Source organism: Heterodontus francisci, chromosome 42, assembly GCF_036365525.1.
Source record: "Heterodontus francisci isolate sHetFra1 chromosome 42, sHetFra1.hap1, whole genome shotgun sequence".
NCBI classification, from domain to species: domain Eukaryota; kingdom Metazoa; phylum Chordata; class Chondrichthyes; order Heterodontiformes; family Heterodontidae; genus Heterodontus; species Heterodontus francisci.
The window spans coordinates 19405864-19550042 of record NC_090412.1 but is presented as its reverse complement, the minus strand read 5'-3'; the positions used below and the strand labels follow the sequence as shown (position 1 = coordinate 19550042).

The 144179-nt window shown below is 43.1% G+C and overlaps 3 protein-coding genes across 4 annotated transcripts in view; all 3 read right to left on the bottom strand.

The window, feature by feature from the left end:
* The window catches only part of rbp3 (retinol binding protein 3), an 11748-nt gene extending 2791 nt beyond the window's left edge, over positions 1 to 8957 (bottom strand). Inside the window, exons 1-2 of the mRNA XM_068020337.1 lie at positions 5958 to 8957; positions 5637 to 5827 (exon numbers count right to left, since the gene is read on the bottom strand). Coding sequence (XP_067876438.1) covers positions 5637 to 5827; positions 5958 to 8957 — 3191 coding nt within the window. The remainder of the gene's footprint in view (positions 1 to 5636; positions 5828 to 5957) is intronic.
* Positions 8958 to 23045: 14088 nt separating this feature from the next.
* LOC137355343 (bone morphogenetic protein 10-like) lies at positions 23046 to 25458 on the bottom strand. The gene is made up of 2 exons (XM_068020336.1): positions 24917 to 25458; positions 23046 to 24406 (listed from the first exon to the last, which is right to left on the bottom strand). Exons 1-2 carry the CDS (start codon positions 25257 to 25259, stop codon positions 23457 to 23459), a joined length of 1293 nt encoding a protein of 430 aa, XP_067876437.1. The 5' UTR covers positions 25260 to 25458; the 3' UTR covers positions 23046 to 23456.
* A 33126-nt stretch (positions 25459 to 58584) lies between these two features.
* LOC137355342 (growth/differentiation factor 10-like) lies at positions 58585 to 131483 on the bottom strand. Of its 2 annotated transcripts, none has more exons than XM_068020334.1 (3): positions 131446 to 131483; positions 63528 to 64423; positions 58585 to 59911 (listed from the first exon to the last, which is right to left on the bottom strand). In XM_068020334.1, exons 1-3 carry the CDS (start codon positions 131471 to 131473, stop codon positions 59720 to 59722), a joined length of 1116 nt encoding a protein of 371 aa, XP_067876435.1. In that variant the 5' UTR covers positions 131474 to 131483; the 3' UTR covers positions 58585 to 59719. The 2 variants fall into 2 exon arrangements, with proteins under 2 accessions (XP_067876435.1, XP_067876436.1); XM_068020335.1 differs by lacking the exon at positions 131446 to 131483 and adding an exon at positions 66186 to 66462.
* Between the last annotated feature and the right edge of the window lie 12696 nt (positions 131484 to 144179).

Below are 144179 nucleotides of genomic sequence, written 5' to 3'. Positions count from 1 at the left end.
GTTGCTCACAAAAATCTAGCAATCTCTGGCATGAATTTCCATTTTCCTCAACAGCAGTCTAAATATGGCACCTAGTCAAAGGGATCTCCAGGGGACCAGCAACAGTGATATCAGCAAGCAGGGTAACCAGCCAATAATATATTGAGGTATTCTCACAAACAGCAAACAAGGAAGTTAAAAGCACTGAATCCCTTCACTTATAATTTAAGTATTCAGATAGCAAAATATGTAATCATGATTGGATTAAGATAGAAAATAAATATCATAAAGAAACTTTAATTTTTTTAAAAATATGTGGAATGTTTTAATAAATGGAGAAATTATTCCCCAGGTATAAAATTAGCTTTTCAGGGCCATTGAGGGTGTTTAGCAGTAATTATGAATTTAGAATGCCATTAGAAACCCACTTAAACCTCAATCAACATTGTGTAACTTTTTAAAGGGTTTTTATAGTGAGATTAACAGTGTAAAAGTGGAAGTTTTCACCAATTCTCCTGTTGCTTTGGAATCGCACTTTGGGGGTCCTCAACAACGCACCTTCTGGAGGAGCATAGAATCACTTACAGTAACTTCTGGATTTCCACATTATTCTGTGATTGTGTGGCCTGCTGAACTTGCTGTCTGTTTCAGTCAAGTAACGATGGCGAGCACTTACAGTTTTGCTGTCATTACTACTGCAAAATTAGGGTCAATATATCAGTTGTTGTATTTTTATCATCCTTTGTTTCTTGTTAACTATTGAAAGCTGAATGTCAGAGCATCTTGAAAATCTCCCTGTAATTTAGTACCCCTGATATCTGTTAGTGTTAGTCATTATTAATGTTTCCCTTTTGATGAAAGGAAGCTACATATGTCATTATGAATGGTGCATTTGCCTGCATGCACAACTAACTGTAGCATCAAAACACATAATTTGTCAGCAGTGCCAGGAAGTGAAATTTTAAAAATTTATGTTACATAATGAATCATCAAAGTATATTACTGTGGCTTACATCTGTACACTATTTAAGTATGAGCTAGACCCATGGCAATTGTGGACAGCACCCACATCTACAGCTGCTCTCCATTTATTTCCTAGGGAAGAAAAGATGAATTACAGTGCATTTCTGCACTGGAGGTCACTGAAGATCCTATGGGCAAATATTCTGGAAGTACTGTACCATGTTACGATCAGGTGAGATGGGGGCCTAGGGGTTCCCTCTCAGCCTTTGCCTGGTTTAACTGTAACAGAGTTTAATTTTTAAAACACCGTGTTTTAGCTCCCCCTAGGTGAATCCTTGTTCACAGCCTTCCAATTGCAAGGCAAACAAATCAAATCAGACAGGTTTTCTTAGATTTAAACATGAAAGGTGGAGGTTTATTAATCTTAAACTCTAATCTGGTTAATGACTACAAATACGCGATGCGACCACGCTAGCATGCATACGCAATAAACACACACAGATAGAGACAAAAAAAGTAGAAAGAGTAAAGGGGAAAAGTTTGAGGCAATATCTGGTAGTTATTTACGGTCCTTTGAGTTCAATGTGGAGTGTTTGGCTGCTGGTAAGTCTTGCGGTTCGTTGGGGCCCAGTACACGCTTTAACTTCTTTCAATGTCGGAGTCTTTTCTCTCTTGAGGCTTAAGCGGCTTCAGTGGGTCTGGAGGCTTGTGAGAATGTGAAAGAGAGCCAGCCAGGAGACAGGCTTTCTTGTTCCAGGTTCAATTACAATCTGCAGTCTGAACCAAAACTGTCCTGTGTCTAGTTGAAAAAGCCTGGACCAGCCGGTTAGTCAGGTGACCAGCTGGCTTAACCACCCCTGCATTTGTGAATTCCAAAGCTCTCAGTGTGTGGGTGGGGGGGGGGGGGGGGGGGGGGGGGTTGCAGGTGTAGTGCTATCTCCCACCCCGACAAAATGTGGATCACCATTGCCCAGCCCAATCTCTGTTAATTGAATCAGTGAGCAATTGTTTTGTCTCTGAAGCACTTTCTTTTAGTATGCAAATGCGCTCCAGCCAAGTGTCTGGCGATCTCTTGTAAAACGAGTCATTTCTTCACTTCAGCAACAGTTTAAAATTAATATACAACTCAACAGTTCTGATGAAGGGTCACTGACCTGAAACATTAACTCTGTTTCTCTCTCCACAGATGCTGCCAGACCTGCTGAGTATTTCCAGCATTTCTTGTTTTTATTTCAGATTTCCAGCATCTGCAGTATTTTGCTTTTACTTTAGTTTAAAATTAATGTTCACATGACAAAATTAGTATGCCTCATTCTTGACAGGTGGGGGTCTTCATGACACCTCCACACCCAGTGGAATGAAATATGATTTTATTTTTAAAAGAGCATTTCATTAAAAGGGACTGAAGAGAAGCCAAGTACAGGGAAACACATATGCATCTCTCTCATTCATTCAGAAATCCTAATAGTTGTTGCAGCCTGTCTTTTCTTGGTAGCAGTGCTGCTTTAAACTGCCCTTTTTGGCATCCCAATAAACAAGTGGTTTTTGGGGAAGTTTTTCAGTTTGCACATTTCCATGACTGCCTAGGGTGTCTTTGTTCTTGTTGAAGATTTTCAGGGGGAGGGTCAGATTTAATTAGCCCTAGGTTGGAGTTCTGCTCAGGAGTGGTGGCAGTGGGCTGTTCCACTCTGAACTCTTTCAGTACTTTGATGAGTCATGCAAGGGCTTTTCACCTTAGGGGATGGCTGGTTCCCTTTATTCCTGACTATGGGAGGGAATTCTTTGCTAATCTTCCCTTTGTCCTCTGGGACACTCCTGACTGCAAGAATTTGCCCAGATTCTACTGCTGTCCCCTGTGGCACTTTGACTAGGTGAGGCATCACCCTGATGGATTCTCTGGCCTCTTTGTCTCTGCAGGTTGCTGCAAATGCTGATGGCCACTCTGGTGGGGTCCTTCTAGTGTCTACATTTACATAGGAGGATGTGGGGTCTAACTTTTCAAATATCTCGGGGTTGGCTGACCGGACAGCAGGGGTTTCCATTTGGGATTCTTCCCGGACTTCCTTTAACCTACCCTCTTGGTCCCTTTTTCCCCTTTCTTTTCTAACCTTTTGCCAGTCTTGTGCCTGCCAGTCCTCTTTTGTTCTCGGCAGGGATCCCTTACAGTTCACTAGCCCTTCAAACACCGATACAGGACTTAGGGGTGCAGATTTCACTGTAGGTTGGGGTTTCCCCTCAACCTGGCACATGTGGCAACTCCTGCAGTACTCCACCACATCTTTGTTGAGTTTTGGCCAGTCAAACTGCTGTCTTATGCAAGCTTTTGTTTTTCGTATACCGACATCTACAGCCATTGTAATCTCAATGGCCATTCTTAATATTTCTCTCCAGTAACTCTCCAGTTAGTGGCACCACTAACTGATGAACCACTGTCCACTCCTTGCTCTCAGGTCTGTGAGGAGATCTCCATTTCCTCATCAGTATCTCATTCTTTAAATAGTAGCAATCAGGGACTCCCTCTGCTTCGCCTTCAGACTGGGCAGCCTGTGCTAACTCTCTCAATACTGGGTCAGCTCGCTGAGCCTCAGCTAGGGAAGATCCATTTAACTTATTTCCTGGGTCTTCTAACTTTCCAAAGAAAGTATCAAATAGACAGACCTCATGGTCATCTGCAGTGTCAATTCAATCTCCTCTGGGGGAGCTGGTTTGATCATGGCCTGATTCACTATACATTCAGGGAAACTGCAGGTGTCTGTCTCCTGCCACTGCTGTTTCTCTGACCTCCTGCAGTCTCTCTTTCTCTACTGCGGAAGCTACCACCTTCGTCTCTGCCAGATCATTACCTAGGAGCAGGTCAACCCCATCCACAGGCAAACTAGGGACAATCCCTATGGTCGCCAGTCCCGAAACTAGGTCGCACTCCAAGGTGCACCTGGTGTAAAGGTACAGGCGTACACTGCCCTCCAATACCATTCACCACCATTCTGGTGTTTAACTGCACTCTCTGGGGAAAGGTCTGGCCTTTTCCCAGTAGAAGGGATCTAGAGGCCCCTGTGTCCCTGAGAATTCTATGGGCTTGCTTGCCCCATTCAAGGGGTATGGGGTTATTCTCCCTTCAGACACAAAATCCTGATAACCTTCAGGAATCCTGTTAGATTTTCCTACACGTGCAGTCGTATGCTTCCTGGGTCTCACTCTTACTGCAGTTAAAGCCACAGCTTGTTCTGCTGTGCTTTCCATCAGGGTTCCTTCTCTGTCACTGAGCGGGTGTGCCCTGATTAACCCTACAGGTTTTCCTTTTAGTTTCCAGCAGTCAGTTCTTAAATGCCCTGCTTTATTACAATGGAAGCACACAGGTCTCTGGGTCTCACTCCTACCTACAGCACCTTCCTTTGTGGCTGGAGAAGGGCCCCCTGTGTCTCCTGCTTTTCTTTCCCTCCCATGACTTCTTGGGCTTCTATCAACTTCCCACCCTTTGTCCTTTTCGGATTCGTGGGAGCGATTAGGAAAGGTTATCCCCTGGGAAACCAACTTATAAATGAGAGCAAACTCATCAGCCAACACTGCGGCTTGCCGGGCTCTATGAACCTTCTGTTCCTCTAACATGTGTCTTTATGGTGAGTGGGAGAGAGTTTTTAAATTCCTCGAGCAAAAGTACTTCTCTGAGATTTTCATAGCTAAGCTGTACTTTAAGAACCCTCAGCCACTGGTCAAAAGCCAGCTGTTTATTTCTCTCAAACTCCAGGTAAGTTTGATCAACTTGCTTCTTGAGGGCTCTAAACCTTTGACAATCGGCTTCTGGTACTAACTCATATGCCCCGAGGATAGCATTTTTGTCAGTTCATAATTTGATGAACTCTCATCTGGCAACAGGGAATAAACCTCATGGGCTTTTCCAGTTAGCTTGCTTTGCAGCAGGAGAGTCCAAACCTCAGCTGGCCACTTTAACTGCCTTGCCAGTTTCACAAAAGACACAAAAAATTCTTCTACATCTCCCTCATTGAATTTTGGGATCAGTTGGGAAAGTTTTAACAATTCTGTACCGAGCTCTGAATTACACTCCTCCATATTAGCTATGCTTTCACTTGGGTTACTTGGTCACCCCCTAGTTAATTCACATCGCCTCAGCTTTCTCTCTTTGTATTCTTTCTGGAAGGTTCTTTCTCTTTCTCTCTCATCCTTCTCTTTTCTTTCTCCTGTCTTGCTTTCTCTCTCTCCTCTCTCTGTTTCTTCAAGTTCCTTCTGGAAGGCTCTTTTTTTCTTTCTCTCCTGTCTCTCTTTCTCTTTCTCTGTCTCTCTCTTTCTCTTTCCCTGTCTTCTAATTCAAATTTCCTCTGTTCCAATTGTAGCTTTGCTAGCAATACTCAGTCGGGATCTACTTCTAACTCTTTCTGCTTCTTCAGATTCAAGGGAAAAATGGTTGGCCACTAGTCTTAGGAGTTCAGACTTCCTAGCCTTGCCACGTACAGTGATCCCACACTGCTCAGCCATTTTCCTCAACTCCTCCTCCCAAGTTACTTCACCCTGGCTTGGGGAGCTACTAACTTCAGTTGCAGACATGTTAATATTCTAGCACACACAACCACAAGAAAACCTGTATTGAAATCTTTTCTCTATCTGTTTGGGATCAATTTGACTTCCCGCTTCCAATTTCCTCATTTGTCTGTGGGTCAAAACATTACAGCATATGTTACCTCAGGTCCACAATAAGCGCAGTGGTGTTTGCAATTTTATTCCAGACATGTTGCACCATTAGTTCTGAGACTTGGGTAATGAGTTCAATGTCGCCAAACATGTCGAATCGGAGGTAGCCAACAGTATTCTCAAACACCTTTGTTTGGAAAGAAAATTTGATTAGGTCCTCAAACATCTCAGGGGCTGGAATCTAGGAAAAGGACATATAAATAAGACTTCAATTAATATACACAAATACTGAGTACATTGTTTAATTTTCTTAAGTTGAGGCAAATTTTATTTCAGATTAGAATATTTCTGAAGGTAGGAGTTAAACCTACCGGCATTGGGACTACACCAGGAATATGGTCCTTTGAGTTTTCAGGGATATGCACTACCTTGAGATGTTTATTGCCTGACAGTTTCTGAAGGTCCTCTGATAATCTCTGAGCCAGCTCAACCTCAGAATTAATGATGTTGTACTTCCCCTTATTGACTAGTTCAGCAATCTGCCCAGCTACCCCTGCACCGGTTTCAGCAAAGGCATAGTTATCAGCGACCAGCTTTCCGGCCGTTCGGACAATCCATGGAATTTTGGCTCGAAGCTTGATGATGCTAAGTGCAACATCCATGGCTTCGTTGGCTTGGATTGCAACATCCGGCTCAGCTCCAGAAACGCTCCATACCTTTCCACTGACGGCACTCAGGACAACCTGATTTGGAATAGATACATAGAGATTGCTATTTGCTATCCTGTATGTGCCTACAGACAAGGCACCTCCAATAGTTGGCTCCCCTATGACTGTTGCCCTATTCAAGTCTTTCATTGCTCTTGTGAATGCCTCTGCCGCAGAACCTGTAATATGACTGGTTAAGATGTAGATATCCTTATGAGAGGCATATCTTTGGCCCAGTACCTTGGGCATTGTCCATATTTCGGTACTAGACAGGGTAGAGCGGTCAAACACTGTGTAAAGATGACGGACAGGTTCTGGGCCAAAGAAGTAAGAGCATAAAATTGGAATGGCAGTTGAATACCCGCCAATGTTGTGTCTCATGTCAATAATCAGAGTGTCTGTATTGACCAGTTTGTTCCACACTTGCTCTAGCAATTGTGGGCCAATAACCTTGATGATTTCTGCATCGGCCATCATATCAAATCGTAGGTACCCTACATTGTTTGGTAGCACTTCAACTTTGAAAAGTGCATGGATGATGTAGCTGAGCTCTTCAGGTGAAGGTATTTTGTCAGCGTGGTCTTCCAGGACTTCAGGTTCGGTATCGCTGTAGAAAACATGAAGCCGGTGATCACCGGAAATCTCCTTCAGGTCAGAGGTCAGCTGAGAAGCCAATGACTCATAATCCACAACGGAACGATACAAACCTTCCAAGCACTTTGAATTGAGCACCGAGCTGACCTTGGCAGCCACCTCTGGGATGGCATAGTGGACATTTAGGAGATTTCCAGTGTCTTCCACCAACTGAAACACTTCAGCATGGAACAATATAATATCCTTTGTCTTATCCAGTGCCTCCTCAGCTAATACTATTGCATCAGGTACCACACCGCCACCTAACCAATACTCTCCATTATTATCTAAGAAATTTATGAATGGGATAGTGATAACCAAATTGGTATTTTCGATTTGAAATGATCTGGAATGAAACAGGGTGCCAGATGTGATCTCCCCAATCACTGTGGCCCGGCTCAATGACTGCATTAGGTATGCAAATTCTTCAGCAGCGGTGGCAGTATGATGACTGGTGAGTACATAGATGCCCTTTTTTGACCCATAAGTGTTTCCTTCCAAATTCGGAAGGGTGGAGAATTCTTTACTGGTGTTGGTCAGCCTATTATAGACAGTGAAAAACAGAATGGGTGGTGTTTGATCTTGGAAATGTGACAGCAGCAGAGGCACTGCAGCCGAAGTACCACCCATGTTAAACCTAAGATCTATTATTACATTGTCAGTGTCCTCAATTGGTTCCCACACTTTTGTAGTTAGGTTTGGGGTTAATTTTATCAGCACAGAATCGTCTGGAAACTCATCGAATCGGAAGTATCCTATATTGCCCGGCAAAATCTCCACTTGAAACATGGCGTCTACCAGATGTTGGAAGGAAGTGGCATCATTTGGTACATCCACTGACGGGCTTTGCTCTATGGTGACTGGGGGTTCTGACCTTACTCTAATCATTAGTCGTGGATCTTCACAGATGGCCTGCAGCTCATAGTTAAGCTTTGCTGCCAGGTCTTGCTCTGAAATCACAGTTGAATAGGCAGCTTTAGAAACCTGGTGGGCCAGGGCAGGTACGTGATCCACAAAGGAGTAACTGGTGTCCAACAGCTCAATAACCCTCTGGATTACATTGGGCACCGCCTTCCTAACAGCCAGAATAGATGTTGCTTTCTCAAGTGCCCTGTCTGCTTTCACCAGCACCATTGGAAAAACGCCATTTACTTCCCAACTTTGCCCAGTGATGGGACTGATGGATCTTGACAGGGGAACTGTGATGAAGAAATCGGATGACCCAATGCGGAACTTCTGGATGTTCAATGTCCCACCCGCTGTTCTCTCGCCCACCAAAAGTCCCCGGTCCAAGTGCTTCAGAATGTACGCCACATCTTCAGCCACTCCCTGGGTGTTCTGGCTGATCAACACCAATAGATCTTTATCCTTGCCATACCTTTCCCCCAAAAGACTGGGCAGTGTCCATATCTCCTTGGTGGAATTGGACGGACGGTCGTAAATGGAGTCGATGTGAATCTTAATGTTGGGGTCGCAGAAGTAGGAGATGACAAAAGGGATCCCAGACACTTTCCCACTGTCACTGTATCGCAGATCCAGAATCAGAGCATCTGTGCTGACTATGTATTTCCAAACCTTGTCTATCAGAGTTGGGCCAACCACTTTGACGATGTCGTCTGCAATGATGTGGTCAATTCTTAAGTATCCCACGTTATTTTCTAAAATTTCGAATTTGATTGAGTGCTGGATCAGGTCCACAAGCATCTCGGGGCTTGGGGGAGGGAGAGCTACCGGCTCAGAGGAGGAGGTTCCGGGTTCATATGAGACCAGCAGCCGAGGGTCGTTCAGAGCACCCTGCACTCCTGCGGTCAACACTCCGGCCAAAGTTTGGGGGTCGGTCACGTGCAGTATCTCCTCGCTCTGATTGGCTTGCCTGATGGCTTCTTTCATCCCGACCAAGTTTTCTGGGAAGCAGTAGTTGTCCAGCAAAACTTCGGCCATGTCCAACATTAGTGTTAACTGGAACAGCTCAGCAGTGGGCGCATAGCTGAACAGTACAACTGTCAGCCATAAGCAGGCACTTCCAGCCATGCTTCTTAACGAGGTGTTTTCCCCAGCAAAAAAAAACTATAAAGGTCCTAGTATATCAGCAATAGGGACTCGAAGCAACACTCTTCACCTCTCGTTATGAAATGAAGGCAGACTGACTGTCACCCAGTCTTAAATCCCGAGACACCGGATGAGGCAGATTACAGCCATTCACTGTCGTTAAACGTTTAATCTCATTAGGATGGAGCTCCTCAGCATGACACAGTGAACCATTGTCTATAAAAAAAAACTGTACAAAAATTAAGCGTCGCAAACAGGATTGCTAATATAGAACTCCAGTTAGGAAAGCCAAATCAATACCGGAGCAGAAAAAGTCCCGTCTGAACCTTGCAGAATTTGTGTTCTGGTTATCGATGCGTATTGAGCAACTTATAAATTAAAGTTTATTCATTTGAGACGTTCTTCAAAGTATATCAGTGCAAACTCAGTGTGCTAATTAGGGATCAATAAATAGCTCACCAACGACCTTGCGATTCTGTTATTAATTCTATTTGTCCCACTAAATTGCATTGTATAATGGGCAGTCTACTCAGCAGTCACTTTGCGGCCTTTTCCAGTCGCTGTGCTTTTTAAAAGCGAGGAATAAAAGGGGCCCCAAGTTTCCCCACTGCATTACGTAAACTAAATCTGTTGTGACTTTAATCCCTGCACAATATGTGATTAAACGTTTTAACACCGCCTCACAACATATGGCCGTGTCTTACCATCGGACTCAACCAATTGGAAATGTTTGTTGGTGACTGGGACCGAGCTTATCGCTTTAGCAGTTCGGGTCAGTGCAATAGCAACGAAAAATGCAATGGAGACGTGGGTGCTTCATCGAATATTTTGATATGGGAGCCAATCTTTAGAGGGACACAGATCTGTTACTCAGCCACGTGGGTTACACTCTCACTAGCTTTTAGAAAAATGCAACGCTTTTTGTTGAAAATTCATGTCAAATTTTTAAAACGATTGCGTCACTTAAAAATGTATTTTTTTATATTTATGGGCCAAATCAACATTAACAATATTTATCAGTTTAAAGGGCAAATCCACACTGCTGAACGCTGTTAACGCTGAATGAAATATCGGCAGAGAGAATCGAATGGAAATGAATGCAGTTCATTTCCTTTGTCAAGATCTTTGGAAGTTTTTTAATGAGCGACGCTTGATTGCGCTGATATATCACAAGGCGCTTTCTGTTTAGACAGTATTCCGAGGATATCTTCAAAAGGCTACACTTTCTACTTCCACCATATTGTACTACGGTGGGTTTCAACACGTTTTGAGTTGTTAAAAAAAATACTCACAAAGCATCATTGCATTTTGTGAACTCTTAGAAAATATTACCCAATGCAGAGGAGGAAACATCCCAATTCAATCGAGAGCAACATTTCACTCATGTAGTAAAGTGTTTAACTGTGGGTTTGGTCTGATGTTCATTCATGATATAGATTTTTTCCTGTCATTTTTAAAGGAGGGCGTCAATTAATCGCTGCCGACTGAAAGTTATCGGTGGCGTCCGTTGACTGAAGATCTAATTTGCAAACCATGGCTACTTTCTAATCCTTTGAATTGGAGGAAACGGCAGGAGAACTGAAGGTCAACCGGCTTCAAGCCAGTTAATTACTGCCAGTGGCATTTAATCTAATTTCAGGTCATATACCTTACAACATAGAATATTAAAGGCCGGTTTTAGGAAGATTCCTTAAAAGTTATTGCTTCTCTGAAACTTTGCACATTCAATTTGACAGTAAGGCAATATAGCAGCCTTGAATAAAAATGCAGTTAGTGGCATGACATTGTAGAAGCTTTCAAACTAGTGTTCATCTCTTCCAAACATTACACATTTTCATACTTCTTCAGTAAAAACATAATTTCAACCTCATACATGTCGTAAACACTGTTTAATGAAAACGTCATTTGCAGTTAATAAAAACATTAATGTATCAATTTATTACCTTGGCAATGGCTCATTTTGAAAGAGCCACGATTATCTCTTAAAAGTGGAATAGCAACCCACAGGATCATTTTCCTAAGTTTTTAATATTTCCTTAAACACAGATGTCTAATTATACTGAAATCTATGTCATGAGATGTGTATTTGGGTTTATCATCGACCTTGTTCACAATAATAATATACTGCTGGTATATAAGTATGTTTTATTTAAAATGTGATTATACAAAGCATAATGAGGAACATTTCTACCTGTCTCATTCCCACATCTCCCAGTTCACCACAGGATGGCGCTAGTGCCGCTCTATTTGCAGTTTTCCGAATTTGGTCCTGGGGATCCATTTGTCTATTCAAGAGCATCAGAAATAAGGGGTTTTCTTTGGAAATGTTCATTTACTGTAGTCTGTAATGTACCATAGAATCCTAACATTGTAATCACTATTGAAAAATGTAAATATTGTCACAATTGTACATGCAAGTGCATGTAATGTGGCAAACCTCTAATTTAGCCATTTTATTTTAAATTCACAAATTTCAAGATGAAACAGTTAAAGCCATCACTTTTGCACACTGCATACTGAAACATATTTAAAAATGTAATTACATTTGTAATTCGCGCGTAACCTCACTTGATATTTTCCTTCTCTGCTGTTTTATTTAACTAATTTTATCTGGAGTAGGGTTGGTCTCAGTTTCCCTTTCTTGAACTCTAAGAGAAAATAACGGGTAATTAACGTCACATTCCCCCACGCACAACACAGCCTCACTAATTTTGATTAAAACACACTGTGACGTCCGGTAATGCAGATAAAAGGTGAACAAAAACCAACAACTCTTGTGCATTTCTGGCACAGAAATTATCTGAGAGCAGATATAATTTAGTATTTGTAATTGCAGTTCGAAAGTATTAAAACCAATCTCCTAACTGGTCTTTAAAACGTGCCTAAAATCTAGATCCATATTTATTTAGTATTTATGTTAACGATTTTTTATTGAGTATATATGTTATTTAGTGTTGGAGTTTATTACAATGGGGAAAGTGTTAATTGTTATGTAAACAAGTTATGTAAGTGCTTCAGCTCGCTCCAACAGTGCACATTCCCTCCATTGTATTTCTTTACTTTCACTCAACATGCAAGTCATGTTGCTAACCTTGCTTAGACCATACTTGGAGCATTGTGCCTAATTCTGGTCTCTATAAAAAAAAAATGTAGAGACACTGGAGAACGCGCTACAAACGATTAACAAGGAAGATATCAGACTGAAGGATTAGAACTATCGGGATGTACAGGCTGAGGTTGTTTTCTCACGGAAAGAGGCTGAGAGGTGACCTGAGGGAAATGTGAAGGAATGCAATAGGGCAGAGTAGATGTTTCCACTGGTAGGTGCGTCTAAAACTAGGGGCCATTGATATAAGATAGTCACTAATAAATCCAATAAGGAATTCAGGAAAGACTTACTTATTCGGAAACTGGGTAGAATGTGGAACTCGCTACCACATGGAGTGGGTTGAGGCGATGCATTTAAGCAGAACTTAGCTAAATGCATGGGGAGGGGGAGAGGGAGGGGGATGGGGGATAGAAGGCGATGTCGATGGGGTTTGATGAAGTCAGGTGGGAGGAGGCTCCTGTTGAACATAAACACCAGCTTAGAACGGGTGGGTCAAATGGCCTGTTTCTGTCCTGTGAATAGTATGTAATTCTTTGTAAATGTTGCAGTTTCTCCAGAACAGCAGCAGGTTTGGGCCAATGTGGGTTTCCTGCAGTTGTCTTGCAGGGAGTCCACACTGCACATTGCTGCCAGGCGGAATGTCCTCTAGGGGGTGCTCCGAGAACATTGTACGTGTCATGGTGCAAAGAGCAAGCCGCCCTGTTCCAAGGCCTCACACGATGGGACATTTTAAGTGCCCTTCGCGCAATCTTTACACATAATTGAACTGGGAACGGAAGTCTTAAAGTAACTGCATCATTCAGCAGCATAGGGCCTCCCAGTGTTTTACATTTTTTATCTTTTTTTTCAAAGTTATGCAAACTCTCATATTTATAAACCAACAATATGCACCCGAAATTAGTATAAAGAGTATTTTTTGAATAAACAAAAATGGTTGGCAAAGTGGAGGCTTGTTTTCTAACACATTGTATAATGCAATCATTAGGAATCCTTGAAGATGGTTAATTGCGATTGCAATGCTTCGAATACACATTAACCATCGATCTAGGAATGCGAAATAAGGGGTTGGATCTATCGCTGGGCTGCTAACCATCTTTCCTCTTACATTTCACGCTGCAGCCAATTTTGACCCAATTTCAAGGTGAGTTTTATGTCCGGGTTAATGTTCGTTGAGCAGTTATAGTGAGCAATGCTATACCACTATTATCAGCATGATCGGGCGCTTGTAATTCCCCACAGCAGGAGCACCTGATTTCGACAGTGTCACTGCTCTCTGCTAACACTGAAAACACAAAGGGAATCCAGTGGCACACCTGGGTAAGTCTAATTTTAAATGTTAAAGTTTTTTAAAAAAGTTTTCATTGCACCGATTGCCGTTTCCATTGCAGCCAGGTGATGTCAGTTGGAGATAATCTCAAATTCCCCAAGCCATGTAGTTTGGCTGTCGTTTTTGAATTAATTTTCGGGAAATACAATGCGGGTATTTTATTGCCCATCACAGTTACCTTTCAGAAGGTGGCGGTGAGCCTTCTTTTTGAACCACTTCAGTCTATATGGTGCAGATGCACCCACCGTGCTTCTGGGTTGGGAGTCCCAGGATTTTGACTCAGCAACCATGAAGGAACAACGATGCCTGTCTGAGCGAGGATGGTGTGTGTCTTGGCGAGAAACTTGGAGGTGCAGCTGTTTTCACGCACCTACTGCCCCTCGTCCTTCTAGGTGCTGGTGTCTGGGAGGTGCTGCTGAATAAGACTTGGTGAGTTGCTGCAGTGCATCATGTGGCTAGTACACACTGCAGTCCTGGAAGGCACATGTTTCTGCATGTGCATGGGCTGCCAGTCATGCAGACTGCTTTGCCATGCAAGGTGTCACACTTGTTAAGTGTTGTTGAGCCTATACCCAACCAAGCAAGGGAGATTTATTCCATCATACAATCAGTCATGGAAATCTGTAACTCTATCCCCTAAAAAGCTGTTGTGGCTAGGCCAATTGAAAATTTCAAACGGTTGATAGATGTTTGGTAGACAATTAAGGGATATGGAACCAAGGCAGGTAGAGGAGTTCTGAAACAGATCAGCCATGATCTACTTGAATGGCAGAACAGGTTCGATGGGCTGAATGGTCTGCTCCTGTTCATATGCTCCTCTCACACTACTGACTTGTGTCTTATAGTTCCCCGATGACAGATTTTTTACAAGCAGTAGACCACTCCATAATGGTACATTTGGATTAAAAGTAAGTAATCTGCTGAGGTGCATCTTATTATCAGATTGTTTTATATAGTTTCTCATAAGGAAGGAGCCAAGAGCAGGTAATTTGACTTGGTAAAGGGCTGTTCTGTTCTCCTAGTAAGGTTTATCTCTTTAAAGGGCTCCAATGAACCAAACTAAACTAATAAAAAAGAATGATCAGCAAATTGTGAATGAGTGCATGAAAAGTGGCAGAATTCAGCTTGAGGGATGAGTGACACACCCACGCTGACTGACAATGGGAGTAGGAAAAAATAAAAGAAAAACTTCGGAAAAGAAAGCCAAGTTTGGTCAAAGTTTGCTGAGATTGGAAATGAGCCAGTATCCATATAGGAATATGGATTAGTGAATATTTCCACACAATTACAGTCAAATGTACTGATACACAATTTGCATCCAATGGAACCAGTTCAGTGTCCTCATTCATTTCGTAAACTATTCAATTCTTTATAATTGTCATTAAAAGTACAGTGTTTCCCCGCAGAAGGTGCATCTACCTGTCCATGTGAATCTCATCAATGTGACCAGGTATCAGGTAAAGTACATCATACCCACATACATTTTGTAGATATAAAGTGTGGCCAAGCTCCATAGTTAAGCATGCTTTCTATGATGAAATGTTACTTTTGTACCTTATGTTAAATATACTGTAAATATAAGTGTAATCACAATTCAAAATGTACAAGGCAGTAACACTGTGAGGATGTTACAACATAATTATGGGTAGGAAATAATGTAATCTTTCATCTTTCACTACCAAAATAGAAGTGTCTGAGGGCCATGACACAAACTTGATTATCAACAAAGAAAGTTCTTGAATCTAGGTTAGCAACAATTTATCGACGTCAATTTGACTTCATTGATGTGTATTCCATAGCAACACAATGCTTGAATTTTTTGGATACAATACTTCCATTCATTCTTAAATTCTGGAGGTTCTACCTTTGTTCTGTTTAGTGAACTTGTATATCTGTACTGGACATTTTAAAAAGTTGTGATAATTAATTTACTTATTTGTCTGCAGTGAAGATAATAAAAATGGCATAAGAGTTAAATGAGAGGAAATTAATCGTATCTGCAAGGAGTCAATAGGTCCAACAGCAGTGAATGTAGCAGAAATCTTAATGAGATGCTGCATAGTTGCGTAAGCTGTGATCAAAGAGTTAGGATAGAAACTAAATACAGGATGTGATCTACATCCTTCTGTGAGAAATTTACAACTGTTTGACTCTTTGGTCCACTGGTTGAGCAGGAAAAGACTCCAGCGTATTTAACAAACTGCTAAATATGGTATCAGGTACAGGTTTGATACCCAATGCAGGTGTTGATTGATACCGGGGGGAATTAAAACACAGACACTAGAGTAAATGGAATGAAAAGGCAATGACAGCATGTAAAGCGGATACTCTGTAACATGACACAGGAGCAGACAAAGGAGCAGGTGGGGCTCAATGTAGTCCTGGACTGAACATTGCAGATTATAAATAGAGCGTGGTGCTTCTCAAATAAAGAACAAAGGTTCACAAGAAAAAAATTGTGAATTCAAAACTCAGCACGATATGGAGAATTAAAACCAAAATGAGAATACTGTAAGTTTGAAAATAATAGAGAAAATTCTGGAAATATACAGCAAGTCATTCAACATCAGAAAGGGAAATTTACGTAACATTTCATCAGAATTACCAAGGGTCTCCTATTGCTCTTTAGGAATGTTTCCTTATTTAGAAATGATCACAGTGTATGATACATGGTAATTGTAGTGTCTTCTGCTTTTAGAAATTGTAGCATTAGGATGTGTTCACACAATAACTGCAGCTTTCCACCAATGCTGCAGTCACAGTGTAACTCCACCAGAATCCAGAGCGAAGTAGAGGGACAATCCTTCGAGGATTAAGTTTCTTTCACCCCACTTCCTTTCAGTGTCAGCTTGGGTCTTGAAATTCAAATTGCACTGCACAAATTTTAGCATTTGTGTGAAACTGAAACCACTACACACTGACACAAAACTCATTGTGTGAAAACATTGTTTATTTCTTGCACTACTCCTCATTGTCTACCTCATCCCCTGCTGCCGTTTAGATCCTTCCTCCTCTGGAGGCACAATGAAATGGCTACTTGGTTTGGCAAAGTTGTGCAGCATACAGCACACCACCACAGTCTTTGAGACGCTATCCAGATTATACCGCAGAGCATCCCAGACCAATTCAATAGTGTGTTGTATAATGACTCTAGTGGTCGTTCTTGTTATGGCAGTTCTCTTCGTATCCTGGGAAAGCACATGGATGTAACCGTGCAATGACCTTGAGCTCCTAGAATCCAATTAAACACTTGGCTTTCTAGTTGAAAGAGTGCTGGCACAGCATTACAATAGTGACTATACTTCAAAAAAAACTTCATTGGCTGTAAAACACTTTTGAGACATCCAGTGGTCCTGCAAAGCGCTATATAAATGCAAGTCTTTCTTTCTACACTGCCTTAAAATAAAGGTGTCATGGTAGCTACTGGGAAAGTGAACATGTATTTGCATTGTGCAGTGCTGCCGGTCACAACTTACCTTAACATTGAGTGAGTGGAATCCATACCTGTTAATGTACATGATGGGATTGATGACTGGAGCATATGTGAATGCAATCTATGACTCCTTGTAGTTTGGGGAATCCTTCCAGTCAGTAAAATTGCAGAGCCCTGTCCTGCCAGGAATGGCCAGTCTATGGGCAATATGATAGACTGGCTTGCTGAAGGAAACAGTGCAGCTGTGGCTTGCTTAATACATTTGTGCACAGCTGATTGATACCTCCGAGATAGCGCGGAATGACCCTGTAACATAGAAGTTTGGGTGGTGGTGAACTTCGCAGGTTCTGGCAGTGCATTATCTATGGTGAATGCTGTAAGTGAGGTTGCAGCATGTGGCATAACTCATTGATGGCTTCCTTATGAAGCACAGCCTGCACCAACACTGTTCATGAGTCAGTTTGAAGTAGGAACAACTTGTAGTGGGGTTCTAGTGGATGGGTTCTTAAGAGCTCCCATGGCTTTGTTCTTTTATCTACAATAAGCACAATACAGGGTTTATTGTCAATAAAATACTCATTCTGCGTCCTTGGGAATGGGGGAGGGGGAAAATGGAAGTGCCACAGCAGGGGAAAAAGGTAGATGGTAAATTGTTAACAGTGAGAAAGAAACTAAAGAATACAGTTCAGATAAAAGAATTTTATAGGACTTTTATACAGTGACTCAATAAATTTGCTTCTGTCTTTAATGTAGTGCCCAGCAACACTAGATATGATGGTAATGCAAAGAAGTTGAACAGACATATGAGGTCACCGCATCATTAAAACCTCACTGAAATACATCCTCTCATATTTGGGCAGGTGCTATCAATGTCCAGCGGAAGTGATACTAGAAAATTGGACTGACATAAAAATTTGCAGAGATACAGCATAACAAGTTCCCAATCCACCTTCCATCCCTGCCAACCAAAACCTTGCCCAAAGACCAAGCAGTATTCGGAAGGAATTCTAGCCTCCTCTGTCTTAGGTGGGAAAAGCTGCAAAGAGGCAACCAAAAATCATGCATATGTGCAATGCTGCAGAAATGAATGTAATCCTTTGCACTTATTATTTTGGTTCCTGTGCAGAAGTCTAGGCTCACAGCATATTGGAATAGGAGGCACTTCAATGCTGCCCCATTGTTTCAGTCATTGGAGTGGGAGTCCTAATTGCATTTCTTATTATTCTATTGCTGAAATGGATTTAGTGTTTTCAGAAGACTTTTCTGGTGCCCTTTAATTTCTTGTATTTTTTCTATTTTTCAGGATTTATTTTTGAAATTTCTAGGATTTTTTTAATTGCTGTATTTCTGGGGACTGGCTATTTTTAATTTCCCATGTAACACAGTAAATTTAGGTGAAATATACAGATTTCATGTATGCAAAAACATTTCTCTCTCTCTCTTACACTCTTGATCCATACATTGTTCCAGGAAATTAAGAAGCAATTCTAGAAAGTCAAAATTAAACAACATAAAAAGAACCTGAAGCTAATTATATAAATGTTGTTTATTTATTCTTGTGCTGTTGTGCCTCTAATAAATCTAGTTTTTATGGTCATTGGATGTCAGACACTCACAAATATCCATAGACATCTTTACGGATCTCCAAAGGAAACTACTAAGAAATTCATGTAAGTAGGTTTTTTGGCAAGATACAGTGTGTACATGCTGTGGGGATGCATCCCCTTACCTAAGCTGTGAGAACATGGGAAAAAGTCAGCAAGGACCAGGTCTTTGGGATTTCCAACTGTATGTAGCAATACTCTTGGGGTTTAACCAATTAATGCCACTCAGCTAATCAGCACAAAGCATTGGTAAATTTTGCACTGGTTGGCATCCTAGAATCACCATATCAGTTGCATCATTGGTGTGCAGTGTTATTTTGGAGTTGAGTGGGAACAATCTACCCTCCAGGTCCCAGTAATGATCCCGTATGGCTAATTGATCATCAATAACCCATGGCGGCCTGCTTAGCTCATGTAACAAGTCACCAATTCTGTGAAGTTGGATTTACATCATCTGAATCTACCATCACCAGGCATGCTGTTGACTCAATCCCAAAGAGACAAGTGGTAGTCATTACACTGTCAAATGTACTCATGAACATAGGAGGCCAGAGTTGATAAGATGACAGAGAGGGGCCATAAAAAAAAAATTAAAGGACCACCCTGCTTCATTCAATGGGTTGCACCCGACAATACACACTATTTTAAAACAATTGATTTTGTTGCTGCAGATCCAGGGCTTGCCAGCTGTGCTGCATTGCAACAAGTGATGCACCAATATCCCTCGCTGCACCCAAGGTGGGAAATCCAGCATAGTGGGAAGACCACCCAGCCCTCTGAGGAAAAGAAGTAAATGAATTTGACCCTAGAAGGTCTTCTAGGGTCATCACTCAGGGTCAGGTGGATGTGAACCTTGCTCCCACAACTGATCTGTTGGGGATCCCCCTGGACTGAAAAATCTAGTACACCCTCTCATGGATATTCACATGTTTAGAGTACATTAACTGTTAACATAATTGCATCTCAATATTGTGTTTTGCAATTGACTGAAAATTAGCCTGTACAACTAATATTCAGCTGATAAAATTTGAGTCTATCTAAAATTTTCCCCATTTTCCAAATGAATGTTAGGGAAAAAGAAGCTTAAGAAATAAGTTAAATGTTTTAAACATCGTTTTTTAAGGAACTGAATTAAGCATCAACAACCAGCAAAACTTACTAATCAAAATAATAAACAAACCAATGGGAATTCTCCAAATAAAAACAAGAAATGCTGGAACCACTCAGCAGGTCTGGCAGCATCTGTGGAAAGAGAAGCAGAGTTAACGTTTCAGGTCAGTGACCCTTCTTCGGAACTGACAAATATTAAAAATGTCACAGGTTATAAGCAAGTGAGGTGGGGGTGGGGCAAGAGATAACAAAGGAGAAGGTGTAGATTGGACAAGGCCACATGGCTGACCTTGAATTCTCCAAATATGTTTTGAAAATCCTTTTAACCATCATCTTGGCTCTTCATTAAGTTGAGTACTTGCTACTGTAAATGAGGTTGGTAACATAACAGCAACTTGGGTTAGAAAGATTCAAGAAAGTGATAAAACATACCTATACAACAGCGGTTTTGTGTTTGAGATGGCTGTGGCAATGTTTTCTGTCAGATGCCTGTGTCTATGTGAGAAACCTCAGGCTGGGGATCATGAAGCCTTTATTCGTAGCTCAAGTGACTCACCAAATTGCCCAAAACACATGGGATTTTTACAAAAGTGATTCACAACAAGATTGATCATTCATAGGATATGCCAGGACTTGCTGTTTGTAAGCCCAATCTGTTCTGCACTTACCCATTGATTGAAAATTAGTACAGAAAGTAGCCCCAGCAAAGCTATGAGCAAGATATTTATGGTAATTTGCATTTATAAAAAAAATCAAGATACAATATGAATCCTAAGTTTACTGAAATAATTTTTAAAAACAAAAGTTGTGTATACTAGCTAACCTAGCATGCCTATTGTTGGGAAATACAGAAGGAAGCAAGCACCAATTCTAATTGGTAATCGCCAATGATTCGAAAATGATTGGGACAGAAATGACTTTGAGCAGGTCTTGTAGTTCATAATGCAATCTAAATAGTTATGCTAGCAGTGTTTATTTTTTATTTGCACTCAGAATTCAAAACAATGGAGTGAATTTTGGAACAGCTGCACCATTACTCAAGTTTAGAAGGATGTTCTGAATAAAAGTCTTGATTTAAACATTAAATAAAATAGAAGCTTTTCGTATCACTAACTTGTGTTGTAGCAATGTTCCGTAAGGTACAGTAGCAAAGTGGTTATGTGACTGGACGCGTAGCCCAAAGGACTGGACTAATGATCTTGAGTATATGATTTCAAATCCCACCATGGCAGATGGGGAATTTAAATTCAATGAAATAAATAAAACCTGTACTAAAATGCTAGCGTCAGTAATGGTGACCATGAAACTACTGGATTGTCAGGAAATATCTAAATGGTTCACTAATGTCCTTGAGGGAAGGAAATCTGCTTTCCTTAACTGACCCAGGGTATATGTGCCTCCACATCCACAGCAAGGTTCTGGACTCTTAACTGCCAGCTGAAATGGCCTAGCAAGCCAAACAGTTGCCACCACCATCTTCTCAAGGGCAATTAATGCTGGGTTTGCCAGTGACACCAATCCCTTTCACTGTACCGCTTTCAGACCATCCTTGACATATAAAAGTAAAGAAGAGATGCAAAAGAGTTTTAAAAAATTGCATATTTGTTGGAATTCGCTACAAAAATTGCAATTCTATTGAAATGGATGACATGGGTATAAACCAATTTGAACCCCATAATACATAGGGATTTATTTATGTAACTGTTCTATCTATTTAGCTACAGTGGGTAAGGAACAAACTGTCAAGTTATTTTCCAGCAATCAATCAAAAAATACTTTACTGTTGCTGGGCAGGGGTAGGGCTGTGGGTAGGGCTGTGGGGAGGGGGTGGGGGGGGAGGTGTAGGGAGGGTGGCGGTGGAGGGATGTCTTACAACACTGTCTGCCGCAAGCAAGCTTTTACTGTGATTAATATCAGGGTACATGTGTTCTAAATATTCCATACTACAGTACTGAAGCTACCTTTAACATTACAATATTAACTAGGTAAGCAAGAAACTGAATCAAGCCTAGAAATTGACAAAAACATCGACAATTTGTATCACTATTCAAAGACTCAGTCGTAGCACTGACCCCCATGAATCAGAAGATTGTGGGTTCAAGCCCCACTCCAGAGACTTAAGCACACAGTCCAGACTGACACGTAGATGCAACACCTCGGGGGTGCTGCACTGTCGGAGGTGCCATCTTTCTGATGAAATGTTAAACCAAGGCCCTGTCTGTCCTTTCAGGTGGATATAAAAGGTCCCAAGCCACTATGTGAAGAAGGCTTCAAAAAGAGCCAGTTTGAGTTCTATCCAGTGTCCTGGCCAGTATGTATCGCTCATCCAACATAGCTAAACCAGATGATCTACTCATAATCTCATTGCTGTTGTGGGATCTTCCTGTGCGCAATATGGCTGCTACATTTCCTTACATTTCAAAAAGTACTTCATTGGATGTAAAGCGTCTGTGGACAGTATCTCAATGTAAGGGCACAATCTTCATAGATGCTGGAAAACAGCAAGATCACGTGTAACATTCTGGATAAACCCCTACTGGCTCTCCCCCCCCCCCATATGATTGTTCACATTGCTCACAAATAAAGTGCAGGGCGCACTCTGAAGCGTGCTTCCATTTGATGCGCAGGTTAACAGCACATTGGCGGATCCTCAAGTTAAATTAATTTAAGTCCAGTCAAGCAGGTACTCATTTGATATTTTAGTTGTGCACGCGGGTCTTTAAAGAACTCATTTGCAGGTTAAAACATAGTTTGTCAAATGTTAAAATCGGTGACTATTATGGAACTCTGAACCCTGGTAAATAAATGCCTTTGGAAGTATATTTTTCCCTATTCGATGTGTTTATTCCGTATTTTGTGTCGATATGTCTAGGTTTGCTACAGGATTAAAATCATGTAGGTCATAGCACAGGGCTGATTATTTGCACCAGAAACTTGATTGTAATTAAAGTTTATATTGGGCACATTGTTCCTAATTCATTTGGCAATATTTATCCACGCTTTTCGATATTACTGTCTATAATAGGAATTAATTATTGAACAACTTGCCACAGTGCTGTCTACATCCCAATCAATCGATTCCACTTGTGAGAAGAATTAGAAATATCCTTTACACGCAGTTATAAATAGTTTTCCCGCCTAATTCTAATACATTTGCAAACTTTTGCAACACGAGATGGTGCTAATAAACTCAGGCGGGGTAAAGATCCCAGAAACAAGCCGCCCTTGCCCAAGATTTCGTTGTCCTGTTGTGTTCTGACCTCTTGACTTTTTGCTAATAGCGAGCATGTACTGGAAAAAAGCAGTTTATCTATCTGGTTTTTTGATAAAGTATTTATTCGCTTGCAGGAAGTGACTGTACAGGCATGTGTTATCTGTTAAGCATACGACACAGCAGAGTGGGGGGGGGGGGGGAATGAGAGTGGTATGTTGTAGGATAAGACTTGCGCTTAGGATTGCGACCTTTTGTCACTCAGCACGTTCTCAGGGATATCAGAGATTCACAGATGAATATAAATAAACCAATCCCTTTCGCTGTACCGCTTTCAGACCATCCTTGACATAGAGATGAGGGGGGGCATCGAAATGCAATACTTAACATTTTATTGTTCGACTGTGAAGTTAAAACAGACCCAAAGTGAGCTCAGGAGCAAATGCGCATTCGACACAGCACAATAAACCTTCCCGCGCAGTACTCTATAGCTTGTATGTATTTACAGTGAAACCTTCTCCATGAGATCTTCTACCCTTAGCCAGCGTAAGGTTGAACGATTTATATTGGTCAGCTGTACATATGTTGTCATTAAATAAACAAATATATAAATTTGCATCCCAAATGTACAGATTTACAAGTGTGCGAGACAGAGTCGGCTGCACGGGTTGCAGCGGCCACTTCCCCCTATCTGCAGCCACACTCGGCTACTACCATACCCTCGTACTTGTACTTGTACGTGATGACCCCGGCATCGTCCTTGTACAGCACGGAGATGGGATCGAGCTTGGTCGGCACGCAACACGCCTTGGAGGCTTTCTTGGGGTTGGAGCGGTTCACCAGTGTCTGGATAATGGCGTGTTTGGTGGGGGTGACATGGTCAGTCAGGGGGAAATAGCACACCCCCTTGCACTCGTACGCCTCGTAACTCTTGGGGGCGATTATCCAGGAATTCCAGCCGATCTCGGCGAAGTCCACGTGGAGAGGGGACCGCTTGCAGTAATTGCCTTTGGCGTTTCTGCGCGTTCTGGATGAGGAGTCATAGGAGAGCATGGTCTGCGCTCTGATCAGCTCCTCAGCGTGCCCAGGAGAGGAGGACCTCTCCGCCAGCTCCTCCAGCACCATCTCCTGCTCATGCACCATCATCTCCTTCATCTCATCCCCGGATTCCCTCTTGCCATGACCCCGGTCATCCGAGAACACTACCAGCAAGGGCACGTTTTTGTTTTCCGAGCCCGGCTCCAGCTCCAGATCCAGCAGCTCGGGCGCGCCTTCCTCGGCGTTCTGGATGTGAATTTCCAGCCGATGAGTGGCGCGGCCGGATTTGAACCAACGCTTGATGGCATCGGTCACATCAAAGGCTTCCCAGCCGCTGTCCTTGCCATTGATCTGTTTGGAGACGAGCAGTGACAGCTCGGCTTGGGTGGACCCCTCTTGCAAGCTCCTGTCTGCCTCCTCCATATCGTAAACCGTGACAATCCTGTTCACACCTTCATACATTCTCCTGTCTCTCGCAACGAAGGTGTACAGTCTCAACTCAGCCATGGTGATCTCTTCGTGACGAGGGATGGAGATGTTAAAGACCAGGGTGTGCCTCCTCACTTCGTTTTCGCCCACTGGGAAAATGGATGTGGTATCTAGGAAAATAGCAACTGTTTCAAAAAAAGAAGTGGAGTATCCAAGACTTAAAACTACACCCCCGATCTAAAAGTTACATCGAAACCCTCAAAATCATCAGAGCGTTATATAAACCGCATATCCAATCTTATACTTTTACTATTTCACGTCTATAAATTCATAGATTGAGATATATACTGATAAATAATGCAGTTGGCTTCGCCAAAGCTCTTGTATTTGAGTAAGAGCTGTCAAAAATAGGTCATTGGTCGAAGCCAATGGCATCATCAAAAATTCTACACATTAGTTTACTTCAAATAGTTTCATACTTGGTGGCATCTTTACATCAGTGCTTAGCCGAATAAATATTTCGCGTTTGCTGCAGTTATAATTGTGAAGCAGTTGTCTGCACATCTCAGTACTAATATCCATTAAAGCGGATTATTACAGGCCGGGAGTATTGTTACACTTCTTTAGTCTCTCGGTACAAGATTCGCAGATGCTTCTCTAGACTTGGGATATGTATTTACCTTCGCTTCTAAAGCTTCTTACGATGTTTGAAGACGGCATGGATGACCTGTCGGTGGCAAACTTGTTGTACAGGTCGATCATGAACTGCGGCGGCTCCACTTTGGCTGCATCTTGCAAAGGGATATCTGACAAGTTTAAGCTCCGCAAGAACTCGTCCTTCATGCTTTCCAAAAACGCGTTGAAGTCGAACCCAGCGTCTTCATCTGGGACCTCTTCATTGTCGTCATTTTGGACTCCCTCTTCATCCGTTGACTGGCCCCAACCGTTAAGCGGTTTGCACGTTGCAACTTGCAACAGGAAACTTAGAGAAGACACCACTGCGAACCAGGTAGCACAGAGCATTGCGTCTGGTTCTGGGATTCTAGGCAGACTCTTGCAATATATTAATTGTATTGGCGCAGTGCACCTCCAAGGAACAATGAAAGCAAATGCGACTTCTGCAATAAATTGGTTGTTCCTGGCTTGCGCCTTGTGCTCTGTGCTACTGCAGAACTCCTTCTACCAATATCATTGCACAGATGCAGAGTCTTATCTTGGCCATTGATGCCCTGCTTGAGTTCCCCTTATCTTGCAACCCTCTTAGTTAATGAAGATTCTGTAAACAGTTGATGAACGCATTGGGCTAATGGGAAGGACAATGTATACCACAGCCAGTTATGTTCTGCGCTCCGGGGTCAGGGTCTAATTATTTCCACCAAATTGCTGCCAATTCTCCACAAACTTCACAAGAAAGTTTCTTTCAACAGATCACAGCCTTCTAGACCGCAAATTACTTTTCGGGTTCGCCGTGTGTTTTAAAAACAGTTCTTGAGTAAGCAAGTGTCAAGCCAACCAGTATTCAATGGTCCGACTGCTGTTTCATTTGGCTGAATAGGACCCCCCCCCCCCCACCCCCGTTAAGGAGGATTTAATTACAGTCTTAACCTTATTTTCAAATTATCAGTTAACTAATACAATTTTTGACGGCCTGCGCAGGATCCCGTCTGCTTTGTGTCAAAAGTGTTTTCCCACCATTGGTTTAAGTAGAGTGACAACCCGCTCACAGTTTATCATTGAATTTATTAAAAGACAGGGAAAGTGGAAGCAGTGCTGCCTTCCATGGTTAAGTTTAACATTTGGAGAAGCTGGCAAGTAATATTTAACAGACTTGCTAATGAATTACAACCATTAATGAATGAATTGATCTGGGTGTATTGATAGCATGTATCTAAAGAATTCCAAAATGGCAAAAATAAAACGTATCTGAATGAGAATTTTTAAGATTGTGTAAAAATAGCCAAACAGACATGTTAGATTCCATTATCTGCCAACAGCCAGCACATTCATCCAATATTCCTCTGTGTGCTAATTTAACGCAGGTTTCCATTCTTTTAACTTCAATGCGTTCATGCCTCCATTAGATTGTAGGTGAGGGATGTCATACCAATTCCGGGAGGTGGACATGGGGGTTGGGGTGATGTTGGAGCGAAATTGGTAGTATCGCCTGTTATACACCCTGCCTAATATTCAGTTGGCTTCAATAGAACTACATATTGGTCGGGCATATAATGCACAGTCGAAGCCGTTTTGCTTGTTTTATTGTCCCCGCCAAGTCCAATTTCACCCTGAAAAAGTATTACACCCCTCATATCCCCCAGGCTCAGATTACACATTCCATTACCTACATACTGTGTGAGAGGCTGATACAATAACAACTTCCGTACAAACATTTGTGCTAAAATTTAGCGAAAAGAAACAACTCATTTGAACTTGCAGTTTTTGCATATTTATAGAGAACGATCCACTCTTACAAGTTTCAGTTGTGAAAGCGTGAGTGCATCAGGAGTTACACTTGTTGTGTTCATGAAGATAAATGAAATATGTGAAGATCCAATCCATGTGCCAAGAATGCAGAAACGTTCTAAAGCACTGATGTAATGACAGCACGCAACACTATGACATGTATTTTACAGATAACAATTACTTTGAGCAATAATAGTACAATGTGTTTACAGTGTTTCTCCACAAACTGAAACACTTTCAGCTATTTAACAAAATACATTGCAAGTCATCGTTAATTAGGGTTTAATTTAAGGCTTGCATAACTGAAGCCTTTATATGGCTATAATGAATGTTCTGATACATACTGGAGCTTGGGGACAGACATGCCTTTTGCTTTAATCATCTTGAAATCCCTTTTTACCAACATAAAATAGGCTGGAATATTTGTTATAACCCTTAAGTAGATAAGACAATTTTCTAAATGCATTTAGAATGTAGCAAGCACATGGTCCTTAAAATCTTGTGAATGCGACCATGGTTGATATATTAGCTTTTGTTAAAGGAATGCATGCTTTAACCTTGTAATAATTGGAACGTCTGCCTAAATTAATCTATAGTATTTAGTGTAATCAGAAATGATCACTCAGTACATTTATTTAATCTATTGTTTGGGTCGGTTTATGTGACCTATTTGGACAGTATTCATCACTTTATTGATAACCTGTCTCTCCCTCTTTATCTAATCAAGAATCGATCATCTATTTTTGAAGGCTTCAAATAAGTCTACATTTGATGCACTAGTGACATTATATCCCATCAGTCAACCAATCTAAGGCAAAATAGTTACCTTTTTGGCTTATCATTGTTTTTTTCTTGTCCCCTCATCCCTTGGTTTCTGCTCTTCCATATTCCACTAGTTCCTTTTATGAATTGAAAGAATGCATCATTACACTTGTTTAGGGTGTTGACAAGACCAGATAGAGACCAATACCTGCTGGAAACAACATGGAGCAGGTGAACTTAGAATCCCTTCCTCAGATTTGTGCTCTTTTCCACTTGATATATGGCCCAAGATCTACATGCTGTTGTTACTGTTGCTACACATTTTGCTGATAGCTTCAGCGGTTTATCTATCAATAGCCCCAAATCCCTCTCCTGTGTGGTATCCTGTACAATAATGCCATTTTGCTTATATACCTACATTACAACAGCAACTACACTTCAAAAGTACTTAATTGGCTGTAAAGTGGTTTGGGATGTCCTGAGATTGTGAAAGGCATTATATAAATGCAAATACTTTTTTATGTTGCCAATGTTTATTATCTGTTCCCAAACTTATGATTTTGCATTGGTCTACATTGAATAATATCTGACCTTCCACAATCTATCCAGTTCCTTCTGTATCTATTCAATCTATTTCCAGTTGTTTTCAGAACTCTCCTTCCCAGTGTTGTGTCATCTGAAAACTTGGAGAGCTTTGTTTCCTTACTTCCAAGACACTTTACTACATTGTGATCAGCAATGACCCCAACATTGTTCCTCAAAGAACCCTACCAGTTAGCTCCTTCCAGTGCCATGTACAACCACCCTTTGCTTCCTCTACTTCAGTTATTTTTAATTCCATTTCAGTAACATTCGCCTGTCTTTCAACCTTGTGGACCAGTTGTCTAGGTGGCTCTATAAAATAAACTTCACTGAAATCTATACGAATAAGATATACTTACTTTACCCTTTCTTCAAAGTTCCTTATCTCTTCAAAAGAACTCCAAGAGACTTTTCAAACCACGATTTCCTTCCCAAAAAGATGTTCTTTATACTCTTTCATGAAATCCTTATGATAAGCATAATTGAAAGCAATCCCATCCTTGGAATGGCATGTCAGGAAAAATAAATCTACCTCTTAAGGATTCCTTCCCCATTGGCAATAACTTAGAGTTTGCACATTCTGTCCATCAGCAGATAATCAAGTCTGAGCACATCAGCACATCAGGGAGCTGGTATGTTCATGAACTCACTAGTTACCGAGCATTTCACCAGTAGGAACTTCTACCCTGATGTCTCTGCTGGTTCCTTTGTTTGTAAACGCATTACTCAATGGTAGTGAAAGATGCAGTCTGTGGCCCAAAAAGTACTGTCAAAATAACATTGAGGCTAGCTATTATGTGCAACAATGCCACAGCAACTTCAAGTGAGCACAATTAAATGAGGGAATCAAAAGTTGCTGTCAGAGTCGAGCCGCTCCGGTGTTAACTTTGCGAAAATGGCATCTCACTGTCTGGCTCACCATTCAAATGCCTTGAGCAGCAAGAGGTTTCTGTACTTGCATGGTAAATAAAACTAAACTTGCTGCAGAAAGTTAAGTCAAGACATTTCAAGCCCAAGTACTCTTTAAATGGTCTGCTAAGTGTTAATTACCATCAATTAACCTCTCTGGCACTGAAAATTAACTATTACAAGTGTGAAGTCTCATTCCTTTAGGCTTGAGTTGTTTGAGGTCTAAATAAATTAACTTTTTCCCCCCATTTTTCTCTCTCAATCCAACCTTTCTTCCCTCTCCTTATTTCTCTTTTTGCACTTGATTTGACATTGAATTCGCCATTCAAAATTACACTTCCTTCTCAGTCTTTGCACTGTAAATTTCATAATCCTTCAGTCTGATTGGTTAAAGAGATGTACAGTTATGTCCAGTTCACATGGATCCCAGATTCCCTGCAGAGGGCCCATGCAATTTCCATCTCACACTTCCAGTAACTTGCAGGGCAAAATATTGTCAACGTTAAATGGACAGGGGCAAGTCTAACTATCAGCGGGCATCTTTTGTTGGCCTGCCACAGTAATTTTTAGGCCATTATTTCTTCACATTTGTAAGTTTCAGTGTGCCTTGTTGACCAGATAACTGTGGTTTAGGGAGGTATCTTACAGACATCCTATAGCTTAAGGTATAACTTTATTAGTCTAAAGTGTTACGAATGAGGTGGGAGGAGTGCACTGTTCTTTCTAGTTCCACTTCTCCACAGGTCACAACATATATTTAAATGTTTACCCAGTTGCTGATATGGTCAATTATAGACTCTATTTTTACCCCAGAATAAAATACACCAACCAGGTTTCTTTAATAAACAACAAAATTATCAGTTTATTATAAAACAAGACTTAACCAGTAACAAAGCATTAACACACAGACTGAAATATGAAAGTTCCTTTTTTACCTTAGCCCCTCACACACACGCACACACCGGTTTACCGGAAAATAGAGATTTTCTCTTTAGAGCTCAGTTACAAAAAAAAAGAATTCTTTGGCCAGATACTTGCTAATTCTTGAAGAAAAAGGGAGAAGATATGGAACGATGTCAATTGTCTGTTTGTGGTTTGGTGTCCCAAACACATGTAGATGGCTGTCATTGGGATCTTTCGAGAACAGTTCTTTTTAGGTGACGTTGAAGATCAGTTTGGCAGGCTTTCCAGGAGAAATGTGGCAACAAGGGTTTCAGGCAGGATTTTCAGGAGAAATGCAGCAAGAGTTTCTCTATTTCTTACACTTGATTCTCAGGAAGTTCTCAAAGAGATGGAAGAGGGTGAGCTGATGGTGACTGCTCTGTTGGCTGGTTTTCTGCAACTGCCTTCAAAACAGTTCACACCCAACACATTATCCAAAGCAAAACCAAAAACAATATCTCAAGAGTCAAGCCTCCTGACCCCTCTAAATCTTGATCTGTCATTTCTTAGCAAACATCTCCCCCAAGTCAAAAAGCCCTTGCTGGATAGTTATCTGAAGACAGGTGACTTCCAGTAAATGTTGTTTTCAAACAAGACCTCTCAATGTCTTCTCAATGACCCCAGTGAAAAAACATCCATGGAATCCTTTTTAGTTTTCACAAATAAAACAATGTCCATAATTCTAAAATACAGGAGTCCTCAAAAAAATGCTTAACAAGGGGCAGCACAGTGGCGCAGTGGTTAGCACTGCAGCCTCACAGCTCCAGGGACCCGGGTTCAATTCTGGGTACTGCCTGTGTGGAGTTTGCAAGTTCTCCCTGTGTCTGCGTGGGTTTTCGCCGGGTGCTCCGGTTTCCTCCCACAGCCAAAAGACTTGCAGGTGATAGGTAAATTGACCATTATAAATTGCCCCTAGTGTAGGTAGGGAATATGGGATTATTGTAGGGTTAGAATAAATGGATGATTGTTGGTTGGCACAGACTTGGTGGGCCGAAGGGCCTGTTTCAGTGCTGTATCTTGAAAAAAAATATAGAAACACCGTCATAACAAAAGTGAACAAAAACTTAGCAGTCTTACAGTCATAGATTGATCATTGTGCTATAATATCTATTCCAATACAAGTTACAAATATCAAATACTCATAAACCAGGGCACCTCCGTTGGGTGAGTGATGGCTGTCTGATCTCCCACTATGCTAACTAACTAGTTATGTAGTTTGCTCACTGTCCATAAACAGTGTTTCTATTGAAGGCTTTGCTGAACTTCTATAACAGGATTATAGATGAGCAGACCAATAACAGCTTTATCTTTTATTGTAAGTTTCAATCATTTACTTGTGGCTACCCTCTATCACATTAGCAGAATTCCTATTGACTCTTCCCTTGAAACAAAGGAACATCTTACATACAAAGAATTTGACAAAGTTTGTGGCCTATTTCTCAATGCAACTCAAAGAACCTGCAGGCAACTCAATGCGATTGCATCTTTGGTAACCCAAAGAGTGAGTTTCTGCTCTCTGATGGATGTAGGGGGGACACTTCCCTGCTGAAAGAGGGTGATCACAGTGTGGAAAATTGATGGTACAATCTTGTAACTATCAATAGCACACACAGCAATCAATATGCTGACATGTAGGAAATTTTAGAAGGTATCAAAAATAAGAAAGAAGATTTATCAATTCCAATCCACAAAGATATTTCACCAGCAGCAGAAAATATTTCTGGATGCAGAATGTTCCTAAGCCACTAATTAGCCTCTGGATGTTAAAGCAATTTTTTCTGGAGCCTAAGGAAAGGGAGAGGAAACAACAGTTCATTCAACATCCCACAGCCAAGGTGAATGCAATTGGAGGTTTGTTATGAACGCTGGACTTTGTGACATGGTTATGTTTTTAAAATTGTGATTTCTAAATTTTAAAATGGAGTCCAGAAGGTCAGATGACCTCACATCCACTCTGTAAAGGATTAGCAAGATCAAAGACTTTTTTTGAACAAAAGAGAATGCAGTGGTAACACCTGAAGACCAATGGGTTTTGCCGCCCCAGACTTTTGGGTTATAAAACAAGGAGTTATTGATTCTGAAGCTGCAAAGGTACCAGGCAGCTGCTAATGCCTGGAAATAATGGAAGGCCCAGGTGGCTCTGTGAAACCAGACTTCAGGACTTTTAATATTGGAACAGGACAATAAGCTGTTGACTTTTGAGTCCAGATAAATTTAACAGATTTTCTGAAGGCAGGCAGGCTGTAAGAAGGGAAGAAGAGCAGGCAGTAAGGAAGACAACAAGTGTTGACTGGTTGAGAGAGAGGGAACACCTGCTCTTGGAAGCCTGATACAGCAGAAGGCTGCAAAGACTTGAACCTGTTTTGAAAGTTGAAGCTTGCAGAGTAGAAGACCAGCAAGATCACCAGAAATCGCCCTATTCTCAGACGTCCAGGTTGGAAGTGCTGGGAGAAGTAAGTGAAGAGGACATTGATCTTTGAAAAGGTCTGGGAGATCCAACCCATTGCTACTGGGAGAAGTTTGGGACTTTTAACAGCAAAGGATTTTGCCATCAAAAAGGACAGTGTAACGTATAAGTGTGGTTTGAGGTTTTCAAGTATTTTAATAAGAAAATACCTTTCTTTGTAATCTGGGGTATCGTCTACTTACAAAGTACTATTCAGTTAATGAGGATTTCTTTTAGTTTAGTTGTTGTAACAAAAGTCCTAGAACATGAAATCTTGTCATTTTGATTCTTTAAATTGGTCTGGGGATTCAGATCTCATAACTGTTAACGGTCTCATTGAGGTCATAACAAGGTGCATGTCATGTAGAAACATGGGAACAGGGGGAGGCCATTCAGCCTCTTGAGCCTGTTCCAACATTCAATTAGATTATGGAAGATTTGTTTCTTAACTCCTTTTACCCACCTTGGTTCTGTAACCCTTAATACTAAAAAAAACTATCAATCTCAGTTTTCAAATCTTTAATTGAGCCACAGCCTCAACAGCTTTTTGTGGAAGAGAGTCCCAGATTTCCACTACCCTTCATGTAAAGACGTAATTCCTGAAATCATTTTATAATCTGGAACAGATGGCCTTTTGAGGACCATAGCTGAAGAGGGGGAAAGCTGCAAATAAGTCCTAGACCATATTATGAAAACTACTGAACTAAAGAGCAGAGATTGGGGAGATTGAACCCATTACTCTCAATGTTTTATTGTATGGTCAATCAAAGTTAAAGGAATTACTTCTTATTTTATGACTCAAGCATGTCTCTATTATCAGGGTTAGTGAGTAGGTATGGATTTGAATGCAGTTTTTTCATCTTAGCAACAGCCAAAGCAAAGGACAAAATAAGAATAGGCAATTGTTTTTATCTAAATTACCACAAATTGGAGATATGTCTTGTGTAATATGGCAAAAATTGGGTATTTATTAGAGCAAATTTTTTAATCCTGTGATTTTTGTTTCTCACTTTCTTCTGAAGTCATGCTGCAGCCACTGGTAGCTGTCGAAGTGGCATTCTTTACATCGGAGTGAACGTCAGGAGGCTGTATGGTTGTGGGGGGAGGCCATCACATCCTGCTTGTCCCTATGACTCACCCTCACCAGAGAACCTGGTGGCCACTAGAGGGTGGTTCTCCTTACTCCCTTCCCTGGTTTAGGTTAGCGACAAGAGATCGAACAAAGTGTCTTAAAATAGACCAAATAATACAATGTAAAAACATCACGGTGCGCTAGTTAATTATTTGTGTTAGAATTTCTGCATTTAACTCAAAAATCTAAAGAAGGAGTACTTTGTTATGTCTGAATCATGAAATATTCTTTGATGCTCTACATCTTTTATTCATATGGAATAGTTTTGGCTGTGGCTCAGCTGGTTGTCTCTGAGTTGGAAGATTTGTCACATTCCAAAGACCTAAGCACAAAAATCTAGGCCGACACTCCAATGCAGTACTCAGGGAGTGCTGCACTGACGGAGGTTCCGTCTTTCAGATGAAATGTTAAATTGAGGTCCTGTCAAGTGGATGTAAAAGATCCCATGGCACTACTTTGAAGAAGAGCAGAGGTGTTATCCCTGGCGTCTTGGCCAATATTTATCCCTCAATCAACATCACAAGAACAGATTATCTGGTCATTATCACATTACTGTTTGTGGGAGCTTGCTATGTGAAAATTGGCTGCCACATTTCCGACATTACAACAGTGACGACACTTTAAAAGTATTTCATTGGCTTCAAAGCATTTTGGGAAGTCATGAGGTCATGAAAGGCACTATATAAATGCAAATCTTTCTTTTCTTTGAAGTGGAAGCTAAAAAAGACTTTTCATGCTCTCACTGATTGATGTAAGGCCACCAAACCTGGATACTTGAGAAAACCTAGAAAAGGAGTTTATTCATAGAACAGTACTAAGGAGGAGGAAATAGATGCTGACAGAATGTGTTAACTGAAGTCAAAAGGTACTGGATCAATTGTACAGTAGAGAGTTGAGAAATAGGGTTGTTTTCAAAATCTGGCATGAAATTAAGTTTAAATATAAACACTTTCTGTATGGATGAGATCAGGTTAACACAACGGACATACAAGGAGCTTTCTCCCACTTTAGTACTGAGATCAGTCATTTTTGGCAAACTTGGGTGTTGTCATCTCCAAAGGGAAGATCAGAAAGCTGACAGGCAAAGTACTGAGACAATATTGGGCGAGCATAATATGATCTAAGCATCTATTGAAGTATACAGTTCAGTTCTGGAAATCTAAGCCATACATAAGCTTAGATTAACATGGCCATATCTATTACCATAATTAAACATCACAAATATGATATTGAGAGGCTTGGAATCTAAGCATTGTCTCAAATAAGTAGAAATCTGCCCACATAGTACTGCCAGAAACAAATGGAAATTGTGAACCATGATTTGCAGAGCCAAGACAGCTGTTGTGACCTTAATCCTTTCTTGCCCAAAGGGACCGGGACAACTTTCTTGAAACTAATGGAGGCTTTTCATTCGTCTGGAACCAACTGGGTTGAGATCACAAATTATTACCCAACTATTATCTACGACTTCTCCACATGTTGATAAATAATCAAAATTAGGATGACTGGGACAAAGTTTCCACATCACAATATGCCCTTCCTGTTCTACTCTCTTGCAGCTCCCATCGTGAAATCCTTAAACCCTTGATGCATTTGACAATGTAATCCTGATTCATTCAGTTGGTGAAATTTTGATGTTCATCTGAAGGTTTGTTTACATGTTTGTGGTAGAAGGAAAACAGAGACCAGAGAAAGAGGGAATCACAGGCCTAGATAGAATACATAAAGCTTCTTAAACTTTTGTAAATATTGTCTGTGCTGTACAAATGAAGATTAAATATATGATTTTGGTGAACAGCTGCTGTCTGACCTGTTGAGATCCATAGGTGCAGCAATCTCCTTACAGTCTTAAATGAAACAAATTGCTGTCCACGTTTGTTTTGCACATGAACCTTCTCTTCTTTGGCATCCTTGTCTCAGGAGACAATGGGTAAGCGCCTGCAGGATGTCAGTGGTTTGGGGAGCAGCGCCTGGAGTGGCTATAAAGGCCAATACTAGAGTGACAGGCTCTCTCCATTGCGCATGCCTGGGCGAATGTATAGGGGTTGTGAGTTGCCCAAGCGTCAAAACCCCCCTCTCGGCCTTTCTGGTGGGGTCCAAAGGAGTGCAGAGCACGACGTTTGGCACCGGTATGGCTGCAGGAACTGCCGGAAACATGCCAAAGGTGACACATGACCGCCTACGGGGTTCCGCTCTGGATTTTCTGTTAGGGTTTACTCCCTTAGCCTTGGGCTCTCCCGAGATGCCCACAAGGCAGTGGTGCACATGAACCAGGAACTTCTTATTGGTGGGCAAATCTTAGGCATACTTTAGGTCACTCATAATAGTACCTGGAAGAATTTACTACCGCTGGTGTTCCTGTGATATTCCTGTTTTCTAAATGTAAGCAAATTTGTGGAACATCTACTTCCATATAGTGGGCAGCCCATGAGAAGGTATTGTACCAAGTCTGCTGAATAGCTGTAAGATGTAATTAAGAGCCGGTTAAGCACCAGAAATATCATTAAAAAGGCAGAGCTAGTGGATTTTACTAAAACTATAGATTTGGAAGTAGAAAAAAACAGCATATAAAAGCAAAATACTGCAGATGCTAGAAATCTGAAAAAAAGAGCAGTTTGGTTAAGAGCTGTCAATTCCTCTGAGAGAGACGGCATGCACTGAAATGGACTTGAAGCCCAACTCCACCCTGCTCTCTGATGTGCCTGGTGCACAGATTGGGGAGCCAGTAGCTTAAACTTTGGAGACACCACAGCCTCAGCTATGGGTACTTCACCTGCATCACCCTTGTAATGCACAGCCAAGGGAGATTTTTGGGCCATTAGAACATCAACAGGCAGTCCATGAAATCCTGCAGCCACCCAGTACATTTACTCCTTCAGCAAGGGAATCATTGAAGGATGGTAAGCTCACACATCTGAAGTACAAACACCGAGTAGCAGCACCAAAGCTGTTGACTTTCATACAGCACATAGTAGAGGAAATAAATATCCTAACGTGAACATTGTGCTGAATGTTTATGTGACATTGATAATAAAATAGGAGCTCAACATAATATGGCAATAGGTGGTATTTGAAGTACTGAATATGAGTGTAGGAACAAATGATTTGGGTTTTGTAACTTAACAGATATGATTCACCTCTTTAAGAAATTGTGCAGATGTGACACTCTTTAGTGTCAGGAGTTAATGCCTGGTGCAATGGTCTTGTAGTATTGCTGGAATCATTAACTCCTGACTGGCATTTTCACCTTCTCACTCTGCCATTGCTTTTTTTTTTATCCTGATCTGTGGGATGCATGCAGAGGCCTCATTTAACAACTAGATTTATGGCATGTAGCAGACACCAGTTATTCGGCAATCCCTGGGGGTGGGATGTACTGTAACTGTACCCCTCATTTATCCAGACATGTGAAACACTGTTCCAGATAGTAAAGCTACATTCTGATAATTCTGATTGGAGCTTGTTGTTGAATCTGCAATCTGCTTCTATGGAGCGTGGGTGTCATTTGCCCATGGGTGCTATTTTCCACAACTTAATTCCATTCAAATAATCACAGTCAATAGCCTTAAAATGAAGGCATTGTGAGAGCTTTTGAGAAAGTAGGCATTTACCTGGATGTCACAAGATAATGACAGATGAGGAAAACCATTAAACCCATATTAGTTCATTCTACAATCCCCCATTACGGTAGTTGCTTGTTTCTTTAATGTATCCCAGGTTTTTTACCTCCACTGCTCTACTGGGAAGTCCATTCCAAGTATTGATTACTCTTGGCATTACGAAGAACCTCTTTATATCAGTCCTAAAATTAACTTGTAATAATTTGAATTTGTGTCCCCTTTATCCTATACCAAAACATTAAAAGCATCAGCTTTAGTTCAGTAGTAGTATTCTAGGTCTCCTTCCTAAAAGGTTGTGAGTTCAAACCCCAACCCAAGTTTCTTTAATTGTGTTTCAGTGTTAATTGGTTATTTTCCTCCAAAATTGATTGTGAGTTGGACCTTTTAGTCTGGTCTGTGAATGTTCCTTGTCAATTTGTTTAAAAGATATTATTCATATAGTTTTAAGTCATCCTATTTATAAACGAGAAGCATAGAGCATGCTCACTTGTTCTCACAGTTATTTTGTTCTTGCATTTGCATTGGTTCTTGCAGTTTCTAAGTAATGTTAAAAATACGATTAGGCAAATAACAAAAGGTTCCACTTTAGATTGTATAAAATATAAAATAAAATCCAATTAGATATTACTAGTGTTCACTATGCACTACATCTCCCCCACAACCCCAACATAACTCCTAGAATTAGCACATCGTCTCTTTCCTTCAACATGTTTAATGTCCATAGCCAGATTCCATCCTAAATCCCACAGCTATCTAAATAATCCTAATCCCCTGTTCTTTCCCCATAGTCCTGTAATGTTTATTGCCTTCAAATATTTATCCAATTCTCTTTTGAATATTGCTACTGAATCTGCTTCCTATCAGACTGTGCATTCCGGATCAGGACAACTTGTTGCATAAAAAAATTCCCTCATCTCACCTCTGACATTTTGCCATTCACCTCTGGTTACCAACCCTTCTGCCACCGGAAACAGTTTCTCCCTATTTACGCTATCAAACCCATTCATGATTTTGAACACCTCTATCAAATCTAAAGCAAGGAAGTTAAGCTAAACCTTTATAAGTTACTGCTTATGCCCCAGTTGGAGTATTGTGGTCAACCCTGGGCCTTAGAAAAGATGTCAAGGCCATAGAAAGGGTGCAGAGGATATTTATTAGAATAGAACCAGGAATGTGGGATTTCAGTTATGTGGAAAGACTGGAGAACCTAGAATTGTTCTCCTTAGAGCAAAGAAGCTTAAGGGAGATTTAATAGACGTGGGCAAAATCTTGAATGATTGTGATAGAATACATAAGAGGAAACTGTTTCCAATGGCAGAAGGGTCAGTAATCAGAGGAAACAAATTTAAAGTAATTAGCAAAAGGACCAGAGGCAAGTGAGGAGACTTTTCTTTATACAGTGAGTTGTTATGGTACAGAATGCACTGCCTGAATTGGTGGTGGAAACTGATTCAACAACAACTTTACAAAAGGGAATTACTAGAGGGGGAAGCATTTGCAGGGTTATGGGGAAGGGGCAGGGGAGTGGGACAAGAAGGCCCCCCACCACCACCTTCCCGAGGGCAGTTAGGAATAGGCAATAAAGCCAGCGATGCCCACCTGTTAAATCTCCCTTAAGCTTCTTTGCTTTAAGGAGCACAATTCTAGCTTCTCCAGTCTTTCCACATAACTGATATCCCACATTCCTGGTACCATTCTAGTAAATATCTTCTGCACCCTTTCTATTGCCTTGACATCTTTCCTAAAGGCCCAGGATTGACCACAATACTCCACATGAATATTAATAAAAGGAGCAGGTGCAGTTGAGGTGCACACACCATCCTGACTTGGAACTATATCACTGATCCTTCATGGTCACTGGGTCAAAAACCTAAAACTCCCTTCTTAACAGCACTGTGGGTGTACCCACACCAGATGGATTGCAACAGTTCAAGATGGTGGCTAACTACCACCTGCTCAAGGGCAAGTGGGGATGGGCAACAAATTCTAGCCTAGCCAGCAATGCTCACATCCCATAAAAGGAAAAAAAAATACAGTGCGTAGAGAGCGGAATTCAGGCCAAGACCAGCCCAGGTCAACTTACAATGAGATGACTGGAATAAGCCACTTACTTTTGCTTCATAATAATTCACCAATTATTAGTGAATTTGCTTGAGATGCTCAAACAAAATGCAGAATTATTTTCCAAATGAGCCACTCTTCACAGTGGCGCAGTGGTTAGCACCGCAGCCTCACAGCTCCAGCGACCCGGGTTCAATTCTGGGTGCTGCCTGTGTGGAGTTTGCAAGTTCTCCCTGTGTCTGCGTGGGTTTTCTCCGGGTGCTCCGGTTTCCTCCCACAAGCCAAAAGACTTGCAGGTTGATAGGTAAATTGGCCATTATAAATTGCCCCTAGTATAGGTAGGTGGTAGGGAAATATAGAGACAGGCGGGGATGTGGTAGGAATATGGGATTAGTGTAGGATTAGTATAAAATGGGTGGTTGATGGTCGGCACAGACTCGGTGGGCCGAAGGGCCTGTTTCAGTGCTGTATCTCTCTCTCTCTAAACTAGAGAGCAAGTGAGACAATCAAATGCTGTGATCAGCAGGATATTGATTAAATATCCCATTTCAAAGTCCAATAGAACCTCTGCAAGAAGATCCAAGGAACAATGTTGTGGATTGTGTGCAATACAGGAATGTGATGAATTTCACACCCTGGAATATCAAGGTTAAAATGATCGGACTGAGGTACAAGCTCAGGGGTGGGAGTGGGAGCTGATTTATCTTTGTCAACACAAGCCCAGATCTGTACTCTCAGGGCTGCCAACAATGCACCCAAATGATAGATATCACTCTATGATAGAATCAATGGAGAATCTCCAGTCATTCCTCAAGCAGATATCAATGATATCAAATCCGTCATGTCATCTCCTCTCACTACCTGATGAATCTCATACATTCCTCTGGTATCAGCTGGCTGATAGCCTAAGAACTGCAAAACAAATAGCCACTTATTTACTATTCCAAATTGTGCAGCTAAAATTTGCTGCTTATGCCTCGGAGAAGTAAGACAAGGCCACTCGTGTCCATAGAAATCAACACAGTAGCTCCCTCGCCAAATAGAACGAAATAATTCTAGCCTTGTAATTCTGGAATGGAAAGGCAAGGACTAGTTATATTAGTGCTAGAGTGAACTGCTGGATGACTTGCCTATCCAGCTGCTTCCTCAGAGTGTCTGTCACCAAGTTATCCAATGTATGCACTTGCTAATAGAAATGCACATTGGTAAGCTTAATTAGTCATGCAAAATCAGGGGTTAGGAGAATATTCAACTCCCTCTTGGGCTCCTGAAGCTCAAGAATGATCTCTAATGTTTAGTTTTATTTACAGGTGGATTCTAACAATTGTCTTCTCTTCTTGTGAAAACTGGGAGTCTGTGCTTCATTTTCTTTAATGGAGATGTATCATTAATAAAACCACAAAGTGCTGCATTAGTATAGGAGGTTATGCCCGAGGGGTATTGTTGTGCTCCGAAGGAAAAACATTCCAATTAAGATTCACTGGGAAGGAAGATACAGAGTTGTCATCTGTTGACACTTAGGGTTAGAATAATTAACACATGATCCAAAAGTGAAACTCAGGCCAGTTTTACAAACTTTAATCTCTGGCTTCTGTAGCTAATGAGTAACAAGCTAATTGTTGCTTGAACAGGAATTGTGGGGATGATAATAAAAGGTGCAATCTGAAGCTGTCGGGTTACACTTTTGGCACACGTCCATAAATACCAGGTCTTCCTATTTGTGGCAAAAGAACAGAGCCAAACAAATGCTTGGTAGCTTATCCGCGCAAGAATTAGAAACGCAATTTGAACAAACAGCGACTTAATGATTGTGGCAAGACACATCCGTTGGGCCAGGACAGTAAAAGATTAGAGATAAAAGTGGGAGAACTAGCGTTTGGGGTGCAAACATTCAATAAAACTTTTAACATGCCAGCCAAGTAGACAGAAACCAGTATATAGTATTACTTAGCTAGTTAGCTGCCAAACTTTACTCAAATGAAAAGAAGACCCTCATGATTAAGGATAGCTTTTCTCTTGGAGTGGAATGAAAGCCATCCTAAGAAACTTTTCATACTTTGTCAGACCTAGGGTGAGTCTCCTGAAGGAAGGCTATATTTGCTGCAACCCTATAGACAAAGGCAAGAACCTACTATCATTTGAGAATGGAGCTGCTAAGAATAGAGGGAGCCATTAAGAGACTACATGGCAGCCTAGAAAACAACTCAAAGGGAGCATCAGCATTTCTCAATGAAAAGGCCTTCATCTGGGGTAAATAATAATCCAGCCTGGTCAACCACCATTATTATAATTAGTCTTAGAAAAACTGTATCACCATAATCTCAGGTATTGATAACAAGGTGAAAGGATTTTGTATACAAGAAATAATGATCCAGTTAGGGAAATCTGCAAAGAAAGAGCTTGCCTTTCTATAGCATCGTCCACAACTTCTGAACATCCCTAAACACTTTACAGCCAATTACGTACTTTTTGAAATGTGCTCACTGTTGTAACATAGGAAACAACGCAAGCAATAGGCGCACAGTCCCACAAACTGAACAAGACTTTTGGTTGAGTGATAAATGTTGGCCAGGACACTGGGGAGAACTCCTTTGCTCACCTTTGAAATAGTGCCGTGAGATCTTTTACGTTCACATGAGAGGGACATGCGGGGCGTTGGTTTAACGTTGCATCTGAAAGACGGCACCTCTGACTGTGCAGCCCTCCCTCGGTGCTGCAATGAAGTATCAGCCTAAAATTTGTGCTCAAGTGGGACTAAGTACCAACAAGCCTCTGACTCAGAGTAAGAGTGCTACCACTGTGATCGAGCTGGCACTTAAACAAACATATTCCTGCAAAGAAAACTAAAACTATCAGCATGCAGAGACCTCAAGCCCATCCATCCACCTGTCCTAACAATTCAGGACCACCCAGAAAGATATCCCATGAGTGTCAGGTCTTGTACCTTGCAACCTGCGGAGCCTATAGATCCACAACAGTTGGTCTAGAAGATACAAAACCCTGGTTCTAATGAAGCATTGTGAGTTGAGAGCGAGAAAAACATCTATATCTTTCTCTTTCCCTCTTTTTCTCTCTCACCTCTCCCTTACTCACAATTAACTGTTTTCAGAATCATTTATCTACAATGAGTTTCCTTAGATTACATGCCACCTTTTCCAAGCGTAGAAATCATAATGAAGTAATAAAATAGAGATATTACCCTCCATATAACCTTAATAACAGAAGGACATTTGGCTTGGCTATAATAAGTGAACACATGCAAACAAATTGTTAAGGACACCTTAGGAGATTCAATGCCTGCAAGTAAATTTAGAAGACGCAGCAAACTTTGCACTATATAATTGAAATTTTATCTGTGGTCTTTTGTTATCAAAGTAATTAACAGTATTCTAAACAAACCGTGCCCTTTTAAATATAATCCCCATCCCATTCAGGAGATAGCTTACACAGTTTCAACCAGCAATCTAAGAGCATTCTGCAAAAAGCAGCAAGACAAGATAGATTAGTCAGATAGCTATATTTAACCACAAAAAGTACCTCAGCTAATGTTGCCTGAGTAACTGTGATCTTGGCCAGGATCATTGAAAATATCTCTGACTGAGGACCTACCATGTGGTTGCAAAGCCAAAGGTGGGGAGGGAATCTGTTAATGGCAGGAAATCTGATGTTGTGCTGTGAGTGGAACTCGGGGCGGCACAGTGGCGCAGTGGTTAGCACCGCAGCCTCACAGCTCCAGCGACCCGGGTTCAATTCTGGGTACTGCCTGTGTGGAGTTTGCAAGTTCTCCGTGTGTCTGCATGGGTTTCCTCCTGGTGCTCCGGTTTCCTCCCACATGCCAAAGACTTGCACGTTGATAGGTAAATTGGCCATTATAAATTGCCCCTAGTATAGGTAGGTGGTAGGGAAATATAGGGACAGGTGGGGATTGGTAGGAATATGGAATTAGTGTAGGATTAGTATAAATGGGTGGTTGATGGTCGGCACAGACTCGGTGGGCCGAAGGGCCTGTTTCAGTGCTGTATCTCTAATCTAAACTAAACAATGAATTTGAATCACAATTACATTAATTTTTCCTTAGTTTTTGAAGTGACCATTGTATTCTTTATCTGGATCAAATTTACCCAGTTGGGTTGTTCAAAATTGCGCAAAAGGACCCAGTGTGGTGGTGGTGGGGGTGGTTCCATAGTTAGATACCATTTCCCATTCATGATATCACCAGTAGTCACATGCCGCCTTTTCATTTGCTCTTTCCCCTCTTTTTTTGGCCTTCTCTTCCTTCTGCTTTAGGTTGCTGTTCTCTCCTTTTCCCTTTTCTTTTGATTTGTACCTTACTCTCCTATAGTGCTACATTTTTGCTCTCTCTCTCTCTCTCTCTCTCTCTCCCTCTCCTCTGTCTCTATCTCTCTTTTCTCAGTGTCCCCTCTCTCCTCTCTCTCTCTCTCTCTTCCAATCCAGAGTCCCAAGAAGTGGATAGTTCAGTGCCTTGCAGAGGGAAGACAAGCAAGCTGTGAATGAGACAACAACTTTTCTATAGGAGATTAATTAAATAAAACAGTGAACAAACAGCATTGAGACCAAGATCACAATGAACACAGAAGCCATTCAGCCCATCTAGCTCATCCTACTGCAGTAACCTGTAATCCTTTCATCACAGCATCTAACTGCTTCCTGATGACTCCATTGGTCTCCACTACCCTACCAGAAAGATCATTCTAGATATTAGTCACTCTTTGGTGAAGTGCTTCCTGTGTCTGCAACTTGTTTCCTACCACTTTATATCTATGACTCCTTGTCCATAGTCATGACTTCACTTGATATTGTGTTCAGGATTAAGTTATTTTCTATTCCTCTTGGCATCGTCTATACCTCCATCAGGATCCCTCTTGTTTGTCTGCTTTCAAGAATTTTACCCTTCCCTGAAAAGCTCAACACTCATCTGGCATTGCTTCCAAATCTCCTTGTGTTTCACAAACTGGAATTGAATTCTATCCTGAGGGGACTGCATGACCAGAGTACTTTACAGCTTCAGCATGATAGCCTCATATTTATGAGTTAAATTTCCTGTTCTAGGGGAGCACATATCAGGAAATCAGGGGATTGCACAAATTCTTGAATGTGCTCGTGCTGTGAAAAACTCTGTCTTGAGAGTATAAGAGATGAAAATTTCCCCATACTTTATTGATTCAGCAATTTAAATTGGCTTTCTCTTTGCTTTTGTTGACTGTTGCTCTGCAATGGCTGAACATGTTGTGTATGAATTTGTCATCACTCTTCAATCTCTTTCAGCTGATTTCAGCTAACCTCAGCTATTAAACATCGTTAAGTATCTTTCCCATTTCGCTTCCAATGTGCAATGTTTTGCACTTATCTTTATTGAATTTCATGTGCCAAAGTTTGAAAAACTTGCAAGATCTATTCTGATATTTTGAAAGTTCCTTGTTCTTTCGTCAGACTTGACCCCTTCCTCACCCACCCCCATCCCCACCCGTTTTGTATCAGCAATGGGCAATCTATCCCAAGATATCCTGGCAAGAACTGCAAAGAGATGTGTTGAAATGGCCTTGAATGGCCTCCCTGGTCTGAAATGAGCCACCTAATCTGCACCGGACACCTCCCAATAGCCACACAGGTGAGAAGGTGAACTCAGTATAAGGAGGATGCTATGTGGGGAAACTATTGTATTGAACTTGTGCCACTCTACAGTAGATTGTCTTGTTATGTGTTTGTTGTGCCTTTTCATTGCACCACATTTTTAGTCATTTATAAGATGAAATATATTTTGACAGTGACTGATTTTATAGTTGGTGGGTGGGGGATAGGAATTATTGGTTTATTACTTGTCATGCTGGGCCCCCACCTGCAAAGAATGAGGCATATTAGTTTTTCCATATGGACATTAAATTTCAGATTGTTGCTTGGAAGAAGAAAAGGTCTGTTACAAGGGCTACCAGACTTGGATGGAGGACATTTGCATACCAATAAGGACAAGAGAGGTTACTTCCCTTATCCAATTCAACCCACAATGGGTGTTGATCACCGGACAGTTAGGGGGTGGGGAAGTGCATTCCAGGGTCTGCTGGGGAGATGCAATCTACAGGGGCCAGGACTGGTTGGACCAGCTGGGCACATGACTAACTGGCTGTTCCAGGGTTTTTTGAACGAGCCACGGAGAGTTTGAAAAGAAAGACTGTTTGCTCCTGGACTGAGAAATTCTCTCCTGTCTGCTCCCATTTCTTTCTCACAAGCCACTGAATCCACTGAAGACACATGAACCCCAAGAGAGAAAAGTCTCCTACAGCAAACAAGGTTTAAGAAGAATCCTGGCCCCCAACAAAAAGCAAGATCTACCTTCAATCAAGGACCCTACAGTGAGCTCGAAGAACCATAACAAAGACTCTTCAGATATTGCCTCAAACATTTCCACTTTATTTTTTTCTTCTGCTCTTTTCTGTTTCGATTTGCATGTGTGTATCGCATATGCATGCTAGCGTGGGCGTGTCGTGCATCTGTAGGCGTTAACCGAATTAGAGTTTAAGTTCAAATTTAATAAATTTCAACTTCTTTAAACTTAAGAAAACCTGTTTGTGCTGGTTTCTTTGCCTTATAATTGGAAAGCAGTGAACAAGGATTCACCAAGGGGGAGCTAAAAACATGGGGTGTGTTTAAAATTAAACCCTATTACGGTAAGACCATGCAAAGGCTGCGAGGGACCCCTAAACATCTTTCTCATTTGGTCGTAACGGAAAACTGGGGGCTACCATCCAAGATTTCACCTACAGACAAACGAGAGAAATTGGAAGTGGGAAGCCAATTGTTCCCAGTCAAAAAAGAGCAAGTTTTCAATATAAGTTTTCTGGTGGTTGTGTGTGCTTGAATACTAACATGTCTGCAACTGAAGCCAGTAGCTCCCCAAGCCAGGGTGAAGTAACTTGGGATAAGTTAAAAGCACTGTCTATGGAGGAGTTTAGGAAAATGGCTGAGCAGTGTGGGATCACTGTACTTGGCAAGGCTAGGAAGTCTGAACTCCTAAGGCTAGTGGCCAACTATTTTTCCCTTGAACCTGAAGAAGCAGAAACAGGGTTAGAAGTAGACCCAGAGAGGGTATTGCTAAAAAACTACAATTGGAAACAGAGGAAACTTGAATGAGAGGAGTGGGAGAAAGAGAGAGCCTTCCAGAAGGAATATGAAGAGAAAGAAAGAGAGGAGAGAGAGAGACAAAGACAGAAGAAGGAACAAGAGAGAGAGAGGAGAGAGAAAGAATATTCTGGAAGGAATGCGAAGAAAGAGAGCTGAAGGGGCTTGAGTTAACTAGGGGGTGACAGAGTAACCCCAGTGAAAGCATGGCCAATATGGAGGAGCATAATTCAGGGCTGGGTATAGAATTGTTAAAACTAGCTCAACTAATGCCAAAATTCAATGAGGGAGATGCAGAAGCATTTTTTGTGTCCATTGAGAAACTGGCAAGGCAGCTAAAATGGCCAACTGAGACATGGCCTCTTTTATTACAAAGCAACCTAACCGGAAAAGCCCATGAGGTTTATTCCCTGTTGCCAGAGGAGAGTTCATCAAATTATGAACTGACCAAAAATGCTATCCTCGGGGCATATGAATTAGTACCTGAAGCCTATCGCCAAAAGTTTATAAACTTCAAGAAGCAAGCTGATCAAACTTACCTGGAGTTTGAAAGAAGTAAGCAGCTGGCTTTTGATCAGTTTCTGAAGGTTCTTAAAGTACAGCTCAGCTATGATAATCTCAGAGATGTAATTCTGTTAGAGGAATTTAAACACTCTCTCCCACTCTTCATAAAGACCCATGTAGAGGAGCAGTGGGTCCAGAGAGCCCGACAAGCGGCCGTTCCAGCTGATGAGTTTGCTTTAATTTATAAGTTGGTTTCCCAGGGGAGAACCTTTCCTAGTCACCCCCACAAATCCGAAAGGGACAAAGGGTGGGAAGGTGATAGGAGCCCAAGCAGTCCTGGGAGAGAAAGGAAAGCAGGAGACACAGGTGGCCCTCCTCTAGCCAGAAAGGAAGGTGCTGTGAGCAAAAGTGAGACCCGGAGACCTGTGTGCTTCCGTTGTAATAAAGCAGGGCATTTAATAGCTGACAGTTGGAAACTAAAGGGAAAACCTGTAGGGTTAATCAGGGCACACCCACTCAGTGAAGAAGAGAACCTGATGGAAAGCACAGCAGAACAAGCTGTGGCTTTAACTGCAGTAAGAGTGAGACCCAGGAAGGTTACGGCTGCAAGTGCAGGAAAATTTAATAGGATTCCTGAAGGTTATCGGGGTTTTGTGCCTGAAGGGAAAATAACCCCCTACCCCTTGAATGGGGCAAGCAAGCCCATAGTAATTGTCAGGGACAAAGGGGCCACTAGATCCCTTTTACTGGGAAAAGGCCTGACCTTTCCCCCAGAGAGTGCAGTGAACACCAGAATAGTGGTAAATGGCATTGGAGAGCAGTGTATGCCTGTACCTGTACACCAGGTGCACCTAGAATTTTGGGACTGGTGACCGTAGGGATTGTCCCTAGTTTGCCTGTGGACGGGGTTGACCTGCTCCTAGGTAATGATCTGGTGGGGGTGAAGGTGGTAGCCCCCCACCCCCAGTAGTGAAAGAAAGACCGCAGAAAGATTTCTCTTTATTTGGGGCGGCACAGTGGCGCAGTGGTTAGCACCGCAGCCTCATAGCTCCAGCGACCCGGGTTCAATTCTGGGTACTGCCTGTGTGGAGTTTGCAAGTTCTCCCTGTGTCTGCGTGGGTTTCCTCCGGGTGCTCCGGTTTCCTCCCATGTGCCAAAGACTTGCTGGTTGATAGGTTAATTGGCCATTATAAATTGCCCCTCGTATAGGTAGGTGGTAGGGAAATATAGGGACAGGTGAGGATGTGGTAGGAATATGGAATTAGTGTAGGATTAGTATAATATGGGTGGTTGATGGTCGGCACAGACTCAGTGGGCTAAAGGGCCTGTTTCAGTGCTGTATCTCTAAACTAAAAAAGGTCAGAGAGACAGGGTCGTGGCAGGAGACGGACCCCTGCATTTCCCAGAATGTGTAGTGGATCAGGCCATGATCAAACCAGCTCCCCCAGACGACACTGCATTGGCACTGCAGGCAGATGACCAGGTCTGTCTGTCTGAGACTTTCTTTGGAAAGTTAGGTGACCCAGGGAATGAAATAAATGGATTTTCCGTAGCTGAGGCTCAGCGAGCCAGTATTGCGAGAGTTAGCACAGGCTGCCCAGTCTGAAGGTGAAGCAGAGGGAGTCCCTAATTGCTACTATTTAAAGAATGAGGTACTGATGAGGAAATGGAGTTCTCCGCATAGACCTGAGAGCAAGGAGCGAACAGTAGTTCACCAGTTAGTGGTACCGCAGAGGTACTGGAGAGAAATATTAAGAAGGGCCCATGAGGCTACAGTGCTGCACATGTCGGTATACGAAAGACCAAAGCCTGCATAAGACAGCAGTTTGACTGGCCAAAACGCCACAAAGATGTGGTGGAGTACTGCAGGAGTTGCCACATGTGCCAGGTTGAGGGGAAACCCCAACTTAAAGTGAAATCTGCACCCCTAAGTCCTGTGCTAGGAGGACCCTCCAGCGGAGGGCCAGTGAACAGTAAGGGACCCCCACCGAGAACAAAAGGGGACTGGCAGGCACAAGGCTGGCAAAAGTTTAGAAAGGGAAAGGGAAAAAGTGACCAAGAGGGCAGGTTAAAGGAAATCCGTGAGGAATCCCAAATGAAAACCCTTACTGTCCAGTCAGCCAACCCCAGAAAATGTGAAAAGTTAGACGCCACATCCTCCTATGTAAATGCAGACACTAGTAGCACCCCACTAGAGTTGCTAACAGGATGTACAGGAACCTGCAGAGACAAAGACCTCTAGGGGTCAGGGAAACTGTGAGGGTGATGCCTCACCTAGTCAAAGTGCCACAGGGGAGTGAAGTAGAGTCTGCACAAATACCTGCAGGCATAGTGCCCCAGAGGACAAAGGGGAGATTAGCAAAGAATCCTTCCCCATAGTCAGAAAAAAAGTGAACCATCCATCCCCTGAAGTCAAAAGCCTTTGCATGACTCCAGAACGTACTGAAAGAGAGTTCAGGATAGACCTACCCACTACTGACTCTCCTGAAAAAAAATTCTAACTCAGGGCTGATTAAACCCAACCATCCCATAGACCCTACGCAGCCATGGAAATGGGCAAACTGAAGAAAAACTTCCCCAAAGAACCACATGTTTACTGAGATGCCAGAAAAGGGGCAATTAAAGCATCAAGAAAAAACAGGCTGTAGTAAGTTTTAGGATTTATGAATGAATGGGAATAAATGAGAGAAATACATGTTTTTTCTGCACCTTACATGTTCTCTCGACCCTTTTAATGAAGTGCAACTTTTCTCAAATTGCATTTCATTCTGCTGGGTGTGGAGGTGTCATGCTGGGCCCCCACCTGCCAAGACTGAGGCATATTAATTTCGCCATATGGACATTAAATTTCAAATTGTCACTGAGAAAAAGAGAAGGCCTGTCACAAGGGCTGCCAGTCTTGGATGGAGGACGTTTGCATAACAATAGGGACAAGAGAGGTTACTTTCCTTATCCAATTCAACCCACAATGGGTGTAGATCACTGGACAGTGAGGGGGTAGGGAAGTGCATTCCAGGGTCTGCTGGGGAGATGCAATCTACAGGGGCCAGGATTGGTCAGATCAACTGGTCACATGACGAACTGGCTTTTCCAGGGTTTTTTGAACGAGCCACAGAGAGTTTGAAAAGAAAGACTGTTTGCTCCTGGACTGAGAAGATCTCTGCTGTCTACTCCCATCTCTTTCTCACAAGCCACTGAATCCACTGAAGACACGTGAACCCCAAGAGAGAAAAGTCTCCTAATGCAAACAAGGTTTCAGAAGAATCCTGGCCCCCAACGAAAAGCAAGATCTACCTTCAATCAAGGACCCTACAGTGAGCTCGAAGAACCGTAACAAAGACTCTTCAGATATTGCCTCAAACTTTTCCACTTTATTTTTCTTCTGCTCTTTTCTGTCTCTATTTGCATGTGTGTATCGCATATGCATGCTAGCGTGGGCGTGTCGTGCATCTATAGGCGTTAACCGAATTAGTGTCTAAGTTCAAGTTTAATAAATTTCAACTTTTCCTCTTTAAACCTAAGAAAATCTGTTTGTGTTGGTTTCTTTGCATTATAATTGGAAAGTGGTGAACAAAGATTTACCAAGTGGGAGCTAAAAACATGGTGTGTTTAAAAATTAACCCCTGTTATGGTAAGACCAGGTGAAGGCTGCGAGGGACCCCTAGACACCTTTCTCACCTGGTCGTTACATATTGCTTTTGGTTATTTATTATTATTTAGAGATACAGCACTGAAACAGGCCCTTCTATATTCATGGGAAGCATCTAATTCCTGTCAGTTTTGGGCTGGAATAACAATTCCTTTTCCTTATCAGTGCAGGTGAACTGGTAGGAGTGTGGAACTTGCATTCAATCCCCAATAATTTTGTCAAATTGGGGAAACACATGGCTGATTGATTGGGACTGGAGCTTCTAATTGCATTGTGTGAGATGTTGTGGCTTGCTGAGCAGTCCCGTGGGCACAGACAGCCCTCAGTCTATAGTTTGCCCATGTGGTGTTCATTCTATTTAGGGGGCCAGAATGACTGTAAAGATGGAGTTAAGATACAGATCAACCATGATCTAATTGAATGGGGGACAGACTGGAGGAGCTGAAAGGCCTGCTCCTGTTGTGATTTGTGAGTACCTGAACGATGGATTCTTAAACTGAATTAAAAATGGAATCCTGAAGGAAATGAAATTGTCTCCACTTGTATCCATTACACCACAGGAAACTTCTGAAAAGTCTGTTGATTGGAAGAAGAAATTATTAGCCTGAGGGGCAAATGACCAGTGAATAGTTTAGATGAGGCCCCTTTACGCATTCACAGTGCTGCATAAAGAGCGAGGCAGTTTCCATGGTCTTTGAAAGTCAATTTTGTCTTTCTCAATTAGTAGAATACATTTGAGTTAGCCAGTTCCGCTTCTCAAATATTTCAGGCCACTCTTTTGGTAAGTGATTAGTCAGTAAGTAATATGTCCCCAGGAGGCAGTTAAGGGAGATAGGTAAGCCTTTTGAGATACTACAAGTTTATTTTGTAATCGGAGATTTGACTACATTTTCCAAATTAGTCTCTCCTCAGAAACCATTGGCTAAACCTTTCCTTTGTGCTGCTAGAGGCACTACAGAGGAATGGGGCAAAAAAAAACTGGAATATGGAAAGTGTTGAAATTTCGCAGCACTTTCATGCTACAAACAACGTACTGGACTGAACAGTACAGTGCAATTTTTTGACTAACTGTGAATTTGACAGACATAACAGATATTCAGCTCCATTGCTAATATGTTGTATGATTGAGGGTCACTGGTTACAAAACACATTTTATATGACTTCCCATGACAGAACACCATAGTGGAATATGCAGAGGTTCAGTCATTCTTCATTGCTGCATGCTGTATATGTTCAAGATTTCAACAGATTCAACTATTTGAAAAAAATTCTCATTAATTTCATGGATTGAGAAATACCACATTAATTAATGAATTGCTGATGTGGCCATTAAACCTTAAATTATCTTAGTGAACCAATGGTTCTTAAGAGGTTGGAAACCAATAAATCCTTTAGGATAGGTGAAATACTTAGAGACGAGGGAGGAAATTTGTGAAGCATTGGTAATTTTAAAGGGAGACAAGGGGACGTTCTGACTGGAAATGGGCGATTGTAGTCCCCATATTCAAGAAGTGCAATTTAACCTGTCACATTTTGGCTGTAATATTTTTTTAAATGCTACTATTGAGTTAAACTTCACTCTCAAGAGGTTAAATTCACAGGATAACAGGGCTGGGAGGTATAGATTAAAATTCAGAAGGTATTAATGAAGCAGTTAACAATGAAAGTGATTCTGGATGTTTCGTTGCAACTATTCTGGTTGATATGACTTGATTCATTTGAGCTGATCAGGGTTGGTTGCCATTGTAATCTGGTAAGATTCTGTTTCCTGAAATTGAAACTATCAAGAGAGAGGGAAACACCCATTCACTGTTGGTCAGGTCTAACAAAGTCTGAGAGAAGGCAGGTCTTGTCCGAACTGAGAATTAAGTTGTAGCAGATTGGTTTTGCAAACTAGAAGCTGTCTCAAAAATGGAAAAAGAACAAAAAGTGAATACTTTGCCTGCTGTTCAGTCTTGCATAAAGTCCTATTGTTGTTTTCTGTTGCCATAGGAGATGCTGTAGGAATCTAGTGAAAGTCTGGAATTACTACTTTTTTCAGTCACCTGTATTCTTTTGTATCCTCATTTTACAAACCCCTCCATGGCCTTACCCTGCCTCATCTCTGTAACCTCTTGCAGCCCTACAACCCTCTGTGTTCCTCCAATTCTGGCCTCTTGTGCATCCCTGATTTCCTTCACCCCTGCATTGGAGGCTATGCTTTCAGCTGTCTTGGCCCTCATTTCTAGAATTTCCTCCTTCAATATTTTGCCTCTCAACCGCTCTGCTTTCTTTTTAAGGTACTCCTGAATACCTATCTCATTGACTAAGCTTTTGGTCAACCGTATTAGAGAACGAAGAGGTTGGTGAAATACAGGTGGAATGGAATTAAGAGGGAGGGCCAAATGTACAGTTCAAGAAGTCTTGTGAAAGCAGAGAGCAGGAAGTAAAGTGGAAAGGTTTTGAAAGCATCATTCAGAGAGTATTGGGCATGGTGGCTGAAAGAGTGGTCACTACTGCTGGAATGAACATGGCAAGGAACAAATAGATTAAAGGAGAAAAGAGTGCATGTAGGAGTGAAAGAAGTTACTGAGAGAGTGGCATGAAGCTATGTGGCATTCAAAGGCGAAGATCAGAAGATGCGCAGTAGGCGGTGGCGTAGTGGTATTATCACTGGACTTGTAACCCAGAGACCCAGGGTATTTCTCTGGGGACATGGGTTCGAATCCCACCACAGCAGAAGGTGGAATTTGAATTTAATTAATAAATCTGGAATTAAAAGCTAGTCTAATGATGGCCATGAAACCATTGTCGATTGTTGTAAAAACCCATCTGGTTCACTAATGTCCTTTAGGGAAGGAAATCTGCTGTCCTTACCTGGTCAGACCTACATGTGACTCCAGACCCACAGCAATGTGGTTAACTCTTACATGCCCTCTGAAATGGCTTAGCAAGCCACTCAGTTGTACCTAACCGCTACGAAGTTAATAAAAAGGAATGAAACTGGACGGACAACCCAGCATCGACCTAGGCAGTGGAAACGACAACGGCAAACCCAGCCCTGTTGACCCTGCAAAGTCCTCCTTACTAACATCTGGGGGCTTGTGCCAAAGTTTGGAGAGCTGTCCCACAAACTAGTCAAGCAACAGCCTGACATAGTCATACTCACGGAATCATACCTAACAGACAACGTCCCAGACACTGCAATCGCTATCCCTGGGTATGTCCTGTCCCACCGGCAGGACAGACCCAGCAGAGGTGGTGGCACAGAGGTATACAATAGGGAGGGAGTTGCCCTGGGAGTCCTCAACATCGACTCCGGACCCCATGAAGTCTCATGGCATCAGGTCAAACATGGGCAAGGTAACCTCCTACTGATTACCACCTACCGCACTCCCTCAGCTGATAACAGTACTCCACCATGTTGAACACCACTTGGAGGAAGCACTCAGGGTGGCAAGGGCACAAAATGTACTCTGGGTGGGGGACTGCAATGTCCATCACCAAAAGTGGTTCGGTAGCACCACTACTGACCGAGCTGGCCGAGTCCTAAAGGACATAGCTGCTAGACTGGGTCTGCGGCAGGTGGTGGGGGAACCAACACGAGGGAAAAACATACTTGACCTCGTCCTCACCAATCTGCCTGCTGCAGATGCATCTGTCCATGACTGTATTGGTAGGAGTGACCACCGCACAGTCCTTGTGGAGACAAAGTCCTGCCTTCATATTGAGGATACTGTCAATTGTGTTGTGTGGCATTATCACCGTGCTAAATGGGATAGATTTCGAACAGATCTAGCAATGCAAAACTGGGCATCCATGAGGCGCTGTGGGCCATCAGCAGCAGCAGAATTGTACTCAACCACAATCTGTAACCTCATGGCCCGGCATATCCCCCACTCTATCATTACCATCAAGCCAGGAGACCAACCCTGGTTCAATGAAGAGTGCAGGAGGGCATGCCAGGAGCAGCACCAGGCATACCTCAAAATGAGGTGTCAATGGTGAAGCTACAACACAGGACTATCTGCGTGCCAAACTGCGTAAGCAGCATGTGATAGACAGAGCTAAGCGATCCCATAACCAACGGATCAGATCTAAGCTCTGCAGTCCTGCTACATTCAGTCGTGAATGGTGGTGAACAATTAAACAACCAACTGGAGGAGGTGGCTCCACAAATATCCCCATCCTCAATGATGGGGGAGCCCAGCACATCAGTGTGAAAGATAAGGCGGAAGCATTTGCAACAATCTTCAGCCAGATGTGCCAAGTTGATGAACTTGCCGCACCCCTAGCCAAGCTGTTCCAGTACAGCAACAACACTGGCATCTACCCTGCAATGTGGAAAATTGCCCAGGTATGTCCTGTACACAAAAAGCAGGACAAATCCAACCCGGCCAATTACCTCCCCATCAGCCTACTCTCTATCATCAGTAAAGTGAAGGAAGGTGTTGACAACAGTGCCATCAAGCGGCACTTGCTTAGCAATAACCTGCTCAGTGCCGCTCAGTTTGGGTTCCACCAGGGCCACTCAGCTCCTGACCTCATTACAACCTTGGTTCAAACATGGACAAAAGGGCTGAACTCAAGAGGTGAGGTGAGAGTGACTGCCCTTGACATCAAGGCAGCATTTGACTGAGTATGGCATCAAGGAGCCCTAGCAAAACTGAGGTCAATGGGAATCAGGGGGAAAACCCTCCGCTGGCTGGAGTCAAACCTAGCACAAAGGAAGATGGTTGTGGTTGTTGGAGGTCAATCATCTGAGCTCCAGGACATTACTGCAGGAGTTCCTCAGGGTAGTGTCATTGGCCCAACCATCTTCAGCTGCTTCATCAATGACCTTCCTTCAATCATAAGGTCAGAAATGGGGATGTTCGCAGATGATTGCACAATGTTCAGCACCATTCGTGACTCTTCAGATACTGAAGCAGCCCGTGTAGAAATGCAGCAAGACCTGGACAATATCCAGGCTTGGGCTGATAAGTGGCAAGTAACATTTGCGCCACACAAGTGCCAGGCAATGACCATCTCCAACAAGAGAGAATCTAACCATCTCCCCTTGACATTCAACAGCATTACCATCGCTGAATCCCCCACTATCAACATCCTAGGGGCTACCATCGACCAGAAACTGAACTGGAGTAGCCATATAAGTACCATGGCTACAAGAGCAGATCAGAGGCTAGGAATCCTGAGGTGAGTAACTCACCTCCTGACTCCCCAAAACCTGTCAACCATCTACAAGGCACAAGTCAGGAGTGTGATGGAATACTCTCCACTTGTCTGGATGGGTGCAGCTCCAACAACACTCACTAAGCTCGACACCATCCAGGACAAAGCAGCCCGCTTGATTGGCACCCCATCTACAAACATTCACTCCCTTCACCACCGACGCACAGTGGCAGCAGTGTGTACCATCTACAAGATGCACTGCAGCAATGCACCAAGGCTCCTTAGACAGCACCTTCCAAACCCACGACCTCTACCAACTGGAAGGACAAGGGCAGAAAATACATGGGAACACCACCACCTGCAAGTTCCCCTCTAAGTCACACACCATCCTAACTTGGAACTATATCGCTGTTCCTTCACCGTCGCTGGATCAAAATCCCGGAACTCCCTTCCTAACAGCACTGTGGATGTACCTACCCCAAATGGACTGCAGCGGTTCAAGAAGGCAGCTCACCACCACCTTCTCAAAGGCAATTAGGGATGGGCAATAAATGTTGGCCTGGCCAGTGATGCCCACATCCCATGAATGAATAAATTTAAAAAAAGCCTGGTGACACCAAGGCAATGAAGTATTGGGGCTTTGAGAAGTTAAGGATATGAGCGAAATAAGTTGTAAGGATGGAATCTTAGTAAAAGAGCATTGGAGAAAGCAAATCTTAAGGTAATAGAATCAAAAAATAATACAGCACAGAAGGAGGTCATAGAGCCCATCAAGACTGCACCAACTCTTGCAAATGCGAACCAGTCAGTCTGCTCCCGAACTCTTCTCCCCCCAATATCCCTACAATTTTTTTTCTCCTTCAAGTATTTATCCAATTCCCTTTTGAAAACTACTAATTAAACTGTTTCCACCTCCCTATCAGGCAGTGCATTCCAAATCCTAACCTATTAAGGGTACAGATTTCTGTGCTGTTTAACTGTATGACTCTATATGGGATTAGAATAGATAGGTGCTTGATGGCTGACACGGACACGATGGGCCGAAGGGCCTGTTTCTGTGCTGTATAACTCTGTGACTCTATGAGATTTGAATCTCTGAGGGAATGGAGAAGATGGGATCGCAGAAACAGACAGAAAATTCTGAAAAGGTGGAAGAAAGCGTTTTTGGTAATGCAACCAATGTGGGAAGAAAAACTCCACTCAAAATCTAGTATCCATAACACCAGTGTTAAGCTGAGGATAGGATAGTTGATGGAGTTACTAACAGAAGTACATTGGATCTGGTGGAAACCAAAAAGAATGGCCTACGTATTGCTACATAGAGTAAATTGGAGCCGTCCAAAACTTAATGTCAGACAAATCATTGGAGATTCTGAATAGCAGCCTTGGAATCCAAAGAGGTGACCAAAAGGTGAGGTTCGGTCTCATTATCATATCTTTCCCAGGACCTCTGAACTGTGAAGCTCCCCCAGTCCCCGCCTTCCTCCTAGAATCAGCTGACTTTTAAAATTTAAGCTTGGTGATAAATAAGTTTGCTGAACTTATTTTTTTTTGTTTTTAAAAATTGGCATCTTAGACTGACTACAGGTATCAACTCAGAGAAAAGATCACATGTGTATTGCAATAGGATACCTGTATAGCGCAGGTGTCTGTTTGAGACCTGCTTTGAGTGGGACATGTGAACAGACAGCACTGAGTTATACTGATCCATTTGCAACACACTGTGGCTGAAGGATGCCTTGGGAGTCCCAGAAAAATTTCTAGCATTAAAAATTTTAAAGGGGTTGCGGTTACGCTGTAACCAATGAAAAGCAAAGCTGAAACCAGTATCTAGCACTGCAGAAATTGCAGCATTAACACACTAAACATCTCCATCTCTCTGCCACTATTTCCTTATCAAGACACTACTTAAAACTTAACTCTTTGAGCAAGATTTTGGCCATCTGTTCTAATATCGCCTTATGAGGCTCGGTGTCCAATTTTGCTTCATAATGCTCCTGCGAAGTGCCTTGGGATGTTTTATTACCTTAAAGGCACTATATGAACAGAAGTTGTTGTTGTTATTGTGCTGTGTGTTTATTTGATTCTGGGATCAACATGAGTGCAGACTCCAAAAAGTTCTATTAAAAGAATTCCAAGTTATTACATTAAAAAACAAGAGGGCTTTATGTAAATACAACTCTCAGCAATCTATTGCAGGATTAGTAAGATGCCAGAATTTCCTTGGTTTTCTGAAGCCATGCATGAAATAAATTGTGTGCCAAGTGAACACAAATAATTGGTGATGCTCCTTTAGGGACATGCTTCAAACTTACTGACTTCATTACACTTCCCGCAGTGTAATGGCACCAAAATAAAATGAATTGTACAGTAAATATCACTAGAATCTCATTGCAAAATAACTGCTGACTTTGTAATTCCTGTGCATTCTAAAAGATTGTAGCTATACCCATATTACGAAAAAGGCTCATGGAGATGAACAAGGCCAGAAGTGACAATGTATCTTTGACTGTCAGGGAGTGAACTACTGATACTGAAAGAGGCTAGACCTCCACCGAGAAAGACAAATGGCCTTAAAACAAACAGTTGTAAGTGATGCACCAATATGTCCTGCTTACGGAACCTGTACAATTCTGGTCTTTCCACACGGTATTCGTACTGTTGGCATGCTTTGAGTGGAGGTACCAAAGGTCAAATCAGTTGCTCCTCACAACAGAATGAAAGGTGCAACAAAAAATATGGTCAGTTTGTCCCCAGACCATGCTTGTGCATCTTGTCATAACCAAAGGAAGTGACATTGGTAGAGACCTGAAAACAGGTCAGCTGTGTATTACCTCAGAGGACAGTGCTGCAGAGAGGCCTAGTAAGAGAAAATATAAATACCTTGAAATAAATATAGTTCTTCCCAAAAGCAATGATTGCAGGGTGCTAGGCAACTTTGTTGAATAATATCTTGAGAGCATACAATTTAATTACAATTCAACCTTTAATTTTTGAAGTACTTTCAATGTTACACTGTAGATTATGAAATGCAACCTCTGGGCACTGCACACATTTTACAACATACTTTTAGGAATAGATGCATTACTGAAAACACATTCTTGGACACTTACCTTTCAACATCACATTTGGGCAGAGAAAATTATGTGTTCTTTTTATTTTGCTGTTTCTGTCATAATTATAATATTAACAAATCCAGTCAAGATGCATAAATCTTAACACCTTCATAGAAGATTGTCTAAATATTTCTTCAGTATTTTCTTTCAGGAGCTTCATTCATTTTAAACTTTGTGAATATTAAAATTAGTACCATACCTCAGGGCTTAGTAAATTTTACATTGCCTGTTATATATCAGATATATGTTAATTTAAAACAATCTATCTTGAAATTAACGTTCTTTTTACAATTTACAAAGAGTTGGCAGCTAATCCGAATTTTCCTCTGATTCTCATAAAATCAATAACCTTTCTCTTCTCAGATAATTACGTCAATGCTTTAGTTTATTGGGTTTTAGGTTTAAAAGCAACAAGTGCTTCTGGCAGCTGCCCCACAATTATTTAACTGTTTTTGTTCTTTTTTTTAAAAAAGAGGACAACTCATCTTTGCTACCAGAAATACAAATAAGTATTAAATAAGTGAAATGACAAATAAAGATTTGAACACACACACAAAACACCAAGATCAGGAATATAGTATAATCTACACTTAAATAGACTGCCATTGCTGGTAATATTATTAATTTACATATAAGAGCACAAGAAAGCTTAAGTACCACAATCTGTACCAAACTGTCCTGCTACCTTTAGAATAAGGGACTATTGTGGAAGACCAAATACAGCTTCATCTGATGACGGGTGTATTTATGCACTGTAAACAGAGCACTGGGGTTTTCTGTGTTGCTAATAGTTGTCCACATGTTGATGCTTGGTATTTACCCCATCTATACTTTGCTACTCACCGTCTTAAATTAGCACGTTGATGTTTGCAGAGGGAAGGGGACAGAACAGGTATCAAGTTCTTAATTTGAAAAGACACAATGCAGCTTTTACTTGTTATGCAGCAATACAGCGTACTGTATTAAATAGTTCCTGTTTTATATCTTTGTTTCCTGGCTGAGATAGGTACTTCTATCTACAGGCGCAGGTCTCCACTGACATGTTGGGATACACCTTTAAGACCACATTTTTGTTCTCATCAAAGAAGAGAACGCTCAAGGCATTCATTTTGTCGGGTACGCAGCACGGCTCTGGAATTCCCGGGATAATCCCAACAGCCTTGACAATGCTCTGGATTGTTGCATGATTGGAGGGACGAACCACCTGTGATTTAAAAACCCAAAACAAATTCATTAGTTACTTGAATGTTCTGTTCATGGCTACTAGACAGGAGAATGATTTATGTCTTCGGTCTGTGAATTTCAAATTCATAATCCACTTTTGTGCTGGAATATCACATTCAATAGCATAGAATATATGTAATTGATCACTGTTAGACACAATTTTGATATTAGGCTATCATTGTATTATAACAATTCAATGATATAAATGGCAACTAAATTTATAAATAATTTACATGGTTGGTCACAATAATTCCTCTGAGTCATATCCCTCTCGGAGCTACCAGATTTTTTTTAAAGCACTGTAACGGTCAAAATGCAATATTAAAAAAGGGACAAATATCAAACCTAAAAATTTTAAAGGTTTTCAGAAACTATTTTAAAACAACACTGCTAAACTATTGAGCACATGTCACATTCGCAAATTTTATTCATGGGAATCCATAATCTTTGCTTTATGCATTTGTTTATATGTAGCATGAAGAAAACAACAAAAGGAATTGGAGTTAAAGAATTGGTGTTAATGGCATCTGTTAGTCCAAAACTAAGGAAAGCAACAGGAAAATGGAAACATAATGCAATACTAGAAGCTGAAGAACAATGGCATAAACAGGAAAGTTAAATCAAATCAACTCTTTTGTGAATCCTCACTTACAGAAATGATGGAATATTCATGTTATATTTTAAAACATATTTTACAAAGATATAATGAATGCAGCAAGAAGCCAGGTGCAAATTTTATTTATGTAAATAAAGCGTTTGAAGGCAGGTAAAAAGATTTAGGTGCGGGTAGATCTGCTGAGCTAGGGAATTAAGTATAGCCGACACATCTGCATACAAATGGGGAGAATGCCATTTGTCACAAAATGACTAACAAAAGCTTGCCTTTTCTAAATAACAATTTAAAAACAAACATGCCTTCATAACTACAAGGCTTTGCAGTTATAATAAGGACTATCAAAATACTTTTGCATGATTGTGTGAGGGTTATTTGAAATAAATTGATTGATATGTAGAATTGACTACCCTTAATCTTCTGTTGTGCTTTGTGTTTGTTATGCATTTGTGCTCACTCCCACGAAACAATGTAGACAACCGTGACCAATCAAAGCAATGGGTGGCCTCAATATTTAATTCACAGCTTTGCAAAATAAAGGGGTTTTGTCTACAGAAAGAGGGACTACATATTTCTACCTCTATCATCAGGGCATAGCTGAAACTCCTTAACTCTATTATTTTCCACTATACCAGTAGCAGTAATCATTTTTCCTCTGTGCCGTTATTTTTGTAGGCTTCTAACCTTTGCTTGTGATATACATACTTCTGGTAACGTGGTAAATGTCTTTGTACTGCTAACAATTTATAGAAAACTGTTAGTTTAAAAAAGAAACTTTAAATTTGTTTTTGGGATGTGGGCACCACTGGTAAGGCTGCCATTTATTGGCCATTCCTAAATCCCCTGAGGTGGTGGTGGTGGGGCACCTTTTTGAACCTCTTCATTTTTTCTTTGCAGCATTTGATACCATTGAGTGGCTCACTGTGCCACTTCAGAGGGCAGTTAAGAGTCAATCATATTGGCATAAGACTGGAGTCACATATAGCCCAGACTGGGTAAGGATGGAGGGTTTCCTTCCCTAAAGCACATCACTAGGCAGAGAGAGTTCCTGTATTCTTGGGCTGTGAGAGCTGAATGCAGAACATGCTTTATCACCTTCAAAAGCTGGAGGCTTTTCTATGAATGGAATTGCTGCAAATTGAGATCTCAAGTCTCCTCATGAAATTTCACAATGCCAGATGTTTTTATTTTGCCAAAGCTAACTTTGCGCTGCAACTTAAATCTTCATGTGAAAACTTCCAATTATTAAAATAAATTCAGAAATGTTTTTTTTGTCCCACCATCTTTTACTTTTACAGATTGATCAGTTTAAATGATAATGCAATTAGTTCAGGACTAGTGCAAAGTGGGTTCGTACCAATGGCAAAATGCCTATTGCAACAGAATCGTTGCTGGTTAAAGTTGTTTATATTTGGGTGCTGCAAATCTTGCAAAATTAACTAACTCCAGCGATTCAAAGGAAGTTCAATGGTGTACAGTGCAACATTGCTATATAATCTTAATTAATCCTGTAATCGTAGCTTTAATACCCTCATTCTGGAACAAATGTTGTTAATTACAGGTTGAAACCCTGAACCACATAATGCATACCATTTCCTAATTGCATTTCCTTAATTAATCGCTGCTCTTATTCCTTAACAATCTTTGTCACCCACCCCAAAAAACTGTTTATGAAGATCTGTGAACCATTGAAATCTTCATTAACTTGGGTTACTGTGTTCCAGACAAAGCAAACCATAGAAAGCTTCCTGAAACAGATGGTGGAGGCTATTAAGCAAATGGAGGAGGGTCCCGAACGCTACAAATAAGAAAGGAGTAAAAGTGGGGGGGGGGGGGGGGGTGGAAAGGAGGGACATACACTGGAACAGGCTTGATGGGCCGAATAGTCTTTCTCGCTGCGCATTTTCTTGAATTCTACTTTGAACAGAAAGTGTAAATACAAGACAAGCGGTGCCTTGTTGTGCTACCTAATATTAATCTGTCCTCAGAAGAACTCCCAAAACCCACGGTTAACGGGCAAAGACCGTTTCTGGGTACTGTAAAATGTAGTTGTAAATCCTTTAACGATTTAGCGAACCGAAAGATGGGCTTTATTGAAGATGAGCCCCTCCTTGCCAGTACTGTCTCGCTGTCTTCCACTCAGTGAATTCTCCATAGAGTTCTCTGATCTCGGCAGTGTGACCTCATTCATTACTTGTATCAATGCACACCCTGATACCAACCATCAAAATCTCTCTTTTAATTGGTAATGGCAGCAAGGAAATTGGTGCAACACAAACTGACCATATCTGAACGAGAATCTGACAGAATCCCATTCAGATCTGAGCAAACGATTGGTGCATTGTTCAACACTTCCGTGCAATGTTACTGGTCACTGGACAACTGGACAGAAAAACAGCCAAACACTGTGTGAACGGCTTTCTATTACAAGTAAGTTCACTTAAACGGTGTCTGTCCTATTATTGAACAGTCAAATTGAGTAAAATGTATATCATGAGTCGTTCCGTTAGGTTCTTTGTGGGGTTTTATTTTGCAAATTTAGGGTGGGAAATCAGTACAGATATTTCTTAAATTTGGAACTCAAAGGTATAACAGGAGTCGCGAAATAGAATATAAAGACCTTACTGTTTTAGTTAGACTGTGTTAGGAGTCCGCAAGTCAACTTGGCATGCCCCGATCTTATAAAGAAGTATGTAATTTCCTTAACATTTCAGTTTAAATACATGTCAAAATAACTTTGAAAGTCCAGGAATATGCGTGCGGATGTTATCCAGCAAGTCATGTGTTATTTGGCACTGTATAATCACTAGGTGACCCTCAAAGAGTAACAGTGTGGATGGGACAATACGAATGGAGCAGGTAACCTTTCCCAGGTTACTAAAGAACCCACCGTGCTTTGTTCGAAATTAATTCGGACCAAGCTGCGTTCTAGCCTCTTGAACATTGTCTACATAAATCTATCTGCATTAGCCTGTTAGCTTACCTTGGGCATGGGGAATTCACAAGCCCCTGCGCAGTAATAGGCATCGAAAGACTTGGGAGATATAATCCACTCGCTCCAACCAATGTCAGCAAAGTCTACCTTTAGGTACCTCCTGGAGCAGGTTCTGGGCTGGTTCCACTGCCGCCTCCTGGCCTTGCGCATGGTTTTCTCGTCAAAGCTCAGGACCTGCGACCTGATGAGCTGCTCGCCGTGCCCTTGCTCCTTTCGCCGCCTCTCCTTGCGGGGCACTTTGGGCTTGAGGGAGCGGTAGGCATTGCCCCAGAGGTGGTGCTTGTTGTAATGGCTGTACTCCACCTCGGGGAGCTCGTTGTTCTGGAGGGAGGAGGAGAAGTAGGTTTCCCTCCTGACCCGGGAGTCCCGGGAGGCGTTAGGAGAGGGGGCCGACTCTTCCTCGTTGGAAGGGAAGGGCCCGTAGCGCTGTAGGGTGACGCCGACACTGTTGGGCTCGGAAATGGCCAAGTCGTTGGCATAAACCAAGATGTAGGGCAGATTGCCAGACTGGGTTGGGGTGTGGAGTTTCTCCCCAAAGTCCAGTTGGACGGTGACCATTAGATCCTCTCCCCTCCTGGCCTCTTTAATAATGTGGGAAATGTCACTTAGGCACCAGGTCCCCCGCCGCTGTGGGGTAACTGTCAGGTTTCCTAGCAATTTCCCGAAAGGTGAAGTGGCCGAGACGCTCCTGAAGATCAGCTGGACCGGCTGGCTCTTGTGTGTCTGAAGAAAGGCACACGAGGAATCTTTGGAGCGTTTGCAAAACACCTGCCTGTTTCTCCAGCGTTTCTGCGTGAAAAAGTGGAAAGTGGCGGCCAGGATCAGTTCCGACTCTTGCATGGACGTCAAGTTGAAATGATACAGAATGTTATGATCAGTGACATCTGGGGGAAGAAAAGCATTCAGTGCATCAGTATACAAAGTAGTCGAGGCAGTGTTAATCTCACTCAAAGCTCTACACCTACTCCTAATTGTGTTTTCTCTGTTCATCCCCCCCCCCGAAGCCTAACTCATCATTTAAAATGTTAATAATTGAATTCTGTTGCATGCTATACATGACCATTCACTCTCAGTTTTTAAGGAGCACAAGAGGCGGATTCATCCTGAAATGGGACCTAACGTTAACAAAATCGTTTCAGTGAGGTGAACATCAATTCTCCTGGTCACACCAGAATTAGGTAACCCTTTGCAATCTCCGATCAGACATTTAAGTCGGGGTGCTGGTCAGTTACAAATGTACATCAGCACAAACCTGGACCACTTGCCAATGACTTAATATTCCAGATGCCCAGCGCCATCCTCTCTGGGTAAGTTTCAAAATATGACCTTGGTTTGACATCGCTTGGCTTCCAATGCGCTGAGTTTCTTTTTTGCAGGACAGTAATTCCCAGGGCTCCAGAATTAACAGCAGGGCAGACCAATTTCCTCAACGGAATACGCGAAAATACCTTTTCACGGTCAGGATTCCGCCCTTAAAGATTTCCCATTTAAACATTGATTCGCTTATTTGCGCTTTGGGACCTTTTCCGACCTTTTCAAGCCACTTTATAACTGCATGTGATTTAGATTTAGTCTTCTCTTGCATTATCTTTTTGAAAGCGAGCATTTACCGCACGATGAAGTTGCTCCATAAATAACAGTTCCCGTTTTATTTACACAACACATTCTGTATTCTCACCTCCTTTGCAACCCATGTTGAGCTTGTTTCCGCTACATCGTTCCTTTAACAAAACATTTCAGATAAAAATACCTTATGGGCAAACTATTAAAATACTGCTCACTCGTAAAATATGCAAGACTGTGTAAATAAAATGAAAGATGCATCGTTTGCAAACTTGATCCCTACATGACTTGAAATGCCGAACATTTACTGCGAACAATTGGGGATCGATTCATCTGGGGTGGGGGGGTCCCACAGCGGCGAATAGAGTGGGTCAAATCTATTAGGTCTGTGATGATTTGTTCGCAATGTACATGTCAGAACAAAATCCCATCATGAGAAATGTCCTTATTTCGGGAGAGTGGGGCAGATGCCCGGAGTTAAATCCTAGTGGTGGCTCGTATTGGGCATTTGCTGACACTTGTTAGGACCCCCTTAAAAAAGGGCACAGCCAAATAACTATTTTAATTGCTAAAGGAATAAGAAATGGGGTGACAAATATACGTCCCAATTTTAGACATATTTTCCAAAATGAAAAAAGAGTTTCGTTGGGAGCTGAGGGTATGAAGGAAGGGGTGAAATCTACAGTGCCGTGTAGATGGCGCTATGTCTGACCCTTCTCTGGTATATTATACCCCATATCCTGCGGGGGTATTTACATTAAAGCTCTCCAGTGTTTGCAGATAAGCATGACCATTGCACAGATATCTCCGAATAACAGTTCGTATGCTACGTAAAGTCTTGGCTGTGCTAATCCATTCGATATCTTCTAAGTCTTTGTGAGTATTTTCACGATTCATTAGCTATGCCTACATCTTTCACTTAGCCGGCCTCATAACTACACGGCGTTCGAGGCTTTGCACATTTTTCACCCTGATCAGAAATCTTGGAAGCACCAAGTCTCGATAACAAGCGCAACTTGCAATGCTTGGCGAATAGTTTAAACATTGTACAACTCCACAAGTTCTCCCTCTGCCTCTTCTTACCCTCTCTCCCTTTGAAGCTGCGGACCGTGTTGCCGTCCCTCGGTCGGTTTCCCTCTCGGTTGTACTTGTCATACAGTTTCAACATATGCACAGCCACCATGTCCTGAGCTGCTGGTCCCAGCGCTGAGATGTGACTGGGGCGAGCCGAGTGCAGCCCGTATAGCCTGGAGGCACCGAGAGCATCTCCTGCAATCTCGCTCCTTGCGTGCACACCAGTAAAAGCGAGAGAGGCGAGCACCTGGAGCCAAAACCGGTACTCTGCCCAAAGACAAGCCATGGTGCTGATCACTGCTGTTGTCTTATGTTGTAAGCAGTTCTCCTTATGTAGGCGAATGGTTCGGTGCTGAAACACTCCCGAGAGCTGCCACACAAACTGCAATCGATTTATTGCAACCTGAACTGTGAGTGCCACAAAATGCCAGTTGGTGAGGTCTCGCAGACACTCCCCACCCCTCCCCACGGCTTTAACTTCTCTCCCCCTCCCCGCTTGCTGACTGGATCTGCTGACCCTCTCTTTGCAGTCCTTGATGCTTCTGGACTTGTCGCCGGCAGAAAAGCAAGATGTGAAACTTTCTTAGCCAACCCCAAAACTTTTCTTTTTTAGGATAAGGTACCGGTGACGAAATTTATCCGCAGGCCAATCGGAGGTAAGGCCCTCCTTAAGCCAGCCAATGGGCAGGCAGGTGTGCGGGGGGCTCCCGGAGAGGATGTCCCCTCTCAAGGACGGTCAGAGATTTGGAATCCTTTGCAGGCGAGCGGTCCCTTTAAATCCCCACCGGGATATCGGCTGGAGAACCCAAAGGAATATGAATCAGAACCCATCCTTATAACGCCCTGCATTGCTTTATTCCAAAAAAGAACCCTCCTTGAATATACTCATCAAAAGGACAAGCCTCCCTTCTCCATTTGTTCCCAAACTCAGGAAAATGACATCAATTTTAATGTAGGTGATGTTTGTGATATTAAAGGACGAGGGGTGTTCAAATACCCCTCTCCCTACAAAAAGATAGTCAAATTTTAATCATGATGCCCACACTTCTTTTAAGGATGCAATGGAAATTCTGTTTCTGAATGTATTAGTATTTTTTATAAACCAGCCTGTCAAAACCACAAATGACAGCAGTGGGGATTACAACATCCCTGCTTCACTATCACGGCCACTGACTGCAGCCACTCATTGTGTTTGAAACCCTTCGAGAGTCGTTTTTCAGACGCGATAAAGCACTTATATCAACGCTAGTCTTTCCTCTTTTCGACTGAATATTTGGGGAGGTTCGTGTCTTGATCGCTGGGTTACAATGTTTGGAGTTTGCCCCCCGCCCCCCCAAAATCCCACCCAGGGATTTGTGGCATTTAGTCTAATGGTGTTTCTGTCCCTCTTTAAACATGAGGTTATGAAGCTAAAGCCTCAGGTCTTAAAGATACTATATAAATTCCTGCATGGATACTGTTGGCTATCAGAACTGTCTCAGTTTTAGTACTTTCTTAATAATTTTAAGAAAAACATTCTTTTATTTCCATATTGGGCAGTATCACCATTCTTGGCCTTGTGATGTTAATTATATTGAGTTGTTCAAAGCTACACTAATGCTCCAATGCCCCAAAGATCTCTGCATGTAGTTTTACATTTCAGAATCTAAGCTCACGAGTCAGATTTGCAGTCCTGTCTCAGCCTACAGCTACTTCATCTGGTGCTTATCTAACATCTCTCTGCTCATAATTTTGTTTGCCTTGGCCATGTTTCTGCTTCCCCAGCTAATTGCCATTTTGATTCAAGGTCTTGAAGATTCAGTTCCCCGCAGGGATGAAGCTCTGAAGCCAAAGCTTTTGTCACGCCCCGACCAAAATATCAGCAAAAAGATTCAGACTCTCATACTGTTGCTCTGTTTTACCTGGTGTGTGGACTTGCACTAGTCAGTCACTAATATTTCTGTGTTGTGTCCACTGGAGAATACATGCCAGAATTAATCTTCTGACAGACCTTAAGTCATTCACTGCATACTGCAGTTGTGACAGTATTTGATGCAGGACAAATCACATCCATATAAACCATGTGAGTGTTCAACAGGATGGCAGACTGTGATGTGAATGACAACACAGAGTGCTTTAAGTACTAAAGGACTACTCAGTAACTCAGTGGACATGTCTGGGTTCTTGGTTTACATCAAGTCAAGATTGGTGGGATAAAGAATTCTTAGCTGGCTGCAGAAGTCCAAAGTGGGACTCTAGGCAGACTGAACCCAATTCCTAGGCATGGGCTCAGACCACAAAAGTACCCCTATTCTGGCACTAGACTGGCAGTCTCACTCAGGGATGTGGAAAATAAAACACTGCTGTACTGAGGGTTTTTTGATACTTGAGCTAAGGTATTGTAGAGGTAAAAACATCAGTGCATTTCTCAAGGAAGATACTTTCCATTTTTGAATACTATGATTTGCATTGCTATTTTCACTTTCCTCTTAACTTCAGTGTCCACAAAGACTTTTGAGTAAGACCAAATAACATGGTTGTGTTATACCTTGTTGAAAATATCAATGAAGATTAGAAATATTGGAACACAATAATTTCTTTAATATTGTCCTTTTATGATCACTTTAGTTTGGAAATAGCGAAAGGTACATCATATTGTTTGGATCAATTTTCAGTTGAGGAGTTGCCATTCAAGAACGACTTTCTAAAAATTAGTCTTTCATGACATTGAACTTGATTTTAAGAGTTGGTTTGAACTGTGAAGTTCCCCTCACTTGATTTACTGGCCAATTTCAAAATAATCCAAATGTCCATCATTTGCAAACCATTAAGTGCAAAGGTCGAATGAAGTCGCATACAGTCATGCCTGTGTATGCATAATGCACAAACATATTTTGAACCTAGCCCTATGACAACCTTTCTAGCTGTTATAAGCAAAACCACTGCCACAGCTATATATCCAATGATGCATACATGACAGCTCTTCAATCTTGTATAGCCTATAACATGGGAAATGCCAATAATGCAAGCCTATAGTCTGTGCATATGACCATCTCAAGTACGCGCCACATGAACTTTAGCACAAAGTGGGCAATGGATTTGAGAAATTAGACACAACCATTAGACTTTGAGAATCCTAGTTTAGGTTATGGTTCATTGGGCATTTTGAGTTTTAATGTATAATGATTGTGGTCCATGCCTTAAAAAACATAATGGAAAATGTATACATTTCATTAATGAGATAGAAAGGTTATCTGGAGCTGAGTAGAAATAATTACAAGCACTAATGACAGATCTACCCTGCAAGCTTCTATTAGTGGGTCACACTGGCTGGTTAATCATCAGCAGTAGTGCAGACCTGGCTCATTCAAGTATTGGATTACTGAATCTCCCACAGACGTTTCACTCAGTGCTGGACATCCATCATCAGGCATGTTATCTTGGAGCCAGTTTGATACTCGTTACCTCTCACCCCCCACTCCCCCGGAAGAATAATTACTAGTTGGTCATTCGGCAACTGATACACGAGTTTGAGGTACATCAGTTGCATAGCAGTTACTAGAAAGTCTCACGATTGGCATGATAAGCAGCACAATTGGCTATAACCTATGAGTGCATTGCCACCAAACAGTTGAACAAAACCTACAACAACCATATCAAGTTTCAATGTCCTTATCAGCTATATGCTTTCAAATAGACGGACATACACAGGAAGGTTTGTGTTATGCCAGTCTCACTGATATTGTAGACACCCAAGATTAATGTTGTGTCCTAGGTTCACTAGTTACCAACTGTTAAATACAGATTTTATTCTGCGGTGCTTTTCCAAAGAGTTGTGCCTGTCATGACACTGACTCCCCGTCTACAATACCCAATAATGGGTCAGTGTAAGCCAGGACCCTTCCTCCCTGTCACTGCTTCTCCTTTTTGCAGCAAATTTGATCCTGGACCACTCATGGGGCAGAGGAAGCACTTCCATTGCTAAGTATTCAGAACCATGATGGAGAAGTGTTTGGACACATGCTTTATATGTATTCAGTTTAACCTGTAGTGGGAATTTGTTGTAATTGAAGAAAATGAGAAAGACATTTCCCTCATGAAGGATCGTATCCAGGCTGGAGTTGGCATCCATTAAGACTTCCAGGTTCTGATATGAATCAGCAATTGGAAAAGATGTCCTATTTATTATCCAATTATCCTCTTAGGCTATACTAAGCCATTAATACCACATTTGGTAGAACAGCCTCAAGGGGCTGAATGGCCTAATCTTACCTATGTTCCTCACGACTGGAATCCAGTCTGCTCATCTATGATTATTTTGTGGGCATCTGCTATATTGCATTGCAACAACCTCTACATCTATTTTAGGCACTATTAATATCTGTAAGATCCACCAGTAGCATTTGGGCCCACTAAGTTCCCCTATTTTTTAGATAGAAAGCACAACTTCACTCTGGAATATTGAGGGTAAAAGTACTTCAAATAGAATCCTACTTACCAGCCTCAGAGCAGCAGCTGGAAGGCGTAGATTCCCCCTAAGCATTCTTCGACAGGACTATTGCTGGTCCCCCTCCCCAGTCTCCTGCCTAGAGCAACATTTAGGCTTTTGGCATGAATACCACAGCAGGCCTGTTGGCCTAGCAATAACTGGATGAATATATGAGCATATGAAAGTGACAGACAGGCAAAAACCAGCTGGTCCATAAAGCCTGTCCCACACTCATGATGGCTGCAGCATTGTGACTAGACAGTTCCTTCCACAACCATAACCATGTAATCTCCTGGGAGAAGCAATAAGCCAGAGAAAAACCCAGGGCCATTATGGGCAAAGGTACTCTGGCAAATGACCCTCTGACCCCCTGAGGCGATCAAAACCAGTCCAGGAGATTACACGGAGTATGGGTTTTCTGTGAAGCCACTTACCTTCTATATGATATGGTCCTTGCCCCAGCCAAGAACTAATCCAACTCCCTTCTGAAGTCAGAGAGTCAGCACTCAGCCCACCAGCTGGCAATGTATTCCAGAGGCTTGCAACTCTCTTGAAAAAGAAGAATTTATTTTTTATTCTTTCATGGGATGTGGGCATTGCCGGCATTTGTTGCCCAGGACAACTGAATGGCTTGCCAGACCATTTCAGAGGTTAGTTAAGAGTCGACCACATAGCTGTGGGTCTGGAGTCACATGTAGGCCAGACCAGGTAAGGGCAGCAGATTTCCTTCCCTGAAGGACATAAGTGAACCAGGTGGGTTTTTATGACAATCAGTGATAGTTTCATGGCAGCATTACTGAGACCAGCTTTCAATTCCCTATTTTTCATTAATAAATTGAATTTAAATTCCACCAGCTGCCATGGTGGGATTTAAACCCATGTCCCCAGGGCATTAGCTCGGGTCTCTGGATTACTAGTGCCGTGACATTGCCACTGCAGCACCAACTCCCCCTGCCTAGCATCCAGTCTATTCTTACTGCTGCATAATTTGAACACATGCCCCTTGGTCCGCCCCAATCTGTAGAACTGTGAAGCAGAATTATTTCAATTGAACTAGTTCAACTTTTTCCATTTGTGTCATTTTCAGAAATCAAATAAGTACAAAGAATTAGATGATTCTTTTTTTCTCATCCACTGCTCCAGATTTTGGAGCATTTTTCTATTTAATCAGTGTGTGCTGAAGATATTGTCATCAGGAATGAGTTGGGTGACCTTATAGGTGAAAGTAGAACTAATGCTAAGACTGGTGCAGTAGGGGGTGCTCTTTTCAGGTTGGAGCTGGGAATAGGCTGTTGGGGCAGTGTGAAAGGAACTTTACTCTGCACTAGGTTGTGCTCTGGGAATGCTTGATACTGATGCTGGGTGCCTGAAATGAGAATTGCTCCATCTCTGATCTTGCTAAGTACAGAAAATATTTTTCAAGAATTGTGTTCTGATGTTGAGATTTTTTTCACTGGCTCATCAATTTAATGCTTAACACTCCAGAATAGTACATTTTAAAGGTCAAAACCACATTCACAGTGCTTCATAAAGAAACTATTCCTGGCTTCTTGATTTTGGACCATAAGGCTAACATATGTAGTGCCTTGAAATATATTCATTTTTAGCCATTACTCCAAACATTTAGGGTTTCGCTAAAGTTCCCTCATTATTCATTGTATCAATGGCCCGAAACATGGTTTGTTAAAAATAATACTTAAGCAAACCCACTCAATTGAATGCAACAACAAAGATACTCTCAGCACTTTATGTAAAGGCAACCATTTCATATATTCTTCCTCCTGCAGAAAACTCGATAAAGTGTGGGGTCTCAGTAGACAATGTCACTGACATATTTTATTTGGTTTTAGCTTCAAGTGTCATTTGAAGCCTTTGAATTGGCAGCATGTTGAAGGAATGTTCTCTTCCCTGTGATGCGATGTACCTTTCACTGCTGGTACCATCTGAGGAGTAACCTGAGTTGAGTCCTTTCTATGTAAAGGATTGGCAGAGATTTACCAAGGACCCATGCCTAATCGTTTCTGCTCTTTACAAGTCCCTTAGCTTGTCCACAATCATGAGGATTAGTATAGTGATGTAGTAATTTTGATGTCAGGTTATCCTTGTGGTCATTTTACTTGTAGGAGAATTTTATGTTGAAAGAGCTATTCCTCTATGAGTAAGTTCCCTCCTATGGTACTTATATTGGTAGGACATAAGGGGAGTTATTCAAGTTTTGCATTTGAGGGCATTTGATGAGGTGTCTCAGCTGAAACATTGCTGTGTAGTCAAGTTTTAGTATAGTGCAACTTATCTAATTAGATCTGATAAAAATTAGGTTTTCCAGGCACTCAATAGATTTGTGATTGGGAGCTTGTGTAATCATCTCTTGATGTTTCCCCTTGATTATTCTTTCATTTATAATTACTTTGATGAGGAGCAGTTAACTAGTTTCATCCATGACTCAGTTGGTGGCATTTTGCCTCTGAATTAGAAGGTTGCCAGTTCACATCCTGCTGTAGAGACTTAAGCACAAAATCTAGGCTGAAACTCCAATGCAGTGCTGAGGGAGTGCTGTATTGTCAGAGGCGCTGTCTTTCAGCTGAGACATTGTGCAGGATTTTCCTGACTCCGGGCTGGGAAGCTGTGGGGGTTCGCGAAAATAGTGGGAAGCCACGTCGAGATGGCTCCCTGACGCAGTCCCACCACCGGGGAAGTTTCCCAGCGGCCGGACTGGAGGCAGATTGAAGGCAAGCAGCCAATTTAAATATTTAAAGGTCCTATTAAGGTGATTTTCCCAGGCCAGCAACATTATGCTGGTGGTGGAATGGAGGAGGAACACTCCCTGTGGCCGTCTAGGAGGCCCATTGGAGCTGGTCTCCATGCCCCCAAAGAGGGAGCCGCATGCAGGGAAGGCAGCCCTTGGGGCCATGTGTCATCAGGAGGGGCCTGCCTGCTTGGCCCCTCTGATTTTAAATGTTTTTACTTATTTGGCCTATTTTGAGGTGTCCTCTCAATCCCTGCCCTACCTCAGCACTGCCAACCGCTCGCATTGGGACTGCAGAGGCTACAGAGTTGCTGGCCCTCTGATTGGGCCGACAGAATCTACATCCCGCCTACTATCCTTAATAGAATGGCAAGTCTAGATGTGGCTAAATAGGAGGCTGCCTCTGGTAAAATTGCTGAGCCAGACCCGCTGATGGCAAGTATGGGCTCGAGACCCCCATTTGGTCCTGATGTCAGAGTCCCTAAGCCCATGGTAAAATCCTGCCTATTAAATCAAGATCCCATCTGCCCTCTCAGGTGGATACAAGAGATCCCATAGCACAATTTTGAAGAGGAGCAGGGGAGTTCTTCCCAGTGTCCTGCCCAATATTTAATCCCTCAACTAATGTCACTCAATCAGATTATCTGCATCATTGCTGTTTGTAGGATATTGCTGTGTGTAAATTGGCTTTTGTGTTTCTACATCACAACAGTAACTACACTTCAAAATGTACTTCATTGGTTTAGGACATCCTGAGGTTATGAAAGGGCTTTTGTTCTTTACAAGACTGGTTATCGAGAGGACCACTGGGGTCTTCAAGTGACATTGCCCTGCCTCGAAAGATCAGGAGGGCTTCTGCAGATCGCTGTAGCATCATTGTCACCTGCTGTGCCCTGCACATCTTTACCATATAAATGCCACATATTCCATAACAAGAATGCATAGCCTCAAACAAAAAAACGGGCAGATGAAAAGGCATTTGAAGTTTTTGCATATTGTATTTGCCAGACCCATAAGATGTTCTGGACCATAAGATGCATTAGGATTTTAGAAAGAAATATCCAGGAAAAAATTTCAGTGCATATAGGTATTTAATATTAGTATTTACCATCACGGAACAGAAACAACAATGCAGCATGAAGTTTTACTAATTGAAGAAGCTGAAGAATTCCTCATCACTGCTGTCACACCCATCATCACTGGTGTTATGCGAATTGTCACTTTCTTCAAATAGTATGTCATATTTACTGCCATATAGGGCATTTCTGATACTGCATTTATTGAATGTCTTCACAATTGTCTTGTGTTTCATTACTTGCCATGAATTTCTCACCCACTTGCACACCTGCGAAATGGTGGGTTCCTTCATTCGCCCTGTTGATGTCAAGTCATGACTTGGAGCCTCCATCCAGTTAATCCACTCCTCACGCACGAACGTTTTAAATGGCTTGTTTATCAAAAAGTCCAGGGGCTATAATTGGCTAGGAAGACTTCCTGGAATCACAGCTAGCTGCGTCTTCAATTCTGCAACCCTCCTTTTCGTGGCCTCAGTTATATGTGCCCAGAACGGGTCACACATTGATAGAGCTTTTTTTTCAGAAGACCAGCTGGACACTTTGACCACACTTTCTCCAGCCACTATTTCATCCCTTCTTCATTCATCCGTCCCTTAGGATGAACATGACCAAGAATTCCATGTGGAATTTCAACCTTTGGTGCTGTTTTTCTGTTGAAGATCGCAACCGTGGCAGTTTTTTGCGGTCAGAATAATAAGCCAAAATCACAGAATCGTTACAGTGCAGAAGGAGGCCATTCGGCCCATCATGTCCACACTGGCTCTATGAAAGAGCAATTCCCTCAGTTCCATTCCCCTGCCTTCTCTCCGTAACCCTGCACTTTCTTCCTTTTCATATAACTGTCTCATTCAAATGGAAACATGTTAATTTTGTCATGTGGGACACTACTTGAACCTTTTTACCTTCATTGCACAAACTTGTTGAAAAAAAAAAGCTGAACAGTTGAAAACATGGTTGCACATTTGCATACTGAGAGACAATGGGAATGTTCACTGATTCAATTAACAAGATTGGTCTGGGCAATAGTGATAATCAACATTCTTTGTCTGTGTAAGAGCCAGAACTCCACCCTTCACAGAGTGTGTCTGGAAAGCTTTGAAGTCCAACAACCCTCCCAGAAGATGCTGTTTCAAACAAAGAGATGGTCACATGACCTACCTGCTGGCCAGACTGGGGGCTTTTTTGAATTGTGCCTCACAGAAAGGTAACAGACTGCAACTGAACCCAAAGGAGAAAGCATCTCTCTCTCTGTGTCTCTCTCTCTCCAGCAAAGTCCCAGGAAAGCCACGGTGGGAGTGTAAGCCTCAAAACTACAGAACTTTACAGGTGACCACCGAGAAGACAATTGAAAACTCTCTTTGGCCTTCTGGTACCAGAGAAGCAAGTCTGCAAGTGTGCACTGGGCCCCAGTGAGAACTCCAAGACCTCAACTTCAACCAAGGACTTTACATCAATTACAAAAGACAATAACTGAATTCAATTTATTGCCAACCCTACTTCAACAACCCCCCAATTCTTTCTTCCCCTCTGTAACTATTTGTGCGTGTGTGTTTCTCTTGTATGCATGCTAGTGTGGTTGCATCGCGTATTTTAGTAATTTTAACCGAGTTCGAGTGATAAGGCTAATAAACTTACATCTTTCTTGTTTAAACCTGAGAAAACCTGTCTGATTAGTTCATTTGCAATTACAATTAGAGAGCAGTGAGCAAAGACTCGCTGAGGTGGTAAGCTAAAATCACGGTGTTTTGAAAGATAAACCCTGTTATGGCCAAACCAGGAAAGGGGCAAGAGGGGAGCCTGAGACCCCTTCCTCACCCAGTCATAATAGTACACACAGTTCATTCGTTCACGATGTGAAATGAGCGTAGGGGCCTCCTACTTCAGTAGATATGACACAGTGAATTTAAACACCAATTGCTGACTGTTTCTATAATAAATAAGAACAACAGGTTGCATCTATGTAGCACCTTTAACATTCCAAGGTGCTTTACAGGAGTATTATCGAACAAAATGTGATACTGAGCTACACTAGGACAGGTTACCAAAAGCCTGGACAAAGAGGTAGGTTCTAAAGATCATCTTAAAGAAGGAGAGAGGTAGAGAGGCTGAGATGTTTAGAGAGGAAATTCCAGAGTTTAGGGCCTAGGCAGCTGAAAGTATGGCTGCCAATGATGAACAAGAGGCTGGAATTGGAGGAGTGCAGGGATCTTAGAGGGTTATAGGATTGGGGGACGTAACAGATTTGAGAGGCAAGGCCATGAAGGGAATTGAGAACAAGGATGAGAATTTTAAAATCAAGGTGTTGCTGGATTAGTCAACCTTGAAAATATTTGACCAAATTATTTGCACTAACGCAAACTGTGGCTACATGCAGGTATATTACCTTGCTAAAAGGAAAACAAAGTTTAAGATGTACAATTCGCTTTATGGTTTAAGTCTATTTGTATATCCTAAGCTCTGGGTAAACCCCAGATGATCATTTTATATTAAAGAGGCTTTTGCTTAGCTTCAAGCTGTACATGAAATATATGACTAATATAGTGGAATACACAGTATAATTCCATGCATAAGTGACATCTGCCATGGCTAAAGTTTCATATTGGAAAGTATTGTAAACTTCCAGTATAAACGGCAAGTTTGTATATGTGCCACCAGGAGCAAGATGTAGTCTGGAACGTGTTGCATTATAAATTGTATTCCTTCAGCACATAATGTCTGGTGTGATTTACAGTTAGATAAGTGTCACAATTGTATTTGCTTTTTGAAGCATTTTGGCATCCGCACAATAAAAGTAAAATAGCTTTTGTGGTTATTTAGGAATATTGCTGTGCTAACACATGTATAACAGATGGATGGTAAATAGTGCTAGTTTTATATAGCGCTATGCTTTAAATGCGGTTTAGCTTACGACAGAGGGTGAGCTGAGTCATTAGCAGTGGCTGTAAATATAAAGTGAATTAACATGAGGTGGACTAAATTGCATGTTAATAAATACAAGGGTAATTTCTTATTTTGCCGTTTGTGTTTTTCCCCACTTTATAACAGGCATGAAACAAAGAGAGTTGACCTGGGTCTCTGCTGTTGTAGCCTCTGTTTTCAATGAGAAAAAGTGCTCCTTAATTAAAGTTTTGGTAAACTTCTCTTTGGGAATTATTCAGGGCGCCTTTTGTTTGATGCTTTGATTTTATTCACAGCTTTATGTACATGACCTCCACGAGAGCAGTGTGTTGACCTCGCCTATTTTTGTTTTCTTGTCTGCACTGCTTTTACACAATGCTGCTCCTGTGATAAGAAGACAGCTAACAGTAGGAGATAGCAACAAGCTGGGCCGCTTGGGTCAGTATCCCATTTACTGCTTTCGCCCCTTCAGTTCGATTGAAACCACCATTCATATAATGTACATGTCTTAGCTTTAAACCAGCACTGAAAACTACCGGGCCCTTGATACTTTGACATTGTTACTGGTGAATTGTGGAATAAATCAAGGATAACTAATATTTTTTGCTCTATTTTATTGGCAAGCAACAGGAAAGCAAAGTCATTAAGCTGTATTGCTTTGATTCTTTTATGCTACTGAGATGATGAAATAATAAGTGGGTAGAGAAGGAATTCAAATTAGCTCTGGGTCACGTAATTCCTCCATTCTGTATATGGGTAATCACCAGCATCTCTAAGGTACGTTAAATAAAGAGCTGTACAACTTCTGTTCATACAGAATATTGGCATTGGGAAAACTTTTTGCCAGTTGAGGAAGGGATATGGAGACTTCAGAACAGGAGAAACTCATAGTTTACCTTGTCTTATCTCCTCCTTTCAGCCTTGGTGGTGTCCTGTGCTTTGAGTTTTATTAATTTAAAGCCTATGCTAAATTAGGAAAGAATCTTATTTTCTCCGATGCAAGTGTTTTGCAGCTGCTTCTCTCATTTAGAATTTTTTGTGTTAATAGTAAGAAAAATGGAACTCCATAGAAACATAAAATCGTACAGCACAGATGGAGGCCATTCAGCCCATCTTACCTGTGCTAGCATTTTGAAAAAACTACCCAATTAGTTCCCTGCCCCTTCCCCATAGTCCTGCCCGTTTTTGCTTTTCAAGTATATATCCAATTCCCTTTTAAAAGTTACGATTTATTTACTTATATACTATTTATATACTTGCATTTATATAGTGCCTTTCATAACCTCAGGTCATCGCAAAATACTTTCCAGCCAATGACATACTTTTAAATTGTAGCTACTTTTGTAATGTAGGAAATGCAGCAGCAAATTTGTACACAATAAGATCCCACAGACAGCAAGGTAAGAATGGCCAGATAATCTGTTTTTTCAGTGAATGCTGGGTAAAGAATAACTATTGGCCAGTTCACTGGGAAGAACTCCCTTGTTCTTCGAAATAATGCCACACAATCTTTTGCACGCACCTGAGAGGGCAGATTAACGAATCAAAAACAAGAAATGCTGGATTCACTCAGCAGGTCTGGCAGCATCCAGATGCTGCCAGACCTGCTGAGTGAATCCAGCATTTCTTGTTTTTGTTTCAGATTTCCAGCATCCGCAGTATTTTGCTTTTATATCAGATTAACGAATCACCTGAAGGATGAATATATGAATATATTATAGTTTTATATTTTATTTAGATCAATAAATTACTGCAGCATGGTATTACACAATTACTACTCTGCTCTTTGAAATCATTTCATTGGCAATAAGACTTTCTGCAAACTGATATTCAACTGGCTGCTTTTAGTGAAGGAATAATAAATCTCTAGTAAACCAAGATCACAAATTTAAAATCATTCCACCAGTTCTGTTCAGTTGGGCTGTTTATTGAGAAGTCAGGGCCCATAGTAGAGGACATCACAGCGCTTGAAAGGAAAAGAGGATAAAATAAGTGAAATCAATAAATCAGGTTCAGATGACTTCAGGGTTCAGTTTCAAAGGCAGAGCAAGATTGAGGGAAGGAAAGAGCTCCATGGATTGAAAAGACATCAATAAGATAAAGTGATGAGCTGAGTTGACTAATATTATTGATGAAAGAGAGAGAAGAAAGGTTATGATAGAAAAGCTGGTTACAAGCAGTGAGAGAAGCTTTGTCTATTGAGTTTTCTCTTGACCCTGCTACTGACATTGTACAAATCACAGAGAAGACCATCCCTGATCACTCCCTTGCATTCCCCTCTCCACTTACATCTTCCTTCCCCCCCCTACCCAACCCCAAGGCCACTTCCTTTTCTGCCAGTCCCCGGAAAACATCGTCTCCGAGTCACTTACTTTCAGACTCTCAACTGTCTAGCCTTTGGTCTTCCATTCACCACAACATTACTGCAGCTAGTGATCTGCTGAATCACATCCTCACCTCCTCCTTTGATGCCCCTGTCCCCCACTAAAACCATTACTTTACTAAAACTACCCCACATCCCTGATACAGCCCTCATTTCCACTCCCTTAATTCCAGATCTGGCTGTGCCACACAAAGCACTATCAGGTCCTGCTCTCCTCTGTCAAAAACTCTGGCTTCTCTTCTCCACTATAAACCATCTTCTTGAACCCCTCTCCCTTGCCCCCTCCACCCTCGACTCCAACAACAAAGGTGAGGGGCTTATGGACCTCTTTATCACTAAGATTGAAATTATCCATTCAGCTGCCTCTGCCACCTCCCTCCTTTTCCCAATCCCACCAAGCCGAATTTCCCCAAAGGTCCCCACTGCCTGAGCCCTGATCTTGCATCTTTCTCCAGTACCTGTCCAATCTCTCCTCATGCCTCTCCAAGCTCATCTTGTCCATGAGGCTTCCCTACTGCTTCCTCAATCCTATTCCAACTAAACCGCCGACCATCCAACTTTTCTTCCTGGCCCCCACTTTTGCTGATACTGTTAACAGTTTCCTCTCCTCAGTACTGTCCCCCTTCCCTTCAAACCAGCCAGATCACCCACTTCCTCAAAAAACCCATCAGTGACCCCTCTTTCCTTGCAAACTACGGCCTCATCTCCAACATCCCTTTCCTCTCCAACGTCCTTGAATGTGCTGTTGTCTTCCAAATCCGTGTCCATCTTTCTCGTAAGTCAACGTTTGAATTCCTCCAATCAGGTTTCCATGCCTGCACTGAATTAGTTCTTACCAACGTCACAAGTTATATCCTGTGTGACTGTGACTATGGTAAACTATCCCTCCTCATCCTTCTCAACCTGTCTGCATCCTTTGACACGGTTGACCATAATCATCCTCCTCCAATGCCTCGCCACCACTGTCCAGCAGGGTGGGACTGCACTCGCCTGGTTCCATTCTTATCTATCCAGTCATAGTCAGAGAATCACTTGCAATGCCTTCTCTTCCTGTTCCTGCACCATTACCTCTGGTGTCCCCCCAAGGATCTATCCATGGCCCCCACCTATTTTTCAACGGAGAGTTTCATCTGTTGACATTTTTTTATTAAAATAAAACCACCCAGGTGATATCATCCAAAAACAGAATGCTAGGTTTCACATGTACGCCAATGACACCCAGCTCTACCTCACCATCACCTCGCTCAACTCCTTCATTGTCTCTGATTTGTCATGCTGCTTGTCTGACATCCAGCACTGGATGTGCCAACATTTCCTCCAACTGAATATTTAAAAAATCAAAGCCATTGTCTTCAGTCCCCACCACAAACTCCGCTCCTAGCCACTGTAGCCATCCCTCTCCCTGGCAATTGTCTGAGTCTGAACCAAACCGTTAGCAGCCTTGGTGCCCTATTTTACCCAGAGATGAGCTTTGACTGCATATCTGCTCCATCACCAAGACTGCCTACTTCCACCTCCATAACACTACCCGTTTCCTCACCCCTCAACTCATCTGTTGCTGTACCCTTATCCATGCCTTTGTAACCTCTAGGCTTGATTAATCCAACACTCTCCTGGTCAACCTCCCATTCTCCACCCTCTTAAACTTGAGTGCATCCAAAACTCTGCTGCCCATACCCTAACTCACATCAAGTCCTGTTCACCCAGCACCCTTGTGCTCGCTGATCTACATTGGCTCCTGGTCTGGCAATGCCTCCATCCTAAAATTCTCATCCTTGTTTTCGATTCTCTCCATGGCCTACCCCTACTTGTCATTATAGCTTCCTCCAGCCCTACAACCCTCTGAGATCTCCACATTCCTCCAAATCTCTTGTGCATCCCCAATTTTAATTACCCTCCACCACTGGTCGCCATGCCTTCAGCTGCCTAAGCCCGAGGCTCTGGAATTCCTTCCCTAGATCTCTCTAGCTCTCGATCCTCCTTTGAGATGCTCCTTGAAACTTACCTCTTTCACCTGTCCAAATATCTCCTTATTTAGTACAGTGTCGAATGTTGTTTGATTAAGCTCCCCTGAAGTGCCATGGGACATATTATTTCATTAAAGGCACTATATAGATGTAAGTTGTTGTTGCATTGTGTACACAAGTGCTAGAAATACATTCGAAAGCCTTCCCAGATACTGGGCAGCCTTTGGTTGTACAGACAGTTGAGTAGGTGCAATTGATTGTCCATATGCTTCTGTGATATTTCTCAATGGAAGTCCAACTGTTTCTCTGAATCCACAATTGTCTCCTTTTGTCTGACATGCTCCTGATTTCCCATTCCAGAATGTTGAGGTGGACATTCCCAGGCACCCTTCAGGCATGATTCAATTGTTCCAGTTTCGCATCTTTTACAGCATCTTTTCATGTTTATGGCTAGACTACAGATTATGTAAGCAGACAGAGTCATTTAGGAACTGTATTCTCTGCAGTGTATGAAAAGGCATAACCCAGGCATAGATAGCCATTATCCCTAAATCACAGTAAATTACTTAATGGAAAACAGCACAGTCCAATGTGTACATGCGGAAATTACGTGTCCAGTTATATTTTCGGTTGTGAATATTCTACAGGAGCAATAAGATCAACAACACACCAAAGATACAATAGCAAACTTACACTTTGTACAAACTAGGTTGACTGTTTGTCACTGACAGTATTGCAATAATGTAGCTCCTCTCAGTGGATATTTGAAACATGTCTTTGGTAAAGATTGAAGATTTTTATTTCTTTTAGCATTTCAATCACCTGCTTGCATAGGAATGGCAATATAAGCTGAAGACCATGGGACAGTCTCTGGGTATAAGGATGTCTTTTTCCTTTGATGTTCCAGCACGTTTCTTGAGGGAGACGTTACCCATTAGCTTCGATGTTATCTCAAGCAGCAGTTGTTACCCTGTAACAATGATCTCAATCCTAAATTGGACTTTACAATGCACTAGCAGTTGCTTAGCAATAATGGAACACAGAGATATTTACATCCATCATTGAATCAGACAACACAGAATGAGGCCATTTGGCCCATCATATCTGTGCCAGCTCTCTGAAAGAGCTACTAGTTTGACCTGCTCCCTGCTCATTCCTCATAGCCCTGCAATTTTTTTTTTGCTTTTAAATAGAGACCCTTTCCCTTTTTGAAAATTGTTACTGAATCTCCTTCCACCATCCCTTCAGGCAATGCATTCCAGATCACCACAACTAGTGTATCAGTAAAAAAACAACCTCCTCAACTCCGCACTGATTTTTTTTGCCAATTATTTTAAATCTGTGTCCTTTGGTTAATAACCCTTCTGCCAGTGAAAACAGTTTCTCCCTATATACTCTATAAAAACCACACATAATTATGAATACCTCTATTAGATCTCCCCTTATCTCCTCTGCTCAAAGTAGAACAATCCCAGCTTCTCCAGTCTCCACATAACTGAATTCTCTCATCCCTGGTAGAACTCTGATTAATCTCCTCTGCACCTTCTCCAAGGTCTTGATACCGTTTCCATTTGACACCATCTCATAACATGTGGTAAGTGCAGCAAGCTCAGGAGGAACAGCTGGAGTTTTCCTTAATTTGTGTCTGGGTCTGTTGTAGACTAATTGATAGAAATTGATTACCATGGTTAGTCAACAGTTCCATTATTGGACTACATACAACTAACTGGATGGTAGAAAGCAAACCAGATGGGCCTTGGGCCTTTTTTAAAATCTGGCAATTCTTATGTTCCTGTCAACTTGTAAACACTTAACAAATTTTCAACTATTGCCAGCTGCCACAGTAACTGGATCTAATTTCTAAGCAGGAAGCATTTGCCTCCTTTGCAGATTGGGCATCTCGTGCCTCCCAATTTGACATAAGCGTCTTGGTACTACATCAAAGGCACTATATAAATGCAAGTTATCATTATTGTAAGTTGTTATTTGAAGAGGCCTTCATCCAAACCTTAGAAACTTGAAAATCATATAAAGATAAAAATATTACTTTTCACCACACTGACCATTGCAGCCATCTTTTCAAACACAACAAGCCCAAACTGTAGAACTTGTCTCCTCGTGGTGAACCTGACCATATCTCAACACACATTTTGGGACTAGATTTCCTCTGTATGCCGGGTGTAACAAAATCGAAAACCTGTTCTTCATAAAAAGGCATTTTTGCTTTCATTATGCATATTGCAGAGATGAAATGTGATTAAAGTTCATGCAGTGTTAATTCTGCAACAGTATGATAGCTGATCTTGATGGCTGTGTTGCTCCAATGTTGGTTTAGCCAAACACTCCATCACGCAATTTACATATCAGGCTCTGGCCAGAATTTTACCCTTGACGGACGGGAACCACCCACCGACTGAAAGGTCAGTGGTGAACCTGCCTCCTCCTGGCCTGGGGATCCGATCCACATTTTGCAGTCCCAAGCCTTTAATTTGTCAGAGGCGGGACTTCAACCTCATTGAGGCAGGAAGTCCAGCCTTATGGAGCTGCCTGCCAATTAAAGGGCCGGCAGCTCTCTGTCCCAGCAGCTCCACCGGGAGCGTGGCCACTGCTGGGACTGCAAACCAGCCATAGCAAAGTAGATGTCGGGGAGCCCTTGGAAACAAGGTATGTTTTTAGTGCCTTGCCGGAGGTGATGTGTCGGGCCCCAGCGAGGCAAGGGAATGCTGGGGGTGGTTGGAGCAGCGGGGGCGGTCCTCCGTCAGGCACAGGGTGCCCGATCATGAGACCCCACCCCCCCCCCTCCCACCCAAGGCCTTCAGAGAGCCACAAGGGCCTTGATTGGCCTGGGGTGGGCGGGCCATTTTTCACCACCGCTGCCCTGCATAAAGTGGAGTCGGGAGCAGATCGGGAAGGGCTCCCCGAGCCTCCTGCTCCATTTTATGCTCGCCCCCACCCCCTTCCCATTCTTTGGGGGGGTTTAAAACTCTGGCCTCCGTCTTCATATTGCTGGCTCTCAAAATGAACAGGTCTCTATTGGCCGTTTCCTGTTGGCTGGAGCTAAAATGGTTTAATTATGAGGACAGGTTGCATAGACTAGGCTTGCATTCTCTTGAGCATAGAATATTAGGGGATGATCTAATGAAATATTTTTAAGATGATTAAAAGCTTTGATAGGGTAGATAGAGAGAAACTAGTTCCTCTGGTGGGGGAGTCCAGAACAATTGGAGTTAATCAGTTCAGAGATGATGGCAGGAAGCACTTCTTCACACAAAGGGTAGTGGAAATCTGGAACTCTCATTCCTCAGAAAGCTGCTGAGGCTAGGGGTCAATTGAAAATTTCAAAGCTGATTGATAGATTTTAGTTGGGCAAGGATATTAAGGGATAGGGAACCAAGGCGGGTAGATGGAGTTAAGATACAGATCAACTGGGATCTAATTGAATGACGGAACAGGCTCAAGGGGCTGAACAACCTCCTCCTGTTCCTATGTTCCTTATTGAAACAGTTGCAAGTATCTTCTGGTGATCTTGTTCTTTCCTGCAATTGCCAACACGAATCCACTTTATCTTGCGAGTGCTCATTAATCCAACATCCAGCAAATACTTGTCATGCAATGCAGTGCGTGATTCCTTCTGCAAGCAGTGATATCTTAATAAAGGGCTAAGGCACTGTGCCTTTGTTTGTGAATGCACACCCTTACAATAGAGATAGATCTAAGTCTTAACACTTAGCTTTCCGGGAGACAGTATGAAATTAATCAAACATCAGGAATAGCTGTGTTACTTTAATAATATGAAATTGCTAACATCCACAAGACAACTTAACACAAAAAGTAAAAACCTTACAATCTTTTCCGGCGTGTGCCGTCCTCATTCTTTTTGACATTAATTTTACTCTTCAGTTTATCTTTCTTATTACTACACAATACTACCAAAGTATGTTTATTTTCTAAATAAAAATCTAAGTCATTGTCTGTAGAATGGCAACCCTGCTAATACACCTGTCACAAACCCCACAAACATAGGGGCAAGTTTGACATTATGCAATATTGTAAAATGGGCAAGAATGAATTGACAGATCACTTTACACATCTCTCCATATTTTTATTTCCATTAATTTTACTGGGATAAAAGTCAGCAGTCAGAATGACAAAGAGGATTGCTACGAGACTATTTTTTGCATAAGGACTTAAGAACATCAGATATAAGAGTAGGCCATTTGGCTCTTTGAGCCTACTCCGCCATTCAGTAACATCATGGCTGAATTTCTATCTCAGCTAATCCTTCCCACACTAAATGCATATCCATTGTACCCAAAAATTGATCGATCTGTGTCTTGAATATACTCAACGACTGAGTAAAAATGTTTCTCCTCATCTGAATCCTAAATGAGCAACCTCACATCCTGAGATTACGATCCCAAGTTCCAGATTCTCCAACCAGGCGAAGCAGCCTCTCAGCATCTACCCTATTAAACCTGCTAAGAATTTGATATATTTCAATGAGTTCACCGCTCATTCTTCTAAAGTCCAGAAAATATAGGCCCATTCTATTCCATTTCTCCTCATTGGACAGACGTCTCATCCCAGGAATCAATCTAGTGAACCTTCATTGCACCCTTTCTAAGGCAAATATATCCTTTCTTAGGTAAGGAGGCCTAAGTGTACTCCAGGTGTCATATCAAATTGCAGTAAGAATTCCTTACTCTTATACTCCAAGCCCTTTGCAATAAAGGCTAACACACCATTTGCCTTCCTAATTGCTTGCTATACCTGCATGTTAACTTTCTGTGATTTGTGTACAAGGACACCCAAGTCCCTCTGAATCCTAGTGTCTCAACTTTTAAAACATATTCTGCTTTTCTATTCTTCCTACCAAAATGAGTAATTTCATACTTCCTCGCATTACACTCCATCTGCCCAATCACACTATATCCCTTTGCAGCCTCTTTAAGTCCTCCTCACAGCTTACTTTCCCACCCAGCTTTGCAAGTGACGAGTCAAGTGTCTATTGTGTTAGGAGGATGAATTGATGTGCAGAATTTTGAATTTAGTTCCCTTAAATTGGCCTGAGGAGAAGTGACTAGAATGCTGATGCTGGAAATTTGAATGTTAATTTCTGTATGATATAGATTCCCTTGGCACAATCTCAACCTGGAATTGGGATTTTACAGTTCACAATATGCTATACTCATTGAGGTCAGCACATGCAGCACATGGAGCTGGGAAATGTAGATTGGGAGCAGCTGTTTGAAGGTAAATCCACATTTAATATGTGGCAGGCTTTTAAAGAGAGGTTGATTAGCGTGCAGGAGAGACATGTTCCTGTGAAAATGAGGGATAGAAATGGCAAGATTAGGGAACCATGGATGACAGGTGAAATTGTGAGACTAGCTAAGAGGAAAAAGGAAGCATACATAAGGTCTAGGCGGCTCAAGAAAGACGAAGCTTTGGAAGAATATCGGGAATGTAGGACCAATCTGAAACGAGGAATCAAGGGGGCTAAAAGGGGTCATGAAATATCTTTAGCAAACAGGGTTAAGGAAAATCCCAAAGCCTTTTATTCATATATAAGGAGCAAGAGGGTAACTAGAGAAAGGATTGGCCCACTCAAGGACAAAGGAGGAAAGTTATGCGTGGAGTCAGAGAAAATGGGTGAGGTTCTAAACGAGTACTTTGCATCGGTATTCACCGAGGAGAGGGACATGACGGATGTTGAGGTTAAGGATAGATGTTTGATTACTCTAGGTCAAGTCGGCATAAGGAGGGAGGAAGTGTTGGGTATTCTAAAAGGCATTAAGGTGGACATGTCCCCAGGTCCGGATGGGATCTATCCCAGGTTACTGTGGGAAGCGAGAGAGGAAATAGCTGGGGCCTTAACAGATATCTTTGCAGCATCATTAAACACAGGTGAGGTCCCGGAGGACTGGAGAATTGCTGATGTTGTCCCCTTGTTTAAGAAGGGTAGCAGGGATAATCCAGGTAATTATAGAGCGGTGAGCCTGACGTCAGTAGTAGGGAAGCTGCTGGAGAAGATACTGAGGGATAGGATCTATTCCCATTTGGAAGAAAATGGGCTTATCAGTGATAGGCAACATGGTTTTGTGCAGGGAAGGTCATGTCTTACCAATTTAATAGAATTCTTTGAGGAAGTGACAAAGTTGATTGATGAGGGAAGGGCTGTATATGTCATATACATGGACTTTAGTAAGGCGTTTGATAAGGTTCCCCATGGTAGGTTGATGGAGAAAGTGAAGTCGCATGGGGTCCAGGGTGTACTAGCTAGATGGATAAAGAACTGGCTGGGCAACAGGAGACAGAGAGTAGCAGTGGAAGGGAGTTTCTCAAAATGGAGACGTGTGACCAGTGGTGTTCCACAGGGATCCGTGCTGGGACCACTGTTGTTTGTGATATACATAAATGATTTGGAGGAAAATATAGGTGGTCTGATTAGCAAGTTTGCAGACGACACTAAGATTGGTGGAGTAGCAGATAGTGAAGGGGACTGTCAGAGAATACAGCAGAATATAGAGAGATTGGAGAGTTGGGCAGAGAAATGGCAGATGGAGTTCAATCAGGGCAAATGCGAGGTGATGCATTTTGGAAGATCCAATTCAAGAGTGAACTATACAGTAAATGGAAAAATTCTGGGGAAAATTGATGTACAGAGAGATTTAGGTGTTCAGGTCCATTGTTCCCTGAAGGTGGCAACGCAGGTCAATAGAGTGGTCAAGAAGGCATACGGCATGCTTTCCTTCATCGGACGGGGTATTGAGTACAAGAGTTGGCAGGTCATGTTACAGTTATATAAGACTTTGGTTCGGCCACATTTGGATAATGCGTGCAGTTCTGGTCGCCACATTACCAAAAGGATGTAGATGCTTTGGAGAGGGTGCAGAGGTGGTTCACCAGGATGTTGCCTGGTATGGAGGTTGAGTGGATTAGGATTATTTTCATTAGAAAGACGGAGGTTGAGGGGGGACCTGATTGAGGTGTATAAAATCATGAGAGGTTTAGACAGGGTGGATAGCAAGAAGATTTTTCCCAGAGTGGGGGATTCAATTACTCGGGGTCACGAGTTCAAAGTGAGAGGGGAAAAATTTAGGGGGGATATGCGTGGAAAGTTCTTTACGCAGAGGGTGGTGGGTGCCTGGAACGCGTTGCCAGCGGAGGTGGTAGATGCAAACACGATATTGTCTTTTAAGATGTATCTAGACAGATACATGAATGGGCATGAAGCAAAGAGATATAGACCCTTAGAAAATAGGCGACAGGTTTAGATTTAGGATCTGGATCGGCGCAGGCTTGGAGGGCCGAAGGGCCTGTTCCTGTGCTGTAATTTTCTTTATTCTTTGTTCTTTGTATATCATACGTTATGACTGCACAGTAGTTTAAAAAAATAGTCCGAAAATGCCTACTTTCAAAATTGAGGAATAAATGGTAGATTAGTAAAACAAATATTAGTCTAGCTCACTTTTGGAACAAGATGAAGAATTGTAAAGTCACAGATGAATTGAATCCTGGCTGACTGTTTCAGTTTGGTCTATAATTTAGGCTTGCCACAAGGAAATGCTCAAAATTCGATAACTGTTTCAATAAATTATTCTAATACTTTCATATTGTCATGTCTGCTGCAGTCTACTCTGCAATTTATGGTTTGAGGAACAAGTAGTGTCAGGATTGCAATTGGATGTGAAGCAATAAGCATCACAGTGTCATTTTGTGAATGGCACAAATATGAATTGGGTTGGATTAGTCTGGCCCAGCAGAGGGAGGCTTCAGTTTGTGTCTGAGGTTTGTTGCCATGTTGAAGTGTTGTGCCCTACCTAGTCTGTCACAGGCACTAAATACAAAAAATGTCAAAGCTGCATTCCTTATCTCAACAAACACTGCACAACATTCGACAATTTGAGGAATATCCTGGTTGCAGCCAGAATCAGTTGAATAAAACATTTTTGTTCTCTGAACTTTCTCCTGTCTTTTTCTGATGCTCTGGACTCATGCTTTGTACTGCTGCCACTAGCCCTCCAGCATCTCACCCCAGTGGTATTTCCTCAAGAGGGAGCTTACCAGTCAGAGCCAGCATGCTATTTCACTGTAAAGTCAATGTTGGCAGGCTGTTTTAGCATGAAGGGCATCACAACCAACCCTGATCCTATCTTCACCCAATTTTCACCTGCTGGTTCATTCCAGCTGGAGTCACTGGACAGCAATTTGAAAACGAAAGCAATTACTACCATGCAAATGGGAGCTTCCTGTTTCTGTGCTGTATATTCTATGTAATTCTGTGTAATATAGAACCTTATTACACCGTCAATGTCCTAAAATGCTTCACCTTAACTAAATGACTTTTGATGTGTAGTCACTAATGCACTCAATTTGCATGCCGCAAGACCCCACAGCCAGCAAATGAGATGAATGTCCTGTTACTTTATTCTTGGCGATGGTGGTTGTGGGATGATTATTGACAAGGGATCTTATGAACATTCAAACGAACATACGAGTTAGGAGCAGGAGTAGGCCACTCGGCCCCTCGAGCCTGCTCCGCCATTCAACAAGATCATGGCTGATCTGATTGTAGCCTCAACTCCACATTCCTGCCTCCCCCCAATAACTTTTCACCCCTTATCAAGAATCTATCTACCTCTGCCTTAAAAATATTCAAAAACTCTGATACCACCACCTTTTGAGGAAGAGAGTTCCAAAGACTCACGACCCTCTGAGAGAAAAAATTCTCCTCATCTCTGTCTTAAATGGGTGACCCCTTATTTTTAAACAGTGACCGCTAGTCTAGATTCTCCCAATATTCACCTGAGCAAACTGGACCTTGGTTTATCATTTCATTCAGAGGTTATACATCCAACCACACAGGCCTCCTTAGGTACTGCCCAAAAATGTCAGCCTCGATCATGTGCTCAAGTCCTGGAGCGGAGCTTGAACTTGCAATCTTATAACTCACGGAGCAAGAATGCTATCAATTGAGCCAAGCTAACAAGGAATGCAGCCACTGACTGATTTCTGGATTAACTTTTGACAGAGAAGTGAATAGCTGATTAGTTATTTTGCATCTACTGTAACAAAGCAAACTTTGACATGCATTTTATGACCTGAGTTTATTAGCATAAAACCAATGCCAGCTCAGGCAGTCAGCTTGACATGAATGCATCACTGTGCAGGATTCTACATGAACACCGAAAGTGGGGAGTTGTGCTATTTTTATGATTAATAAATCAAAATATTTGCTGAATCAGGTCAATAGTCAATGGAATACTCATGCATGAAAACAATCATTTCACACAGAATTGGTTACATTTAAAAAAAAAATTTGTTTACCGTGTGTCCACACTGTTTGGTAAACCAACAAGTTCCTTAAATTATGACATCCTGTTTGGCGAACAAAGTCAACTTTCCAAGTATCTCATGCTTCAAATGCTTGAGGAAATGTACTTTCCAGGGGAAAGATCATTTCTTCCAACGAATGCATGATTAATTGGACATCAGGGTATATTTCCCAGTCCCAGGGCTGAAGCAATGGAGCCAGCATACTGCAAGCTCGCAATTGCCAAAAATACGAGGGGCCAGCTCGAACAAATCTTCCAGTTGCATCATTCATTGTGAGCTTCCTGGATTGGGCCTGCTGATGGGCCGCCACTGAAAAGGGAAGCGGGGCCGCACAAAAATGTCCAGTGTGGCTGCAGTTCTCTAAAGGGGGCTACAGCTCTCATTAAAACAGTTGTCACACTTGCAAGAGGTGCAGCAATAAAAATGCAGGACCAGACAAATCTCTGGGATGGTGTGATTGTTCTGTGAGGAGAGATTGAAGAAACTGGGCCTGTATTCTCGAGAGTTTCAAAGAATGAGAAGTGATCTCATTTGAAACTTACAAAATCCTTACAGGGCGTGACAGGGTGGATATAGATAGAATGTTTCCCCTGGCTCGTGAGTTTAGAACCAGGGGACGTAGTCTCAGAATAAGGGGTAGGCCATTTTAGACTGAGATGAGGAGGAATTTCTTCACTCAGAGGGTAGTGAATCTTCGGAATTCTGTACCCCAGGGGGCTGTGGAAGCTCAATCATTGAGCAGGTTCAAGACAGAAATCGATAGCTATCAAGGGATGTGGGGATAGCACGGGAAGGTGGCGTTGAGGTAGATATTAGCCCTGATCTAAGTGAATGGTGGAGCAGACTTGATGGGCTGAATGGCCTACTCCTGCTCCTATGTTCCTATGAAGAGTTATAAAAAATTGGAACAATTTTAAAGAGACTGGTACATGTGCTGTCAACAAAATGGAGGACAAGACACATGACCCTCAATATCTCTTGCACTCAAATCCACATCCGTTTCTACTAAGACTGAAAGCCTTCTGCATGGAAATGCGACCGATAATCACACCTGGATCTGAGCTATGCTCAAACACAATGAGACAAGACCGTTATCACATTTCTCATCTCCGAATAGCCTCCATTACAGTGGAGTGTGAACCACCCTCATCTCCTCAGAATGGGGCCACAATCAAGGACATTATACAGCCCAGCTAGGACTGAAAGCTGAAGTCACATGAGTGAAGCCAACCCTTGTGAAATTCACCTTAAAAGGTAATCGTTTTGCGGAGCAAAGGGGGAGTCTTTTCAGATCAGGACTAGAGATGACAATATCAGTCTGGTCTCTCCTCGGCCACACAGTGCAACAAATAGCCATCTTGAATTCCAGCAAGGCTTAGAGAGAGAGAGAGTTCGATTCCAGCCAATACAGTTGAACCCTGCTGAGACAAGTTGAAAGCTAGATACAGCAGAGACAAGAGAGTGCCTTTGCAAAAATGGCTTCCTATCAGTGAGAATTGACCCAAGATATCAGCATCGTCTTCAACCCAAATTGAACTGCCAGGAGACTGCAACAGCCGAACGAATACAGACAATCAGCAAACAGGCCTGCAACTTTAAAAATTCACCCTCCGAGGGGATCCCACAGGTTATTCCTGAAACAACAGAACCTGAACTCTGTACACCTCTTACCCTGTACTTCTCTATCTTATCCTGAGAGTGCATGTGAGAATGAATGTGTGCATTATAGGTGTTGCAATCATTTTGAGATTTGTTTAAAGTAAGTAGTTTTTTTTTACCTCCGAGAAAATCTGTCATCTGTCTGTTTATTTGGCACATAAAACACAATGGGGTTAAACCACTGGTAACAAAACCACTTGTTGTGGTCCGTTGGGAGGTGCACACCATAAGACTTTTCCTTCAACGTCCTACACCATGACTTTACAGAACTCCAACGATCTTATAACTCTTCCATAGTTTCTCAAACATGCCTGACTGCAATGGGGCAAATATTCTAGCTGTTGGGGCAAAGGTAATTGGTCTTTGGTGCAAGCAACGCTACCTTGCATCCCTTCTTTCATTGTCTTATTGCACCTCCATAAAACTCAAATGGAGGAGATTGTTCAATTCAATACCCATTTTCCTTGAATACTCTCACTTACTAGATATAAAAATATTGGAGATGGGTGAAAAGGATGTTTGACCGACAAAAGAGAATCATCCAATTGGGTAATGAAGCAAGAAATGATAATGTGGGTGAGCTTGTGGATTTGGGTGTGGTTGGGGCTGAAATCCAAGGAAAATGTGAGGAAGTTGGGAATCTGCCTCCGGCCTGCAGATTTCTACACTTCACTCCAGCGCGTTAGGCTGCAGCGCACAACCCCCTCAGGAGAGGCGGGCTGTCAATATCAATATGTTAATCGCTGAATTAAAATGATATAAATGTGGGTTTTATAGGTTCGCTTTGGGTCCATGGGTTTCCCAGGCATCCTGGAACTCTCCAGCGAAAGCAAGGCAAGAACACAGCGGCAATTGAGGGGGTTGAGGATAGGGCAAAACATGACAATAGTACTGAAACTCACAGCTGCTTTCCTACCTTCATGTGTGAAAGGGTTTGTTCACAGTACTTGTGCTGAAAGAGGTGACTTTACACACTCTGAAGGTGTCATCTACACTTTGGAGGTTCAGATGTCTGATCTGCACTGCGGAGCTCTGAGTTATCAGATCAGTATGGGTGCCGCTCATGCTGTGTTACTTTGGACCTCAGATGAGAACCAAGATGAACAGCAACAATGCCAGGAGCAGCAACAGCAACAGCTGTCCTCAGAGCTGCAGCTGCACTGGAGAGGAGAGGAGAGGAGTGGGGTGGGGGGGGGGGGGGGAGGTGGCGGTGGTGTCAGCAGAGAGGTGCAGCTCGCAGGAGGCCATACCTGGCACACGGGGTCCACAACTAGAGGAGAAGCTTCCTCGACATGTCGGAACACCAGTGACTCAGGTGGCTCAGGGTGTTGTGCCAGGTGGTGCCAGACATTTGTATCCTGTTGGAACAGGACCTGCTGCCAGCTGGACCTGGCGACCATGCTTTACCAGTGGCTGTCAAAGTCACCATCACCCTCAACGTTTTTGTCTCTGGTTTCTTCCCGCTTTCTGCCGGAGACATTTGCAGGATCTCACAGCCGGCAGACTACAAATACATAAGACAGGCGACTGATCGTTTCTTTGCCAGGGCCGGCAATTATGTAAACATTTCCTGTGATGATGCCAGTCAGAATGAGCGGGTGCTCGTGCCTGCGGCTCTGATTGGCTTTCCACAGGTGCAGGGCGTCTTCGACTGCACACACACGGCAATTAAGGCACCCAAAGATCAGCCAGGAGTGCCTGTCCACCACAAGGGCTTCCACTCCATCAATGTGCAGCTGGTGTGCAACCACAAGAAGATTTTTCTGTGGGTGTGCGCCAGAATCCCGGCCAGCTGCCGTGATGCTTTCGTCCTGCGGCAGTCCAACCTCCCCGATCTCTTCACACCTCGGAGCAGAGTTAGTGGTGAGCTGCTCGGAGACTAGGGACATCCACTGAAAATGTGGCTGATGACACTTCTCAGAAATCCCAGGAATGAGACCCAGGAGTGATATAATGAATGTCACATGACCAGCAGATGTGTGGTGGGGATCTGGAACTCACTGCCTGAAAGGGTGGTGGAGGCAGAAACCCTCATTTAAAAAGTACTTGGATATACAATTGAAGTGCTATAACCTACAAGGCTATGGAACAAGAGTTGGAAAGCGGGATTAGATTGGATCGTTCTTTTTCAGCCTGCACAGACATGATTGGCCGAATGTTCTCCTTTTGTGCAGTGAATGTCTACGATTCTATGCTGGCCTCATGTTGTCCACAGGCGGAATCCTATGCCCTTTAAGAATAATTGCGGAGTGGGATCATTTCTGGGTCCCAACCCTGCACTTGCTGGCAATGCAGCCACTAGCCTCCATGTCCTCGTCCAAAAGGATGGCGGGTGGGTTCCTGAGGGTGTAGACTCAATCAGAGGTCCTTCTGAGGACAGCAGCCCCATGGTGGGCGCGGTGGCTGCAGAACGGGGACTGATGGCGACGCCCTCGGAAGAGGCATTTATGTTTTTAAATTAAAACGCGACCAGAGCTGCCAGGCTACCGCTGTGGAGGGGAAAGGCCTCAGCTGTGACCAATTGATCCCTGCGCCTCCGGTGGTGGGGGGAACTGAAAGAGTCATCGAGTGCCCCCTTGCCAGCCACCAGCAAGTCTCCTCCAGGCATCTTGCGGGTTTTGGCCTTTGCGGGGGGCCCTTCTGGCCGCGTCCCCTATCAGCTCATAAATGGGTAGTTAATTATTGGTTACCCGCTGCTGCTGGGCAGGTGACTTCTGCCTTTGATGACTTGCCTCTGGCAAGATCATCCATAGCCAGGAACACGCGGACTGCTGAACCAATGCCCTTATATCCTGTGACGGAAATAACACCTGCCAAATGGAAACATATTAATTTTGTCATACGGGACACTACTTGAACCTTTTTTACCAGACGTTTCAAAGAATTTGTTTAAAAAAACAGAGCTGACCAGCTGCAAACATGGCTGCACATTTTCATTCTGTGAGACAGTTGAATAGAGAGACAATGGGAGTGCTCACTGATTCAATTGACAAGATTGATCTGGGCAATAGTGATGATTCACATCTTGTCTGCGAGTGTGACTGGAGAGCTTTGAACTTCAACAACCCTCCCAGAGATGCTGTTTCAAACAAACAGATGGTCACCTGACTTACCTGCTGACCAGACTGGGGACTTTTTGAACCATGCCACACTGAAATGAATCAGACTGCGATTTGAACAGAAAGGAGAAGGAAGGTCACCCTCCCTCTGTCTGTCTCTCCAGCAAAGTCCCAGGAAAGCCACAGTGGCAGCGCAAGCCTCAAGACTACAGACTTTACAGGCGACCATCGAGAAGACAATTGAAATCTCCTTTCGGCCTTCTGGTACCAGAGAAGCAAGTCTGAAAGTGTGCTCTGGGCCCTAGCGAGAACTCCAAGACCTCAACTTCAACCAAGGACTTTACATCAAATACAAAAGACAGTAACTGCCATTTATTGCCAACCCTACTTCAACACCCCTCCCAATTCTTTCTTCCCCTCTGTATCTATTTGTACGTATTTTAGTAATTTTAACTGAGTTAGAGTGATAAGGCTAATAAACTTACATCTTTCTTGTTTAAACCTAAGAAAATATGTCTGATTGGTTCATTTGCAATGACAATTAGAGAGCAGTGAGCAAAGATTCACTGAGGTGGTAAGCTAAAATCACTGTGTTTTGAAAGATAAACCCTGTTACGGCCAAACCAGGAAAGGGGCAAGAGGGGAGCCTGAGACCCCTTCCTCACCCGGTCATAACAATCCAAATATCCGCCCCCCACCGGTCCCACCTTCATGCCCACCTCCATGGGACTGAGAAGATTCCCTATCTGCTTCCAGTCAGTAGCGGTTGCATTCAAATGAATAAGAGTTCACAGTAAACACCAGTGCAGTTTCGATGATTAGTACCTAAATGCATGCACAGTTTTGTACTACATTGTGATTGTGTTGCATATTGTAAAGAAGATGGATGCATTTAATTTCACCTTCTGAAATATAACTGCTGCATTCAGTTAATATGCTACACCCATTGGAGATTTCCTTTTTTGTATGTGACAATCCTCGTGTTATTATTTGTAGGTCAGATATACTGGGCACTTAATGTTACTGCAAAGCCAAAACTAGCAAGATGTGTGGCATTATACTGGATGTGGTAGTGTAGTGGTTACGTTGTTGTACTAATAATTCAGATAATGTCAGTTCAAATCCCATCATGGTAGTTTTAAAATTTGAATTTAATTTTAAAAAAAAGAACTGGACATAAAAAGACTTGTGCAGCATCTGTTTCTGAAAAACTCAGAAAACTGGATTCTAAATTATTTTTGAACTTGATTACGACAAATCTTTGGCAGTGAAAGAGTTTTGCCCAAATAAAAAATAATTCACTGTTGGAAAAAGCAAATGCTTTATCTATGAGATTTTATAATTTATTAATTATTTTTCACTTCCAAAAGGTAAGGCATTTGTCAACACAAAATGCATAGGTCAATCCAAGAGTCAAAGCTGCCAATTGCAACTTGTCTTTGAACAGCCAAACACGAATATTAATGTAAGCTTTTGTTTAACTTTTCGATTCATTTGGCAAATAATGAAACAGATGTATGTTACAAGGTATAAATTTAACTTACAGTGAATACCTGCTGCTAAATAAATTAAAATTATTTTCATGTGGAAGGAAGTTGGGAAACACCATTGTCCAAAATCAAAGACACAAAGAGTGTTCATTCAGAGGAGTATTTTTTTACCCTTTAGAGTTGTGTTAGACTAGTTTTAAAGAACAAAGAACAAAGAAAATTACAGCACAGGAACAGGCACTTTGGCCCTCCAAGCCTGCGCCGATCCAGATCCTAAATCTAAACCTGTCGCCTATTTTCTAAGGGTCTGTATCTCTTTGCTTCCTGCCCATTCATGTATCTGTCTAGATACATCTTAAAAGACGCTATCGTGCCCGTGTCTACCACCTCCGCTGGCAACGCGTTCCAGGCACCCACCACCCTCTGCGTAAAGAACTTTCCACGCAAATCCCCCCTAAACTTTTCCCCTCTCACTTTGAACTCGTGACCCCTAGTAATTGAATCCCCCACTCTGGGAAAAAGCTTCTTGCTATCCACCCTGTCTATACCTCTCATGATTTTGTACACCTCAATCAGGTCCCCCCTCAACCTCCGTCTTTCTAATGAAAATAATCCTAATCTACTCAACCTCTCTTCATAGCTAGCGCCCTCCATACCAGGCAACATCCTGGTGAACCTCCTCTGCACCCTTTCCAAAGCATCTACATCCTTTTGGTAATGTGGCGACCAGAACTGCACGCAGTATTCCAAATGTGGCCGAACCAAAGTCTTATACAACTGTAACATGACCTGCCAACTTTTGTACTCAATACCCCATCCGATGAAGGAAAGCATAAGGGCGGCACAGTGGCGCAGTGGTTAGCACTGCAGCCTCACAGCTCCAGGGACCCGGGTTCGATTCTGGGTACTGCCTGTGTGGAGTTTGCAAGTTCTCCCTGTGTCTGCGTGGGTTTTCTCCGGGTGCTCCGGTTTCCTCCCACAAGCCAAAAGACTTGCAGGTTGGTAGGTAAATTGGCCATTATAAATTGTCACTAGTATAGGTAGGTGGTAGGGAAGTATAGGGACAGGTGGGGATGTTTGGTAGGAATATGGGATTAGTGTAGGATTAGTATAAATGGGTGGTTGATGGTCGGCACAGACTCGGTGGGCCGAAGGGCCTGTTTCAGTGCTGTATCTCTAATCTAAAATCTAATCATGCCGTATGCCTTCTTGACCTGCATTGCCACCTTCAGGGAACAATGGACCTGAACACCCAAATCTCTCTGTACGTCTATTTTCCCCAGGACTTTTCCATTTATTGTATAATTCACTCTTGAATTGGATCTTCCAAAATGCATCACCTCGCATTTGCCCGGATTGAACTCCATCTGCCATTTCTCTGCCCAACTCTCCAATCTCTCTATATTCTGCTGTATTCTCTGACAGTCCCCTTCACTATCTGCTACTCCACCAATCTTAGTGTCGTCTGCAAACTTGCTAATCAGACCACCTATACTTTCCTCCAAATCATTTATGTATATCACAAACAACAGTGGTCCCAGCACGGATCCCTGTGGAACACCACTGGTCACACGTCTCCATTTTGAGAAACTCCTTTCCACTGCTACTCTCTGTCTCCTGTTGCCCAGCCAGTTCTTTATCCATCTAGCTAGTACACCCTGGACCCCATGCGACTTCACTTTCTCCATCAACCTACCATTTTGCAGCCTTGGGTCCTAAATGTCGCAAATGTTCTGATTCCAAATGCGGTGACGTGGTTTGCAGGCTGAGGTTCCCAAAGGCGTTATTATATATTAATTGTATTTAATTGTATTCAGGTGATGGGCATTAACTGGGGATTCACTTGTGCCCCTATAAAAAGGAACAGGGAGAAACTGAGGTCATTGGGTGAGGAAGTGCTTAGTCTGCCCAATTGGCCTATACCAGTGTTTATGCTCCACGTGGGCATTTGCCAGCCTATTGGGGTAGATGGGAGCATGGAATTTAGAACACAAACAGATCAGGCATGATTTTATTGAATGGCAAAGCAGGCTCGAGGGGCTGAATGGCCTACTTCTGCTCCTAATTCGTATGTTCGTATGTACTTCATTTCACCCTGTAACCTTCCATTTCTTTTTCCCTTGTGTACTTATCTAGCTTCCCCTTAAATGCATCTATACTAATCACCTCATCACAACATGTGCTGATGAGTTCCACACTCTCACCACACTCTGAGTGAAAAGATTTATCCTAACTTCCTTATTGGATTTTTAAAATTTCTTTTTGGGATGTGGGTGTCACTGACAAGGCCAGCATTTATTGCCCATCTCTAATTGCCCTTGAGAAGGTGGTGGTGAGCCGCCTTCTTGAGCCGCTTCAGTCCGTGTTGTGTAGGTACACCCACAGTGCTATTAGGGAGGGAGTTCCGGGATTTTGGCCTAGCGACAGTGAAGGAACGGTGATATAGTTCCAAGTCAGGATGATTTGCGACTTGGAGGGGAAGTTGCAGATGGTGGTGTTCTCATGTGTCTGCTGCCCTTGTCCTTCTAGGTAGTAGAGGTCGTGGGTTTGGGAGGTGCTGTCGAAGGAGGCATGCTGAGTTGCTGCAGTGCATCTTGTAGATGGTACACACTGCTGCCACTGTGCCAGTGATGGAGGGAGTGAATGTTTGTGGATTGTGGATGGGGTTGCCATCTTATATTTATAACTGCTAGTTTGGGCTCCCCAACAAATAATTCAAAAAGCCACTACCCGGTCACCTCTCAGTCTTCTCTTTTCTAGAGAAAAGAGCCCCAAAATTGTCAGTTTTTCAGAATGTAACAGTGAAGAGAATGCCAAATTTGAAACTATTTATCTTGACTTAAACGGATATCTATCAAGCTAGCCATTAATTCAAGCAGTCTCGAATTCACTGCTTGTTTTAATAATTGCACAATGTTATTAATAAAATCATATAAGGCGTTGTGTGTTGATTACTTCTAAAATCTGATCTCGGTGCAATTGCACATTCGGGACAGTGTTGGAAATCTCTGACATATCATGGACACAGAGGGCATTTCTTTGTTACATTTCAATCAAGGTTTTTTTTTAATGCTCCGGTATAGACTAATTAGTTCCACAGGAAATTTCTGTGTAAATTGACATTGGCAACATCGGCCTAACTTCCTGATTACACCCCCGCAGGATATTCCAGGCCACCACATGAGTTAATTGGTCACTTTATAAACATTTCACCTGATGTTGACCTGCTAACCATTTGTTGTACAGCATGCCTGGTTTCAGAATGTATTATATCCCAAGTCATGGAATGTTTTGACACGCGATCAAATAAATCATCCGCAGATTGTTACAACCAAGTGAGAAAGGTGTCTGAGGGTCCCTCTCAGCCTTCACCTGGTCTTACCGTAACACCCTGGCTTGGGGAGCTACTAGCTGCAGTTGCAGACATGTTAGTATTCAATCACACACAACCACAAGAAAACCTGTATTGAAATCTTGCTCTTTTTTTTTGATTGGCAACAATTTGGCTTCCCACTTCCAATTTCGCTCATTTGTCTGTGGGTAAACCAAGTGAGAAATGTGTCTAGGGCTCCCTTTCAGCCTTCGCCTGGTCTTACTGTAACAGGGTTTAATTTTAAACACACCATGTTTTTTTAGCTCCCCCTTGGTGAATCCTTGTTCACCGCTTTCCAATTATAAGGCAAAGAAACCAGCACACACAGGTTTTCTTAGGTTTAAAGAAGAAAAGTTTAAATTTATTCACCTTGAACTTAAACTCTAATTCAGTTGACCCCTTTGGATACACGATTAGCTGGTCATCTGTCTTATTCCTGTTTGTGGGACTTTGATATGAGCAATTTGCCACATATTCCTATATTACTACACCTCAAAGGCTGCCCACTAAGATCTGTTGTGGGAGGCACCTCATTTCTCCACTTGGTAAGGCAGGAGGCCATCGAATGCATAGCCAAATTAGACATCTCATTGTAAGTTTTCCTGCCATAGGAAAGTACTGGCAGAGCTTGAGATGCAGAGACTCTTAAGAGGCGGAGATTTAATAGAGGTTAAAATTATGACAGATTTTGATAAGTTAATAGGGAAATATTTGCTGCAGTTGGGAAGTCAGTGATGAGGGGTTATCAATTTAGAGTTGTTAGGAGAGAGGATAGGAGTCATTGTGTTATGCAGCCAGTTGTTAGAGTGCAGGATGCTTTGTGATAGACACTATTGCATCTTTAAAAGGGAAAATTGCATAATTAGTTGAAGCAGAGGAAGATACAGGGCAACAGGGAGAGAATATGGGGTGGTGGAATTAGTTCTGGATTGCATCAGCCAAGTGCCATTGGAGACATGGGGCTGAATTTTCCTGGCCCATTGGCGATGGTCTGGGAGGTAGAAGGGCTGGCAAAATGGTGAGAGAAGGCGTCCGGAGGGGAGCCCGTCTTTCCACCGCTGTGCCATATTGCCAGCAGTGGAAGGTTGGCAGCTCAGTCGCCCACGCATGGCCAATTGAGCGACTAGGTGCCAATTAAGGGATACTTCCCATCTCCGCGGATATTTTACCAGCGTTGGGAGGGCCTGCCGCCACATGGGGAGACTGCCTGATGAAACATGGCGGCCTCCCAGCAGGCTCTGTGTGGCCCTCCTTTACGGGCACTCCATGGCCCACGGAGGGGCCCCCTGGCAGCAATAGCCATCATTGAAGCAATGGCGCCACTCGTTCTCAATGACTACTCCTCCCCCCACCTCATCCCGATCGCCAGGCTCTGCCTTCCTGGTCCTGGCTTCCGTCAACCTTACATATGCCTCTTCAGGGTGCCCATCGTATAGGCGCCCTCTCTCAGGTGTTGTAGCCTCAGCAGTGGCCACCACTAGTGCTGGCACTCCTGAGGTTGCCGACCGTCTGATTGGGCCGGGAGCTCTTGGAGGGAAGCCGGCACCTTTAATTGGATGGCAGGTCCTGCAGCAGCCTCATAAATGGCCGCTGCCTGCAACATGCTTCCCGTTTTTGGTCCCAGTGGTGGGACTTCAAGGTAAGCGACAAAATTGAGCCCACGATGATCTGAATGTCCTTCCACTGTGCTGCAAACCTCTCTGGTTCTAATGAAGTGGCAGGAGTTGGCAGTAAGGACGAGAATGCATGGTAGTGAGAGGAAAATGTTGGGCAACGAGTAGGCAAGTGCAGGGGAAATAAAGGACAGAGGGGTGGGGCAGACACTGGGAGTGGTGTTTTGGGGTGAGAGGAGATTGCCCAGCATTAAAGTGGAGTAGGGGGAGTAACAATGCCAGCATTAATGGGGGTGGGGCACAAGTGCCAATTTGAACTGAGGGTGGTGGAAAGAGTGTCAGGTTGAATTGGTGGCAGGCAGAGGAAGAAGAGGAAGAGAAAGTAGGCAGAATTTTCAATTCTCGTCAGAGGTGGGACTGGAGGCGGGTAGGCCTGAAACTTGGTGTTGGAGAGCAGCGTGTTGGGTTGCCGGCATGTTCCCACCTCCAGGACATTTTGGTACAGACAGATTTGGGGTGGGGCCCCGCCCGCAGGTGGCAGGTAGCCTACGGAGTCAATTAAAGGGCCAATGTTCTGACGCCGACTGGAAGCCTAGCCCAGGGATGGAGGTGGCCTCCTGGCGACAGTCTAGGGGGGGGGGGCCAGTGGTTTATCTAACATTTCTGATGTCCCCCCACATCGTGAGATGGCCTCCGTGAGTGGTCCTGCCGAGGGATTCCCCATCTTAAGGTGCCCTCTCTCTCGCCTCTCTCCGTCGGCAGCTCCCACCTCTGATGGTGGGGCTGCCAATCTCTCAGTGCAGGATGGCCTCCTATTGGCCCTCCAGCCTCAGGTGCCCGCCTACCATCCTTAATTGGATGGCAAGTATGTTCTCTGGCCACTAATTGGCCATCCCTTCAAGAATCGAATTGGTTGTCTGTTACGCCAATGCAATGCAGTGTCGGGACCTGAAATGCACCTGACATCGGAGACCTGACCCTGGAACAAGAATTCTGCCCCATATCTCGGTGAAAGGATGGGGAATTGAATAGGGTGCAAAGTCCTTATTGGTTGGGGAAAAGTCTTATTGTGAACTGTGCTGGAATGGGGGTTCGATGTGTGATTGTTGAGGTAACTGTTGGGGAAATGGTTTGGTTGGTCTACTGAAAATCCAAGGATCACTTTCTTTTTTTATTTATTCGTTCATGAGATGTGGGGGTTGCCCACATTTATTGCCCATCCCTCATTGCCCTTGAGAAGGTGGTGGGGAGCTGCCTTCTTGAACCACTGCAGTCCATGTGGAGTAGGTACACCCACAGTGCTGTTAGGAAGGGAGTTCCAGGATTTTGACCCAGTGTTACAACCAGGTAAGATAGGTGTCTACGGGTCCCTCTCAGCCTTCACCTGGTCTTACTGTAACAGAGTTTAATTTTAAACACACCGGTATTTTTTTAGCTCCCCCTTGGTGAATCCTTGTTTACTGCTTTCCAATTATAAGACAAATAAACCAGCACAAACAGGTTTTCTTAGGTTTAAAGAAGAAAGGTTGAATTTTATTAAACCTAAACTTAAACTCTAATTCAGTTGACGCCTATGGACACACGACGTGCCCACGCTAGCATGCGATACACACATGCAAATAGAGACAGAAAACAGCAGAAGAAAAATAAAGTGGAAACGTTTGATGCAATATCTGAAGAGTTACTGTTACAGTTCTTCGACATCACTGTAGAGTCCTTGATTGCAGGTAGTTCTTGCTTTTTGTTGGCTTCTAGTATTCTTCTTAAACCTTGTTCACTGTAGGAGACTTTTCTCTCTTGGGGTTCATGTATCTTCAGTGGAGGAATGGTGATATAGTTCCAAGTCAGGATGGTGTGTGGCTTGGAGGAGAACTTGCAGGTGGTGGTGTTCCCATGCATCCGCTGCCCTTGTCCTTCTTGGTAGTAGAGGTCGTGGGTTTGGAAGGTGCTGTCAAAGGAGCCTTGGTGCGTTGCTGCAGTGCAGCTTGCTGCCACTGTGCGTCAGTGGTGGAGGGAGTGAATGTTTGTGGATGGGGTGCCAATCAAGTGGGCTGCTTTATCCTAGATGGTGTCGAGCTGCTTGAGTGTTGTTGGAGCTGCACCCATCCAGGCAAGTGGAGACTATTCTATCACACCCCTGACTTGTGCCTCGTAGATGGTGGACAGGCTTTGGGGAGACAGGAGGTGAGTTACTCGCCACAGGATTCCTAGCCTCTGACCTGCTCTTGTAGCCATGGTATTTATATGGCTACTCCAGTTCAGTTTCTGGTAAATGGTAACCCCCAGGATGTTGATAGTGGGGGATTCAGTGATCGTAATGCCATTGAATGCCAAGGGGAGATGATTAGATTCTCTCTTGTTGGAGATGGTCATTGCCTGGCACTTGTGTGGCGTGAACGTTACTTGTCACTTATCAGCCCAAGCCTGGATATTGTCCAGGTCTTGCTGCATTTCTACACGGACTGCTTCAGTATCTGAGGAGTTGGGAATGGTGCTGAACATTGTGCAATCATTAGCGAACATCCCTACTTCTGACCTTATGATTGAAGGAAGGTCATTGATGAAGCGGCTGAAGATGGTTGGGCCTAGGACACTACCCTGAGGTAGTTTTTAAAAGATCAACATTCCATTAATTGTGAAATATAAATGTGCTCAAAATTAACCAGAATACATTATTTTTTTCATGCTTGCTGCTGGAATCCCCAAGAAATTCACCACCAACATTTCTATTTCCCCTTTTGGGTTTTTTACGTGCTCAGGTTTTTTTCCCCATTCATTACAAGTATAGAAACTTCGGGCTTGATTTTTCCAAAAGGGATTTCCACCACCGGGATTGAAAGCGGGTTCTGAGCCCTCGTGGGCAGGTGGCAGAACTCTGAAGGCAGAGGAAGGGGGGTATTTTACTGCCAGCGTCCTATCAGGAGCTGCCTCCAGGACTGCTGCCCAATTAAGGATGTCGGCCTACTTCTCAGACCTACTGGCCCAATCAGAGGGCCGGCAGCTTGGTAGCCTCGGCAGGGAGGAGAAGAGGGAGCCTCCATGTTGAAGCACCCTCGAAGACCAGGTTCCGGTTTTGTTACTGTGACAGCATCAGGCAGGTAAGCCCCAGTGATCAGAGGAGTGAAACCTCCAGCAGTGGTGTTGGGGCTATGGGAGCAGCCATTGCTGCCATGGGGCCCCTCTGTGGGCCATGGAGCAGCCACAAAGGAAGGCCCCAGCCCTGGGAACCCGCTGGGATTCCGCTATGGTATACCTGGCAGTATCTTCGTGCGGTGGGGGCCTGTCCCGCCGCTGGTAAAATGCCGGCAGCGGCGGGAAGTGGCCATTAATTGGCCAAATAATTGCATTAATTGGCTGCCCGCCTCTGGTTAGCGGGCAGCTGCGCTGCTCCTGTTCCTGCCCTTGACAATATCCCATGTGGGCAGGAAGCCGTTGGGCTCCCCTCCCATGCTTTCCGCCGCCATTTTACGGCCTCCCAGCCAATCTCCAGAGAGTCCGTTGTGTGTACAAAAGCTTAAGTTACAAAGCACATGTAACTGCTTGTTTTCATACATCAAATAGGCTTATAATTATGGCCATTTAAGATGTGACAGCTTTTTGGGAGCTATTAACAAGCTATTGCTTATTTTCAAGATTGGCATGAATGTGGTGTCAACCATTGACATCAAGGAATCTCCCAGATAAAGCATGTGATTGAGACATGCTGCAATTGGGCATCAGAGAGTCAGAATTACAGGCTAATAGTTCAATAGTTCACTCCAGAGTTTGAGCACAAAAAGTCAAGGCTGGTTCGCCAGTGTAGTACTGAGGGAATGCTAAACTGTAGGAGGTGCTGTCTTTCAGATGAGACCTTAAACTAATGCCCCATTAGTCCTGCTGAGGTGGATGTAAAAGATCCCATGGCACAATTTCAAAGAAGAGCAGTGGAGTTATTCCTGGCTAATATTTATCCGTGAATCAACATTGCAAAAACAGATTGATGGTCATTATCACATTGCTATTTGTGGGTGTTTGTTGTGTGCAAATTGTCTCCTGTGTTTTCTACCTTACAACAGTGATGACACGTCAAAAAATACTTAATTGGCTGTAAAGTGCATTGAACTGTCCAGTGCTTGTGAAAAGTGCTATTTAAATGCAAGTTTTGTTTTAAAATATGGGGGTAGATCTTGACATAATGCAATAGTGTAAAACGGGAGATGACAAGTTGACATCCCATTTTACATTGCTCCCAATTTGTAGTTACTCCAGGAAAGCACAGATGATCAAATATTCTCTGGAATACAATGAGATCATGAAAAGCAACTTGTCAAGGTGGATTTAAAAATACCATTCTGGTTTAGCAAATTTGAACTCATGGAGAACTGCCAAGTTGCGCTTTGCTGATCCATTTTAAATGCCTCTCTTTTAAAAATCTTTTTCAACTTGTTGAATTTTCTATCACATTGCAATGCCATCATCATTCCAACTCTCGATTTGCAGCTGTAATAAGATACTTGTCTGTGTGTCTTGCCAAATATTCCAAACTGGATTTCAATCGAGACAACGTGAAGAGGAGATATGGTCTGGGGTGTTAAAATCCTGCAAAGCATGAACATTTCAGTGGAACATTAATAAGACTTGAGTGGGACCACAGGATGGCAAAAGTACTCAGTGTTTTCAATAAACTCTTCAAAAATAAAGCTGCTTAAAATAGAGTGTTTAAAGTTAGAATTCAACACACAATAATGAAAAATGAAATATGGATGATCAAATATTCTTTGAAATACATGGAAAGCAACAAGTTGATTGGAATAATATGGGTATTAATGTTAAATATTGTAGTGCTGACTTATTGTAGAAAGGAAAAGCTTCAGAGATTCAGCAGGCTTGGTGGAAAAGCAGCAAAAGGGGGTTTAATTCAATTTTCAGTCTGTATTGTCTTGGACTCAGGGCATGATTTCCACTGAGAGTTTTTCTTCAACTAGGCCCTTTCAGTTGGACTTTGGCCGTTCTTTGGATACTCAGATGCTTAGCATATTTAATGGTAACTGCTTGTAATTGGTAGGCAGTCTGCTGGGGATAATAAAGATTTCTTTACCCTCTTATTAGTTAGTTAGTGATGGCTGCTTTTAATCGAAGCTCATGGTAATCAATAGTTCTGCTTCTGCATGGTGGCTTCAAGGCAGCAGTGTAATTGAGGGTTTAAACTGTAATGCCTTTGAAAGACGAGCAATGTGAAATGGGGGAGTAACCCGAGCTCAGAGCGAGTCTCAGAGAATGAAGTGTAAAATAAATAATAGGAAACCCAGGTGAGGTGCATCCTTCTATTGTGCTCAATAACCTCTGTGGAGTCAATTTAAAGACAAAGGAGAAAAGATTCCCAGCCAAGTTGGTTAATGGGAAAGCCAACAAGCCTATTGTTCTTGGCAACAGCTGCCTTAGGCTGGTTTACTGTGAAGAATCCATACCACCAATACTATGGCAAGCTGAAACCCTAAAGGGTCTTTTACATTACAGACAGGGCCTTTGTAAATGGTACCATGACTTCTTTTGAATTTACTATTAAATTTTACAGCGGGTCTCCTTGTGAACTGGCGGCACCCAAGGCAAAAGCACTTGCTGCCTGGCTGTGACATTTTGCCGTAGAATCATAATGCCAATATGAAGACGATAAATGCATTTGAGTGTGAAGGCAATGTGAAATCACAGTGGATTACTTATTAAGATTGGCAGTAGTCAGAATGGCCCAGTGAAACAAGTCTTCCCTGCTGCTGGCCTGAAGAGATCTATCAGATTGATGTAGATTTGGCAACCTGCTCGTCTAGAAACTGGCAGCTAAAGAAGAATACGAAAGCCCATCTGAAGAAATGAGTTGCTGAAGAAGTGTTTCCTGAAAAGAATAGATGTACTGGACAGAAAATTCCACACAATTCCTCATGGAAAAAGACCTCAGGCATAATTGGGAATCTCTTGTTTCTACTACATCCTGGGCTATAGAATAGGATTATATTTTGCAGTTTGCTGTGACCTCTTGACTGTGGACTGCAGATGGAATGGGGTGGCTATACTCCCGGGCTTTTGTGTAATGCATGTCCAAGTTCGTATCTTTGCCAGCAACATAAGACATATTGTGTAAGAAATATTAAATTGGTTCCAATTGCCTTGCCTTATCTTGTATACCGAGTGAAGCCAGCTGAAACAAACCTACTTGTGTGTATTGTTGAGATTGGTTCCACAATGGCATGTCAGACTAACTCCAACATGACATAGGTCCTGAATGATAACCTGTTTTTCTCAACTATGATGAGAAATTTGTTTGAATCTGGCAGCAGGGGCTGAGTGGGTGAGTGGGAGAGGAGGCCAGGGACTAGCTTCAAACAGGAAGATGTATTTGAGGCTGACTCTCTCACTGAACCACTCCATAACATTAAGTCATAACATGCATTGAATTGATTATTGTATGGGAAAGAAGTGTTAATCAGATTTGGGTGCACTGTTATGCTGACACTGTCGGCTGTGACTGCATGTGCACTCAATGTCATTGATATAGAGTGACATTTGCGGGAGCATTAATTATGGTGATATCAATACTGCAAGCTTGTTGAGAAATAATTCTGCAGTTGATTACTGGGAACCCAACTGATAACGTATTCAAATTTTGAATGAAGTTGAACGCACAAATGGAAGTTGCCATGCAAAATCATCGATTCATCTATCAATTTTACTTGCACACCTGTGACAAGGATACAGGAACACGCTGGGCTGAATTTTTTTGCCCCACTACTGGAAGTGGCGGCAGGTGGAAAAATGGGGGCCCGCACGTGCAGGCTGCACACCGCCATGCCGTTGCGATCTTGAGCCCAGCGTCCCATTAGCATATGCAGGGCGGCCGCAACCCCTGCCCATCACGGTGTTAACGGCGTCGCCTGTTTCTGCGCAGGCGCCATTTTCAAAGGGCTGCCAGGTCTGTGTTGACAGATCAAAGCTGACCCTGTTCCCCCTCCCCCCCACAAACTATAACAAAAAATAGTTTGACCGACCCCCGTCCAACTACACCAGAAAATCCCAGAATGCTCCTTTTCCATCCCTACTGCACTAAGTACAGAGTTGACTCCTTTCACCCCACCCAACTGACCTCAGTGCAGAGTTCAACTCTTCCCCCTCCCCCCCAATTACACTGACAGTGCAGAGTTGACCCCTTCACCCCTCCCCCCCCACCACTACAAATGCAGAGTTTCCCCCTTCCCCACCTCGGTGGTGCCAGTTTTCCCTAGATGGGAAGTGAAGGCACGGGAGTGCCGCATGCTGCTTGGAAGATCAGGAAATGCCATTTAAATGGCTTCCATTTAAATTTATCTAAATAGGTGATTTGAATATTGAAATCCGGGTCACACTGCAAAGCCGCAGTTGTGCCGCCATGGAGGTTCCCCACCACTGGGAAGATCAGGCCCGGCATTCCCGATGTCAGGCTCCAGGACAGGCCACTGCCACTGCCATCTTCCGGCACCCCCCACCACGGAGCCCGATGTCAGGAGCTCAACAAAATTCAGCCCATTATCTTCAACATTCACAACAGAGTTCTACTATGTTGTTCCTACAGTAATTCCACTGTAGTTTATTTGTCCAGCAAGTGATATTGGGTGACAATAAAGCTGGTGAGTAGATAGATCTAATGTAGTGGGTGGCTGTGACACTAAACTGAGGCATGTTACAGGGACAATTTTGGGCCACACATATCATGTACTTTGCACAAGAATTAGGGTGCAAACTATCTGAAAATAAACCCATACATAACCTTATGTGTTGGTTATAGCCATAAAGGATTTTTTGACAAATGCATAAAAAACTAGATAATTATATGGGTGAGGAATGTATTCTTAAGGGCCATATTGGTGAGCATTATATTGGTGTGGATTGTATTGGTATCAGAGTTATTTGCTTGCTATTAAATGTGCCTTGTACTTATTTTTGGTCTGCGATTGTATTTCCTGTGCACCTTTTTTAATGATAGGACACTCCAGGTCATGCACAAAAGTCTAATGAAGGTCAACATCAGAGAGGTTTACAAATATAAGAAAAATGACAGGCAGGAAAAGACCAGCTGGTTCACCGAGTCTCTCCTATACAGTCAGGGGCAACTGACCATTATGACCCTAATGCTCGCCACCCACCAAAAGCCAAGTAATAATCCAAGAGGCGTAAAAAAAAATGAACTAAAATCGTAGACTAATTCAGGTGAGGAAACAATTCTGAGAAATTTTCTCTCTGATCCACCACCCCCCAAAAATTGCTTCTCTTCTTGCCCCTGCACTGCTACCTCCCTGAGGCACATAAGGATCTATCCTTAGCCCCTTTCTCATCCTCAACTACAAGCTTCCGCTTTGCAACATCATCCAAGCACATGGCGTTAGCTTCCATATCCATGCTAACATCACCCAACTCTAATTTTCCAACTCCACTCTCAGCCACTCAATTGCCTCGGTGCTGTCAGACTGTTCATCCAACGTTCCATCTTGGGATGAGTCTTGATTTCCTCCACTTGAAAATTGGGATGATCACCTCCAGAACCTTCGGCTCCCATCGCCAACCCTGCACACTTAACACTGATTCCATCCCCCCGCCCTTCACTGTCTCAGTTTGAACCAGATTGTTCGCAAACTCGGCATCATATTTGACCCCGGCCTTCAGATTACGTCGCAACGACAGCCCACTTCAACCTTCCGTAACATCAGCCACCTCTGTCCCTGCTTCAGCCCATGTGCATTTTTTGCCGCAAACGCTGAGAATATTTTGCAATTGTTGAATGTTTAGTTCGGTAGCTGATGAGGACCTTCAAAGTAGTCCTAAGCATGGTCCGGCAGGCCGACCCTGCAGTTTGTGGAACCACAAGAACGAAGAACATTCATGGATAATTTGGGATACATTCAGCACATCAATGTGGCAGCTTCTGATGGACTCAGGTGTCACTCCAGTTCATCATGGTCCTCTGGGGACCAGGGTAGAAGACTTATACTGACAGTAGATTGCGGTGCTAAACTTCTGACAGTGAAACGCTGGTCTTGGAGGCACCGACATTCACAAAGCTGGAAGGATCTTTTTTGGCTTCAAGTAATATTTTCCACATTCCTGACCTTTGGGGATTATGGGATACAAGTACCTCAGAGTGGAAAGATTGAAATTCCAGTCAGCACAGACAAGTTACGCTTAAATGATTGACAACAAGACTAGCTATTGAACGAGCCCTTCCGTACTCTCTGGCTAATGATGGTATGGTAAGATGGGGCAACCTACAACTGCAGTCAGTTCTGTTTAAGCCCTAAAATAACACGCAGCCCAGCTTTGCTACATGCAGAAACCTCAACAGCCACTGATCGATGGGCAGATACCTTGCTGTGCCTTGTGCACTGATTTAAAAATAAAAACTAGAGTAAATAAATAACTAGAATTAATAATCTGACACATCTGGGCATTGTGACAGGTGGTTGTCAGCAAGAACTAAACTGATGCAGAACTTATACCGTACAAGCTCTACTGCATAATGGAACACTATCCATTGGCAAATGGGTCAGGCCACATCACTGAGTTTTTTTGTGTATAAAAATATAGTTTCATTTTTAACTGACTGAAACAGAAAAATATTTGAACTAATTTCCTGCCTGTCATTTTAATCAGGGTTATGCTCATCAGGGAGTCTGATCATCAAGCTGCAGTACCTGAGGGGTAACTAAGCCAATAAACACATATTAACCGAATAAGCCTCACTCTCCCTTCCCAAAATCTGTCACCTGTCTAGCTTTGAGCTCAACAAAACATGGGAACCCTAGTTTGTGGTTTTGGGTGGGGAGACTGTGGGGGAATGGCGATGCTGGTGATGTGGGGGGTTGGTGGGGAAGAGAGAGTCAGGCGAGGGACTGCAGCTCACTTATATTGGCATGATTGTAGGCTTCACTTTCCTTAATCAAACATGAGGGGCTTCCTCCGAGAATTGCCGGCCAATCTCAGGGCCGGCAGCTCAGCAGTATTGGCAGCGCCACCGGGGGCGACTGTCGGTACTGCAGATGCCTTGGCCCCAGGCCGAGCGCTGGAACCTCGGACCAAAGGTGAGTGAGGCAGGGTCACCGGGGGCAGTCTGGATGGCCCCGGCGAGAGGGGTTGTGGGGGGGGGGGGGGGTTGGTCGTAAAGCCCAGGGGGTCGGGGCGGTCCTGGGAGATGCATTGTTTCCCGGTGGGGGCCCTCCGTGGGCCACAGATTGCCCAAGAATGAGGGACCTCCCCCCCACACCCGGCCTGCAGGGAGGGCACCCCATTTTGCAAGGCACCGTCCCTGTGTGGTGGAGGCATCCCTCACTGCTGGTTAGATCCCAGTGGCAGTGAGCACCCTTAAGTGGCCATTAATAGGCTAGTTAAGGGCCTCAATTGGCCTCTGGGCCAGAAGGCCATCGCTGGCCTATCCCTCCCCTGTCAAGATTGCTTGGCGACAGGGCATCAAGGGCCCTCCGTCCTCCACCACCTGTTGCGATTCTATGGGCCCCCCCCACCCCCCACCTCCGACCTCACCTCAGAGGGCCCCATAAAATCCAGCCCGAGGAGTGGTCACTCAGATAAGGCACCAAAGCGAAGTTGGTCCCTTGGAACTATCACTCAGAATGAGGTACTAACATTTGGAGAAAATTAAAAACACTCCCTTGTTATGGTGATGAAGCAAAAAAATTCATTCTCTGGACATGGATGGCGCTGGCAAGGCTGGTGTTTATTGCTCATCCCTGCTTGCCCTTGAGAAGCTAGCATTGGCTGCCTTCCTGAACCACTGCAGTAGATGTGGTGAAGATCTCCCACAGTGCTGTTAGGGAGGGAGCTCCAGGATTTTGATCCAGCAATGATGAAAGAGGAGCAATATATTTCTAAGTCAGGATGGTGTGTGACTTGGAGGGGAACTTGCAGGTGGTGGTGTTCCCATGCACCTGCTGCCCTTGTCCTTCTAGGTGGTGAAGGTCACAGGTTTGGGAAGTGCTGCTGAGGAAATGATGCAGTAGAAAGAAACACTGACAGGCGGTGCTCAAGGCAACCTTCTCTCCTGCATTCCACAATGTCATCCCTGAAAATTCAAAGGATACCTGCAAACTTTCCCCATGGAAATCCTGCAGAGTCCCCTCTCCACCTTCAAAAACTAGCAGGGTGCCCAGAAAAACCCCCTGAAAACATGCAAAGGTGCTCGGAAAAACCCTAAAGATGCAAGATGCCCGTAATTAAAAACCCTGTAAATGTACAGGATGCCCATTCTTTTTTCAATGATGAGCAGGGGAGTTCTCTCCTGTGACCTGGCCAATATTTATCCCTCAATCAAAACCACTAAAACAGATTAACTAATCATTTTCTCCTTGCTGTTTGCGGGAGCTTGCTGGGGAAAATTGATGTCACATTTCCTACATTACAATGGTGACTACACTTGAAGAGGCCTTCATTGGTTATAAAGCACTTCGGGACATCCTAAGGTCGTGAACGGTGCTATATAAATGCAAGTCTTTCTTTTTCATAGAGCAGTTCCCAATGAGCATGGGCTCGAAGCACAAAACTGCCACCAGTTTGGCACAAAGTTGATGGTTTTTGCTGAGACACCACAGGATGACTGATGCAGGAAATGCAAAAGTGTCAGTCTGGTGCAGCAGAAAGGAACTCTGAGACTAGGGTTGGATCAGAGTAAAGAGTCTTTGACCTGGCAATGTTTGATGCTGACATCTGGATCCTTGGAAAGCGTTGGATATTTTTCAGTAATATTTCTCACTTTGAAGAACCAACAATGCACAAAATTATATTTCCAGGGCAGGAAAATAAATGGTCTTTCTGTTTTCCCGAGAGACTTGATCTCATTTTTCAATCCTTTCAGCAAAGAATCCATTAAACCTCCAGTGCAAAGGCATGAGTTTGTCTGTCTGTTCTCACAACAGCTTATTATCCATGATCCAAAGGGACGGCTGGAAATTATAATTCCTCCTATATTTTTTATGGATTTTCACTTTTCAAAGTGAGGAATATCATTCATTAGAAATGGGCCATCTTTGCAATACTTTCACTCAGCGTCATCATGACGCATTCCCATATGTGTTACGGGCACTTTGCTCCCTCAGGGAGCTAGGGTGGAAGCTTAGAGCGAGAACAACCAGAGTTGTTATCTCTGGGTTGTTGCCTGTGCCACGTGCTAGCGAAGAGAGGAATAGGGAGAGAGAGGAGTTGAACACGTGGCTGCAGGGATGGTGTAGGAGGGAGGGTTTTGGTTTCCTGGATAATTGGGGCTCTTTCTGGGGTAGGTGGGACCTCTACAAACAGGATGGTCTTCACCTGAACCAGAGGGGTACCAATATCCTGGGGGGGAGATTTGTTAGTGCTCTTCGGGGGGGTTTAAACTAAATCAGCAGGGGAATGGGAACCTAAATTGCAGTGCCAGTGTACAGGCTGTTGAGAGTAGTGAGGTCAGGGATATGGTTACAGGGACGCAAGAGGGCACTGGCAAGCAAGAACTTGGTTTAAAGTGTGTCTACTTCAACGCCAGGAGCATCCGGAATAAGGTGGGTGAGCTTGCAGCATGGGTTGGTACCTGGGATCCTGATGTTGTGGCCATTTCGGAGACATGGGTAGAGCAGGGGCAGGAATGGATGTTGCAGGTTCCGGGATTTAGATGTTTCAGAAAGAACAGAGAAGAGGGTAAAAGAGGGGGGGGTGTGGCATTGTTAATCAAGGAAAGTATTACAGCGGCAGAAAGGACGTTTGAGGACTCGTCTACTGAGGTAGTATGGGCCGAGGTTAGAAACAGGAGAGGAGAGGTCACCCTGTTGGGAGTTTTCTATAGACCTCCGAATAGTTCCAGAGATGTAGAGGAAAGGATAGCGAAGATGATTCTCGACAGGAGCGAGAGTAACAGGGTAGTGGTTATGGGGGACTTTAACTTTCCAAATATTGACTGGAAATACTATAGTTCGAGTACTTTAGATGGGTCTGTTTTTGTCCAGTGTGTGCAGGAGGGTTTTCTGACACAGTATGTGGACAGGCCAACCAGGGGCGATGCCACATTGGATTTGGTACTGGGTAATGAACCCGGCCAGGTGTTCGATTTAGATGTAGGTGAGCACTTTGGCGATAGTGATCACAATTCGGTTAGGTTTACCTTAGCGATGGGCAGGGACAGGTATATACCGCAGGGCAAGAATTATAGCTGGGGGAAAGGAAATTATGACGCGATTAGGCAAGATTTAGGATGTGTAGGATGGGGAAGGAAACTGCAGGGGATGGGCACAAACGAAATGTGGAGCTTATTCAAGGAGCAGCTAATGCGTGTCCTTGATAAGTATGTACCTGTCAGGCAGGGAGGAAGTTGTCGAGCAAGGGAGCCGTGGTTTACTCAAGAAGTTGAAGCGCTTGTCAAGAGGAAGAGGGCGGCTTATGTTAGGATGAGACGTGAAGGCTCAGTTAGGGCGCTTGAGAGTTACAAGCTAGCCAGGAAGGATCTAAAGGGAGGGCTAAGAAGAGCAAGGAGAGGACACGAGAAGTCATTGGCGGATAGGATCAAAGAAAACCCTAAGGCTTTCTATAGGTATATCAGGAATAAACGAATGATAAGAGTTAGAACAGGGCCAATCAAGGATAGTAGTGGGAAGTTGTGTGCGGAATCAGAGGAGATAGGGGAAGCGTTAAATGAATATTTTTCGTCAGTATTTACAGTAGAGAAAGAAAATGTTGCCGAGGAGATTACTGAGATACAGCCTACTAGGCTAGATGGGATTGAGATTCACAAGGAGGAGGTGTTAGCAATTTTGGAAAGAGTGAAAATAGATAAGTCCCCTGGGCCAGATGGGATTTATCCTAGGATTCTCTGGGAAGCCAGGGAGGAGATTGCAGAGCCGTTGTTGTTGATCTTCAAGTCGTCATTGTCGACAGGAGTAGTGCCGGAGGACTGGAGGATAGCAAATGTTGTCCCCTTGTTCAAGAAGGGGAGTAGAGACAGCCCTGGTAATTATAGACCTGTGAGCCTTACTTCGGTTGTGGGTAAAATGTTGGAAAAGGTTATAAGAGACAGGATTTATAATCATCTTGAAAAGAATAAGTTCATTTGCGATAGTCAGCACGGTTTTGTGAAAGGTAGGTCGTGCCTCACAAACCTTATTGAGTTTTTCGAGAAGGTGACCAAACAGGTGGATGAGGGTAAAGCCGTGGATGTGGTGTATATGGATTTCAGTAAGGCGTTTGATAAGGTTCCCCACGGTAGGCTATTGCAGAAAATACGCAAGTATGGGGTTGAAGGTGATTTAGAGCTTTGGATCAGAAATTGGCTAGCTGAAAGAAGACAGAGGGTGGTGGTTGATGGCAAATGTTCATCCTGGAGTTTAGTTACTAGTGGTGTACCACAAGGTTCTGTTTTGGGGCCACTGCTGTTTGTCATTTTTATAAACGACCTGGATGAGGGTGTAGAAGGGTGGGTTAGTAAATTTGCGGATGACACGAAGGTCGGTGGAGTTGTGGATAGTGTCGAAGGGTGTTGTAGGGTACAGAGGGACATAGATAGGCTGCAGAGCTGGGCTGAGAGATGGCAAATGGAGTTTAATGCGGAGAAGTGTGAGGTGATTCACTTTGGAAGGAGTAACAGCAATGCAGAGTACTGGGCTAATGGGAAGATTCTTGGTAGTGTAGATGAGCAGAGAGATCTTGGTATCCAGGTACATAAATCCCTGAAAGTTGCTACCCAGGTTAATAGGGCTGTTAAGAAGGCATATGGTGTGTTAGCCTTTATTAGTAGGGGGATCGAGTTTCAGAGCCACGGGGTCATGATGCAGCTGTACAAAACTCTGGTGAGGCCGCACCTGGAGTATTGCGTGCAGTTCTGGTCACCGCATTATAGGAAGGATGTCGAAGCTTTGGAAAGGGTGCAGAGGAGATTTACTAGGATGTTGCCTGGTATGGAAGGAAGGTCTTACGAGGAAAGGCTGAGGGACTTGGGGTTGTTTTCGTTAGAGAGAAGGAGGAGGAGAGGTGACTTAATAGAGACATACAAGATAATCAGAGGGTTAGATAGGGTGGATAGTGAGAGTCTTTTTCCTCGGATGAGGATGGCAAACACGAGGGGACATAGCTTTAAGTTGAGGGGTGAAAGATATAGGACAGATGTCAGAGGTAGTTTCTTTACGCAGAGAGTAGTAGGGGCGTGGAACGCCCTGCCTGCAACAGTAGTAGACTCGCCAACTTTAAGGGCATTTAAGTGGTCATTGGATAGACATATGGATGTAAATGGAATAGTGTAGGTCAGATGATCGGCGCAACATCGAGGGCCGAAGGGCCTGTACTGCGCTGTAATATTCTAATTCTCATTCTAATTCTACTCTGTCGTAGCAATGTAACTTAACCACAACCTCTTACATTGAGTAGAACTCTTTTGCTACTTTGGAAGCTTTGAAAAGTCTTGTGTTAGAGATAAGGCTTCACCACCAAAGACCATGAGCTGCATGGAAACGAGAAACGAGACAAGGCCTTCGTAAAACTCCCTACTTCCACTGAAGGAACCCAAGACCACAACTGCCACTTTCCAGGCCTCTACATGGTGTGGGGCAGGAGGAATATTCTCTGGGGACCCGCCACCATTTTCATGCAGGAAACAGGGGGAGGAATGGCCAGCAAAGTCTTGCGGAACCAGGAAAATACTGGTCCCAGCTGTTGGCCTCATCACCTGCATTTTCCCTCATTCTCCACCATGATCCCATCTATTTTTGAGGGAGAATTGTGGAGGAATGTCTACTCCCTAATATGTTTCTGAGACATAAGAATTCGTAATTTTATTTCTAATCTTTTGAAGAGTAAAAGCAAATACAATCGTATTAATTCCCTGCACACATGACAGTGAGGGTGTAAGGATACACTGTGATACACTTCTTAAAAAAAAAAGCTTGAAACTTTTAATTTGACATTTTGGGAAAAATACAAGTGGAGCGGAAGTCTTCAGTTCTTCAGGAACCTTTGAAGAGTCCAGTTTCTAAAAAAAAACTTGCATTTCTATAGCGCCTTTCATAACCTCAAGACATCTGAAAGCATTTTACAGCCAATTAAATACATTTTGAAGGATTGTGACTGTTGCAATGTAGAAAACATGGCGGCCATTTTGCACACAGCAAGATCCCACAAGGAATCTTTCTTTATACATAAGAAAGTAATACTGGAAAATTAATGCAGTATATTTATGGCAGGTAACGGAGAGTTTTCTGAGCCAAGCATATCATTTACCTTGGCTGAGGAAATTAAGGTGCAATCTTTCTGTTAAAATAGGGAGAGCCTATATTTCTTGTGATATTCCTTGAGGAAGCGTTACAATGTAGAATCATTTACTGAAATTATGAAATGTTCTTTTCTTCTATACAGCTTTGGGATGTGCCAAATTTTACTCAGCGACCACTTGCTTTTTAATTCAGTGAGATCACCGACAGAACAAAGTTCCAAAATGGTAAAATATATGTAATTTAAAAAAAAAATCACTTTACGGATGGATGTCTGTGTTGGTGAAAAAAACAGTAATATACCGTCACAGAGCCATTAAAGAAAATTTGCTGCTTGTTGGGGAAGTTTGCCATTAAAGTATTTGTACGAGTTACGTGCCCCATCAGCGGAGGTTCCTCAATAAAGCCCCAGAGTTTTCTTTTTAATTTATTCATGGGACTTGAATGTTGCCGGTGAGGCCAGTATTTATTACCTATCCCTGTACAACCGAGTGGCTTGCTGGGCCATTTCAGACAGCAGTTAAGAGTCAGTCACATTGCTGTGGGTCTGAAGTCACATGTAGGCCAGACCGGGTCAGGATGGCAGATTTCCTTCCCTCAAGGACATTAGTGAACCAGATGGGTTTTTATAACAATCCGGTAGTTTCGTGCTCACCATTACTGATCCTAGCTTTTTGATCCATATTTATTGAATTAACTGAACTTAAATTGAACTCATATCTCTGGAATAATTTGTCCATGTTTCCAGGGTCTTCTTTGGCCTCCTTATCTCGAGAGACAATGGGTAAGCGCCTGGAGGTGGTCAGTCGTGTGTGGAGCAGCACCTGGAGTGGCTATAAAGGCCAATTCTAGTGTGACAGGCTCTTCCACAGGTGCTGCAGAAAAATTTGATTGGCGGGGCTGTTACACAGTTGGCTCTTCCCTTGCGTCTCTGTCTTTTTTCCTGCCAACTGCTAAGTCTCTTCGACTCGCCACACTTTAGCCCCGCCTTTATGGCTGTCCGCCAGCTCTGGCGAACACTGGCAACTGACTCCCACGACTTGTGATCAATGTCACAGGACTTCATGTCGTGTTTGCAGACGTCTTTAAAGCGGAGACATGGATGGCCGGTGGGTCTGATACCAGTGGCGAGCTCGCTGTACAATGTGTCTTTGGGGATCCTGCCATCTTCCATGCGGCTCACATGGCCAAACCATCTCAAGCGCCGCTAACTCAGTAGTGTGTATAAGCTGGGGATGTTGGCCGCCTCGAGGACTTCTGTGTTGGAGATACGGTCCTGCCACCTGATGCCAAGTATTCTCCGGAGGCAGCGAAGATGGAATGAATTGAGACGTCGCTCTTGGCTGGCATACGTTGTCCAGGCCTCGCTGCCATAGAGCAAGGTACTGAGGACACAGGCTTGATACACTCGGACTTTTGTGTTCCGTGTCAGTTCGCCATTTCCCCACACTCTCTTGGCCAGTCTGGACATAGCAGTGGAAGCCTTTCCCATGCGCTTGTTGATTTCTGCATCTAGAGACAGGTTACTGGTGATAGTTGAGCCTAGGTAGGTGAACTCTTGAACCACTTCCAGAGCGTGGTCGCCAATATTGATGGTGGAGCATTTCTGATGTCCTGCCCCATGATGTTCGTTTTCTTGAGGCTGATGGTTAGGCCAAATTCATTGCAGGCAGCCGCAAACCTGTCGATGAGACTCTGCAGGCACTCTTCAGTGTGAGATGTTAAAGCAGCATCATCGGCAAAGAGGAGTTCCCTGATGAGGACGTTCCGTACTTTGGACTTCGCTCTTAGACGGGCAAGGTTGAACAACCTGCCCCCTGATCTTATGTGGAGGAAAATTCCTTCTTCCGAGGACTTGAACGCATGTGAAAGCAGTAGGGAGAAGAAAATCCCAAAAAGTGTGGGTGCGAGAACACAGCCCTGTTTCACGCCACTCAGGATAGGAAAGGGCTCTGATGAGGAGCCACCATGTTGAATTGTGCCTTTCATATTGTCATGGAATGAGATGATGATACTTAGTAGCTTTGGTGGACATCCAATCTTTTCTAGTAGTCTGAAGAGACCACGTCTGCTGACGAGGTCAAAGGCTTTGGTGAGATCAATGAAAGCAATGTAGAGGGGCATCTGTTGTTCACGGCATTTCTCCTGTATCTGACGAAGGGAGAACAGCATGTCAATGGTTGATCTCTCTGCACGAAAGCCACACTGTGCCTCAGGGTAGACATGCTCGGACAGCTTCTGGAGCCTGTTTAGAGCGACTCGAGCAAAGACGTTCCCCACTATGCTGAGCAGGGAGATTCCATGGTAGTTGTTGCAGTCACCTCGGTCACCTCTGTTTTTATAGAGGGTGATGATATTGGCATCGCGCATGTCCTGAGGTACTGCTCCCTCATCCCAGCACAGGCATAGCAGTTCATGTAGTGCTGAGAGTATAGCAGGCTTGGCACTCTTGATTATTTCAAGGGTAATGCTGTCCTTCCCAGGGCCTTTTCCGCTGGCTAGAGAATCAATGGCATCACTGAGTTCCGATTTGGTTGGCTGTATGTCCAGCTCATCCATGACTGGTAGAGGCTGGGCTGCATTGAGGGCAGTCTCAGTGACAACATTCTCCCTGGAGTACAGTTCTAGGTAGTGCTCAACACAGCGGTCCATTTGTTTGCGTTGGTCAGTGATTATGTCCCCTGATTTAGATTTGAGGGGGGCGATCTTCTTGATGGTTGGCCCAAGAGCTCTCTTAATGCCATCATACATTCCTCTGATGTTTCTGGTGTCTGAGGCCAGCTAATATGACTGCATAGGTGTTGCCAGTAGTCGTTTGCGCAGCGCCTGGCTGTTCTTTGTGCAGTGCGTCTGGCTGCTTTAAGTGCTGCGGATGTTAACTCGCTGGGGGCTTTCTTGTAGTTCAACAGTGCAATGCGCTTTGGGCTATGACAGGTTCCAGCTCTTCATTATGAGGTTGAAACCAGTCTGCATTTCTCCTCGCACTTTTGCCGTAGGTGGTCAAAGCTGAGTCATAGATGGCGTCTCTGATGTGGGCCCACTTGGTCTCTGCATCCCCTGTGGGAGTGTTTTGAAGGGCTGACACAAGGGAATTTAGAAATTTTTGTAACAGCTGTGGGTGAGAAATTCTGCTCGTGTTGATGCGCGGGTGGCCCTTCTGCTTGGAATGATGCAACTTCTTTGGTCTTAGTCTAACCTTGCTGCACACCAGGGAGTGGTCAGTGTCGCAGTCCGCACTGTGGAAGCTGCGTGTGATTTGAACACTGTTTAAGGCAGCTCGCCTTGTGACAATGAGGTCTAGCTGGTGCCAACGACGTGATCTTGGGTGCCTCCATGAAACCTGGTGACAGGGTTTAGTGTGAAAGAACGAGTTGGTGATGCAGAGGTTATGATAGGTACACAACTCAGGCAGTCTCTGCCCATTCTCATTCATCCTTCCAACGCCATAGCGCCCAAGGCAGGAGGGCCATGAGTCATGGTCGGCCCCAACCCTGGCATTAAAGTCCCTCAGCAGGAATAGGTGTTCAGTGTTGGGGTTGCTGCTAATGATGTTATGGAGTTCCTCGTAGAACTGATCTTTAGCTTCAGGTGGGGAGCAGAGTGTTGGAGCATAGATGCTGACTAGGTGTACTGGGCCAGAGGTGGTGAGCAGTCGGATGGACAGTATGCGTTCCGAGCCATTTGAGGGAGGCTCTATCATGCTGAGCAAGGAGTTTCTGATGGCGAAGCCCACTCCATGCTGTCTTGGTACAAATCCAGTAACATAACCACTATACTACCATACCCTTTAAGAGTCCTTTCCTTTCCTTTTTGGCCTCCTTGTCTCGAGAGACAATGGGTGAGCACCTAGAGGTGGTCAGTGGTTTGTGGAGCCGTGCCCCGAGTGGTTATAAAGGCCAATTCTAGAGTGACTGACTCTTCCACAGGCGCTGCAGGTGAAGTTGGCTGTCGGGGCTGTTACACAGTTGGCTCTCCCTTTACACTTCTGTCTCTTTTCCTGCCAACTGCTGAGTCTCTTCGACTCGCCTCTCTTCAGCCCCGCCTTTATAGCTGTCCGCCAGCTCTGACGATTGCTGGCAACTGGCTCCCACGACTTGTGGTCAATGTCACAGGACTTCATATCGCGTTTGCAAACGTCTTTAAAGCGGAGACATGGACGGCCGGTGGGTCTTTAAGAGTGCTTTACTTTCAATCTGTTAGAACAAAGAACTGTTTAACAGCTCGTCCTAAAGTGGTGCTTCTAGGTTCCGCTGAAAAATGTTTAGACTGGAAGACTCTGTAGCACTTTGTGCACATATAAGATGGGGAGTTGCATCATGGCACTGATTCAAATAGACAGCGACGGTGATCTTGTTGCTCTAGTTCAGAGATTGAAGGATTTCCACACCCGGCCTCAACCCCATTCATGCAAATGGAATGCGGAAGTCGCCATTATGCTGTTGTTACACTGCATTTGCTACCAGCACTTGAGCATCAGAATGAGTGGGAAGCAAACAGCTACATTTCTTTGCAGTGTTGCGGACTAGGCTCAAACCATGCTCTGAGATCTACTTACTGGCCTCTTGGGTTCCAGGTGAGCTTTCCACTGATAGGAAAGTGCATTGCCAATGGAAGTCAGCCTTTGCTTGTCAAATGTATCTCGGACATCGTATGGACAAGAGCCGATCTAGTGGATTTTCTGTTAGTGCATCAAAAGCGCAATCGAGGGTCATTATAATAACTGACTGTCTGTCATTTGATTTATGCTGTTAATACATCTGGGGGATTCCTAACTATCAGTATTTGCGAACAGTTAGAGGCTGTTTTTAAATGCACCATGTCATCGATTTCCGATTTCAGCCCTGTGTTTCGGAGGGGAGGTTGTGTACGTATATTTATATATGATGTAGTGCACAGATTCTAAGCAATGCTTAACTGTAATAGAATTGACTTGAGTTATCAAGTTTACTATAAGGTTACAACCCAATATCAGGCCAGTCAAAAAGGATTTACAAGAATGAGACCAGAATTGAGAGGTTACAGCTGGGAGAACTAGTGAACAAGCTTGGGCTCTTTTCTCTAGAAAAGAGAAGGCTGAGGGGTGACTGAATCGAGGTCTTTAAAATTATGATGGGGCTTGATAGGGTAGAAGTAGAGAAAATGCTTCTGCTTGTGAGGGATTCCAAAAATAGGGGCCATAAATATAAGATAGTCACTAATAAATCCAATAAAGAATTCAGGGGAAACTTCTTTACCCAGAGAGGGGTTAGAATGTGGAACTTACTGCCACATGGTGAATAGCATAGATGGATTTAAGGGGAAGATAGGCAAGTACATGAAGGGAAAAGAATAGAAGAATATGTTGATAAGATTAGATAACGTAAGGTGGAAGGAGGCTCGTGTGGAGCATAACCAGGGGCACAGACCATTTGGGTTGAATGGCTGGTTTCTGTGCTGTAAATTCTATGCAACATGGAATGAGGTGCTGGTTGTAAAGTTAATACCACAGGCAGCAGGTGTTCATGTGCTTTAGCAAAGGCGAATGTGTTCTTTACATCACACCCACATGCAGCCATGTTTGTTGTTGTCTATCTTTTAGTTTGTCCCCTGCTTCTTCCATTCCCAACGCCAACATGTTTGCCAGAGTAGGGGAGGACATTTCTTTTGGCCCAACTGTCCTTTCTGTGCCATGCACAAAAGCATTTTTCCTACATGAGCTTGGACAATGAATGCTGAGCAATTTGACTATGAGGTGCATCACAATTCACCTGCCCTCATCTGACACCCATACATGCACCCTATCCACCAAACAGCAATCAGGAGCAGGACTCCTGGCTGATTCCTCCCAGCTCAGGAATTCTGAGGCCAGTTGTAGTGCTTCCCATTGCTGGTCTGTCTCAGATAAGCTAACTTGATTTAAACTGGGAACTGAACCTAGGACTTCCCTTGTCTATATAGAAACATGAAGAAGACATTCAACCCCTCAAGCCTAAGCCACCATTCAGTTAGATCATGTCTGATCTGTACCCTAACCCCATTTATCTGCCTTCGCTCCATATCCTTTGATATCTTCACCTAACAAAAATCTATCAATGGGTCTGGCAGCATCTGTGGAGAAAGAAACAGATTTAATGTTTCTGGTCGATGATCCTTCACCAGAACTGGATTCTTCTGATGAAAAGTCATTGGCCTGAAATGTTACATCTGTTTCCCTCTCCATCGATGCTGCCATATCTGCGGAGAATTTCCAGAATTTTCTGATTGTACTTCAGATTTCCAGCAACCGCAGTATTTTGTTTTTGTACAAATCTATCGATCTGAGTCTTGAAAGTTTCAATTGACCCAGCATCCGCAGCACTTTGGGGCAGAGTGTTCCAGAATTCCACTATCTTTGTGTGAAGAAGTGCTTCCTGACATCACCCCTGAATTTGCTTGCTCTAATTTTAATGTTCATTCCCCTTGTTCTGGATTCCTCCAGCAAAAGAAATAGTTTCCCACTATCTACCTTTTCAAATCCTTCTGTCATTTTAAACACCTTGGCGAGATCATCCCTCAAGCTTCTGTACTCAAGCCCATGTTTATACAACCTGTCCTAATTAAACCTTTTAAGCCCCTGTATTGTTCTGCTGAATCTGGGCTACTGTATAGCTCAGCTTTCATTTGATAGTACATTTACCATCAGTGCCAATGGGGGAAATTTGTCATCTATCTTTCAGACAAAGAAATAGATTTTTAAAAATTCATTCATGGCATGTGGTTGTCACTGGCCAGGCCAGCATTTATTGCCCATCCCTAACTGCCCTTGAGAAGGTGGTGGTGAGCTGCCTTCTTGAACCGCTGCAGTCCTTGGGGTATAGGTATACCAACAGTGCTATTTGGAAGGGAGTTCCAGGATTTTGACCCAGCAACAGTGAAGGAACGGCGATACAGTTCCAAGTCAGGATGGTGTGTGGCTTGGAGGAAAACTTGCAGATGATGATGTTCCCATGCATCTGCTGCCCTTGTCCTTCCAGATGGTAGAGGTTGAGGGTTTGGAAGGTGCCGTCGAAGGAGACTTGGTGAGTTTCTGCAGTGCATCTTGTAGATGGTACACACTGCTGCCATTGTGCGTCGGTGGTGAAGGGTGTGAATGTTTAAGGTGGTGGATGGGGTGCCAATCAAGCGGGCTGCTTTGTCCTGGATGATGTCGAGCTTCTGGAGCATTATTGGAGCTGCACCATCCAGGCAAATGGAGAGTATTCCATCACACTCCTGACTTGTGCCTTGTAGATGGTGGACTGGCATTGGGGAGCCAGGAGGTGAGTTACTCACCGCAGAATTCCCAGCCTCTGACCTGCTTTTGTAGGCACAGTATTTATGTGGCTGGTCCAGTTCAGTTTCTGGTCAATGTTAATCCCCAGGATGTTGATAGTGGGGGATTCAGCAATGGTAATGCTATAGATGATGAAGGAGTCATGAATTTCTTGCTCTAGTCCCAATGAAAATGAATGGGAAAGACATCCTTATAAGTTTCAGCCATATCTCACATGAGAGAAAAGTTATTGCTGTAGGAAAATACACATATAAAGGAATATCGGAAGATGAGGAGGCCATTTATCCCCTCGAGCCTGTTCTGCCATTCAATGAGATCATGGCCGATCTGTGACCTAACTCCATATACCTGCCTTTGCCCCATATTTCTTAATACCTCTGATCGATGAAAATTTATCAATATCAGATTTAAAATTTACAATTGATCTAGCATCAATTACCATTTGAAGAGAGTTCCAATCCTCTACTACATTTTGCGTGTAGAAGTGTTTCCTAATTTCACTGCTGAAAAGTCTAGCACTAATTTTAGTCCTAGACTCCCCAACCAACAGAAATAGTTTCTCTCTATCTACCCAATTGCTTCCCCTTAAGACCTAGAAAACTTCAATCAAATCATCCTTCGAAATTCCAGGAAATATAACCCTAGTTTGTGTAGTCTCTCTTAATTTGAGCATTAAATAAAATATTTTACTTATATAACACTAACAGAATATTCATACCTTTAGAACATATATATAATACACACAATCATATATAAATCTACAAAATATCTTTTTTGTAATTATTTGATGGGGTATAGATTAAATTGTCCTTGACAGAGGACAAAGGATCGGCACAACATCGTGGGCCGAAGGGCCTGTTCTGTGCTGTATTTTTCTATGTTCTATTTAAAATATACTCGTTTATATAAAAAAAAGTTTTGATGCTGGAGATGTGACGATCCAATACGACGTTTCAATTAAATTCAACACGCAAGGTTTGGTATTTTGATAATATTTCTCAACTCTCTTAAGTTAGTGAAATACTCCCCCCCCCCAGCCCCTTACATACCACACACCACACACAGGCACATGAAAATCTATCTTTATCCCGATCACAAGCAGGCTTTAAGCTCCACTGTACTGGACAATTTGCCAAAACACATATTGACAATAGTGCTGATGTAAGATTCCTGTGTTTGACAGTAAATGAAACTTTTGAGAATGCTTGTATAGGGTTTCTGTTAACTCTTTGGGACTGTGACCAGTTTGGCACCCAGAGGAACACAGCTTTTGATCTCTGGTTATCCGTCAATCATAATTAGTTTCCCACTAGCTGCGTGTCTATGTACTGCTGGCAATTTGAATTATTGCTCTCTGTGTGTGACCGCCTTTTGTGGTTATATCACTGGACAATGTTCCTCAGCTCAGCGAAGAACCTTACAACCCCTTTGTCTTTGCATATTTATTACTAAGAATTGCTGATTTTTTTTTAACATTTACAGCCTGTATTACCCTCTGCTAATTTTCTTAGTCCATGCAAACAAACCAAAGTTTTACAAGGAAAAACAACCTACAAGCTCTTAAATAGGTACAAACAAGGAATGTTGGTGACGTACTGCTGGCTTACTGACATGCTTTGATATTCCCAATGAGGTGCAATGGATAAATAAAATATTTAATTTGATCAACTATCAGTTTACCATTTATTCTGGCTTTCATTGTTTGCAAAACGAACCAACTCCAGTGACCATTGGACAGTTATTCGGAGCTGGTGAGTCTCCCTTGTGCTTACCCAGTGTGTACCTGCCAGGATGACGGAATTGCAATGCACAAAAGTGTACAGATTAATGTTCTCAATAACATTCCTGCATGAAACAAGAAAATGGAGAGTTCTTGTAAGCTCTCTGGGCAAGTTAAAAAGAGCTGAAGTATATTGCCGGATTGTCACAGCTCTTGATTGATGATGCTGAAAGATGGGTCCAAACTGAACGAGTGTATACCGATTGACTTGCTGTCACTGACTTCTGGCACCTCAGATGCATTTTCCCCTGTAGGTCAGGGTACTCAGTTGACCCTTGAACCTGCATTGCAGTCTGTACCCTTCATTTCTTAAACCAGAAAAAAAGGCATCCTCCTTCCTAAGACAACACCCTTTGTGAATGAAAGGCTACAGAGTAGGGTGTTGTCAGATCCCCATAACTTCCCCCAAAAAGAGAGCCTGACTCCTTCTTAGGAGCCACATTGTCATGTGTTGTGAATCATTGTAAGGAGAGGACTTTGAAATGCAAGGCCAAAAGGCCAGAGGTCTTTTTTAGTAAACCCTGAAGCTTGGCTTCAGGCTGAAAGTGCAACTGTGGTCTATCAATTACTGTTGGAGTGGAGTTAAAAAACTGCAGCAATCATACTCAGCCCCTACAGGGCTGAATTTTAGTTGACGTGAAGTTAACTATTACCACATATCTTTGAGAAAAAAAACCCCTAATAAACATCACAGAACTTTTCATCCAAATTCCTTTCACGTGACAAGCTCTGCTACAAGAAGAGAATTTGAAAATCCCAAACCGTTTTCTATTTCCATTCACTGTTGCTAAATGAATGCTTTCCTGCCCAGATTGGACATTTCTCAGAGCTGCCTTCTGGGTAATTCCCGTGTTTTCTAGTTTACTAAACAAGAGTAAACTAAAAACAGCGACAGGCTGAAATGTCCTTCTATCTCAGAAATGGTACAAAAGAAAATTCTGGCTTATATTTGACTTTAAGTTCCTAATAATTCAATATTTTTGTGAAGCAGAAGGGGTCTTTTTACAACAGGTTGTCTTAGCAGGAATGGAAAGTACTTGTGGGATGTCTATGACACAAATTATACAATTTACACAAGGACCACAGAAGAGGATCTCAGCCAGTTGTAAAATACCATTGGATATGAATTCCACGGTATGATTTTAATTTGGTGTGTGGTTGTAGTATTGATAAACCTTTTCAACTGACGTTGTAATGACCTGCAAGGCACTGGTGTGTAGTGCACTAAATGAAGAATTTCCAGTGCAGGTCTGCAAATGAAAACAGAAGCTGAAAATAGTCAATACGTGGACAGGCAGCATTTGTGGAATAAACAGTCGATGTTTCAGGCCTTCCAATAGAATCATACAGCACAGAGGGAGGTCATTCAGCCCATCGAGTCTGTGCTGGCTCTTTCAAAGAGCTATCCAATTAATCCCACTTCCCTGCTCTTTCCCCATATCCCTGCAATTTTTCCTCCTTCAAGTATTTATCCAATTCTCTTTTGAAGGCCCCTACTGAATCGGTTTCCACCAACCTATCAGGCAGTGCATTCCAAATCCTAACCAATCGTTGCATAAAATGATTTTCCTCATGTCACTGTTGGTACTTCAGCCAATCACCTTAAATCTGTGCCCTTCCGCCATGGAAAACAATTTCTCTTTATTTACCCCATCCAAGCCCTTCACAATTTTAAACATCTCTCTCAAATCACCTGTCTTCTCTGCTCTAAGAATCACAGAATGGTTACAGCACAGAAGGAGGCCACTTGGCCCATTGTGTCCGTGCCAGCTCTCTGCAAGAGCAATTCAGCTAGTCCCACTCCCCCATCCTTTACCCATGGTCCTGCACATCTTTTCTCTTCAGGTGCTTACCCAATTCCCTTTTGAAAGCCCCGATTGAATCTACCTCCACCACGCACTCAGGCAGTGCATTCCAGATCCTAACCACTCGCTGGATAAAAAAGTTTTTCCTCATGTTGTCATAGGTACTTTGCCAAGCATTTTAAATCTGCACCCTCTGGTTCTTGACACATCCACCAATGGGAACAATTTCTCTCTATCTATTGTCTGGAACCCTCTGATTTTGAACACTTATATCAAATTTCCTCAGAGCAATCCCAATTTCTCCAGTCTATCCACATAACAGTCCACCAATATACACAATCCTCTAAATAAGAACGATCCAGTGTTGTACTCAGTTCTTGTGAAATCATCACCTTTGAGAACTCAGCACCATCCTTTTGTGAGGAATGGTGCTGAGCCAACTTGCTGGAAGTGACATAATTCTGCGAAAGTAGTGACAGCATTTCTGCTATAATGAGAACAATATTACTTTCTGTATGGCTATAATGATATACAAACGTACGAACATACGAATTAGGAGCAGGAGTAGGCCATTCGGTCCCTTTGAGCCTGCTCCCCTATTTAATAAGATCATGGCCGATCTGATTGTGACCTCAACTCCATTTTCCCGCCTACCCCCCGATACCCTTTGTTAGTCAAGAATTTATCTAACTCTGCCTTAAAAATATTCAATGACCCTGCCTCCAACGCTCTCTGGGGAATAGAGTTCCAAAGACTCACAACCCTCTGAGAGAAAAAAAAATTCTCCTCATCTCTGTCTTAAATGGACGGCCCCTTATTTTTAAACTGCGCCCCCTATTTCTAGTCTCTCCCACAAGGGGAAACATCCTTTCAGCAGCCACCCTTTCAAGACCCCTCAGGATCTTTTATGTTTCAATATTGTCACCTCTCATTCTTCTAAACTCCAATGGATACAGACCTAACCTGTCCAACTTTTCTTCATAAAATAATCCCCCATCCCTGGTATCAGTCGAATGAGCTTTCTCTGAACTGCCTCTAACGCATTTGTATCCTTTCTTAAATAAGGAGACAAGATCTCTACACAGTCCTCCAAATGTGGTCTCACCAATACCCTATACAACTCTAGCAAAACATCCCTACTTTTATATTCCATTCCCCTTGCTATAAACAACATTCCATTGTCTTCCTATTTACTTGGTGTATCTGCTTACCAACCTTTTGTGATTCATGTACCATGACACCCAGATCCCTCTGTATCATTTCTAATCACTTGATGTAAACGTATAGTTGGATAATTTTGCTGTTTGACAGCAGTTCAACAGTCTAACTCTTGCGGCAGGGGGGTGAGTGGAGGGTAGAGTGTTGAGGTGGGTGTGATGGTAGGGTGGTGCGCAGGGGAGTAGTGCTGGCTGGTGTGCTTGGTTTGAACACTAATCTCTCATTTCTGGGAGCTGGGTTTGATCCAGCCCAGACGAATGGATGGAATTCTCTTCTCTCTGCTGGTTGTAATATTCCTAGAGTAAAGCACTGTTGGGTGGTCTCGATCACCGAGTGTGCACCACAAAACTGATCATCATTCAGGACTAGTTGTTTAGAAAAGGCACAAGGATATGTGAGGAATGGAGGAATAACTCAGTGGTTTTATGTTCTCCTGAGGTTGGGGCAAAGCAAGGTCCTTTTGCATCTAATCTGTACTGTACCTGACACCAGATGCTCAAGCTAATATTGGAAAAAGTATTTCATTTGCCAGCAGTTATGTTTTTCATCTTGACAAGGAATAAATCTCACTCCAGAAAATGTATACACAACAGGCCAACACCTGTTGTGAAAAGTATTCAGTGGTGTCTCACTGAATAAACCATAAAATAGAAATTATGCTTCCTGGGTCTCAGAACAATTCACATTATTGCCCTAAGCCTTGACTTCCTCCGACAACTTTTAAAAGCCACACTTATCACCACCTGAACAATACCTTTTGATTTATCTCAGCTTTTCTCCTTTCAGGCATCATAGGCCTCAGGCCTTCACCCAATAAATACGTAACAGAATAAACAGGCTGGAGACCCACTACAACGTTCATTAAACAATCAAACCTGAAGTCACGCCTGCAATTTTCGCCATCGTGGGTGAATAAAGTTATGCGATTACATCAGCAAAATGTGACCTCTCCTGGGGAACTCTGAGCATGGATAGGCTGGTGGCTGAAGTGCGTCGTGTAGCAAGTTCATAAATTAATTCAGGAGTAACCTGGTTACTATATTACAGGGCAGTGTCACCCATCCCCTCAAATGGAGTCTGAAGATTAATCGCTATAGTCAAGTTAGATTCTATCAACCTTTGAGACAGTTTGTTGAACATAATCTGTTTTATTAGCTTTCCTTTCTTTTCAAGTGTATGGATTTTCCGCACATTGATGTCCACCCACTGAAGAAAGAGCTTTGCTGTTTTATCCTTTTATCGAGGCATATTTTGAGAAACTTGCTCTAGTGATGTAGTTCAAAGCAGACTATTCTTAAGTCAGTCTTGAATGCAGTATATTGGAAATCACAGCATGCTTTAACAGTGCTGAATATGATTGAGGGACTCATTCCAGATGAGACATACAGACTAAACCCTGCAAAGATTTCATATGATAGAGAAGAGGAAAGAACACAAAGGCACATTATTAAACAGCCGCAGTCCTTTCTTTCCCGAGCACTGTATGTGATTATTAACTCCAGTAAAATACTTATTAGCTCAGTGGAATGATCATCGGTGTTTCTGTTGTTGTTAATGTGAGTAACTCCCGTGGCTTCTGGCTAAATCCCTTATTTGCCCTAAGAAAGCTACCTCTGATTAAAAGGTGGCGATTTCTTCTCTTTTTCTCCCCCCCCCTCCCTTCTCTTCTTAAATACTTGTTTCTTGTCTGCCGCAGTTAGTGGCCACCTGGTCCCATTATGTTGCCTTAATTCTTTGGCTGCTCGCTTGAAATGATCTCGCAAAATGATTCCATTCGCCTTCAGGTTCTCTCAGACCACACACCCAATTCTTGCTCAGGGGTATTTCATTATCTGTAAAACACTTCTTCATTGCCATCGTGGTAACTTTACCCCTGCAAACCTTATTAACCTCAACAAGCAACAGCCAAAACATTTATTCCTCTGGAATTGTTCACGCAACTTTGCGAAAGCCTTTCAGCATTTTTAACTCAAATCACCCGAAGTATCAAATTGATACGGAAATGTTGAATTGCTGAAATTAATTGATGGTTTACATTCATATTTATCCCTAGCTTGGTAGATTGAAAATATTTCTCTTTGCTTTCCTAATTATTATATGCTGTGAATTTTGCTGTGTGATGTTCCTAAACAAAGCCATTAATTTGCTCCAATCATGTTTCCTCATCTATGGTTTCAATGGAGCTGGCAGCCCAAATGCCCAAATGCATGAATTAAACCAGTGGGCAAAAGAATTTGATACAAACTAGCTCAGACTTGACACAATAATAGCACTTGAACTGTGGCACCCCTCCACCGCCTTTGTTCGGCGGAGAGTTTCATCTGTTGACTTTTTTAAATTAAAATAAAACCACCCAGTTTGTATATTTTTATTAAGGGAGTTTGGTAATTGAGGGAGTTCGGAAGCCCATTCACTCAGGTCACCTGTCCTGATCCAGAAGTCTAGTTGGGAAATCATCTATTGGCAAAGTTATTCTAAGAAAATCAGCGAGTGTGAGAGAGCTGTTCTTTGCACAATCTAACTTTTTAGATTTTACCTCTAAATATAGGTCACAGTGTCTTCAGCAGGGGGGAATAGAAAAGGAGAGGAACTTCAGATAGAAAACGGTTTGTCTGCAACCCTGTTGTGAGGCATCTGGGTTATGACTGCACTTTCCTCCATCAGGTTGGAAGGCTGAAGCTGGAGAGAAGGTTGTCCCTCAGCTGCTGTCACATACCTCGAAATGGCCAGCTGAAGATCAGTTTTAATAGCGACCAGGGGGTGTGTTACCAGTAGAAAAAAGGAGCAAAAAGTACAGGGGCTGGAATTTTTCCACGATGGCTAAATTTCCATTGTCAGGGCCGAAAGCAGGAGATGACCCCACTTCGGCTGGTGCTGGGACCCAGGAAAGCATATTCCCGGTGGTGACCATTTAAGTGGGCACTGCCAATGCCTCCATCCCAACTAAGGATGGCAGCCACCCCCACAAGTGCTGCTTGCCCAATCGGAAGGCTGGGAGCTCAGCGATGGCCATAGCTGAGGCTGCAGCTGCAAGGAGAGGGCACCTCAATGGCGAGGTGCCCTTGAAGAGCGGTAAGTAGAGTTGGGGGACAGGTAGGCCCTGGCGATCGGAGGGAGCGGTCCATGAGGCACAGGTGACACCACATCTGTGAGGGTGGCCATTGCCGGAGGTGCCCACTCAGTGGGCCATAGAGTGCCCAGAAAGGAGGTCCTCCTCCCAGAGCCCACTGGGAGATTTCACTGGGCGGGTCTCCTCACTTGGCAGTGGGCACCCCCCACCCCAACCCACCCGACCCCGATGCCGGCAAAATACCGTCAGAGGCGGGAAGTGGCCCTTAATTGACCACTCAAGTGGTTCGATTGGGCTCCGATGGGCGGTCAATATGCCAACTTTCCCAGTGCTTGCAAATGGCGGTGGGAAGACATTGGGCAACTCCTCTCGACGCCTTCCCGTGTCATTCTGCCAGACTTGCCGTCTCCGAACCCGTGGCCAAAGGTCTGCTAAAATTCCGGCCAGGGATTCCATATCTTTTAGTTATGTCGTAATTAATTCAGCTAACATTTGAAAATCCATACGCATTAGTAAGGCTTTAGTCATCAGGATAAACCTCCCAGGATTTTGGTTATGGTGAATCAGTGGTTACAATGTTGCAAGGGTGCTGAGGTGTTGAAGTGGGGAAGGACGAACAAAGAGGTTTGTCAGCGACAATGCAGTGTGATTTCTGACTGGCTCCTCAAAAACACGAACAAATAGATTAATTTCTCTATCACATACTAAATTATATAAATAAATAAATTTATGCATGAATCACATTGGGGGTGAGTGGGAGCTCTTTATATTTTCTGTGCATCTATTTATGGATGGAATTTTATCGTGAGGTGCGCAAAATATAGAAAGATTTGCATCTTCCCTTTTTGTGAGCAATATTAAAGTTTCTACTCCAGTAAACATGTAATTAATTCAGAAATTATATTCGGAACCTCCCTTCAACCTTAAATAAGTTACAGTCCTTCCAAAATTTTCAATGTTTGGATTAATTTTACTGTTTTCTTTGTGTTCTCTGAGCTAAATTAAAGAAATATAGCATGTTGTGTGCCTTACAAAATGTAGAGACTAGCCAATACCATATTTCAAATGCAATGTTTAATTCACCACAGATGCAACCTGCTGTATGTACTAAGCAGATTAGCTGATGAATGTAATAATTAGCATTGCTTTTATCAGGGATATTACCTCAGTGAAAGGTAAAAAAAAAAAATGCTTTAGTTTTTACAGCTGCTCTGCACAAAAACAATTCTAGTTACTTTCACTGTCCTGAAAAAATGTTTAATTATCGGAATTTTTCTATCAATACACAGGAGTGGAGAAGAGCTTAAAAATAACCCAGTGAAACTGCTTTCTGTCCGTCAAGTTAAACAGGCTGTTAGTGAATGAGCAGCTGATATTTCACCATGTCTGGTCTTTTTTTCCACTGCTGTTCACGGAACAATGCTTCAAACTCTGTTTTGGAGACTCATTTCCTGGTCTCACTGTTGTTTTTATTTGGTTGGAATTTGAAAATCTTGGCAATATTTTCTGAATCAATGGAAAATAAAAACTGCCGTGGTGAAAAATCAGCTGCCAATTTGCTCTAAGGCTGTTACGTGCTGCTGCCGTAGACCAATTTCACCCCCCAGGGATGCTTCCTGGGAGTCTCCTGCCGTGATCAAGTTCTGAGTAGAACAACTGCTTCGAGATTCTGTTGTCAGGCATGCGACTGACATGTCCTGCCCAGCGGAGCTGGTTTTCGGTGGTTAGTGCTGGGCAGGTTGGCTAGGGAGAGGATGCTGCTGTTGGACCGCATTTCTTGCCACTGTACTTGGAGGATCTTGAGGATCCCCGAAAACATCCCTGATGAGATCAAACATCCCCGTCGACTCATGGAAGCCCCTGGCTCGTAACCATTCAAGATGGAGAAAGCTCATTTGGGAAAGTGTCATACAGCTGGAGGGACGTCATCGGGAACTTGCGGAGGTGAAGTCGAGGCATTGGAGGGTGTGCACAAACCTCCAAAATACTCATCTACCTGACCCTTCAAGCACCACCTGCCCCTCATGTGGCAGAGTTTGCAGCACACGCATTGGACTGATCAGTCATTACAGAATCCATCAAACTGAAGTGAAGTGAGTCATCCTCGATCCCAAGGGACTGCCCAAGAAGAAGAATTCCATCCCCAAGATGTCTTGGTAGGCTTTCTGAATGCCTATGTTTTCTGTCAATCATAGAAAGAATCCGGGAGTTGTAACACAGATAACTTTAACCACAGGTAACTTGAATAGATTTTCCTACATTCCTTGTAATTTTCTTAATGATACAAACCTTATATCTAGGGGAAACATCACTGCTGAGTGGAGATATTAAGGTGGAGGTAAAAGGACTTTCAAAAGATGTTTGGCGCAATTTTATAGGCTCCCCTCTGCCTTTCTTTCATTGGTAGGTTTTGTTGCCTGCTCCTGTTCACCTTGTTGTTTTCAAATACCTTTGGAAGCTCCTTAATGGCAGATGTGCCATCTGATTTCCTCATGTTTGATTGGTATGTACCTTACCTCTTCAAATGTGAATCATCGGGGGCGGCACAGTGGCGCAGTGGTTAGTACTGCAGCCTCATAGCTCCAGCGACCCGGGTTCAGTTCTGGGTACTGCTTGTGTGGAGTTTGCAAGTTCTCCCTGTGACCGCGTGGGTTTCCGCCGGGTGCTCCGGTTTCCTCCTACAGCCAAAGACTTGCAGGTTTGTAGATAAATTGGCCATTGTAAATTGCCCCTAGTGTGGATAAGTGGTAGGAGAATAGTGGGGATGTGGTAGGGAATATGGGATTAATGTAGGACTAGTATAAATGGGTGGTTGTTGGTCAGCACAGACTCGGTGGGCCAAAGTGCCTGTTTCAGTGCTGTATCTCTAAATAAATAAATAGCTATTACATGAATATAAAATCTGAGCCCATTGTCAGCAAGAAATTTGCATATATTGCAGGTGAAGTTATGTAAATCAGCATGTTCTCACTGGCAAGACAGAAGATTCAGAGGTGATATGATTCCTGTTTTTAGGTTTCTTAAAGGACTAGAAAATCAAAACCATGACAAGCTATTTTACCTTCTCTAGAACAGTAGAACCAGAGGTCATGACCTACTCTTGAAGGGGATAAATTCAGAACTAATCCGCAGAAGCATATTTCAGTGGGTGAGTGAGGGGTCAGTCTTTGGAACAGGCTCCCTAGGGAGATGGTGGAAGCCATTAGTGTTTATTCATTCAAATACAAATTAGATTTCTTTCAGTAAATAACAGTATATGAGTAATATGAGACATGACAGATGGGAAGTGTACAATGCTTGGGAGAAAAACTGATTGGATCTACGGTTCCCAAAGCTCTCCACCACTGGGTTTTTCCTCATGCCATGTCTGGGTCTGTTGTAGACTAATTAATAGACACTGATTGTTATGAAGTCAACAGTTCCAATATCATTGCGACCAGGCTGATGGCCATTGGTCTTTTATTATCTAGCAATTCTTATTGATAAGTGTGACAGCCAAAGTACGTTAGACAAAATGTCCGCTTGATGCAAGTCAATACATATAATTTGTACTATTTTGTACGCCTGAAACATTGATCCAACTGCATTGTCATAACTCAGCAGATCTTTTATCTGATAATAAAGGGTTGTGGTTCTCAGTTGTTGAGTATATTCAAGGCTGAGATCAATAGATTTTTGGACTCGATAGGAATCACACGATATGGAAATTGGGTAGGAAAGTGAAATTGTGGTTGAAGATCTTGTTGAATGGTGGAGCAGACCCGAAGGGCAGAATGGCCTACTCCAGCTTCTTCCTATTTCTTATATTCTTGATAAAACAGACCAGTATTGTACATTTGAATGTAATAAATACATGAGCAATAAATTGCATGCTGCAAATGTTAACCGTCCATTTATTTTGGAAATCTTCCCTATTCTCGTCAAAGCCCTTCGAGAAAGACAGCATTCTGTCTATGATAAAGTATATGATTGAAATTGTACTTTATTTTACAGATGGCAATTTTAAAGCAATGCACATGTAGTTCCAATGGCAACTCAATCTGCCAGAGAAAAGATATTAAGCAGACTTTAGCAGGCGGTGGAAACAAATTAAGAAAAACAAAACGGAGAAAAAGAAAGGATGGAATGAAGGTAAATGAGTATAGCCAGACATACTGTGAGGAGTTGTTAAATACAAAGCAAAGTGAGGCTCATAGAAGTGACATAAAACAGGGTTACAATGATTAAAAGATTGATTCAGTGACTCGGATCGTACACAGAACTAATATATTTCATTCTCGAGGTACATGGTGATGAGATATCAAATGTCAGGGGAATGTGGCAGGTTGGATCCAGAATTGGCTCAGGGACAGGAAACAAAGAGTAGCGGTCGATGGATGTTTTTGTGAATGGGAAGTTGTTTCCAGTGGTGTTCCACAGGGCTCAGTGTTGGGTCCCTTGCTGTTTGTGGTATATGTTAATGATTTGGACTTAAATGTGGGAGGCATGATTGGGAAATTTGCTGAGGACAGAAAAATTGGCCGTGTAGTTGATAATGAAGAGGATAGCCGTAGACTCCAGAAAGATATCAATGCTTTGGTCGAGTGGGCTGAAAAGTGCCAAATGGAATTCCATGCGGATAAGTGTGAGGAAATGCATTTGGGGAGGGCAAATAAAGTGAGGAAGTACACAATAAATGGGAGGATATTGAGAGGGGTAGAAGCAGTGAGAGACCTTGGAGTGCATGTCCACAGGTCCCTGAAGGTGGCAGGACAGGTAGATAGAGTGGTGAAGAAGGTATATGGAATGCTTTCCTTTATTGGCCAAGGTATAGAATACAAAATAGATGTAATGCTGGAACTGTATAAAACACTGGTTAGGCCACTGTTGGAGTATTGCATACAGTTCTGGTCACCACATTACATAAAGGACATAATTGCTCTTAAGAGAGTACAGAAGAGATTTACAAGAATGTTGCCAGGGCTCGAAAGCTGCAGCTATGAAGAAAGGTTAGATAGGCTAGGGTTGTTTTCCTTAAAACAGAGGAGGCTGAGGGGTGACTTAATTGAGGAACCTAGATAGAGTAGACAGGAAGAACTTGTTTCCCCTAGCGGAGAGGTCAATTACCAGGGGGCAAAGATTTAAGGGATTGGTAGAAGGATTCGAGGGGACATGAGGAAAAACTTTTTCACCCAGAGGGTGGTGGGTGTCTGGAATTCACTGCCAGGAACGGTGGTGGAGGCAGAAACCCTCAATTTTTTTAAAGGGTACCTGGACATGCACCTGATGTGCTGTAACCCGCAAGGCTACGGACCAGCTGCTGGAAGGTGGGATTAAATTAGGTGGCTAGTTTCTATTTTTTTCTTCTTGGCTGGCACGGACACAACGGGCTGACTGGCCTTCTTCTGTGCCGTAATTTTTCTATGGTTCTATGATGATAGTCTAGCAGTGGTGAGAGGACTGGCAACCCAGTTGTTATGAGTTCAAATTCCAACATGGCAAGTTGTGCAACCGAACTCAAAAAATTGGGTGACTTGTGGAGGGACACCAGAAAAAGAATGACCAGATAGTTGCCAGATTTTATAGAAATCCGACTGGTTCCCTAAGGATCCTGCAACCTCCTTCACCCACTCTGATTGACGCATGACTCCAGTCCCACTCAATGGGCTGGTGGCGGTGAGCTTAAAAAAAGGCGGCCCATATGCCAAGGAGCCGCCACGATCCGAAGTGGGAAGCTCATTTAAATAACCAGAGCGGGGCAGCCCACCCATCAGTGACCTCCTCCCTCCTTCCCACTAGGTTGCGCTCGTTTCCCTGGAAGTGCCGGCCGCCGCACTGAAGATCGTGGTGGGCCCTCAAGATCGCGGGTGAGTATATTTAAATTAATTAAGTTTATTGATTCAAATATTCAAACTGTGGTCCCGTCGCCCAGTGGTGCGGGGGCGGGGGGTGTCGCCATGGAGCCTCGTCACTGCCGGGAGGATTGGGCTGGGCCCCGCCAGCATCGAGGTCCGTGGTGGGCCTCACCCACCTTGAGGCCCCCCCCACCCCGCCATGCATCACGATGTCAAGGGCTGCTTAAAATCCAGCCCAACATGTTTGATTCTTAAGACATCTCTCTCCCCACCTTTTTCAATGCTAAAGACAGTCACAAATAAGAACAACTTATATTTATATAGTACCTTGAATGTAATAAAACATCCCGGGGTTTACAATGGCATTAGAAAACAAAATATGACACAGAGCTACATAACTATGTATTTGGCAAGATGACCAAAAGCATGGTCAAAGAGGTAGGTTTTAAGGAGTGTCTTAAAGGAGGAAAGAGAGGTAGAGAGTTGGGAAGGGCATTCCAGAGCTCAGGGTCCAGGACGCTGAAGCTAGGGCCACCAATGGTGCAGTGATTAAAATTGGGGATTCGCAAGAGGCCAGAATTAGATGAGTGCAGATATCTCTGGGGGTTGGAAGAGATTACAGAGATGGGGGGGTGGGGGGGAGGAGGCCATGGACGGATTTGAAAACAAGGATGTGAATTTTAAAATCGAGGCATTGTTTAACCGAGAGCAAGTGTAAGTCAGCGAGCACAGCGATGATGGCTGAAGGGTTTTAGTACGGACACTACCCTATCCTCAGATACTAGTAAATGGTCCAACATCCCTCTATGCTTTTTTTTTGCTCCTGTCGCACCTAAATAATGCTTTGTTATGACCCTTTATATTTTGCATTACACTTCTTATCAGCCTCTTGGCCTTCCTCCATTTCGTTTCATCGATTTCCCTGTCCCTGTTCCTTCCCTGTACATTCCAGAATGTCTCGACACTCCTTTTTCTCTCTATGTCTACCATGACTTCTTTTTTTCGTATTGGTTGTAATACTCCTGTTTGTGATACTCATTTTCTTGCTTGTTGTGATGTACAGGAGGCAAAATAATCTTTTCATAAACAGGAGGAACTCACAGAGGAGAAAGGGTGAGATGGGGGTCTGCGGGGGTGAACATAGCAGTTTGTCATGTAGGAGATTAGCAAAGTGCCAACTAGCCAAGGGCCTGGTTGTAGGTTAAGAAGAAATAGCATAATTTAGAGAACTAAGCAGGGTTTGGAAACTTATCGAAACAGCGTGGAGGTATTAATATGCCTTGAATTGGAATATATATAATATATATTATAAGGTGTTAATAAAGTACTTGTGCAACTTTAAACTTTAATAACTTTGGATGTACAGATGATAGAAGCAAACTGTAAATCGAACATGAAAGCACAATTCATAAAATATTTTGAATGTTAATGTTGTCAATGCTGTGTTAATGTTCATGAAACCACTCCGCAGCAACTGAAGAACGATGTATCACAAAGATACCAGTTATGTTGACGCCTAGAAATTGGAACTATACTGTGTTGAAACATTATGAATTATGCTTTCATATGCCATTTATAGTTTGCACATCTGCACATTAGTACAGTGACTTTATAAACGCCCTACATATTATTATATATGCTGCATACTACTGAAACTGTGAAGTGGAACAGATTTTCATTTAGCAGTTCCAATGAAAGTTGGTAAGAATGTTCCTTGTTTCCTGCCTTTGGTTCTTTTACTGCCCGTGCACCATTCTTTCCATGTTACGCATCCAGTTAGAGACAGAGCCAATTAAAGAGGCTTTACTTGCAGCTACAGCTGTCAATCTGTGCTCTCAATTGCTGTATTTTTGCCTGAACTGCACACTGCCCTGTCAGTTATGAGGCTGTCCTCTCAGTTTTCACCATCTCTTCCTGCCCTCAGCTGCCTGTCTTTGTGTTCGTGTTTCCAATGCTAAAGGCTAAAAGCACCATCCCTATTGTAGTCCTATTCTTTTGGGCCAACCACATGGAAGTATGTACTGTATTCAAACTTTATCAGTGTGTAAGACCCTACCCACACATGATTGAGTTGAACACTGAAACAGGGAACTTAAGAAGCTCCATGAAGACATAATGTGCAGCTGCACCCAATTTGGCTGCAAAGAGGCAAAAATTATAATATTGGTAAGGGAGTTAGTGAAGCCTATTTGAAAATCATCTCGATCATTTTTCAGAGAATATGAACATTTATTAAATTTTGATTTCAAGTAAGACTGGAGCAAATAACAACAATTCAGCCAATTGGTTATTCTCCTTTAAACAGACCATGTTTCCCTTTCATGACCTATCCTCTAATTGGTTAATTCTAGAAGAAGCTGAACCTCAGGATGTCCTGAAGCACTGAAGCATTTCACAATTAAATAGTTTTTGAAATATTGTCACTGTTGTGATGCACCCAATTTGCACACAGCAAGACTACAAACAGCACTGAAATATAAAGCACCAGACAATAATGTTGGTTGAGGGATATATATTGGTCAGGATAGTGAGAAAATGCCAATGTTTTTCTTGCAATAGTGCTATGGGATCTTTTAGATCCACTTGATAGGATAGACAAGGCCTTGGTTTAACATCTCATCCTTAAGATGTCACCTCTGACAGTGTAGCATTCCCTCAGGACTGCACTGGAGTGTCAGCCTCCCTTTTTTGCTCAAGTCTTTGGTGTGGAACCTGAACCCATACCCTCCTCACTCAAGAGTGCTACCAAAGCTATGGCTAACTATGGGCACTGTCAACTTGCTTGTTGAGATATGCTGAAGTTGGGGCTGTTTGTGTATCAGTTGTATTTGAAGATGTTTAACGGTCAAATCTCAATGATTATTTCAAGAGAAGAACTTTGCAAAGTGGTCACTCAATCGCTACCTTGAGATTCCAGCGATTCTGAAAATCTACCAATGAGCTGTGAGTTTGTTAGATATCGGTGGGCCGCAGTATTAAAGGGAAATGTGGAAATGCGTCATTGGTAAAGAACCCGGCAAGGCTGGGGATGTGGAGGTCCTGCTGATCTTAATAGCAAATGGACAGCCTCGTCGGTGAACATTCAGAAAGGAGCAGCAACTCCAAGCCCATTGGGAGTGTTGGAATGGATGGGCTAGGGGGCGGAACATGGGAGGCACGTGATTGGGACGGGGAGCGAGGGAAGCTTGTGATCGGGAGGGAGGGATGAAGGTGAAGCTCAGGCCCAGAGGTAAGCTGGAGATTAGGGCTGGGGTTGGGAGGGTGGGTAGGAGAAGAAAACTCGGCAGAGATTAGGGCTTTGGGTGGATGGAGGTGGAGGGGTAGGCATTGGGCAATGATCATAAGAACATAAGAAGAGCTGGACTAGGCCATTGACCCCTTGATCCTGCTCTGCTATTTAATAAGATGTTGGCTGATCTTCTACTTCAACATTCCTGCCCGAATCCCCATATCCCTTGATTCCCTTTGTGTCCAAAATCTATCAGTCTCAGTCTTGAATAAATACAGCCCACTGGGGTAGTGAATTCCAAAGATTGACAACCCTCTGAGTGAAGAATTTCTCCTCATCTTGGTGCTAAATGGATGACCCCTTATCCTGAGACTGTGACCCCTAGTTCGCCAACCAGGGGAAACAACCTCTCAGCATCTATCCTGTCAAGCCCTCTATGAATTTTACATGTTTCAATGAAATCACCTCTCATTTTTCTAACCACAAGAAAATAAAGGCCCATTCTATTCAATTTCTGCTCATAGGACAGCCCTCTCATCCCAGCAACCAATCTAGTGAACCTTCATTGCACCCCCTCTAAGGCAAGTATATCCTTGCGAAGGTAAGGAGACCAAAACTGTATATAGTACTGCTGGTGTGGTCTCACCAAAGCCCTGAATGATTGCAGCAAGACTTCCTTACTCTTATACTGCAACCCCCTTGCAATAACGGTTCACATACATTTGCCTTCCTATTTGTTTGCTGTTCCTGCATGTTAACTTTCTGTGATTTGTGTGCAAGGACAGCCAAATCCCTCTGCACACCAGCATTTACTAGTCTCTCACCTTTTAAATAATATTCTGCCTTTCTATGCCTCCTGTAAGGGCTGGGGAGGCCAAAAGCTTCCTTGTGAAGCCTGAGGGTAGGATTCCTGCTCCTTCTTGGCCCACAGGAAGTCCTAAAAGATCCATAACACTTCCCTTTGGGAGCCAGCAGCTCTTGCCTCAGATCAGCTGCCGGGCAACTGGCAGCTTGGGCCTCCCCTTCACTCCCAGTTAAAGTTAAGTTACGGCGCCAATGATGTCATCAGAATGTGACGTTGGAATGTTAATTAGGCCCCTGCCTGCCTTTTATGGGAGCCTCACTAATGGCCTGATTTCTGTATGTTAAAATTTAAAGGGGCTGGAATGGGGTTAGGTTGTTTAAATGTTGTTCGTTCTTGATATTTTAACCTGCCCCCATCCACCCACCTGCCCATGACCCTCTCCCTGCTCATGAAGTTGGGGGGAGTGGGGGGGGGGGTTGAATTAAAATCAAGATTCTGTGGTGAAATATTTTTAAAAAAATTAACGTGCTGCAAATATTTCCATCAGGGTTGTTACTGTTGATGGTTTACGTAACTGTAAAAGTCTGAAAAGCAGAGGTTTGGGGATGGATTTTGTTAATATCGGCCTTTAAAAATAAATACAAGCCCCTTGTGATCTTACGAGCACAGCA

Excerpts from the sequence above, each read along its gene's own strand:
- LOC137355343 (XM_068020336.1), bottom strand. The coding sequence starts at position 25,259 with ATGCTCTGTGCTACCTGGTTCGCAGTGGTGTCTTCTCTAAGTTTCCTG. Across the intron at positions 24,407-24,916 it reads AAGAAGCTTTAGAAGCGAAG|ATACCACATCCATTTTCCCA; the intron begins GTAAATACATAT and ends CTATTTTCCTAG.
- LOC137355342 (XM_068020335.1), bottom strand. The coding sequence starts at position 66,462 with ATGGCTTGTCTTTGGGCAGAGTACCGGTTTTGGCTCCAGGTGCTCGCC. Across the intron at positions 64,424-66,185 it reads CAGCTTCAAAGGGAGAGAGG|ATGTCACTGATCATAACATT; the intron begins GTAAGAAGAGGC and ends TTCTTCCCCCAG. Across the intron at positions 59,912-63,527 it reads GTGAATTCCCCATGCCCAAG|GTGGTTCGTCCCTCCAATCA; the intron begins GTAAGCTAACAG and ends TTTAAATCACAG.